Below are 108,631 nucleotides of genomic sequence, written 5' to 3'. Positions count from 1 at the left end.
CCCACTAGTCACCCAACTACTGGACACGACGGACCAGATCCGCAGACTAAAAAGAAAATACCCCCTAGATTAAATCCTTAGTTTCTACTAGAACCAACAATATAAAACTATTATAATCCATGTCATTGTATCACGCCAAATTAAGTTACTGAAAATTCTCAACGAGAATTGATTGGAAATATTCTAATAAATAAAAAAAAATTTCTAAAACAGTTAGTCAAGTGCTCATGCACTGCGTTGGTAAAATATGGCGGTGTACCATTCTACATGAATCATCTCTTAATGGGTGAGGATTTTCACGTTCCCAGAAATGTTCATTACGTATATTTGTTATTCCATATTTATAAAATGTTTCCACATCGGTAAATAATATCCTGGCGGAGAAATTGAAGTTGCTTTCGATTTTCCGACTCATTCATTTACGAAATTCTTTTCTTCTAAGAAAAATTATTTTTAACTTCTGAACTTTCTGAAAGCTATGCAGGTGTGGATTTTTCCCTTTCAATACAGAACATGAGGGGGTTGTTGCTGATATCTTCTTCAACAGCAATAATGCTTATACTTAACCTGAGATTTTCTTGAATACGATGCAGTATTCTATCTCCCAGATCCGGATCGGCAGAATTCGACTGCCAGATTTCGCAGGATTCAATGTACTTGTATGCCGCAATCGTTAGGTTATTTTGCAAAATATCTTTACACAGTATAGTTCTATTAGGATATTCTTCCCCATATAATCCCCGTTGCGCTTTTGTACTATTGCCGTCTGCTGCACCGTAACAAAGGTGCATATCCAAAAGTCGTCCAAATGTGTATGAAATTTTGTAATAACAATGGCGCTATAAATAATAAATAATAGTACTGCTACACTGCATACAATACTTACTACAGGAGTAATATACTCCTTTCTGGATTTTTTCTAATTGCTTTCTTCTTAGGTTGTTTGATTGTTTTTATGTTTTTGATCTGCTCAATATATCCTGATTCATGATTGTACCGTTGATGTCGATGCCAGAGAGGCTATTGGAGCCTTCAGCCTTATCAATTTTAGTTCGTTTGATGGATTTTGATTTATTTCAACTAATATCAGTTTCGAGGACTTCATTAATTGTATTTTCTGTATTTTGGTTTCATTGTAGCTTTTGCTAAATGCCACATTTGTTCGCATAAAAAATATTTAAGTGCTTTGGAGATTGGATAAATCCAGTAAGTGGTATTTTCGTATTCTATTTTGATTACTTCTTAGTTATATGTAAATGTATAGTTATATGTAAAATCTAATTACTGCTTATGTGTGGAAAATCTTCCTCAATCACGCCTGCTATTAAGAACGCCACTGATGTTTTCTAGCAATGCATGTGAAATCATTGAATAGACATTGAACAGTATGATTCTCTTGTATCTGTCTAACGAAATCAGGCTTGAAGATTGGAACAATTTATTTATATCGCATTGTAGTTGTTGGTAATTTATTTGGCTAATTCCCCAGTAGCAAGAAAAACGCAAATTCCACCGCTAGAAATTCCTCAAATAAAACGTATATTTCTTGGATTTGTAATTTTGTCAATTACAAATGCATAGTCTTTGATATGAATTCCATCTTTGGCCTCGATAACTATAGCTTGATCTTTTCTTGAAAAGCAGTCACTTAGAACATCACTTTTGCAACTGAAGAGATTGACTGTTGGACATTGAAAAGGAACAGTGGTAGGAACTATAGGTAATTGATTTCCGTAGTCAAAAACCATTTCATAATTTTCCTATGCTGAGGTGCAATGTATCTAGTACAATGTATTACTTTCAACCATTCGCCGATCATTAATCACTAACATTTTAGTTTCAGAACCATCTATTATTATAAAATCACTTCGACAATTGACTGAATGTATAGAACTCGCGGAACGGTTTGTTAATACGTTTTGATTCAACGCGCTCTCCTTGAAAGTTCTTAGTTATTATAGACCTTATTATTTTTCATACCATAAATAATATATATCGTCTCTTATTCTTTATTTTAAATTTGTAAAAATTAAAATCAAATGGCCGAGATCTACATATGAGTATACAAAAGATGTATTACACATAGCATCAATACAAAAATCATTGACATTAACCAACATAGTTCTGGAAAAAAGATGATACATACAAAAGATATGAACAAATATGATAAAATTTTTCCATTTTGAAATTACATATGTATGTATATAAACATTACGTATAAGAATATTTCTTGTGGAACACTAACACTTCTCCTTTATTAATCTTTACGATTCGACATTTCTGTAATCTCAACTATCAGCTGTAAAATACGCTATACACCTTAAAATCGGTAAGAATGTAAAAATGTAAATACTTTATGTAATAAAAATTTATATAAAATAAGATTATGCCACGTTCAAAGTATATAAATTATAATTAATATATTATTATAATTATCATATTGTATAAATTACTTGTAAATTCGACCAGTCGCGGGGAGACGCAATCGCGAGGAAACACGTCAACGGGAGTCGTAAATTCCCGTTACGATTATAGTAATCGACGCCGCGAGTAGATCGATCCCCTGATTTCCGTTAAGACAATAGGGGTGGTTTAAATGATATAACTCCGTGATTAACAGTGTTATAAATTATATATATTCCAACAACTCCGACTTTGACTGAATCGAATCAACAGAATCAACCGAATGACCGAATGAGGAGATGTCGACTGCTTGACTGCGACCGTCTGACTTGATTGAGTGACTTGAACTGACTGGATGAACTGACTGGACTGGAACTGAACTGAACTGGCTGGACTCCTTTGCGTGGTTGCCCTTTGGGGATGCGAACCAGTAGAGTTGACCCTCTTGGTGGCGCAGAAGCAGTAGTAGCAGTAGTAGCAAAGGAGCAACAGGAGCCGTAAGAGCAGTAGGAACTGTAGGCACTGTGAGAGCTAGGGGGACTCTAGGCACCGTGAGAGCCGTGGGAACTCTGAGAGCCGTAAGAAATGTATGAAATCTCCGTCGGAACCATAGGAACTCTTCGTCGGAACCATAGAAAATCTGATGTACGTTCTGATGTGATTACGGAGGAAAGCTCGGTATGGGCGTCCCATTTGAACGAAGGAAGCTGATTTGTTCTTCATACTTTTCGTTAGGAAAGTGAGGACAAGGATCCGCGCTACTCATTGGCTAAGACGTTAACGATTGAAGATGGGAGATGTAAGCACCATACCGGCATGACTCGTGGGAAAATCCGGACATTTCTATTATATAAATGCCTGTTTTCCCTACCATATAATTACCAGTTTTTCCCGTCATAACTACCAGCTTTCTCCGTAATCTTTAAGAATGTTCAATAGACCTCAGGACTTTTTTAAGTACCAGCCATAAACCGAAAATACTTGCAGGATTCAAGGTTCCTGCAAGCTAATGAGACTCGGTTTATGGTGGGGCCTTAGGTTTATTGAGGGTTTCTCTAACGATGCTTGGGCCTTGACAGTCAGACAATAAAGGTCGTCGCGCGGACCTTTTCACGCGACGTAACATTACTTTTATTCCTATTACATTACAGCGATATCTAAGCTCGCTTTTAATACCGATATACAATAAACTTGGATTTGAGGATAAGGAGAATGATGACGACGTCACCTTGTTGTTCAGATCACACATTCGCAAGTGGGCATGCCAGGTAAACATAGCAAACTGCAAATCTCGAGCCTTGTCTTATTTTAACTCTTGGGCCAACAATGAAATAACAATGACAAGGTAAATATTATTTCTAATTTAATAACGTAATCTTCAAAGAAAGTTTTCAAGTTTATATTATATTTACATTTAGTGGTCTTTTTGGTGACGGGTACTTTCCGCAGATAAAGATCCATACAGCACCCGGGTCCCCTGGACCACTTGGGGTTGGGTAAACGCTCAACCGTCGTGCAAGACACACAGTGCCTTGCTTCCTGGATTAGCTAGGCCTGCAGGGGCTGTCGCTCGTCTCAGGTCGAACGGGGCCCTTTCTAAGCCCTTCCGTCTACCGGGACGGTACCGGAGCAGGTGGGACGTTGCTCACACGCCGAAGGCCATTCGGTGGGAGAACACCTTAATTCGGCCCTCTTGCCAGCATCTTGGCCATCAACCACTGCCACCACGAGTCCATACCCATTATTTGGCCGAGCAGAGGGGTCGCTACTCCCTCCGGGCTGTAACTCGACCCGCCCGTGGTACCAACCTAAGTCGTTGGTGGGACTATCGTGTGGATGTACGGCCACGTCACTACCGGCCCGGCGTCCTGCTAACCGAGCTCGGCAGTTCCAGATGGGACTCACGTAAGCGGGGATTACAGGGCGCCTACAAACCCTGAACTTTCCCCGACGGTCCCATCCTTGGCATCAGGATCGTGGGTGCGCTACTACCCAAGGCCCCTTGGAGAGAGTGTGGCCGCCTCTCTCCACCGGCAACCTTCCCTGCGGTGTACATAGGGACTCACGTAAGCGGGACGCTTGTCCCGACGGTCCCTCTGGCTGCGGGAACGTGGGTTTGCCAGCCCCCATAGGCTCGCAAGGCGAGCCCTCCCTGCGGGATTTCAAGTTTACAATTGAATTCCTTAGCATTTAGAAATCCTACATGTCTATACAATATATATTACTATATATTATCATATTGTATTTTCGAGCTATCGCGGAGAGACGCGATTGTTAGAATACGCGTCAACGGGAGTCGTAAATTCCCGTCACTATTAAAATAATCGACACCACGAATAGTCCGATCGCCTTATTTCGGTTAGGATAATAGAGGTAGTTGTTGTGGCATAACACTGGGATTCACAGAGTTATAAAAATATATATTTCCAACAATTTATATAATCACACAAAGTAGTAACGCCGTTGATTAAGATACAAATAACGAAGAGAAGGATTATTCTTAGATGAGAGGGTGAGAGCTATAGGAGCTCTAGACCCGTGAGAGCTGTAGGAGCTGTCGTACTTCTGGATACCGTGAGAGCCATAGGAGACTCTAGGCCTTATAGCCACTTTGAGAGCTGTAGGAAAACTCTCGGATATGTAGGAACGGTGAGAGCTATAGGGACTGCAGGAACTCTAGGCACCGTGAGAGATGAAGGAACTCTGAAGTTTATTCTGATGGAAGGAAGCTCGGTATGGGTGTGCCCTTTGAACGAAGAACGCGGATTCGTTGCTTACATTTTTAGTTGGGAAAGCGAGGGCAATGATCCGCGATGCCGATTGGTTATGACCAATGTTGTGAAGGAAGATAGGAGGAAGAAGCCTCCTACCAACGTGGGTCCTAGGCGATATTGTTTATGGGAAAACTCAGATTTTCCGCTAGGCAATTATTTCGTTTTTCCCATTAGGTAACTACTTCCTTCTCCGTAATTTGGAAGAATGAACAACAGACCTAAGGACTTTTTAAGTACCAGTAATAAACCGAAAATACTTGTCGGATTAAAGATTCCTGCCAACTAATAAGACTCGGTTTATGGTGGGGCCTTAGGTTTATTGAGGGTTTATCTAACGATGCTTGGGCCTTGACGGTCAGACAATGAAGTACGTCGTGCGGACCTTTTCGCGCGACGTAACAGACTATTTGATTTGTTGTTGGTGGTCTAGTACATAAATACAGGGTGTCAAAAAATTATGCATGGCTCTAGGAAGTGATTCTACACCTGCAGTTCGGTGAAAATCTGTTTAAAAAGTGAACCGCAAAATTGACCTTGAGCATGATTTCGAGATCGATTCTTTCTGTTATTATCGTACAGTACTCATCATTGGAGCAAAAGTCTCAAAGAAACCATTGGTTGCAAATGATCCGTTCTCTCGGGAAAAAATGTTTAAAGTTCCCTTAATCCTTAAACTATTTTATTCATATTTTTGCATCAAATATGCCATAAAATAATATCGATGCTAATACTTACTTGTATAATATCCATCACTTTTGTTTTCGAATTATCTTTATTTACCTGCTTTATATCTCATTATTTACCTTTTGTTTACGTTTCTATCTACGACAAGTTTGATTATTTTGGGCAAAGTCCAATGTTGAATTTTAAGATGTTGAAACTTGGTAGTTAATTCAAATAAACATATTTATTTTATTATTTACTCTACATGATCTATTGTAGGAATCAAACTTGTACGAATTATTTTTCTTTATTTCCGTCCTACTCCTTCCTCATTATTCAGTACTTTAAAATGTCATTTCATTAGATTATTCGTACCGAAGCAATGTACGATAACGAACCTCTGCTTTGATAATGAAATATTTAATACATTTTAATTTAAGTGATTTGACGATAATTATTATAATGTTCTCAATTATAGTATGATATAAAAATATGTTATCTCTGTCATTGCATTTTTATCTGTAGACTGTCTTTCTATTTTAAGAAGACCGGTTTACTTTTTGAAACTTTAAGAAATCTAGAAAATTACAAATATTAATGCAATATTAATTTTTAAGCGTACTTTTCAAACATAAAAGCTAAGAAATTGTTCGTGAAATGAAACGTGTAAAATTGAGACTAATATGTCTATAAAAATTGTAGAGTTATCAGGAATAAATAGAAGATGATGAATGTTATTTAGATAAGATTCCGTTTTGTAGATAAGTCGATTTTGATGCGTAAACGTTGCTTTCCAATTCAGATACCAGCACACACATTGATAGATTACTTTTGCTGTAAATGTTGTCCTTAAAATAAAAGGAAATGTATTTTTCATAATATGATTAATTCAGATTTAGAACTAAGTACTCCATGAATGGTTAATTTCAATGTAGATTACTTTATCATGAACCAATAATATACTACAATAATAAAATAAAAAACATAGAAAATAAAATGTCGGTTAAGCATATTAAATATTCTTTATAGTTTTCATTGATAAAGTAATTAACGAAAAGTAAGAAGAAACAAAGCGATTTTACGAAATCAGTGATTGTGACCTAAGTGTATGTATATGTCGGGTACACATTATGATTAAGGTTAGGGGCGTGAAGCGAATCTTCATTTGGATTAGACATTGTTGTTATACAATAGAGAAGATATTTACTAGCGCAAATATGATTATTACAGAATTTGACAAGTAACCACGATAATTAGATACTCGAGATGCTAATGACAATGATCTTAGGTTCAATAACGAATCCGCGGTCAATGGGATAACCAAATGCGCTTTCTTTCAAAGTCTAAGTTGTACTCCACTTAATTGTCTACGGTACAAGTATTACTGAATACTTTGTAAAAACATAGAATATCCACCGAGCGTAAAGACGCTATGTATCTCGCTAACAAGATCTCACGAGAGAAAAACTTTCCGTCACGATGATGCTGCAGAAGAGAACTATGATGGGATGTCTAACAGTTCCGCCTGGGCAGGCGACCTAAACGGACGTGCGAAACAGTGCTCCAGTGATAGTGCGGCAAGAGGGAAGAGAAAGGGACAAAGTAAACGCCAAAAATCGACAAAACGTGGAATCATGCAGATTCCACCAATAAAAATAGTTAATTCCAATGAAACATATTTCATAAATAAAGCTACAGACTCTACATATGTAGAGAAAGAAGACGATATTATGGAAACAACACAATTCGACGGGGAGCAAAACATACCAATACACCAGGAAGAAAGCTGGACGGTGGCAACCTCCAGCAAAAAACGGAAGGTAACCCCGCTCGCAAGCGCGAGGAAAATTGATACATTTGAAAAAAAACAATGGCTACAAGATATCAAGCTGCATAATCCATTCAGCGCACTGACAGAAGAGGCAGCAACGGACCCAACGGAAAGTCCGACAAACCGCATCCCCAAACCACCACCGATATACATTGATGCGAAAATAATTGACCCCCTCATAGAACTACTAAACAACACCGCAGGGAAAGACAACTATGTCATCAAACAGATAAAAATAGACCAGGCGAAAGTGCAAACCAACACCCCAGAAATATTCAGAAAAGTGACAAGATCACTAAAGGAAAAAAACGCATCGTATCACACTTTCCAACTCAAAACTGACAAAAGCTACAAAGCAGTAATCAGGGGACTACACCCAAAAACAAATACCGGAAAAATAAGTGAAGAACTGGAAAAAATCGGACACCAGGTAAGGACAATTAATAACATTAACAAATACGATACCAAACAACCGTTACCGCTATTCCTAGTTGAATTAGAACCTAGGAACAACAACAAAGAAATATACGATATAGAAAAATTACTAAACACAATAGTAAAAGTGGAGCCACCTAGACATAAAAAAGAAATCCCGCAATGCATAATGTGCCAACAATACGGACACACTAAAAACTATTGTAACAGAACCCCGGCATGCGTTAAATGCGCAAAAAATCATCTTACGATACACTGCCCATCCACGGGAAAAATAGAGCAGGTTAATTGCTACAACTGCAACGGAAAACACCCAGCCAGTTACAAAGGTTGCGAAGCTAGGAAACAATTACAACGCAAACTGTTCCCGCCCCTACGAAGCAGGACTATCACTAACACACAAGCCCAACAGGACAGCACGAAACCCGAAATTATACCAAATACAGAGCAAGCAACAAACTCCAAACCCATCAGCACCAACACCATTGGTAGTCTAAGCTACGCTCAAGTAACCAGCCAATCGAAACATACAGACAACCAATACCACAGCAATAGTAACAATGACACTGCAGAAATCAAAGAACTGCTCAAACAATCCATAAAGAAAACCGAAATGCTAACCAGAATGATAAGCGAACAAAACGCAGTACTCAGACAGCAAACCCAAAAAATCACAGTCATGCTACAACTACTTACAAACGTGCTAAGCAAAAAATAAAAATGGACACTCTAAAAATAGCAGCCTGGAACTCAAACGGCCTGCAACAACGGGCCCTCGAAATTAAAACATTCATATACAATAACAATATAGACATACTACTTGTCTCAGAAACACACTTCACTACAAAAAGCTACTTGAAAATACCATACTACACCATATATGATACCAAACACCCCACAGGAAAAGGTCACGGAGGGACAGCAGTGATAGTCAGAAACGATATCAAATATTATATACACAGCCAAGTTAACAAAGAATATTTACAAGCAACCACTGTTACAGTTCAAACTAGCAGCAACCACTTCCAGTTGTCAGCAGTATACGTGCCTCCGCGACACAAAATAACAACACAAATGTGGGAAGAATACTTCCATGACCTAGGGGACAAGTACATCGCAGCGGGAGACTACAACTCAAAGCACACGCTCTGGGGATCAAGAAACATTACACCTCGAGGTAGAACACTAGAAAAATACATTAGAAATAATAACCTCAATATATTATCCACAGGAACACCGACACATTGGCCGACTGACCTGAACAAAAAACCAGATCTTCTGGACTTTGCAGTTACAAGGGGACTAAACACAAATAAACTAAAAATAACACCCAACCTCGAGCTCAGCTCCGATCATACACCCATAATAATTGAATACAGAAACAAACCAATTCACTATAGCAAACCAGAAACACTATACAATAAAACCACCAATTGGCAAACTTTCAAAGAAATAATAGAAAGCAAAATAAACTGCAACATCCCGTTAAAAACTCCTGAACACATAGAACAGGCAGTAGCAACATTGACAGCAACTATTCAGGAAGCAGCAAGGACAACCACTACTCCCGAACCAACCAGCAGACAAACAATAACAATCCCGCAAGAAATACTCGACAAAATCAAAGAAAAAAGAAAAGCAAAAGCAAAATGGCAAAAGTACAGAACCCGAGAAAACAAAAAACACTTAAACAAACTTGCAAAGGAAATAAAAAACAAAATAAAGGAGCACAACGATAACGAATTCTCAAAGTTCATAGGGACACTCTCCACACACGAGAACACCAACTATTCACTATGGAAAGCCACGAAAAAAATAAGGAAGCCAATAATACCCGTCCCGGCAATCAGAAAAGCAGATAACACATGGGCAAGAAGCAACGAAGAACAAGCTGAAGAATTCTCCAACCACCTCTACAACACATTCACACCACACATTACCAACAACAGCAACCTCAAAAGTCATACGGAGGAGGATCCACAAACCACTGCTACCACAGCCGACAAGGAATACACCATACCTAAAACATCGGCACAAGAAATTAGAAACATAATTGATAAAACAAAAAACAACAAAGCGCCAGGAATCGACCTAATTAATGGTAAAATCTTAAAAAACCTTCCGCCAAAAGCAATAAGACTAATAACAGTAATATTCAATGCAATTCTAAGAATTCAATACTTCCCCAAACCATGGAAATTAGCACAGATCAAAATGTTACATAAACCAGGCAAAGACCCGCACCAAACTGCATCTTACAGACCAATATCACTGCTTCCAGTATTTTCCAAAATACTGGAAAAAATAATATATTGCCGGATAAAAACAATAATAGAGACCAAAAAACTAATACCGGATCACCAATTTGGTTTCAGAACCAAACACTCCACGATACAGCAAATGCACAGGCTTATAAACGAAATAATAGTAGCACTAGAAAACAAGGAATACTGCACAGCCCTCTTCATAGACATAGAGAAAGCATTCGATAAAATTAACCATGAAAGTCTACCACAAACAATTAGGAAACAATTCCCGGAGAAAGTACACCAATTAATAAAATCCTACCTAAGCAGCAGAACCTTCGCAATAAAAATCAAGGACACACATTCTCAAGTTAAAGACATCAAGGCCGGGGTACCACAAGGAAGCGTCCTAGGCCCAATACTATACACATTATACACGGCGAACATACCAACAACTACCAACAGCACAGTATTGACATTCGCGGACGACACAGCTATACTAGTCAGGCATACTAACCCAGAAACGGCAGTCAAAATACTACAAGAACATATCATAAAAATAGAAAATTGGCTACAAGAAAAACAAATAAAAGCAAACCCCAATAAATGCAACCATATTACATTCACGCTACGAAAAAAGATACCACCAAACATCCTATTGAACGGCACGCATATAAGACAAACAAAGCATGTCAAATACCTAGGACTTCACTTAGATACACAACTCACATGGAAACTACATATCAAATCAATAGTAGAAAAAATACAGAAAACAAGGAGACAAATGCATTGGCTAACAAGCCGAAAATCCAAATTAAGCATAGAAAATAAATTAAAAATATATAAAGCGATCATAAAACCAATCTGGACGTACGGAATACCACTATAGGTTACAGCAGCAATGGACCATATAAATAAAATCGAGATAATACAAGCTAGAATTCTTTGAACAATAATAAACGCACCCTGGTATGTCAGAAAGGAGGATATACAGAGGGACCTGGGAATACCGACGGTCAAGCAAGCAATCAGCAGTTATGCGGAAAGATATATGGCAAGAATAACAACAAACCCGAACCGGCTAGCTGCGGAAACGATCAACACCTCAAACATGGAAAGAAGACTGAAAAGGAAACACCTAGCAGATCTCACAAAGGATATAATCTAGTAAACGCGCGGATGGTACCCCGCTGGGGGTAGTCAGCCACATGTTAATCAAACAGTTAATTCTTCCAAATGTCCAAATTGAACAAATTGCGAATAAAAAGAAATAAATAAGAAAAAAACACTATTGGATTGAATAACGACAATTGCTTAATTGCGGCTATTATTAGAATCTAGATTACAATGTTAGGAGATTTTCCCAAAGTTCCAAAGGGAAGGGTTCGGTGTCCTTTCATCTCCGACGTGTATCAATACAAAAAAATATAAAATATCTAAAACGGAGCACTGGTTGTAATGTAGTATCGTAAAAAAAGCCTGATTATTGATCGATCAAAACAATGTCGTCTATCCTCCAAACAATGTTAGTTTACATAGGGAAAAAAGACTATGTCACTAAGGTCACCTAGTTCTTGCGGGGCGTTGGCATGATAAGATTAAAGAAAAGAAAAAATAACGCTAATGGAGGGGGTCGATTTGGGTTCAAAGAGTGTTGACCGAGAGGTCAAAGCTAGTCGGGAAGCCGAAGAGTAGAGTTGCTAGCGTTGTTGGGAGACTGAGTTGTTTGCGTTGTCGAGTTGCGAGAGTGGTTGAAGTAAAATAAGGTTGTTACGTTCAGTTCAAGTTAAACCATCATTGTTTTCTGCCTAATTAATATCTGTTTAGTTTCTTTATTGTAAATAAATTATAAATTATAAACAGTATGAGGAAAAATGTATACCTCAATTTTCCGCGATATTACAGTAATTTTTAATAGATGAAACATATTTCTATTTGGATTTTATTCATTTACTTGTGTTCATAATAATATGAATTTGTATAAAAATCCACAATCTACAAGGAAATTAATCGGCATGAAGAAACGACCATAATTCATAATTTGCATATAAAATTGTGGTGGATTGGTCGTGTTAAGTATTGACTAGTAAGGAAAGCCAAAATAAAATCGTAGCCGTTTGTCAAGTATATTTGAAATGAATAAATATACGTGTACAGAGTCCTTGATACAATATAAATCTCATTATCGTTCGTCGCGGAGATTGTAACCCCAAAATCTTCTACACTGACGTCACTTTAGGCGACACATCGCCACCCTGGAAAAGAATTTCCAAAAACAATAACCCCACCATCTGTTCCGTTGTCCTTGCATAGTATATAAACCCCGAATATTGACGATCAAGTTAGTCTAAACTGTGAGCCGATACTTGAACATTGTAAGTGGTACCCAAGGGTCTTGGACTCTTGAGAAATAAAGTCTTTTGTATCATCAAGAGAATTTCTTTTTTACGTGACAAGATACTCGTTAATCTAGATTCAGACCGTTCGATAATTCGCAGCTAATCGCCTTATACTCTTATATCCTTGTATTATCGCTTGAGATTGCGTCCGTATTTTTATACTGATTGGAGGAGAGCCGGAACATTTAAATTTGTCGTTGTTCAACGGTTGCGCGTAGCGGTGACATTGTTTTGCCCGGAGTTTATTTGTTTTTACATTACTCATAATCTAACGGACTCGACAATCCGAGGCAAAACCAGAACATGATTCGAAATGTCCTTTGACTCATGTTCCGCTACAAAATTATATGAAGAAAAAAGGATTTAAATATAAAAAAATATATTTCTGATGTAATAAAAGAGGTCTTCTTAAATTTTAGAGTTCTTCAGCACTAGAAAATTTGAGATATCGATGAAATGCCAGTATTTATTTTCCATTCATCGTGTTTTATATTATTTTACGCATTAAAGACCAAAATTGGGCGTTTACGTAATATTTAATTTATGCGCTTTTTAATCCATTTAAATTAATGAATTCCTTATTTTCCGACGATTTCGAAAAATTGTTACCAAAATATTAATTTCTATATCGTTCGAAATATGAAAGTCACAATGATCGGAACTATTAAGGAAGTTATTAAGTTTTCTTCTTATCGCTAAATCATTCGATGGATTACGCGTATACGATTCCATCTATATTTCTTACGGTATTATCTTCTCATTCGTATCTCATAAATATTTGCAACCGAGCTGAAACGTTAGATACAAATGTACATTGAAAATCTATTGCAGGTTGCAGACGATTCTGGTGTAGTATTTAATTACATACGCCCAAATTAACATTTCGCGTGATTTAGAAGTAAAATCGAGTAAAGAAATTTCATCAACATTCACGAGCCGAAATAATAATATATAAATAAATAATATATTTTACAAAATAGAAAATAAACGAATTGTGGGTCATCCAATGGATGCGCTTGTTTGCCGAATCGATCCAAAATGGCAAGAATATTGATACTGTTCCTTATTAATCTGATTTTCACGAATCTTCTACTTGGAGACGTGATCAGCTCTCAAATCGACGAACCAAGCTATAAACTACCAGTAGAAGCCAAACCAAATTTTTATGAGCTAGATTTGACAGTGAATTTGAATTCAAATTTATCAGAAACAGACTTCAAATTTACCGGAGAAGTGAAGATCTACATTGTAGCTGAAATTCAGGATGCCCAGTCAATAACACTGAACATGATGAACCTAACTGTGAAAAATATTACCCTGCACGATTTAAATAAAACCGCTATTAAGGTGAATAGTTTTACATCTGACGAAGTACATGAATTATTAATTATTACGCTTGATGACAAGCTTAAGAAGGGAAACCAATACTTGCTTACTGTGAGCTACTCTGGAGTCGTGAACAATGAAGTAACAGGATTTTACAGGAGCAGATCTACCGACAAAAATGGCAATCTAATGTAAGGATTCCTTCTTATATAGTTCGTAAATCATCTCTTAGATAAATTGTTCATTTTATATATGTTCATTTTTATTCATTTTGTAATTTCATTCATATAATTTTTTATTGGTATTCAAAAGAATTTTGAAAATATTGAGTATAAGAGCATGATAAATAAAAGAAACCAATACAAGAAATAAACGCTGTTATGTAATTATGTAATATTATTTAAAATTAGTTAAATTATTCATTTTGAATCTAATTGGGCAGAAAATGTTGCACACTATCATTTCGCTTAATAAAGCGTAAAGAAAAATTACGACTAACTGTTGCATTTTCTCGCTCATTTTTTGCTCGGAACGATCAATATTTTCGAGAACTTTATTTTCATTTTGCAGATATATGGCTGCGACTCTTTTCAAGCCAACAGGTGCACGGTTAGTGTTCCCTTGTTGGGATGAGCCTGCTTTCAAGGCACGCTTCAACATTTCTATAACCCATCCGAAATCTTACCATGCAATTTCGAACATGCCTCCGTTGCCAGTTGAAGAACCAAAAGTGAAAAACGACATGAAGACAACTAAGTTCAAAACAACTCCTCGGATATCCACTTATTTAGTGGCATTCATAGTCTCCAAGTATGAATGCAACGAAGATGGTATGTTCAGGGTGTGTACTAAGCCACAGGCAGTGAATCAGACACATTACGCCTTCGAGAAGAGTAAAGAATTGCTAGACGCTTTAAATGAATATACCGCCATCAATTTCACCCATTATATACCAAAAATGGATCAGGTATCGCTGGAGGACTTTCCGCTAGGCGCTATAGAGAATTGGGGCCTCGTCACTTACATGTAATTGTTGCAGCACGTAATCAAAGTTGATCAAAATCACAATTCGATTTAGCAGGTCAAAGTTCAAATTTCAAGGGCGAACTCATCGAATTTTCAACCATAGCGTATGAGAGTTTTTAGGAATGGATGATGAATCAAACAAATAACATACCAGTAGAGTTTTAATGATGCGCTTTCATAAAACTAGAAATTTTATTTTTAAGAAAACCAAATGTCATGGCTTTTTGTCTACATAAGGTTTATACATATGTATATCTAGTTTAGTAATCAAATTCAGCAACGAATAACGTTTACAATTGCTAGGCTAACGTTAAATACATTCTTTTAAACTGTCCCAAATATAAAGAGCCTCGTCCTAAATTCCAGATTAAGAAAATTCTAAATGCAAATCTCAGTGACAGTATATAAATTTAATAAATAGTCATATCTCATGTATATATCTGCAGTTAATACAATATTAAAATTTATTTAAAAGATATTATATTTTTGATGGCAGACTTCAATCGAAACTTTTCATTTCAGGGAGCCCGATTTCCTTTATCAAGACGGTGTTACCACAACTTATACGAAGCAAAGTATAACTATGATTATAGCTCACGAATTTGCGCATCAGTGGTTTGGAAATCTTGTTAGTCCAGAATGGTGGACGTGGATTTGGTTGAATGAAGGATTTGCAGAGTACTTCCAATATATTATTACTCATAAGGTAAGTGTAATAAATGTGTCTTCTCCTTATATTCTATTAATTTGTTATAAGAGAATTGTTATAAATTCGATAGTAAATTTCTGTTGCATTCAAAATTTCAATTATCAGTTGCTTATATTTTATATGATTATTAACATAGCTATGCATTCTACGTATGTTTCTGATCTCTACATCAATTAACAACTAATATATCTTTCACCATTAAATTCTCGCCGAATACTTTAAACGTATTCTTGTATCATATCTAGTACATTTGTAATATATATGTAGGTACTACCCGAATGGCGATTAGACGAAGTGTTTGTCGTTGACAATATACAAGGAAACGCTTTCATTGTAGATGCAGGTGAAAATTCGCGTCCCATGAACATGGACGCGAACACGCCTGAAGAAATTAGTAACTTGTTCGACGATATTGCGTATCAGAAAGGTAAGAGGCTTTCTCATTGTTATTAGAAGTAATTCCCAATACATATGTTCGAGAATATTCAGAGCAGAGTTCGACGCAACATTTTTAACATCAGATGAAAGATATAAACGAATACGGTGTGACCATTAATGATTTCTATTTATTGGCAAATGTCAAGGGCAAGAGATAATAGGTACCTATGTATCTTATTAATTAATTAATATATTAAACCTTAAACCAAAACATTATCAGGCAAAAATAAAAGGTGAGACTTTCGACGATAAATAGTTGGGAGACGTCCTATAACGGATCTGTTAGTAATTTTTACCAAATTTAAATTCTTCATGCGGAATCGTCGAAATAAAATACACACATTGTTGCTCATGAAGTACAATACATACGCTATAATTCGCGAAAATATATGAACTCGTACGAATATATTACACAAAACAATATATTATTCATTTGAATTTTCTTTAGGCATTGTAATCGGATACGACTGTCATGATTATATTGGTACGATTTATAAAAAGATCTTTTGATAAAATATTTAAATAGAAAGTTACAAAATGTTTATTACAAGTATAGACTTTGCAAAGATTAACCAAGTATTCCAACAGTCAATTATTCATTACAATATTTACGCTGTTCGTTATTTTTTACTAGCAATAAGTATATTTCTTGCAATAAATTACCTCTAATTATACTTTTGAGTTGATTACAAATTTTACCAACATAATCAGGTAGTTATGTTTCATTAATGAAATTTCAAAAAGGTTCGAATAACGGGCACAATATACGTATCCATAATTTTCAAAAATTTTCTACGGCAAGTGTTCACATACTTTCATGAAGCACTTTAAGCATTCGAGTTCTGCCCGAGCAGCCGAGCTAAACAGGACGTGTGAAACAGTGCTTCAGTGAAAGTGCGGCAAATGGAAGAGAAAGCAGTAACGAAATCACCCATCGCCAAATGGTGGAAAATGCAAATTCCACCTGTATTTTCGAGCTTTCGCGGGCAGACGCGGTCGTTAGAATACGCGTCAACGGGAGTCGTAAATTCCCGTTACGATTAGAATAATCGACACCATGAATAGTTCGATCCCCGTATTTCGGTTAGGATAATCGGTGTGGTTAATGCGGTATAACACTGGGAGTCAGAGTTATAATAATGTATATTTCCAACACTTTATACAATCACACAAAGTAGTAACGCCGTTGATTAAGACAGAGATAACGAGGGAAGAGTTAGTCTTGGATGAGAGAAGGAGAGCTTTAGGCGCTCTAGGCCCTTGAGAGTTATGGGAACTGTCGGAGTTCTGGATAAGTGAGAGCCGTAGAAGACTCTAGGCCGTGTAGGCACCTTGATGAATGATGAGGGAACTCAGAAAGATACAGGAACGGTGAGAGTTGTAGGAAATGCAGGAACTCCAGGCACCGTGAGAGACGATCAAACTCTAAAGCTTATTCTAATGTGAATACGGAGGAAAGCTTGGTATGGGTGTGCCCTTTGAACGAAGAACGCGGATTCGTTGCTTACATTTTCAGTTAGTAAAGTGAGGGCAATAATCCGCGATGTCGATTGGTTGGGACCAATGTTAGGAAGGAAGAGAGGAGGAAGAAACCTCCTACCAACTTGGGTCCTAGGCGACATTGTTTACAGGGAAACTCAGATTTTTCGTTAGGTATATCTCCGCTTTCTTCGTAATTCTTAAGAGCACATAATAAACCCAAGGACCCTTCTAAAAAACCAACTGAAAACACTTCTGGAATTAGAAAGTCCTTACTGGCAAACAGATTGACTTAAACCATGTGTGCGAACAATGCAGTTAGAATTTCGACTTTATGGTGGGTCCTTAGGCCTGTGGAGGGTTCGAAGGACGGCACGTGGACCGTTGGCTGTCACGCCGCGCGGGATGGAATGCAGATGTGTTGCGCGGCGTAACACCACTAATAAAAATTACAAGTAAGGGCAAAACATTCTACATAATTAGAGACACAAGCTCTACCAGCCCAATGCAATCAATAAACGAAGAAAAAGGGTATGCAGTTATAAACGAAATAGACGTGGAAACAACACAAAACAATGATGAGAACAACGAACTAACCCACTATGAGGATAGCTGGAAGGTGGTAACTTCCAGCAAAAAACTTCCAGCAAGTGTCTACAAGAAAAACAAATAAAAGCAAACCCCAATAAATGCAACCATATTACATTCACGCTACGAAAAAAGATACTACCAAACATCCTATTGAACGGCACGCATATAACACAAACAAAACAGGTCAAATACCTAGGACTCCATTTAGATACACAACTCACTTGGAAACAGCATACTAAATCAGTAATAGACAAAAGATGGACAACGAGGAGACAAATGCATTGGCTAACAAGTCGAAAATCCAAATTAAGCATAGAAAATAAATTAAAAATATCAAAACTATCATAAAGAAATATGGACGTACGGAATACCACTATAGGGGACAGCAGCAATGAACCATATAAACAAAATAGAGACAATACAAGCTAGCATTCTTAGAACAATAGTATACGCACCCTGGTATGTCAGAAATGAGGATATATGGAGGGACCTTGCAATACCAACGGTTAAGCAAGCAATCAGCAGTTATGCGGAAAGATATAAGGCAAGAATAGCAACAAACTCGAACCAGCTAGCTGCGAAAACGATCAACACCTCAAACATGGAAAGAAGACTGAAAAGGAAACACCCAGCAGACCTCACAAGAGATATAATCTAGTAAAGAATTAAACAAAAGGAAGAAAAAAACTTTCCTAATTAAAACTTGCCCTTAACAAATCAGCTCTTTTCGTGATCATAGACCAACCCATCACTAGCTTTCATCCGCCACAACATCGTCACTAAACTTCAATGATTTTTCATCTTTCGAACAGTTAACATCTCTTTACCGGGTTTCTACCCTTAGATCAGTCGCCTACTTAATTGTCAGCAATGTCGTTGCAGTTATTGTTCTGATTTTGGTTGTCCAAGGGTGGCGATTGGTTGTTTACTTGCGCGTAGCTTCGACTACCAAAGGTGTTGGTGTTACTGTGATTAATGTTCATTGCGTGCTGTAAATTTGGTGTCGTCTGTATTCTATTGAAGGATCGATGGTACATTGTTGAGCCTCTTGGTACTTCGGCTTTCTCGCGACGTTGTTTATAGTTCTCCAGATATCTCTTAGGCCTTTCGTCTACTACAGTTTCCTAAAATTTGAAATATGATAAGAAGTATTAGATTCGAATAACTATTGCTTAAATAAATTATATTATAAGTTTCAATTCATTAAATTATATTTTATGGAAAAACTTTTCTATTTCATTTATGACTACAGCTACAGACTACAGACTACATATGTATGCAGTTTGAGGATAAATAAGCTCTCCATAACGTCATGGTAAAAATTTTGTTAAAAAAATGTATCATAACTGGTTTCACTCCACAAATCAAATTAGTTGATTCCATATCTATTAGTTATTTATAAGTAATTTTGCTGTCATAATATTATAATACTAATACAGAATATCGTCATTATTTATTAACACATAATTATTAACTGTGATACTCTAATTAAATTGCAGGATACTTTTGAGTTCTAGTGGAGATACATTAGAATGGCGTTGATTATATTTCTTGAATATATTATTAGTATGGCAATTAATTTATTAATTATTAATATTAATAATTTCTATGAAGAACAAACGTTCAAAGAGAATAATATCAAGCTACATAGCGCAGATTATTGAAACAAATTAATATCTTGTCAATAAAAATACGAGAAATATTTTAAAAAAGAAGTACTTTACTTGTCTACATTAAAATTGGAAAAAATAAGTTCATTATATTGCATTAAATAAATTACTTAATGATAAAGTTGAAAAGTGTTTTACGAAAATGTAATACTAGTAGAATATTTAGCAATCTAACACAAATATGATAATGTAACATTGTAAATGGTAAGCAAACTTTTAATGGAAGAATGGACTTTAGAGGTGGAATTTCTTGAGGATTGTAGATTAATTTATTGAATATCTCTCTGTTCTTATGACAACATTTTCTCTAATCTAATGGAAATGATTTTCTAAGCTCAAGACGTTAATGTAAAGATGAACATCACAATCGCCAGATTTTCCAGTTCTAAAGCATTAGAAAAAATAAATGAATTAGAAAAATCATTAATGGTGAAAATGCATTATTTGCTAATAGTATTTATAAGTTAAAAATTTTTTGCACGTGTCACGTAAAAATGACAGGAAAATAATAATAAAAAAATGTTGGTTTCTTGAACCAGAATTCGATATACCTTTATTCTATAATAAGATTATAAGTTTGCGATTAGACCGTTACCGAAAGACTGAAGCCTCGATCAAGACCCAGCCCTTCTAGATATTGGTTTATCTTATGCCTACATGTCGAATTCATATTCCTTTGGTTTGTGAGTTGGTGTCGTGTGCAAGGTAGTTCAGGTTTCTCGAGTCGGGTGTAGATATTTGTTGACGTTGCACACACATCGCATATAGAGTTAACTGGAAAAGAATCGTACCTACTGTTTTATTGCATTATATTGATATTATAAAATCTAAAAAATATAATTATTATAAAAGATTTTTACCATTATCATTTTTGCTTTAAGAAATATAATCGAATATGAGAACAAGGATATTTATTCAAAGACTAAAATATTATTATCAATATAATTTGCTATCTTACATCGCTCCTTGTAGTTAGAAGATTATCGTATAATTTAAAAAAGAATGATATAAGTCGACAATGGTCTGCGTAATATTCATATTTAGATATAATGGAACAGTGAACGGTCAATATCTTTTATTGCTGAATTTATTCAAAATTTTTAAATGAAACATATGAAACGTACGCGACTCATTTGGTGAAGCATTTTTTAACATGAGAAATGCTTAAATTGAAAAGAATTTTTACTATTTCTCTTTTGCAATGCTTAATAACAATGCAATTAACAAAACTAAAACTAAAAAAAAAAACAAATAAGATGCATATACAGATGTATATCATTTGATCCTGGAAGAAATCTAGATATTGTTTACATATGCATGTTTTGAATAATGAATAATAAACATAAATAATCGCTACTGAATAATGATCATGAATTAATAAAAACCAATCTCTAATGTGTATCCATATCTTTGCAGCGGCGTCAGTTATTCGAATGATGTCACACATCTTGACAGAAAACGTTTTCCACGAAGGTTTAAAGGAATACCTGAAGCAGAAGTACGTATATTTAAGTCATTTATATGATATATATGTCGGGTTTTCGTTAGAAATTTTAGGCGCGTAATAGTTAATAAGTTTAACGAAAGCTATCGACAACGTTCTTGGGTTCAATAACGAATCCACGGTCAACAGGAAAACTCTTTGTACAATAGAATATATTTTGTAGCACGCAGACACGTTAACTGAGAAGCTGGGTTACTTTCAGATTGACTGCCTAGACGATATCAGTAAACTCTCCAAGGTGATTGCAAAATAAAAGAGAGATACGGTCACATTTGTGAATTACATATTGATCGGGAATATCAACAAAATTCCAAGCGCCGTTACTAGGCAGTCCCGCGTAAAACCAACATTGCTCCTGGTCGGGGCTTGATTGCTAATACAGCGTGTCCCTCAATATCGGTACTTCTTCTCTTAGATGAAACACGGTCCCGTGACTGTGGCCACGTTCGGCGACCAGTTGTGTCACCTCGAGCCCAAGTATTGGGGATCTTCCCAAAGAAAGGCTCGATTTCCCTACATCTCCGACATGTATGTCGAATTCTCATTGGGGTTAGAGGCGTGTAACGAATTTTCATTTGAATTAACCATTATTGTTATACAATATAAACGATATTTACTGGTACAAACATGATTATTACAGAGTTTGACAAGTAACCGTGGCGATTAGATACTCGAGATGCTAATGGCAATGATCTTTAGGTTCAATAACGAATCCACGGTGGATGGGATAGCAAATGCGCATTCTTCCAACGTCTAAGTCGAACTGAACTTACATGTCCGCATTTCAAGTGTAACTAAACTTACTTGTCCACAGTGCAAGTAGAACTTAACTTACTGCCCCCAGCCCAAATGGAACTACACATATATACTCTTCTCTGTGCCTCGCTGTACCCCTCACGACAACTATATCTTTCAGGAGAGCTATACAATTATGCCATACCTCTGTTCCATACCTCTGTCATTCCGTACGTTTAGCGGCAAGTTGTGTCACCTCGAGCCCAAACCCACCGTCACAAATCTCGGGCAAATATAATCGGATTGAATCATAAAAAACTACTTCTAAGTTTTATTATTTAAGTACAGCTATAATAAATAGTCTAGACTAAAGTATTGGGGATCTTCAAAAAAATTCCAGAAAGGCCCCGATGTCTTTTGATTTCTGATATATATGTCGGAGAGCCAGTAGGATTGGAGATGTGGGCAGGCAACGAATCTTCACCAGTAGTAGCCATTGTCAAGGTATGATCCAGAGTTTATTGACACAAGTATGGAGATGTGAGGTTTGACAAACAAGCTGCGGCGGTTAGGTACTCGCGATGCGAATGACAATAGTCTTAGGTCCGATAACGAATCCGCGGTCAACGGGACTCTTTTACTCTTTACTCGTCGGCAACGCCTAGGTGGTACTCTCAGTTAACACGCGAAGTAAGCACTCTATCGAAAGGATACCTTAGTCGATGAAATCGTACTCGAAGCTCTCACGGTGACGCTGTTTAGGAAAAACTGCTCTCTTCTCTAGCGGCACCAGGTCTTTTATATTCGTGGAGACAAGTCTTCGTTCGGAGAGTGAGGGAAAATGTCGCTAATGTTAATTGGTCAGTCTTTGGATGTGTCCTTCACGGAAAAGACTGTTTGCCTATTTTCGTTAATTAAGGTTTAAGGTTTATGACGGGTCATTAGGCTGGCTGCCGATGTTTTGCGATTATATCTCGACAACCGGAAATCGACCTACCCATAGAATAGGGTCTGCTTATGACGAGCCATGAGACAGAAACCGTTAGTATGCTTACTGTCGAGTGCCGTTAGAACTATTTCTTTTTATGGGGGGCTATAGACTTTTTCATGACTTTGTTAGAAAAATGTTCGTCCCTTGACCGCGGCTACGTTCGGTGACTGGTTGTCACCTCGAACCCAAACTCATTCTCATAGATTCCAGGCAATTACAATTGGGCTGAAGGACGGTGATTGTTTAACTACGGCTATGGTGGAATCCAAACTACAATATTAGGGGTTTTTCCCCGGTTTCGACGAAAGGCTCCGGTGTCTCTCCATCTCCGACATATATATATGTCGGGTTGGCGTTAAGATTACAGTTAGGGTTAAGGGCGTGAAACGTATCCCTATTAGCACTAGACGTGATCATTATGCAATAGAGGAGATATTTACTAGTGCAAATATGACTATGATGGAATTGGACAAGTAATCGCGATAATTAGATACTCGAGAAGCTAATGACAATGATCCTAGGCTCAATAATGAATCCGCGGTCAACGGGATGACGAATTCTTCTTTTCTTCAGCGTCTAAGTTGTACTCAATGTTAATGCATGGGGCAATCACTACGTATCTGAGAGTTACTTGAATCGTCTTTGAGATCGTACGGGAGAGTGGTTCTCCATCACGGTAACGCTGTCGAGGAAAACTATGATGGGTGTACCTAAGGGCACGAAATCATCGGATTCGTGGAGAAAAGCCTTCGTTCGGAAAGTGAAGGAAATTGGCGATATTGTTAATTGGTCAATTTCCATGTTAATGGTTAGGGAAGGGTGCTAGCCGCCCATAAGAGAGAGTTCGAGAAGAGGAAGCGTCGTTCGTGAGAAAAATAGATTTCTCCTATTTTCTCGTAGTTGGAACGAGGACTGCTTGTCGTTTTGAAGGACTTTAGTTAAACAAATCATAAGATTTATAGCGGGTCCTCGGGCTAGCTGAACATGTACTGTGGAGACACGTCGACATCTGGTAATCATCTTACTCGAAGAATAGAGTCTGCGTGTGGCGTGCCACGGGACAGAAATCGTTGAAATGCTTACCGTCGTGCCTCGTCCCAAGTATTTCTTTTAAGGAGAGCTATAGAGTTACTTCATGCCTTTGTTAGACAAAACGTTCATCCCTTGACCGCGACTACGTTCGGCGACTGGTTGTCGCCTCGAGCCCAAAGCTCATGATCATAAATCTCGAACAAACGGAGCGAAATTTGTTTATGCTAAGTTACAAAGTTACGGTATTCCCGCGAATCCAAGGAGGGGTTCCGGTGTTCTTTCATCTCCGACACGGCCATTCTGACTATCGCACGTCCTCGGGTATAACTACAATATTGAGTTTTCTAACGTTAGTCTCGGTACAATTAACATTGTTTACATTTTAACTTAATGTCTAAATAAGCTGAAGGTCCAGTGTAACAACAAAATTTTGTCCGGATGTTTGACAACAAAAGGAATAGAGGAGAACATGAATTAGTAACGTTGTAATTAGTATTGGAAGTACTAGTTGCATCCTGTGGATTATCAGTCGGGTCCTAACGGCGAAATGGACCAGTCCCAATTTCGTACCCCAATGGATCCCATTTTTATAGATCGCACGACCACACCAAACTTCATAACACTATAGCTCATGGTGCGCGTGAACACATTACTTACCCCTTGGCCGAGCTTCATAACACTATAGCTCATGACGCGCGTGAACACATCACTTGCCCCTTAGCCGAGCTTCATAACATACTCCGTAAAGTGTTACGGTCTTTGTGCTAATGATCTTCCGAGATCGAGGTGCTCATATCGCCGTGGTCACTGTCATTGCTGTCACTAGCGACGTCCAACTCAGCAGGAACGCGACTGTCCGGCATTTTTCTTAATCTGTCATAACTATCTTTAAACGATCGTTTGCCGTCTAACGTTTTTAAAATATATCTATCTCCTTCCAAAATCTCTGCTATTACGAATGGACCCTTGAATTTTCGCTCTAGCTTGGTTTGGTTTCTTTCCTCGTTTTTGCGTAGTACGAAGTCGCCGAGGTTAAACCTAACCACTTTAGCTTTGTTCCTATCAAATCTTTCTTTGTCGTACTGGGCGTTACCCTCTATGTTTTGTACGGCCTGCTGTGTTACATCGGAGATATCGACTTCTTTTTCATCGATATTGTCGGGTAGCGATAGGTCGTACGTTCTCGCCGATCTACCGAATAGTAGTTGTAAAGGGCTCGAATTAGTCACGCGGTTGACGGTGCAGTTCAACGCTAGCTGTATTTCCCCAATCGTGTCTTGCCACGGCCGACCGGTCGTTTCTACTGTCGTGAACATGTTTTTCAACGTGCCCATAACACGCTCTACTTGTCCATTATCTCTACTGGCACCGGTCGCTATCAAGTGAACTTTAATTCGTTTGCTTTCGCAGAACTCGCGAAATTCTTTATCCATAAAACATCTTCCCTGCACCGCTATTATCCGACATGGACTCCCGAATAAAAACATTGCGGATTTAAGCGCTTTAATGGTGTTAAGAGAATCTATCTTACGGGTATGATGCAGGTATACAAATTTAGTGAAGGCGTCGATCAATACAATGATGTACTCCTTCGAATCGCTTTTACCACTCAACTTGCCCGTTATATCCATGTGGACCGTATGCCAATGTATGCTGGTCTTAGGTATAGGATGTAGTTCGGCTTGTATCTTACCTGAACTAGCCTTCGAAACTCTACAAGCATGGCAGTTCCTTACGAACTTACGAACGTACTTCGCCATTCCTTCGAACCACTAATACTCGTACAGTTTCACGAGCGTCTTATCCCAACCCAAGTGCATAATTGACTGATGCACATGGTTAATAACTGACCATCTAAGGCCTCTCGGAACAATGGGCAAGCAGAGGGTTCTGCCCCTCCGCTACACTTTGCGGTAAAGGGTACCTGCATGCAACTCATAAGTATTCGCGATATCTTCCGCGAGCTCGTCGTTTTGCAATTTCCTGACAATTTCCAAGATTTGAAGATCACGACGTTGTTCCTCTAATAGCCAATCTTCCGAAATTTCGGCCAGATTAACTATTTTCTCTTTGATTTTGTCGAATTTAATAGGGTCAACGCCTGTGGGGTTTCGCGAAAAGAAATCTACGTGATCCATTCGCTTGCCCTTCCGATACACAATGTCGAAGGTAAACGTTTGTAAGTAAGCCCACCACCTGTGTACCCTGTCATTCAAATGTATTTTACTACTAGACGCCTTTAAAGAGTTGCAATCCGTGACAACAAGAAATTCCCACCCATGCAGGTAGTGGCGGAAATGTTTTATGGCGTTTACGACAGCTAATGTTTCGAGTTCATAGGAGTGATATCTGGATTCCGCGGGGCTGGTTCTTTTACTATAGTACTCCACTACTCGATTTTTACCTTGTGTATCAATATATCCCCAAACCCTTCGGAACTAGCGTCGGTATGTAATTCTATCGGGTAATTGCGGTCAAATAGATATACATATTTATAAACCTATCATTTCTTATTATACATAATATTTTGTACAGAATATTTTGCAAAGGGGAATCTCGCAACTCATACAGATTGTCTTTGTCCTTTGTTTTGACATCTTTCCATATTGTGCTTTCATACATATTGTAGATACGTATGTTTTTTTTTTTTTTTTTTATTTATTAGAATATTTACAATCAATTCTCGTTGAGAATTTTCAGTAACTTAATTTGGCGTGATACAATGACATGGATTATAATAGCTTTATATTGTTGATTCTAGTAGGACTAAGGATTTAATCTAGTGGGTATTTTCTTTTTAGTCTGCGGATCTGGTCCGTCGTGTCCAGTAGTTGGGTGACTAGTGGGTTGTGGTGGTTGTTGACTCTTGTGTTATATCTGCTTCTGGACTTGTGTATTTCGTCTTTGACTGTAGGTATCTTGAGGTCTCGGTGTATTGTTTCGTTGGTAACATACCAGGGTGCATTTAATAGGGATCTTAGCGTTTTCGATTGGAAGCGTTGGAGTATTTCAATGTTGGAGTTACTTGCTGTTCCCCATAGTTGGATTCCGTAGGTCCAGACAGGTTTTATTACGGCCTTGTAGAGGGTTATTTTGTTCTGTATGTTTAGTTTGGAGCGTCGGCCCGTGAGCCAATAGAATTTTCTTAGTTTTTCCTTTAGTTGCTTTGTTTTTTCCGAGATATGTTTTTTCCAGGTTAGCCTCCTGTCCAGGGTCATGCCCAGGTATCTTACGGAGTCCTTGCTTGGGATTATTGTGTTGTTAATGGTGACCTGGGGGCAGGTTTGTTTTCGGAGCGTGAAGGTTACATGGGAGGATTTTTTTTCGTTTATTTTAAAGCCCCATTTTTGGAACCACTTTTCCATGGAGTCGAGACTTCGCTGGAGAGTGGATGAGGCAATTGCCGGGTCTGCGTGGGTAGCTAATAGTGCTGTGTCGTCGGCAAATGTTGCTATTGTTACCTCGTTTGATATGGGTAAGTCGGCAGTGTAGATGGAGAATAGTAGGGGTCCGAGGACACTACCTTGCGGTATGCCGGATTCTATTGGGAATGTTGCGGAAGTGGCGCCTAGACATTTGACTATGAATTGTCTGTTGGTTAGGTAGGATTTTAAGATGGAGTAGTATTGGTGGGGTAGGATTTTTTTAAGCTTGTAGAGTAGCCCTTCATGCCATACTTTATCGAATGCCTGTTGGATGTCTAGGAATACGGCTGAGCAGTATTTTTCCTTTTCAAGGGTTTGGCTGATCATGTGGGTTATGCGGTGGATTTGCTCTACTGTTGAGTGTTGTTTTCGGAAGCCGAATTGGTGATCTGGGAGAGTTTTCAATTCTTCTAGGAGTGGAAGGAGACGGTTCGTGAGCATCCTCTCGAATAGTTTAGATAGGGTAGGTAAAAGACTGATTGGGCGATAGGAGCTGGCTTCATATATTGGTTTACCGGGTTTGGGGATGAGGGTGATTAGTGAGATTTTCCACGCCTTAGGAAAGTGTTCAAGGCGGAGGATGGCGTTAAAGATTGATGCGATGAGTGCAATCCCTTTTATGGGGAGTTCCTTGATTGCTTTATTTCCTATTAGGTCGTGACCTGCTGCTTTCTTGGGGTTTAGGCGACTGATTGCTTCTATGATCTCTGCAGAAGTGAAGGGTTGGATAGGAGGGGACATTTGGAAGGGAGTGTGCAGGTATTCGGTGACGTCCGCTGCGGCTATGGAGGAATGGGGTTGGAATACTTCAGTCAAGTGTTTGGCAAATAGGTTGGCTTTTTCTATAGGGCTACGCGCCCATCCACCCTGCGGGCGGCGGATTGGAGGTATTATTTGTGGGGGGCGCGTGAGTTTCCTGGAGGCTTTCCATAGTGAGTAGTTTGAGTCGGCTGTGGGGGACAGGCTGGCGAGATATTTGTGAAAACGGTCATTATTGTAGTTCTTTATGGTTTTGGATAGTTTTCTAGTTGCGTTGTTTAGTTTGCGTTTGTCCTCCGGTGTTCTATGGGTCTGCCATATCCTTCTTAGTCTACGTTTTTCTGCTATTTTTTTTAGTATGTACTGGGGGTATTCGTGATTGCTGATGGACGTTTTTGCCGGTGTGGAGACGCGGATAGCGTTTATTATGCTCTCATTTAGGTATTCCGTGGCTGCTTCGATTTCGTCATTGGTTTTTAGTGAGGTTGAGGCTGAAGTTGTGTGGGTAAAGACTTCTCTAAAGAGCTGCCAGTTGGTGTGTTGGTTATGAATGGAGCCATTAGGTGTATTCTCGATGATAGTTGAACTGACTGTTACTATCACGGGGGAATGATCAGAGGAGAGATCAGCCGAGGAATTGATTTGGACGTGTCTTGGCGAGATATTTTTAGTTATGAAGAAATCAAGGAGATCGGGTATTTTGTTTGTGTCGGTGGGCCAGTATGTGGGTTCGTATGTGGTAAGGTAGTTGAGGTTGTTGGATATTATGCTGTTGAGGAGGTTTTTGCCTCTTACTGTAACCAGTCTGCTACCCCATTGGGTGTGTTTAGCGTTGTAGTCTCCTCCGGCTATGCATCTGTTGCCCAGGGTGTCCAGGAAGTGGTCGAAGTCTTCTTTGGCGATGGAGTGTCTGGGAGGGCAGTATACAGCTGAGGTGGTGATTGTACCATGATAGTCTTCTATTGCTACGTTTGTTGCTTGGAGGTAGTCTTTCTGGAATGGTGGAAGTTCGTAGTGTTTGATATTTGCTTTGATTATGATTCCGGTGCCGCCGTGGGCCTTTCCGCTGGGGTGTTGGGTATGGTAGAACTTGTATCCGTTTATGTTCAGGTAGTTTTTGTCGGTGAAGTGAGTTTCAGATATGAGCATTATGTCGATTAGCTGGTGTTTTAGGAAGAGTTCTAGCTCAAGTTTGCGTTGCGCTAGACCATTGGCATTCCAGAGAGCTATGCGTCTTGGTTTTATTTTGTGTCTGGGCGTATTAATTTGTCCATGATGAATGTTAATAGCGATAGCAAATTGTTTATTTGCTCCGATTGTTTCTCTATTAGCTTTTCTAGTCTAGAGACGTTGTCTGTGTTAGGTGAGGTGGGGGCACTATTTTGGGGAGGATCCCTGTGGCTATTTGGTGTATTTTGAGTGCCTTGTACCGCTTGGGCATAGGAGTTTGAGGGAGTGGTGAGTTTGATAGGGCTGGGTGTTTGATTGATTGGGGGGATTGGGATAACTGTGGATTTCGGCGAGCTGGGTGTTTGGTGATTTTCCTCTTTTGTTCTAAGTTTGGGGTATTTGCTTGAGTACAGACTTTTGTAGGCTGAGCAGCCTTTGAAGTTGGCAGGATGGTCACCTTGACAGTGGATGCACTTCGCTGGGGTTTCCCGTGATTTCCTGCACTGGTCGGTGGGGTGTGTACCTGCACATTTGACGCAGCGGAAGGTGTGGTTGCAGTATTTCTGCGTGTGCCCATATCTTTGGCACCTTTTGCATTGGACTATCTCCTTTTTGGTTTGCGGTGGTTCGAATTTAACGATGGCGTTCATTAGACGACTGATATTGTAGATTTCCTTGTTGTTTGGTTTCTGTTTTAAGTCGATGAAAAATAGGGATAGCGGGTCTTTTGTGACTCTATGCCTTATGTTGCTGACATTTGTTACTTCGTGGCCGAGTTTCGATAGTTCTATTTTTAGTTCGTCGATGTCTGCGGAGTGGTGGATGTTTCGTAGCACCACCCGAAAAGGTCTTTCTTCCTTGAGTTGGTAGGTGTGGAAGTTGGCATTCAGGGCCCTGAGTGTCTTGGTGAGCTTCCTGTAAGCTTCTGGGTTCGTCGGCAGGATTTTTACTTGATTGTTGGTTATTTTCAGGTTATAGTCCTCCTTGGAGATATCTCTCTCTAAGGACTTGGTCATTGTCTGGATGTCTATGACATCATTAACAAATATTGGCGGTGGAGGGGGGCTTCTCTGTGCGTGATGGTTTGACGGCGGGTCTGCGATTTCCATGGCGTCGTTTGAGGATTCCAATACTGCAAACCTGTTGTGAGTGTTAATTTGTGTTGATGGCTGTTCGTTCGAGTTAGTGTTTGATGGTCCAATTTTGCGTTTTTTCGCCTTATTGGCGTCGTTGGCACGGGGGGATCTGCTGAGCTGCTGCCACGGAGGGAGTAGCGCGGGGTAGTGGTGGGTTTGCACAGGCGAGCCTGGTCGTGATTGTTGGGCCATCATCGAGCTAGCTATTTCAATATGAATAACTAGTCGTGAGGCTATGCGGCAGGGATCGGGTTGGGGTTAGTTGCGTAGGCTTTTCTTCTCTCTGGCGGATATGAAACACTTGGGAAGATAGGAGCACGTTGTGTTCACTTTCGACGGTTGGGTAACACGTGTTGCTTTCGAACTTCACTGGGCACTAGAGACACGTCTGCACGCTTCGGCACTCGACAGCGAACTAGATACGTATGTAAGATCGTAAATCATGGCATAATTCAGGGATCGATTCTGTAGTCTAAAAATTGAGTTTTTTGTTATTATAAAGTAATTAGATAAAATACAAAAATAAACAACAATTAATATCCGTTAATAACAATAAATAACAATAATTATATGAGTGAGAAATAACAAGTTTTGTACAATGTTAACCTAAAAATTGAGAATCGATTTTCAACGTCCTGAGCTACCGATCTTTCTTCTTCAGTCTTTAAAATTTTAAATAACTATTCTGTAACCTTGTCTGTCTCTAATGTAACTCTCTGTGCGTCCGTTAGGGAAAATGAGTTTTTTTCATTATTTATTAGAATATTTACAATCAATTCTCGTTGAGAATTTTCAGAAACTTAATTTGGCGTGATACAATGACATGGATTATAATAGTTTTATATTGTTGATTCTAGTAGAAACTATGGATTTAATCTAGGGGGTATTTTCTTTTTAGTCTGCGGATCTGGTCCGTCGTGTCCAGTAGTTGGGTGACTAGTGGGTTGTGGTGGTTGTTGACTCTTGTGTTATATCTGCTTCTAGACTTGTGTATTTCAACTTTGACTGTAGGTATCTTGAGGTCACGGTGGATTGTTTCGTTGGTAACATACCAGGTGCATTTAATAGGGATCTTAGCGTTTTCGATTGGAAGCGTTAGAGTATTTCAATGTTGGAGTTACTTACTGTTCCCTATAGTTGTATTCCGTAGGTCCAGACAGGTTTTACTACGGCCTTGTATAGGGTTATTTTGTTCTGTATGTTTAGTTTGGAGCGTCGGCCCGTGAGCCAATTGAACTTTCTTAGCTTTTCCTTTAATTTCTTTGTTTTTTCTGAGATATGTTTTTTCCAAGTTAGCCTCCTGTCCAGGGTCATGCCCAGGTATCTTACGGAGTCCTTGCTTGGGATTATTGTGTTGTTAATGGTGACCTGGGGGCAGGTTTGTTTTCGGAGCGCGAAGGTTACATGAGAGGATTTTTTTCGTTTATTTTGAGGCCCCATTTTTGGAACCACTTTTCCATGGAGTCGAGACATCGCTGGAGAGTGGATGAGGCAATTGCCGGGTCTGCGTGGGTAGCTAATAGTGCTGTGCCGTCGGCAAATGTTGCTATTGTTACCTCGTTTGATATAGGTAAGTCGGCAGTGTAGATGGAGAACAGTAGGGGTCCGAGGACACTACCTTGGGGTATGCCGGATTCTATTGGGAATGTTGCGGAAGTGGCGTCTAGGCATTTAACTATGAATTGTCTGTTGGTTAGGTAGGATTTTAAGATGAAGTAGTATGGGTGGGGTAGGATCTTTTTGATCTTGTAGAGTAGCCCTTCATGCCATACTTTGTCGAATGCCTGTTGGATGTCTAGGAATACCGCTGAACAGTATTTTTTCTTTCAAGGGTTTGGTTGATTATGTGGGTTATGCGGTGGATTTGCTCTACTGTTGAGTGTTGTTTTCGGAACCCGAATTGGTGGTCTGGTAGTGTTTTGAATTCTTCTAGGAGTGGAAGGAGACGATTCATGAGCATCCTCTCGAATAGTTTAGACAGGGTAGGTAAGAGACTGATTGGGCGATAGGAGGTGGTTTCATATATTGGTTTACCGGGTTTAGGGATGAGGGTGATCAGTGAGATTTTCCAAGCCTTGGGAAAGTGTTGAAGGCGGAGGATAGCGTTAAAGATTGATGCGATGAGTGCAATCCCTTTTATGGGAAGTTTCTTGATTGCTTTATTTCCTATTAGTTCGTGACCTGCTGCTTTCTTGGGGTTTAGGCGACTGATTTCTTCTATAATCTCTGCAGAAGTGAAGGGTTCAATAGGAGGGGACATTTGGAAGGAAGTGTGCAGGTATTCGGTAACGTCTGCAGCAGCTACGGAGGAATGGGGTTTGAATACTTCAGACAAGTGTTTGGCAAATAGGTTAGCTTTTTCTATAGGGCTACGCGCCCATCTGCCTTGAGGGCGGCGGATTGGAGGTATTATTTGTGGGGGGCGCGTGAGTTTCCTGGAAGCCTTCCATAGTGAGTAGTTGGTGTCGGCTGTGGCGGACAAGCTGGAGAGATATTTGTGAAAGTAGTCATTATTGTACTGGGGATATTCGTGTTTGCTGATGGACGTTTTTGCCGGTGTGGAGAAGCGGATAGCGTTTATTATGCTCGTGTATAGGTATTCCGTGGCTGCTTCGATTTCTTCATTGGTTTTTAGTGAAGTTGAGGCTGAAGTTGTGTGGGTAGAGACTTCTCTAAAGAGCTACCAGTTGGTGTGTTGGTTATGAATGGAGCCATTAGGTGTATTCTCGATGATAGTTGAACTGACTGTTACTATCACGGGGGAATGGTCAGAGGAGAGATCAGCCGAGGAATTGATTTGGACGTGTCTTGACGAGATATTTTTAGTTATGAGGAAATCAAGGAGATCGGGTATTTTGTTTGTGTCGATGGGCCAGTGTGTGGGTTCGTATGTGGTAAGGTAGTTGAGGTTGTTGGTCATTATGCTGTTGAGGAGGTTTTTGCCTCTTACTGTAACCAGTCTGTTGCCCCATTGGTTGTGTTTGGCGTTGTAGTCTCCTCCAGCTATGAATCTATTGCCCAGGGTGTCCAGGATGTTGTCGAACTCTTCTTTGGCCATGGAGTGTCTGGGACGGCAGTATACAGCTGAAGTGGTGATTGTACCATGACAGTCTTCTATTGCTACGTTTGTTGCTTGGAGGTAGTCTTTCTAGAATGGTGGAAGTTCGTAGTGTTTTATGTTTGATTTGATTATGATTCCGGTGCCGCCGTGGGCCTTTCCACTGGGGTGTTGGATGTGGTAGAAGTTGTAGCCGTGTATTTTGAGGTAGTTTTTGTCGGTGAAGTCGGTTTCGGTTATGAGCATCACATCGATTTGCTGCTGTTATAAGAATAGTTCTAGTTCAAATTTGTGCTGAGCTAGACCGTTGGCGTACCACAGAGCTATTCGCATTGGTTTTATTTTGCTTCTGTGCGTATGAATTTGTCCATGAAGAGTGTGAGTAGTGACAGCAAGTTGTTAACTTGCTCAGTTTGCTTCTCGATAAGTTTTTCGAGTCTGGTGAAGTTGTCTCGTGTTTTGTGGGGTGGGAATTCTATTTTCTGTGTGTGCACTGTGGGTTTTCGATTTGTTTACGTTTCTTTGTGTTGCCTGCGCATAGGATACTGATGGTGAGGTGAGTTTTTGGGGTCTAGGTTCTTGTATGGTAATCTCCTTGGTTCTCAGTTTTGGATACTTAATATTATGTAGCGTTTTATAGGCTGAGCATCCTTTGTAGTTCGCAGGATGCTCTCCTTGACAGTGGATTGACTTAGCGGGGGTTTCAGGGGATTTAGTGCATTGGTCAGTGGGGTGATTACCTGCACATTTTACGCACCGGAATTTATGATTGCAGTATTTCTGCATGTGGCCGTACCTTTGGCACCTTTTACATTGTACTATTTCTTTCTTTATAAGAGGTGGTTCGAACTTAACTATGGAGTTCATCAGCCGGTTGACGTTGTAGATTTCTTTGTTGTTCCCTTTTTGTTTTAAATCTATGAAGAATAGTGATAGTGGGTTTTTTGAGATTCTATGTTTAATGTTGCTTATGTTTGTTACCTCATGGCCAAGATGGCTGATATGTGTGGAATTTAGCGTTTAACGTTTTTAAAAGCTTGGTTAACTTTCTATAGGCGTCTGGGTGGGTCGGCAGAATTTTCACGTGGTTGTTGTTAATCTTTAACTTGTAGTCCTCTTTGCTGATGTCTTTTTCAATAGTCCTTATCATTGACTGTATGTCGATTACGTCGTCAATGAATATTGGTGGGGGAGGGGGAATTCTTTGAATATGGAGATTATTTACCTTTTCGGTTGTATTCATGGAGTCTTCCGTAGACTCCAGTATTGAGAATCTATTGAAGGTGGTCACCTGGCTGGCTGGTGGTTTAGTTTGACTCTTGTTCACATTTGTCTTGGTTGGTTCCAGCTTGCGTTTTTTCATGTGATGGTCGTTTACCAGGATAGATGTGTTGCCCCCTTGCCACGGGGGAGGAAAAATGGCGATGTTATAATTTAGCTCCGGAGAGCCTGTTGGGAATGATAGAGCCATCATCGAGCTAGTTAATTCAGTGTGAAAGAACTAGTCGAGAGGCTGTTAACCCCTGGCTAGGTTAGTTGGATTCGCTTTCGACAGATGGGCGTCACGTGGAGTTTTGTGAACTTCACAGAGCACTGGACACACGTCTGCACGTCTCGGCACTCAGCAACTGGATGGTCACGTGCTGTTTTGTGGACTTTGCAGGGCACTGGACACGCGTCTGCACGGCTCGGAACTCACCAGCGAACGGAAGCGTCGTTCGTGGAAAAATAGATTTCTCCTATCTTCCTGTAGTTGGGACAAAGACTGTTTGTCTGTTTGAAGGACTTTAGTTAACTAAATCTTAACATTTATAACGGGTCCTCAGGCTAGCTGAACATATACTGTGGAGATGCGTTGATATTTGGCAATCATCTTACCCGAAGGATAAAGTCTGCGTGTGGCGAGCCACAGGATAAAAGCCGTTGAAATGTTTACTGTCGCGTGCCGCTACGACTATTTCTTTTAAGGGCAGTTATAGAATTACTCCATGCCTTTGTTAGGCAAAACGTTTATCCCTTGACCGCGGCTACGTTCGACGACTGGTTGTCGCCTCGAGCCCAAGCTCAGTATCATAAATCTCGAACAAATACAATCGGATTGAATGACGACAGTTGCTTAATTACGGCTATGGTAGAATCTAAATTACAGTATTAAGGAGTTTTCCCAAACTTCCAAAGGGAAGGTTCCGGTGTTCTTTCGTCTCCGACATATGTATATATATTGCGATGTTCATATAAATTAGATCGCACATTACAACATTCATGCAAAAAAAAAAAAGAAAAGAAAAAGTTATCAATATTTTTGACTAACAAAATCTACAACGTAAATCTTTACGAATTTATATGTCTACAGACAAAAGGTGTATTTGTAAGCAATTGTATAGGATGGTAACGTTTTAACCTCTTCGATCCGACCTTTTCCTATTTTGATTCTATTTTTTTCCATCCTAGAAAGTAAGTACCAAGCTGGGCATGAATGTACATCAAACTTAAAACTTATATTTCTTTCAATTTTTAAAATTGGGGCGTATGAGATCCAGCGGCTTTTTTAGATGGGACATGCATACGTGTTCCAGTAAAGATAAGTAAGGTTAAACACTCACGATCTTTTGTCATTGTATTATGCCGACTGCTTATTATATATGTATAGATATACATATTTATAAATCTATCATTTCTTATCATACATAATATTTTGTATAGAATATTTTGCAAACGGGAATCTCGCAACTCATACAGATTGTCTTTGTCCTTTGTTTTGACATCTTTCCATATTCTGCTTTCATACATATTGTAGATACGTATATTTAGCATTTTCCGCAAGTCTTCCATTACTACTCCTGTTCTAGTACCTTTTTCGCGATTAAAATATACAATTACAACCTCGATTTAGGAATAAAAATGGAAAACCTAATGGGATATATGTATCCAAAAGAAGCACACGTACTTTCTACTCTCAATAAGATCAATAAAAAAAAAAAGATTTAATAATATTTAAACACAATAGGTAAGTTACGCTATGAACTGAAAGAATACGACAACAATTTTTAGAGTATCGTTCAATTACTCATAAAAAACACTGTGACTCTACAGTCATATACACTTCCCAAATAAAAATTAAATATTTGTAAACATTTTTCATTTAAAAGATATTTACATATGTTTGTTATTGGTTTTTCAAGTTTCTGTCTTTTGTTATGCCGACAAATCATATTAACGAGAGATAATTTTTGCAGTGCAGAGAATGTTGCAAATTCGACAAATCTTTTCGAGCATCTTGGAAAGAATAAAAAATGGGATGGAGCTTCGTTCGGGGAAATCATGGACGGATGGGTGAACAACGCAGGATATCCGGTTGTGAATGTGAAACGAAACCATGACAATGAACTGCAGTTAAGTCAAGAACGATTTTCATTTTATGAAACTAAAAATGACGCAAACTGGTGGGTGCCTATAACTTACGTGAAGTCGTCCAGCATGGACTTTAATAATACATCTCCAATTATGTGGTTAAAACCAGGCCGTAATGAAAGGATAAGGTTTAATAAGACAGAGAGGTGGATTATTGTTAATACGCAGCAAGCAGGTGTGTAATATTGGCTATATTTAAAAATGTATAGTATAGTAGAATATGATTATCATCATCAATTAATGGGAGATTTTGAGGTGATTCCTTGTAAGATTAAAATATAACAATGAAATCAATACATTTTCATTGTGGGGTTTTGATCCTATTTAGTTTTAATATTTATAGAATACGTAGTTGAAATTATAACCCTATTAAAAAGTATGGGACGATTTCCTTCCAACTAATAAATTACAACAACTAATACTAATACAACAGTAGTAATACATGAAATAACATATTTCTTTTTACGTTTTATTGGGCAATATATTCGTCACATTATCCATGCTTTCGCATAATTTCTACGCAACATAACATATTTTCGAACTCGTAACAAATTGAATACGTAAATAATTCCAAAGCGGAAACATACCATATTAAACAAACCATATAAGAATTCAAGAATTCCAAAGATCTAAAGAATTTTTTTTTGTTTATATGGATGAAATACGCTGAATATACATATATTGAAATTTATTACTATAGGTTTAACATCAATAATTTTCATTTTAGGATGAAATATGCCTAAAAATAATAAATATCCTGATACGATTAATGTGAAAAATGAAGAAATGGCGCGTTTCATGGTTATATATTTCCAATAATCAAGCTTCTCTAGTATAACTATTGTAGTACTAGAAAGACTGGATTAAAAATTCCTATACTCATATACACGATCAAATTACTGATTTTGAAACAAGAATTTAGGAAGTAATATTTAGTCAGTGAATTTTCTAATTCTTTATTTATTCATTCTCTACTTTTGCTCCAATAAAAATTAAATTATCCATTTTTAGTATCATATTTGCCCTATGAAACTATAAATAGAATATAAGTCCCTTTTTAATAAATAGATTTGAAGATAATTTAATACATAACTGTTTTTAAACTATTAACTAAAACATATATATATGTCGGATTGAAGTCAGAATTATGGAGATGGGCGTTTAATGAATTTTCATTAGAATTAGACATTGTCGTAATACAATGGAGAGTTTATTAGCACGGGCTTATTAACAAGATTAAGCACTCGTAGCACTACTGATAATGACCTTAGGTTCGAAACGAATCCGCGGTCACGGGATGGTAAACTTATGTTCTCGCACAGTTCAAGTCTAACTCTTTGTTAACTAGATGTGAGGTATTCACTGGTTGTAAGGTGGCATTGTCATTCGTCGATGAGATCGTACGAAAGAATGACTCTCCTTCTCGACGATGTCGTCGAGGAAAACTATATTGGGTGTGTCTAAGGACATGAGATCCTCGGATTCGTCAAAGAAAGCTTTCGTTCCAAAGGAGAGGGAAATTAGCGCTGTTGCTAATTGGTCGATCTCCATATCGGCGTTTTGAAAGAGATGCTGGCCGCCCTTGAGGGGAGGTTGTTGACGGGGGGCAACGCTCGTGAAAGATAGGTTTCTCCTATCTTCCCGTAGTTGCAACAAAGTCTATTTGACGGACTTCGCTTGACTAAATCTTAAGATCTATAGCGGGTCCTCACGTTAGCTAAACATACGCCGCAAAGGCATGCCGACACCCGGCGATCATCTTACCCGGAGGACAAAATCTGCGTGTGGCGGGCCGCGGGATAGAAACTATTGAAGTATTTACTGCCACGCATCGCTACGACTATTTCTTTTAAGGAGAGGTATAGAGTTATTCTGTGCCTTTGTTAGATAAAACGTTCATCCTGTCACGTAAAAATAAAGAGAAATTTTATTAGGAAGGAGAACACTTTATTCTTATTTCGTTTATACAAGTATAAGACACTTCTGAGCTCTAGGCGTGACCGTTCGAGACTGAGGCTCTTACAATATTTTTTACTTTCGGTGACATCTGTTTCTTCTTTTGTTTTTCATCCTTCATCATCCCCACCACCCTGCAGGCGCACGCGACCGTTGTTACGCTTCTGGAACATTTTATGGTAGGACCGTTAGGCCATAAATGAATCCTTAGGTACTCTGCCCAATATGCATTGTCGCCAAGGTCACCATGTGTTCCTCTCGTCGGTGCATCGGGTGCGAAGTATGCCGACCGGGACACCATCCTGCCCGAGGTGTGTGTGTGTCCTGGTCTCTGATGTAATTTACGTTACATACCTCCCTCCTTAGATTGATTTTGGTCCTCTAAAATCTCAGTGTTTCTTCAGGATTGTTTTATGGAGGCTAATTGGCTAAAAGTGTGTTTTCTTCTTTGTCTTAATCGACAAGACAAAATAAAAACAAAGTGCATAACAGCTACTTATGGAGAAGGTGAAGACCGTCCTGGAAAATAAGGTTTAATACGATTACCATGTATTTTCCTAATCGAGTCATTCACCATTACTTCGTAATAAGGGGTTTTTACTTTTTCAATGGTGTATGGCCCTAGCCATTCAGTATCTAACTTGTGTTTTTTATGATCATTATGAACTAATATCAAATCTCCTTCTCTAAAAATGGATTGAGGTTTAATAATTTTTTTTCTTTGATCTCTTTGGTATCTTTGTTTACTCTTCATTAGAGTTTCCCTGGCTTTAAGTAGCTTGGCATCCCATTCTCGTTTCCTGAAGCTGACCTCATCAGCGTATGTTCTTTGCGGATTTTGGGATATGGTAGATGGGAGATTGGCTTTGTGTCCAAATGTTAGTTCAAAAGGGGTATATCCAGTGGCATCATGAACCATAGTGTTATATGCTAGACACACAAAATTTAGGTTTTGATCCCATTCTGTTTCATTATCGTTTTGTATAGCTTTTAACATGTCGGATATTACAGCATGTGTTCGTTCTAGGCTTCCGTTGGATTGTGGATGGAATGAGGTGGTTTTTATGTGTTTGATCCTAAATGCTTCTTCGTATCGTTGCATTATCTCGCTAATGAAACTTTGTCCTCTGTCAGTTAATATACGTTTCGGTGCGGAGAATATATAAATGTAATGATTCAGTAAAGCATTCCAGATTGATTGGGTCTGTTGTGTTTTTAGGGGCACAAGTATTAAATATTTGGTTAGTTCATCGTGTATAGAGAGAATGTATTGGTTTCCTATCTTGGTCTTTTTCAACGGGCCTATCACATCCATAGCGATTTTGTCGTTAGATTCTAACGGGGTGTCGGTTATCTGTGGTTCCTCCTTTCCTCTTATCCGAGTAGTCTTTGATGTTTGACATGTCGCGCAAGTTCCTATTCTGCCTTTTACTCTGTCTATTAGATGTGGGATATCATATTTGCCTCGGATTCTGTCGTACATCTTTTGTATTCCGGGATGTCCTACCAAGTCATGATTTTCTTTTAGTACTTGTTCTATTTCCTCTTCGCTTAAACTCTGTATTGGTTCGTAAGCAAATTCTATGTCGTCGCGTTGGTCATTGAAAAATAAAAGAAATCTTTTTATGTGTGCTTTGTCTTGTGCGTTTAAGTTATTGTCTCCTATTCCTATCTTTCTATTTGTTTTAAGTATGTCTGATATTTTCTGTAACCATACGGTTTCGTCATATGGGCCCAGATATGGTTTTGTTAATTGGAAAAAGTTGTCTTTGTTAGATGTTAGTTTCAATAATTTTGGTATTTCTTCTGATTTTTCCCAGTCTCTGAATTGTCTTAATAAAACGTCAGTTTGTGTTATCGCGTGTACTCTGGATAGGGTGTCAGCGGCTACGTTTTCCTTTCCTTTTACGTACTCTATATCGTATTCGTATTCCTCTAATCTCAATCTCCATCGAATCAATCGACTAGAGGGGTCCTTGCAGTTGTGCAGCCATTTAAGGGCTTGGTGGTCTGTTTGAATTTTGAATTTGCGGCCTAATAAATATTGCCTAAATCTTCTAACTGCCCAAACGATGGCCAATAATTCTTTTTCCGTCGTAGTATAATTTCGTTCAGGGGGGTTTAATGTCCTTGAAATGAAGCAACAAGGGTGTCCATCTTGTGAAAGGATGGCTCCTAGACCTTCATTACTGGCGTCCGTTGTTAACGTAAATGTTTTCGTATAGTTGGGGTATTTTAGTACTGGTGCTTGGCATAGTCTTTCTTTTAATGTATCGAAGCTAAGTTGTGTTTTGTCAGTCCAGTGCAATTGTATGTCTTTCTTAGTTAGTTCCGTTAACGGTTTGGCAATTTTCGAGAAATTCCTAATAAATTTTCTATAGTATCCGGCTAACCCAAGGAACGATTTTACATCCGTAGGATTTTTGGGTAGTTTGAAGTTCTTTACTGCTTCTATCTTTTCAGGGTTAGGTTTTACTCCGTTTGCTGTCACTAAGTGTCCTAAATATTCCAATTCGGGTTTTAGGAATTCATATTTATCCGGTTGTACTTTTAGACCTACTTCCCTGAGTCTTTGGAGTATAATGGCTAAGTTTTTATTATGTTCCTCTATCGATTGCCCGAATATAATGATATCATCGAGATAGACGAAACAATGATTATTAATTAAACCTCTTAACGCGGTGTCCATCATTCTTTGAAAGGTAGCGGGTGCGTTCTTGAGCCCGAATGGCATTCTGTTATAGTGGAAGTGTCCTTGTGGTGTGCTAAATGCAGTGTACTTCCTCGAATTCTCATCCATGGGTATTTGGTGGAATCCCGAGGATAAGTCTAAAGCGGAGAAATATTTTGCGTTCCCTAGTTGCGATAGTATATCGTCAATGTCGGGTAATGGATATGCGTCTTGGTCCGTTAATTCGTTTAACTTCCGAAAGTCAATCACTATTCGCCACTTTTGTTTCCCCGACGCGTCGATTTTCTTTGGGACGACCCAGACGGGAGAGTTATAGGGAGAGTCGGAGGGTTCTATAATCTTTTTGTCTAACATTTCCGTCATTTGTTTGTTTATTTCGAGTTTATGGTGTTCGGGAGGACGGTAGGATTTTACGTTGATGATTTTATCTTCTTTCAATGTAATGGAATGTTTAGCAAGAGATGTACACGGTAATGTTTCGCTGTCTAAATTAAATACATCCATGTAATAGAGAAGAATCTTTTCTATAGGTTCTCTGAGAGGTTTTTCTATGTGCGATAGTCGAATCGAAGATTTGAATTTTTGGATTTGATCTATGGTATTTGTATTTTCAATAATGTTAGAAACTTGAATTGAGGACTTACCACCATTGATAAAGCACACTGGCGTTGGCTTCCCTTCGAGGTATACAATTTTTTGAATGGTTTCTCCTGGTGCAAGGGTTGGTTCTTGTTGCAGCAGAAGGGTGTTGTTATCTAATTTCAATGTTTCGTTGGAGAGTTCGAATCGATATTGATTCAAACCGGGTAAGCCTAATACGCCATCTTCTATAATTGGGAAATCGTCATCTATTAAAGAGAAGTCTATCTTTTTGTCGAACAAATTCAATTTGACTTTGGAATTAGATTCGTATTCGGAATGTCCCATGGAGAATTTCTTTGTGTCTGGTATTGTTGTCTTTCCTGGGTAGCATCTTTGTTTAAGCAAGTTGATTCCTGCCCCGGAGTCAACGAGAAATCGCAATCCTGGTCGTCCTGGTAATTGTAATAGTATTGTGGGTAATCTTCCTGAGGTAGCATTGTTAATTCTGATTGTTCTTGAACGTGGTTTATTCCTGGAGGGGCTTTTCTTTGAGGCGGTATCGGAAAATTTTGGCATTGATTTGGAAGGTGTCCCAATCGATTGCATTTGGGGACATTTCGCTTGCGTCCTTTCGCTTAATGGTCTGTTCCCAAACTTCGTAAAATTGTTCGTTCTTGGTAGAATATTTTGTGTGAGTGAAGTTTTATTATTTGTGTTACTTGTAATAGCGAGGCGATTGTCTACTGGATGAGAAGCCTGGTTACGATAAAATGGCGGGGCGGTCGTTTGTCGCGTCATTTGTCTGCGAGAGCTGTGCTCGCGAAAGTATCCTTCCATATTCATTGCTTTCCTTTCTGCTTCGATGAGATTTGGGGGGAGATTAGCCATTAGCGCCTGCCCTATTTCTGGACGAAGGCCTCTTACATAGTCGGTCACAGAGTCCATGTATAGTTGCTCGTTCATCACCCGTCGAGTTAGTTCGTCTCTATACTCGTTGGTAATGCTGTGTTGGAGTTTGTTAAAAACGCTTCGAAATCTGATGTTATAGTTTTGCACGCTCTCAGTTAATCCTTGCCTCATTCCTCTTAATTCGTCCTGTTGTTCTCTCACTGATACTTGCGCAGCTACATTACGTCTCAATGCTTCATACAGAGATTCGAATTCGGTAATACGAATATTGCGGATTGCCATTGCGGCTTTTCCTACAATCTTCTCTATTTTAATCATTTTTAGTAATAGTGTTGGTTCGCTACACATCATTCTTACTTCTTGTATTTCATGAATAAAATCCTCCACGTCTATATCATCCTTTCCGTTTAATATCGGAATGCATTTTAATGCACTCTCAGCTTTTAGCTCTGGTTGCGTATATTGTTCAGGAAAAGTCCTTTCCCAGGATGGTTGAGGTGGTGTTTGAAGTAATGGGCGAGGTTCTCGAAGGACCGATTGATCTTTAGCGGTGTGGGTTACTTCGTCTACGGTTATTAAGGAACTGGCCTCCGATACATTTCCCGTTTTTGTTTTTGCTACAACTTCATCCATACGCAGTGCAAGCATACTCATTTGTTTCTGCATTGCATCAAGCAAAGCTTTAACTGTTGGGTCTATTCCGCTGTTAGTTAAAGCGGCGCTAACAGTTTCGGTTTTGTCTTCTCGTGGCGTTGCCATTGTTATACTAATTGTGCTGTCTGTTCTCGATCTGTATTTGACAAAAGAATCCAGGGCTTGCTCACCTTGATCGTTTAACCCGTAGGAAAGGTTCCGTTGCAGTGTTCCTTTGTCGAAACGTCGAAAGTGTCTGCTCTGTTACAGTGGTCCACTGATCCTCAATCTTCAAAGTTGACCGTAGCCCGAAATGCGTAATTTCTTTTTCTTGAAGTTGATGGATACTGGCACGGATCGCCAAAATGTCACGTAAAAATAAAGAGAAATTTTATTAGGAAGGAGAACACTTTATTCTTATTTCGTTTATACAAGTATAAGACACTTCTGAGCTCTAGGCGTGACCATTCGAGACTGAGGCTCTTACAATATTTTTTACTTTCGGTGACATCTGTTTCTTCTTTTGTTTTTCATCCTTCATCATCCCCACCACCCTGCAGGCGCACGCGACCGTTGTTACGCTTCTGGAACATTTTATGGTAGGACCGTTAGGCCATAAATGAATCCTTAGGTACTCTGCCCAATATGCATTGTCGCCAAGGTCACCATGTGTTCCTCTCGTCGGTGCATCGGGTGCGAAGTATGCCGACCGGGACACCATCCTGCCCGAGGTGTGTGTGTGTCCTGGTCTCTGATGTAATTTACGTTACAATCCCTTGACCGCGGCTACGTTTGGCGACTGGTTGTTGCCTCGAGCCCAAGCTCACTATCATAAATCTCGAATAATCGGAGCAGCATTTGTTTAATCTAAGTTACAGAGTTGCGGTATTCCCGCGAATCCAAGAAGGAGTTCCGGTGTTCTTTCATCTCCGACATATATAATACAAAATAATTTTAACTTTTTGAATAATAAACTGGTGTTTAAGTTACTGCCTAGAAAGAAACAAACTATTTTTATGCAAGAATTTATAGTGATTTAATTACGCACCAATAAAACTTAAATTGAATGAATTTTCATTTTCGTAAAATATAGTTGCTGTGAAAACATATGAAATATTTACATAATTAACAACAACATGTTTGTGTAGTAGTTAGAAAAAACATGTTTATTATTATGTAGCTTTCTAAGAATTGCAAATTCAAATTTCGAGCTACGAAGCTTACAAATCTTGAAAAAGTATTCTTACAAATATTTCAATACAATAATAATTATCGTAGCTTTAAATGTCATAATAATTTAATATTGTAATATATAAATCAGACAATTACAACATGTTCTTAATTTATAATTGTGTTATCTGAAAAATCAACAATTTTTAATGGTTTAACTATTTTGTAAAAAAATTCAAATATTTATTATACTGTAAAGGTATATCTTAACGTTATAAAAAATGTGTATGTATTATATTTATATTTAACTAAATTTTTTAAAAAGCGTGCAAGATAATTAAGCCAACCGTTATTATAAATATATCTGAATTTGTCTAATCTTTTGCAAAATGGACAACACACACATACTTTCATTTTTTAATTATTAGTTACTCGGTTTGTTTTAGGTTATTATCGCGTGAATTATGAGCCAGAAATGTGGAAACTGTTGTCGATGCAGCTGAATTCGGATAACTATAAGAATATCCACGTCTTGAACCGTGCTCAGTTAATCGATGATGCCTTAAACATGGCTCGTACTAACCGATTGAACTATACGGTTGCATTGACACTCACACTTTACCTTGAGAGAGAAACAGATTACGTGCCCTGGCGTACGACTTTCAACAATATGCAATTCTTGCACGACATGTTACGTACTTCTGAGCAATATAATATTTTCATGGTATACATATATTTATAACATGATATGACTTAAAGAAGCTAAATATTTTAATTCATAATTTTTGATATATTTTATTCATTTTGATAATTATATAGTCGAGTTGGTAATATATGTCGAGCACGTATGAACTATTTTTCTATAATAGTTATATTAATAACGGCTATTCTATTGGTGATAGAGAAATTGTTTTTAATTATTTCTAATTTATAGAATTATTAACTTAGTATATTTTAAGAATTAAGTTTTTAATTGACTAAACAATATAGTAGTCATATATCATTATACACACGTTGAAAAATGGCTATAAGCGATCTCCTCTAATTTAATGTTTGTCCAATCATTCTATGATAAGCAGCCTCCGAATATTTATGCAAATTCATAATTTTATGAACACAACTAAAGGATTAAGACCCAGACAGAAATTTAATTTACCTATTAAATACTAAACCTAGTACTGTACTCTGGATATTTTATAGATTTTTACATATCATGTTCATTCATAATATTTACGGTCTTGCACGTTTTCTATTTTAAAACAGACAATAGGCAATTTTACACAAAAGATAGTAGGCAGAAGAAATCGAATTTACGTAATAAGAAAGCTGCACATATTATATTCCTTCCGAAAGATCTTTTTACTCTAATGTAAGTAATTTTTCTATTTTTTTTTTTTTTTAATAAAAGTTCAAAATCGTTGCAGAGTTATATTCGGACAATAATGAAATCCGTGACGAGTCAAGTGAGGTATGAGCCGTATCAGAAAGGCGAAGAGCTCGATATCGTGAAACTTCTTAGGGTATACGCAATGGGATGGGCCTGCAGAGCTGGTGTTGACGAATGCAAACGTTATACCAACAGAGAGTTCAACGCATGGTTAAGTAATTCCAGTAGATCGTAAGTTGCTATTTTTGCTATCACTTGTTTCTTTTTTAATCTTCCCTACCTTTTATCGTTGATTTATTCACAATAAATGAAGATTTATCGAAAGTCTATATCATTTTCAAATCTTGCGATCATATTGTTTTCCAATTGTTAAACGTAAATGCATTTTATTGAATCATGACGATTGCTATAATTATACGAAAACTTATATATCACGCGATAGTAAAAGTTAATTAGAGAATATATGTAGCATCTTAATGGGCCTTAGAGGAAGGATAAGTAATGATGTTTTATTTGGAGTTAAGTTTTAGTTTAACAAGCAATACTCAATACAACGAACTGATTACAATGTCGTCGTACGTCTTATTATCATACTAGGCTCTCAACTTCCCGATTCATACTCTCCGGCTCCTCCACTCGCACTCTCCGGCTTCTACACTCACTCACTCTGACTTCGCAACTGACAATTTAACTTCTCGCAACCCCTGGCCTTTTTTTCGCCCCACCATGCATGTGTTCCGCAAACACCGGCGGCCAGGGTCACGTAGGCCTTCTCAATGAAGCTATTCCATTGAAGTACCGACGACACATTGATTGACCCGACAACGCCACGCCTCTGACGTCATTGTTTATGTTTCGACCGATATCGTAGGCCTTTTTGTCCATGATACTACATACTATACTTTTTGTCCACGATACTATATACATATATATATATATATATATATATATATATATATATATGTCGGAGATGCAGAGACATCGAGCCTTTCTTTTGGAAGATTTCTCAATACTTGGGCTCGGGGTGACATAACTGGTCGCCGAACGTAGCCACGGTCACGGGATGAACGAAATGTTTTACAAAGGAGGTTCCAGTGTTAAGGGATACGCTGTATAAACAATCAAGTCTTGATCAGGAGCAATGCTGGTTTATGTGGAACTGCCTAGTTACGGCGCTTGGGAATTTGTTGATATTCCCGATCGATATGTATTTGATATATGCAACTGTATCTGTCTTTTATTTTGCAATCTCCTTGGAGAGTTTACTGTCATCGTCTTGGAGTGAGTCTTAGAGAAACCCTGTGCCAGAGTGAACGTGTCAGTGTGCTATCAAAATATATTAAAACGTACAGAAAGTTTCCCGTTGACCGTGGATTCGTTACAGAACCCAAGAATATTATTTAAAGCATTTGTTTACTTATTGTTTGTTATCTTAGTTAACCGATAAACTAATTATTTATCAAACTTTGTAAAGAAATATAATTTTATGTAAATACAACCTTTATTGAACATCATGATGGCAAATGCTAACGAAGATTCGTCTCGCGCTCGAAATCCAAACGACAATTCGACATATATATATAATAATATAAATAATTATATATATATATATATATATATACAATATATAAATATATAATATATAATATGAATATAATATAAATTCCTGACTGTATCCCGTTTTCTATATCATTTCCCATCGCTAGAATATTTCTTATGATTGAGAGAAATAATCGTTAATTAGTATGCGTTATTCCTGTTTTCAATTGCATGCTAGAAGTTTCTTTGAAACATTAGAAACCCATTTTTTCGATTGAAACGAAAGCAAGTCGTTGAATCACAAAAAATGGTGGATTGAAGCAGAATTAAATGATATTGCCGATATTGAGATAGTCAATATGTATAGTGCAAAATGAATTTTTTTAACAAAAAAGTAATTACTTTATTTACAGATTCGACATTGACTTGAAAGACAATATTCTCTGCGACGGAATAAGATCTGCAAATAAAGAAGCATGGAACTACACTCTGACCGAATTCCTGAAAACGAAGGACGAAGGCGAAAAAAAGAGTTTATTTTCTCTCTTGGCATGTTCCCAGTCAGTAGATCTTGTGAAGGAATACTTGCACATGTCCATTCAGGAAAACGCAATTGTGACATTTGATAATGCAGTTCTAGATGTAATGTCTCAGAACGTAAAGGGTGTCAGCATTGCTCTCGAAGTGCTCTCCAGCGAAGTTGAGAAGATAAAAAAATTGTAATTAACAATTGGAATTGTTTTCATCGTTGAGAATCCGACCAAATAATATAGAGGTGTGATTGATTCGGTATAATCTACAGAACTTCTTGATTTCAGGAACAAAGCCGAAGACATCATCAAATCTAGTGTTGACATAATTGCAAGCGCAATTACAAATAAGGAACAATTTAGGCAGGTACGATAACGTTTAATTAAAATATGTTAACTTTAAATCCTTATTTTAATTTTTTTATTTTAATTAAATGCATTGGTCGATCTTTATCACAAAATGAATTTTAACATAGTCTCTAATGTAATTTTCCTTTTTCCTTATGGAAATATGCTCTTATTGTAGTTCTTCATGCACTCATGCGTTTCCTTTGTCTGATCTAACTTATAAATGTTTTCAATCATTTTGATATAACAAGAGTAGAATTGAAAAGGACATCATGGCTAATCAAAAAATATATATTTTATTTATTTATTTATTATTGAAATTCATAATTAGTCCAATTTGGACATTTGGTGGAATTTTTTAACAGTTATATTAACATCTAGAATGGCTACCCCCAGCAGGGGTACCATCCTCGTGTTTGCTAGGTTATGTCCTTTATGAGGTCTGCTGGGTGCTTCCATTTCAGTCTTCTGCGCATGTTTATGGTTTTGTACGTTTCCGCAGCTAACAGGTTTGGGTGTGTTGCTATTCTTAATTTGTATTTCTCGGAGTATCTGTTGATTTCTTCCTTGACCGTTGGCATTCCCAGGTCCCTTCGTATATCTTCGTTTCTGACGTACCAAGGTCCGTTTACTATTGTCCTGAGGATTTTAGCCTGTATTACCTCTATTTTGTTTATATGGCTCATTGCTGCCGTCCCCCATAGTGGTATTCCGTACGTCCAGATTGGTTTTATGATCGTTTTATATATTTTTAACTTGTTTTTTGTGCTTAGTTTGGGTTTTCGACTTGTTAGCCAATGCATTTGTCTTCTTGTTTTCTATATTTTTCTACTATTGATTTGATGTGTAGTTTCCAGGTGAGTTTTTGATGTAAGTGGAGTCCTAGGTATTTGACATGCTTTGTTTGCGTTATATGCGTGCCGTTCAATAGGATGTTTGGTGGTATCTTTTTCCGTAGCGTGAATGTAATATGGTTGCATTTATTGGGGTTTGCTTTTATTTCTTTTTCTTGTAGCCAATTTTCTATTTTTATGATATGTTCTTGTAGTATTTTGACTGCCGTTTCTGAGTTAGTATGCCTGACTAGTATAGCTGTGTTGTCCGCGAATGTCAATACTGTGCTGTTGGTAGTTGTTGGTATGTTCGCCGTGTATAATGTGTATAGTATTGGGCCTAGGACGCTTCCTTGTGGTACCCCGGCCTTGATGTCTTTAACTTGAGAATGTGTGTCCTTGATTTTTATTACGAAGGTTCTGCTGCTTAGGTAGGATTTTATTAATTGGTGTATTTGCTCCGGGAATTGTTTCCTAATTGTTTGTAGTAGACTTTCATGGTTAATTTTATCGAATGCTTTCTTTATGTCTATAAAGAGGGCTGTGCAGTATTCCTTGTTTTCTAGTGCTACTATTATTTCGTTTATAAGCCTGTGCATTTGCTCTATCGTGGAGTATTTGTTTCTGAAACCAAATTGGTGATCCGGTATTAGTTTTTTTGTCTCTATTATTGGTTTTATGTGGTCGTATATTATCTTTTCCAGTATTTTGGAAAATACTGGAAGCAGTGATATTGGTCTGTAAGATGCAGTTTGGTGCGGGTCTTTGCCTGGTTTATGTAACATTTTGATCTGTGCTAATTTCCATGGTTTGGGGAAGTATTGAATTCTTAGAATTGCATTGAATATTATTGTCATTAGTCTTATTGCTTTTGGCGGAAGGTTCTTCAAGATTTCACCATTGATTAGGTCGATTCCTGGTGCTTTGTTGTTTTTTGTTTTATCAATTATGTTTCTAATTTCTTGTGCTGATGTTTTAGGTATGGTGTATTCCTTGTCGGTTGTGGTAATAGTGGTTTGTGAATCCTCCTCTGGATGACTTTCGAGGTTGCTGTTGTTGATAATGTGTGGTGTGAACGTGTTGCAGAGGTGGTTGGAAAATTCTTCAGCTTGTTCTTCGTTGCTTCTTGCCCATGTGTTATCTACTTTTCTGATTGCTAGGACGGGTATTATTGGCTTCCTTAATTTTTCGTAGCTTTCCATAGTGAGTAGTTGGTGTTCTCGTGTGTGGAGAGTGTCCCTATGAACTTTGCGAATTCCTTATTGTCGTGCTCCTTTATTTTGTTTTTTATTTCCTTTGCAAGTTTGTTTAAGTGTTTTTTGTTTTCTCGGGTTCTGTATTTGTGCCATTTTGGTTTTGTTTTTCTTTTTTCTTTGATTTTGTCGAGTATTTCTTGCGGGATTGTTATTGTTTGTCTGCTGGTTGGTTCGGGTGTAGTGGTTGTCCTTGCTGCTTCCTGAATAGTTGCTGTCAATGTTGCTTCTGACTGTTCTATGTGTTCAGGAGTTTTTAACGGGATGTTGCAGTTTATTTTGCTTTCTATTATTTCTTTGAAAGTTTGCCAATTGGTGGTTTTATTGCATAGTGTTTCTGGTTTGCTATAGTGAATTGGTTTGTTTCTGTATTCAATTATTATGGGTGTATGATCGGAGCTGAGCTCGAGGTTGGGTGTTATTTTTAGTTTATTTGTGTTTAGTCCCCTTGTAACTGCAAAGTCCAGAAGATCTGGTTTTTTGTTCAGGTCAGTCGGCCAATGTGTCGGTGTTCCTGTGGATAATATATTGAGGTTATTATTTCTAATGTATTTTTCTAGTGTTCTACCTCGAGGTGTAATGTTTCTTGATCCCCAGAGCGTGTGCTTTGAGTTGTAGTCTCCCGCTGCGATGTACTTGTCCCCTAGGTCATGGAAGTATTCTTCCCACATTTGTGTTGTTATTTTGTGTCGCGGAGGCACGTATACTGCTGACAACTGGAAGTGGTTGCTGCTAGTTTGAACTGTAACAGTGGTTGCTTGTAAATATTCTTTGTTAACTTGGCTGTGAAGATAATGTTTGATATCGTTTCTGACTATCACTGCTGTCCCTCCGTGAGCTTTTCCTGAGGGGTGTTTGGTATCATATATGGTGTAGTATGGTATTTTCAAATAGCTTTTTGTAGTGAAGTGTGTTTCTGAGACAAGTAATATGTCTATATTATTATTGTATATGAATGTTTTAGTTTCGAGGGCCCGTTGTTGTAGGCCGTTTGAGTTCCAGGCTGCTATTTTTAGAGTGTCCGTTTTTATTTTTTGCTTAGCACGTTTGTAATTAGTTGTAGCATGACTGTGATTTGTTGGGTTTGCTGTTTGAGTACTGCATTTTGTTCGCTTATCATTCTGGTTAGCATTTCGGTGTTCTTTATGGATTGTTTGAGCAGTTCTTTGATTTCTGCAGTGTCGTTGTTACTATTGCTGTGGTATTGGTTATGTGTGTGTGTTGGTTGGCTGGTTACTTGAGCATAGCTTAGACCACCAATGGTGTTGGTGCTGATAGGTTTGGTGTTTATTGCTTGCTCTGTATTTGGTAATGTTTCAGGTTTTGTGCTGTCATGATGGGCTTGTGTGTTAGTGCTTGTCCTGCTTCGTAGGGGCGGGAACAGTTTTCGTTGTAGTTGTTTTCTTACTTCACAGCCTTTATAGCTGGCTGGGTGGTTACCGTTACAGTTGAAGCATTTAACTTTTTCTATTTTTCCTGAATATGGGCAGTGTGCAGTTAAGTGATTTTTTGCGCACTTGACGCAGGCTGGGCTTCTGTTGCAGTAGTTTTTAGTGTGTCCGTATTGTTGACACCGCATGCATTGAGGTATATCTTTTTTGTGTCGTGGTGGTTCGACTGTTACTATTGTGTTTAGTATTTGTTTGATATCGTATATTTCCTTGTTATTGATTCTGGGTTCAAGTTCTATTAAGAATAGTGGTAGTGGTTGCTTAGTGTCGAATCTTGTTATATTGTTTATTGTTCTAGTTTGATGTCCAATTTTAGCTAACTCATCGCTTAGTTTATGTACGTTGGTTTTAGGATGCAATCCTCTTATGACAATTTTATAGCTCCTTTCAGTTTTAAGCTGATAAGTGTGGTAGATGGCATTTTTTTCTTTTAATGCTTTTGTAACTTTCCTAAATGATTCTGGTGTGTTTGTTTGAATTTTTACTTGATCCAATTTTGTTTGCTTTATTGTGTAATTGTTTTTCTCTTCTAGATTATTTAGTAGATCAATGAGCGGGTCTATTATTTGGGCCTCGACAAAAATTGGTGGTGGTTTTGTAATATGGTTTGTTTGGGTAATGGTTTTACTTACGGGGTCAGAGTCTATTTCTTCAGTTAGTGAGTTGAAGGAGTTACTTAGTGGTAATTCTTGCAGCCATCGCTGCTTTTCTGTGACTGGGTTTCCTATGGCACTTGTGTCTGTGGTTGTTTTACGTTTTTTGCTAGCCTTCACTGGCTTCCAGCTTTCATCCTGGTAGTATCCTTCATGTTCTGTATTGCTATCTTCCTGTCCCCGATGCTCTTTTGTTTCTTCTGTCTCCATGTTGGTTTGTTTGGTTTTTATATAATATGTTTCTCCTTTTGTTGCTATGTTTATAGTTGGTATCTGCATTGTTATTTTATTTCCTCCTCACTATCACTTTGCAGCACTATTACTTTGGAGCACTTTTTCACTATTCACTTATACCTGGAGAGGACGACCGTCTAGACACGTCCGTCCTCCTCGGCTGTCCGAGCAGGAGTGTTCCCACATTTGTGATGTTATTTTATATCGCGAAGGCACATATACTGTTGATAACTGGAAGTAGTTGCTGCTAGTTTGAACTGTAACGGTGGTTGCTTGTAAATATTCTTAGCTAACTTGGCTGTGTAGATAATGTTTGATATCGTTTCTGACTATCACTGCTGTCCCTCCCTGAGCTTTTCCTGAGGGGTGTTTTGTATCAGATATGGTGTAGTATGGTATTTTCATGTAGCTTTTTGTAGTGAAGTGAGTTTCTGAGACAAGCAGTATGTCTATATTGTTATTGTATATAAATGTTTTAATTTCGAGGGCCCGTTGTTGGAGGCCGTTTGAGTTCCAGGCTGCTATTTTTAGAGTGTCCGTTTTTATGTTTTGCTTAGCACGTTTGTAATTAGTTGTAGCATGACTGTGATTTGTTGGGTTTGCTGTTTGAGTACTGCATTTTGTTCGCTTATCATTCTGGTTAGCATTTCGGTGTTCTTTGTGGATTGTTTGAGCAGTTCTTTGATTTCTGCAGTGTCATTGTTACTATTGCTGTAGTATTGGTTGTCTATGTGTGTCGATTGGCTAGTTACTTGAGCGTAGCTTAGACTACCAGTGGTGTTGGTGCTGATGTGTTTAGTGTTTATTTGGTATTGTTTGGGGTTTTGTGGTGTCCTGTTGGACTTGTATGTTAGTGTATGTCCTGCTTCGTAGGGGCGAGAACAGTTTGCGTTGTAATTGTTTCCTAGCTTCGCAACCTTTATAACTGGCTAGGTGTTTTCCGTTGCAGTTGTAGCATTTAACCTCCTCTATTTTTCCCGTGGATGGGCAGTGTATCGTAAGATGATTTTTTGCGCATTTAACGCATGCAGGGGTTCTATTGCAATAGTTTTTAGTGTGGCCGTATCGTTGGCACCTTATGCATTGTGGGATTTCTTTTTTATGTCTGGGCGGCTCCACTTTTACTACTGTGTTTAGTAATTTTTCTATATCGTATATTTCTTTGTTGTTGTTTTTAGGTTCTAGTTCAACTACGAATAGGGGTAATGTTTGTTTGGTATCGTATTTGTTAATGTTATTAATTGTCCTTACCTGGTGTCCGATTTTTGCCAGTTCTTCACTTATTTTTCCGGTATTTGTTTTTGGGTGTAGTCCCCTGATTACTGCTTTGTAGCTTTTGTCAGTTTTGAGTTGAAAAGTGTGATACCATGCGTTTTTTTCCTTTAGTGATCTTGTCACTTTTCTGAATATTTCTGGGGTGTTGGTTTGCACTTTCGCCTGTTCTATTTTTATCTGTTTGATAACATAGTTGTCTTTCCCTGCAGTGTTGTTTAGGACTTCGTTGAGGGGGTCAACTATTTTCGCATCTATGTATATCGGTGGTGGTTTGGGAATGCAGTTTGTCGGACTTTCCGTTGGGTCCTTTGCTGCCTCTTCTGGCAGTGCGCTGAATGGATTATGCAGTTTGATATCTTGAAGCCATTGTTTTTTTTTTCAAGTGTATCAGTTTTCCTCGCGCTTGCGAACGGGGTTACCTTCCGTTTTTTGCTGGAGGTTGCCACCGTCCAGTTTTCTTCATGGTGTATTGGTACGTTACCTCTCCGTCGGATTGTGTTTTTTCCATGATATCGTCTTTTTTCTCTACATATGTAGAGTCTGTTGCTCTATTTATAAAATATGTGTCTCCTGAGTTGGTTATTTTTATTGGTGGAATCTGCGTGATTCCACGCTTTGTCAATGGGCGTTTGCTTTGTCGCTTTCTCTTCCCTCTTGCCGCACTTTCACTAGAGCACTGTTTCGCACGTCCGTTTAGGTCGCCTGCACAGGCGGAACTGAATCAATATATTTGACGTATACTTTGGTACTTATGTTCTTACAAAGAATCGTTAGTACAATAGCCAACAGTGAAAAGAGATACAGAATGTATCCGAAGAAAACTTATACGACAAATGTTTAGACGTGCTATTCACAATTGTTGTAGTACTAGAAAGTTTCATAATTATAATGTAAAAGCACATGCAAAAGATATGACGAGTTTATATATCAAAAGATATAAAGGTCCTCAAAATAGGTAATAGATTTATGAAATATTATAAATGATTATAATCAAGGATATATTCAAAATTATAGCATTCAACATTTTTTATATATTCAATAACTGGTTATTGGGATTAATAATTGCTGATTATATTCCTTCCTTGTGGTTCTCCATTATATAGTAGTAACTTAAACTTCATACTAGTAAATATATCTATCATCATTTTGAGTATGTTTCATCAGTTATTAATAATTAATAGTAAGCAATAATTTTTTTCTTGACAGTTAATTATGTTTTTGGCGAAGGAGAGATTTGAACCAGACATTGTTCATACTACCTTATTGAAGGCACTCAGAAATTTGGTCTGGCTTAACGTCCATCAAAAAACTATTGAGAACTGGTTGTACACTCACAGGGACTATTTCAACTCAACCCGTGTGCTGTCGTCTGAAACGATTTTCATTACAGTCTCAACATATATTTTAGATGTTATTAGAACCTTATTCAGGTGAACTGTAGTTGGAATGTATTTAATTGGTACATCGAAAAACCGAGGCGCAAAAAGATACAATCAAGTACTAGAACGAATCGAGAATGATCATCTATATAGAATACATTAACACGATCATGGAATCAATAATTCGATAGAGAGATATAATATACAATCCGTGAAGATTTGGAATATTTTTATAATTTAATATGTAATGATAATTGTAGGGAATGATGTTTGGTCCAAATATATTTTTATACTATGTTAAAAAATGTATAATAAAGAGTGAAATCATAATGTCGTGCTGGATTTACTTATTTAATTCGTACAATTTAATCTATTTACAATAATATTAACAAAGAAAAAGAATATCATTAGAACATGAAAAATAAATAGTAATTTTAATCGTATGAAGCTGTTTAGAAATATGTTACATATTAATTAAGATGCATAATTTATATAGTAAATGTTACATGCATTGGTGCAATCATGTATGTATATAGGTATTATGTCATTTACTTAAAACACCAGTTAGTGTTTAATAACTTAATATTTTATAATATTATAAATAATATTGTAAATGTATAAATATAGATATATGATAAAGAGACTTAAAAATAAATAAAGAATTGAGCGACTTTTATAATCTTATATTTTCGCTCGAAATAAAACAATATACATGTATAATTTTAACCTTCTGACTTCATCAGGCTTGTTAACCCTAGCTGATTCCTACTTCTTAACCCTTCAACTTGTCCGTGTACTACGTCTTTTCTATGTGTTTCCCGAGATATTTCGCAACAATGATTATGGTATAATTGCTAATGTAACGATCTTTTATACAGAGTGGATCGGAAATCATAAAAATAACCGGGCACGGAATGGATCTCTATGAAAAAATAAGTTAAACATATAAAATACAAATTTTTCATATGACGCTTCGTTCCAGAGACAATCGAGTTTGAAAATTTGTCAAGTATACTTCAACTGGACTAATTAATACGAGATTATCATGCATGTAAAAATCTGTTTAAAATATTAAAGAATATTTTTCCGTTTAAAGTCTCATTTTCAAGAAAGTAAACTTTGAATTTGTTTAATTACGAACTGATCTGATACACACGCATGACATATTTTCAAATTTATCTTTCTTGAAGAAACAAAGCATCAAATGAGAAAATTTTATTCTACATTTTTTACTTATTTTCACATGCAGTTTAAACTCCTATCGACTATTTATTCTTCTTTAATTCGGGAATTATTCCAAATTTAGATATACTTGTCAAATTTTCAAACTCGATTTTCTTAAAAACGGAGCCTCGGATGAAAAAGCGTTATGCCAAAATTTTTTCTTAGTTTTTTATGTAGAATCACCCCTTGCCCCGTTGTGCTACGATTTCCGCCCTAACCTGTATGATAATAATTACAGCAAGATATTTAAATGAGAATAAATTAACTTAGAAATAAATTAAAAAAAGAGAATTATAAAATAGAGAATAAAAAAATTGATATTTTTTAGATAATAATTTGAGGGAGAAATGGATAAGGCAAGAGGTGAAAGTGATACTTACCTTTGACAGGTAATCCCTTAGTATATACATCTTTCTCGTTCTGCAAGTGAAATTGACTAAATTTGTTATAATTAAAAAGTACCTATAACAAAAGATATGTGTATAATATATCTTTAATAGAATGTGGGAATTGAAGGACTCTCCGTCGAACCTTCGTAGAGATAAAACGTGCTTACAAAGAAGTGTCAGCAAGTAATAACGGAAGTACAGGCAAAGGTGTTTAAACTTTCAATAACTAATCTTATTAGAGCAACAGCTTTTTAATTTCATCGTTAACTTAAAAAGAATAAAAAGGAGAACTGCAACTGTCTCTGATTACGGAGACATTTGCAGATATGTTTTTAAAAATATAGCATCGGCGACAGCAAAAAACCATCCTACTACATCTTATGAGAAAATGGTGCAGCAAGTCCAACATCCTACAGAAGAAATTGAAAGACCTTCTAGTGCAACAATATAGAGTGGCCATAAATAATATTATATATTATAATATAGCTCACTAGAGCTATTGGGATGAATTTGACCTGATCTAACGTTACTTTCTTGGATAAATCGCTGCCAAATATTGTAGACAATAAATATTTCGTGTTGCGCCGCCTGAAAAGTTCATGCTAAATTCGTGGAAATTCAATATATCAGTAATTATCGCTTTTTTAGTACATTTTTTAAAATATCTGCTCTAGAAACGCACTTTTGTACGTATGTTTCATATATTTTTTGTTCATAGTGACTATAAGTTTAAAACAAGGTCAGATAGAGCCATGCTCATATGAACCTTTTTCTTTATGCCTTTTTTTCACTCCTGAAGAAATAATTTAGATCTATAAAATTCTCCTAATACTATTTATTTAAGATATATAAAAATAACAGAGATTAATTGGACAGAGAACGATAAATGTTCAACTTGAACTAAGACACAAAAGTCTTATTCCACTCAAAACACTCTCGCAACTCTATAACTCAAACAACTTGATCTCTCTACAACGCTAGCAACTCTACAACTCTAGTCTTCAGCTTCTGCACTCGCACGCTCTCGCTTCTCAACTCAGACTACACTCCGTTTGCATTCGTTCTCGCCGGCGTCTCAACTAACACTGTCTTTAGTGTCTCTTTGTCTTTTCCCGTTCTATCGGACACGTGTCCAGAGACGCCCGTGGCCAGGCTCACGCAGTCCCTTTCCACGAAACTATCCACTTGAAAGGACCGATGACATATTGATGTACCTAACGATGCCGCGGCTCTCGCGACATTGTTTACGGTTCGGCCGATATCTTAAGCCTTTTGTCCACGATACTACACTCTTATCTTATTAAATTTCTTTTTTGCAAATACATATAAGGAGATTTGCGGGAGGTACTACTTTATTTACAAATTATGCTAAAACAGATGGTTCACGGATTTTATTTTTTAGCTTTCCACCCAATATTCTTATTTTATCGTATTTGCTGAACAAAACGATCCTGAATCCTGGAACCGTTTGTGGGCACTTTATTCAGATACGACATTTGCTGCACAAAAGTTAATAATTCTCCAATCTTTAGCCCGCATTACTAAAGACGATTTTCTTGACCAGTAAGTTTTTATTTATTACTTTTTATATACAAAGCATTGAGAACAAATATGGATTGAGCCCAGTTTTCTCGACTTTGAGTTTATAGTATCAATTGACTTTACTAAGCTGTATTAATCATGCAAGAATGGAGTAATTCATGTTTCACAAATCAAATAATAGTATATTAAATAATAGTAATAATATAACGATAATATAACGGAACCATTCAATTCAATATTACTCAATATTTTGATCTCGAGTTTATTTTAAGCAATCAATTACTCAGGTTCTTGAATGTTGTGGTTAATTCATTTTTGTTCTCATGTAATAATATCAGATCCGCCTGGGCAGGCGACCTAAACAGACGTGCGAAACAGTGCTCCAGTGCAAGTGCGGCAAGAGGGAAGAGAAAACGACAAAGTAAACGCCCATTGACAAAACGTGGAATCATGCAGATTCCACCAATAAAAATAACCAATGCAGGAGACATATATTTTATAAATAGAGCAACAGACTCTACATATGTAGAGAAAAAAGACGATATCATGGAAAAAACACAATCCGACGGAGAGGAAAACGTACCAATACACCATGAAGAAAACTGGACGGTGGCAACCTCCAGCAAAAAACGGAAGGTAACCCCGCTCGCAAGCGCGAGGAAAATTGATACATATGAAAAAAAACAATGGCTACAAGATATCAAGCTACACAACCCATTCAGCGCACTGCCAAAAAAAGGCAGCAACAGACCCAACTGAAAGTCCGACAAACCGTACTCCCAAACCACCACCGATATACGTAGACGCAAAAATAATCGACCCCCTCATCGAACTACTAAATAACATCGCAGGGAAAGATAACTATATCATCAAACAAATAAAAATAGACCAGGTGAAGGTGAAAACCAACACCCCAGAAACATTCAGAAAAATTACAAGATCACTAAAAGAAAAAAATGCAGCATATCACATTTTTCAGCTCAAAACCGACAAAAGCTACAAAGCAGTAATCAGGGGACTACACCCAAAAACAAATACTGGAAAAATAAGTGAAGAACTGGCAAAAATCGGTCACCAGGTAAGGTCAATAAATAACATAAACAAATACGATACCAAACAACCATTACCGCTATTCCTGGTTGAACTAGAACCTAAAAACAACAATAAAGAAATATACGATATAGAAAAACTGCTAAACACAATAGTAAAAGTTGAGCCTCCCAGATATAAAAAAGAAATCCCACAATGCATAAGGTGCCAACAATACGGACACACCAAAAACTATTGTAATAGAACCCCGGCATGCGTTAAATGCGCAAAAAATCATCTCACGACACACTGCCCATCCACGGGAAAAATTGAGGAGGTTAAATGCTACAACTGTAACGGAAACCACCCAGCCAGCTATAAAGGATGTGAAGTAAGAAAACAATTATAACGTAAACTGTTCCCGCCCCTACGAAGCAGAACAATCACTAACACACAAGCCCAACAGGACAGCACAAAACTCCAAACAATACCAAATAAACACTAAACACATCAGCAACAACACCACTGGTAGTCTAAGCTACGCTCAAGTAACTAGCCAATCGACACACACAGACAACCAATACTACAGCAATAGTAACAATGACACTGCAGAAATCAAAGAACTGCTCAAACAATCCACAAAGAACACCGAAATGCTAACCAGAATGATAAGCGAACAAAACGCAGTACTCAGACAGCAAACCCAAAAAATCACAGTCATGCTACAACTACTTACAAACGTGCTAAGCAAAAAATAAAAACGGACACTCTAAAAATAGCAGCCTGGAACTCAAACGGCCTCCAACAACGGGCCCTCGAAATTAAAACATTTATATACAATAAAAATATAGACATACTGCTTGTCTCAGAAACTCACTTCACTACAAAAAGCTATTTGAAAATACCATACTACACCATATATGATACCAAACACCCCTCAGGAAAAGCTCACGGAGGGACAGCAGTGATAGTCAGAAACGATATCAAACATTATCTTCACAGCCAAGTTAACAAAGAATATTTACAAGCAACCACTGTTACAGTTCAAACTAGCAGCAACCACTTCCAGTTGTCAGCAGTATACGTGCCTCCGCGACACAAAATAACAACACAAATGTGGGAAGAATACTTCCAGGACCTAGGGGACAAGTACATCGCAGCGGGAGACTACAACTCAAAGCACACGCTCTGGGGATCAAGAAACATTACACCTCGAGGTAGAACACTGGAAAAATACATTAGAAATAATAACGTCAATATATTATCCACAGGAACACCGACACATTGGCCGACTGACCTGAACAAAAAACCAGATCTTCTGGACTTTGCAGTTACAAGGGGACTAAACACAAATAAACTAAAAATAACACCCAACCTCGAGCTCAGCTCCGATCATACACCCATAATAATTGAATACAGAAACAAACCAATTCACTATAGCAAACCAGAAACACTATGCAATAAAACCACCAATTGGCAAACTTTCAAAGAAATAATAGAAAGCAAAATAAACTGCAACATCCCGTTAAAAACTCCTGAACACATAGAACAGGCAGTAGCAACATTGACAGCAACTATTCAGGAAGCAGCAAGGACAACCACTACTCCCGAACCAACCAGCAGACAAACAATAACAATACCGCAAGAAATACTTGACAAAATCAAAGAAAAAAGAAAAGCAAAAGCAAAATGGCAAAAATACAGAACCCGAGAAAACAAAAAACACTTAAACAAACTTGCAAAGGAAATAAAAAACAAAATAAAGGAGCACAACGATAACGAATTCTCAAAGTTCATAGGGACACTCTCCACACACGAGAACACCAACTATTCACTATGGAAAGCCACGAAAAAAATAAGGAAGCCAATAATACCCGTCCCGGCAATCAGAAAAGCAGATAACACATGGGCAAGAAGCAACGAAGAACAAGCTGAAGAATTCTCCAACCACCTCTACAACACATTCACACCACACATTACCAACAACAGCAACCTCAAAAGTCATACGGAGGAGGATCCACAAACCACTGCTACCACAGCCGACAAGGAATACACCATACCTAAAACATCGGCACAAGAAATTAGAAACATAATTGATAAAACAAAAAACAACAAAGCGCCAGGAATCGACCTAATTAATGGTAAAATCTTAAAAAACCTTCCGCCAAAAGCAATAAGACTAATAACAGTAATATTCAACGCAATTCTAAGAATTCAATACTTCCCCAAACCATGGAAATTAGCACAGATCAAAATGTTACATAAACCAGGCAAAGACCCGCACCAAACTGCATCTTACAGACCAATATCACTGCTTCCAGTATTTTCCAAAATACTGGAAAAGATAATATACGACCACATAAAACCAATAATAGAGACAAAAAAACTAATACCGGATCACCAATTTGGTTTCAGAAACAAACACTCCACGATAGAGCAAATGCACAGGCTTATAAACGAAATAATAGTAGCACTAGAAAACAAGGAATACTGCACAGCCCTCTTCATAGACATAGAGAAAGCATTCGATAAAATTAACCATGAAAGTCTACTACAAACAATTAGGAAACAATTCCCGGAGCAAATACACCACTTAATAAAATCCGACCTAAGCTGCAGAACCTTCGTAATAAAAATCAAGGACACACATTCTCAAGTTAAAGACATCAAGGCCGGGGTACCACAAGGAAGCGTCCTAGGCCCAATACTATACACATTATACACGGCGAACATACCAACAACTACCAACAGCACAGTATTGACATTCGCGGACGACACAGCTATACTAGTCAGGCATACTAACCCAGAAACGGCAGTCAAAATACTACAAGAACACATCGTAAAAATAGAAAATTGGCTACAAGAAAAACAAATAAAAGCAAACCCCAATAAATGCAACCATATTACATTCACGCTACGGAAAAAGACACCACCAAACATCCTATTGAACGGCACGCATATAACGCAAACAAAGCATGTCAAATACCTAGGACTCCACTTAGATCAAAAACTCACCTGGAAACTACACATCAAATCAATAGTAGAAAAAATACAGAAAACAAGAAGACAAATGCATTGGCTAACAAGCCGAAAATCCAAACTAAGCACAGAAAACAAGTTAAAAATATATAAAACGATCATAAAACCAATCTGGACGTACGGAATACCACTATGGGGGACGGCAGCAATGAGCCATATAAACAAAATAGAGGTAATACAGGCTAAAATCCTCAGGACAATAGTAAACGGACCTTGGTACGTCAGAAACGAAGATATACGAAGGGACCTGGGAATGCCAACGGTCAAGGAAGAAATCAACAGATACTCCGAGAAATACAAATTAAGAATAGCAACACACATAAACCGGCTAGCTGCGGAAACATACAAAATCACAAATATGGACAGAAGACTAAAAAGGAAGCACCCAGCAGACCTTATAAAGGACACAACCTAAGAAACACGAGGATGGTACCCCGCTGGGGGTAGCCACCAACATGCTAATTTAACCGTTAAAAAATTCCACCAAATGTCCAAATTGGACAAATTGTGAATTTTAATAAATAAAAAAAAAAAAAAAAAAAAAAAATGCTTTCTCTATGTCCATAAAGAGGGCCGTGCAGTATCGTTTCTTATTATCACTGCGGTATCATATATGGTGTAGTATGGTATTTTCATTTAGTTTTTTGGAGTGAAGCGTGTTTCTGAAACAAGTTGTATTTTCGAGCTTTCGCGGGAGACGCGGTCGTTGGAATACGCGTCAACGGGAGTCGTAAATTCCCGTTACGATTAGAATAATCGACACCACGAATAGTTCGATCCCCTTATTTCGGTTAGGATAATAGGGTTAGTTGTTGTGGTATAGCACTGGGAGTCACAGAGTTATAAAGATACATATTTCCAACACTTTATACAATCACACAAAGTAGTAACGCCGTTGATTAGGATATAGATAACGAAGAGAAGGATTATTCTTAGATGAGAGAATGAGAGCTATAGGAGTTTTAGGCCTGTGAAAGCTGTAGGAGCTGTCGGACTCCTGAATACTGTGAGAGCCGTAGGAGGCTCTAGGCCTTGTAGGCACTTTGAGAGCCGCAGGAAGACTCTGAGAGATATAGGAACGGTGAGAGCAATAGGGATTGCAGGAACTCTAGGCACCGTGAGAGATAAAGGAACTCTGAAGTTTATTCTAATGTGAATACGGAGGAAAGTTCGGTAGGGGTGTGCCCTTTGAACGAAGAACGCGGATTCGTTGCTTACATTTTTAGTTAGGAAAGTGAGGGCAATAATCCGCGATGTCGATTGGTTGTGACCAATGTTAGGTAGGAAGAGAGGAGGAAGAAACCTCCTACCAACTTTGGGTCTTAGGCGACATTGTTTATAGGGAAACTCAGATTTTCCGTTAGGTAGATCTCCGCTTTTTTCGTTAGGCTACTACCCGCTTTCTCCGTAATTCTTAAGAGCACGTAATAAACCCAAGGACCTTTCTAAAAACCGGCCGAAAACACTTCTGGAATTAGAAAGTCTTTTCTGGCAAACAGATGGGCTTAGACCATGTGTGCGAACAATGCAGCTAGAATTGCAACTTTATAGTGGGTCCTTGGGCCTATGGAATGTTCGAAGGACGACACGTAGACCGTTGGTTGGCAAGCCGCGCGGGATGGCGTGCAGATGTGTTGCGCGGCAGAACAAGGGGCATGGAAAGAAGTAAAGAAAGGAGTAGATGGAAGAGAAGAGTAGACGGAGGAGAAGATCATCGGCGGAGACTGGACCGGAAGAACGGGTGAAGAGGGAGGGCCGATAAACGAGGACCTAGGGAAAGAAAAAAACGGACGATCAAAAGACAAGACAATAAACATGGAAGGAAGGACACTGCTAAAGTATTTGGAAGGGAGAGACCGGACGATAATCAATGGCAGAGATAAAGACGGAGAAGAGTGGACCCATATTCGGAAGAGAGGAAACTCAGTAATAGACTATGTCATTGGCAATCAGGAGACGACAGAAGAAATAGTCGACATGAAAGTAGGAAAAAGAACACAGTCGGACCACATGCCGTTAGAAATAGAAATAGGGGGGCCGGAATTACAAAAAAAAGAGGGAAAAAAAGAAGAAGAGAAGGAGAAAAGGGAATGAAACGAAAGTGTGGAAAAATACTTGAAGGCATGTAAAGAATGCACCTACAAGGGAAGAAGTAGAGGAAATGTGGACAGAAATCAAAAAGAAGATAAACGAAGCAATGCCAAAGAGGAAAGTGAAGATAAGGAAATGGGGCATGGGGGAGAAAGTGTGATATGACAAGGAGTGGAAAGAGAGGAAAAGAGAGATGACATGGAAGGTTTTTTTTTTTATTTATTTATTTATTAGAATATTTACAATCAATTCTCGTTAAGAATTTTCAGTAACTTAATTTGGCGTGATACAATGACATGGATTATAATAGCTTTACATTGTTGGTTCTAGTAGGACTAAGGATTTAATCTAGTGGGTATTTTCTTTTTAGTCTGCGGATCTGGTCCGCCGTGTCCAGTAGTTGGGTGACTAGTGGGTTGTGGTGGTTGTTGACTCTTGTGTTATATCTGCTTCTGGACTTGTGTATTTCTTCTTTGACTGTAGGTATCTTGAGGTCTCGGTGTATTGTTTCGTTGGTAACATACCAGGGTGCATTTAATAGGGATCTTAGCGTTTTCGATTGGAAGCGTTGGAGTATTTCAATGTTGGAGTTACTTGCTGTTCCCCATAGTTGGATTCCGTAGGTCCAGACAGGTTTTATTACGGTCTTGTAGAGGGTTATTTTGTTCTGTATGTTTAGTTTGGAGCGTCGGCCCGTGAGCCAATAGAATTTTCTTAGTTTTTCCTTTAGTTGCTTTGTTTTTTCCGAGATATGTTTTTTCCAGGTTAGCCTCCTGTCCAGGGTCATGCCCAGGTATCTTACGGAGTCCTTGCTTGGGATTATTGTGTTGTTAATGGTGACCTGGGGGCAGGTTTGTTTTCGGAGCGTGAAGGTTACATGGGAGGATTTTGTTTCGTTTATTTTAAAACCCCATTTTTGGAACCACTTTTCCATGGAGTCGAGACTTCGCTGGAGAGTGGATGAGGCAATTGCCGGGTCTGCGTGGGTAGCTAATAGTGCTGTGTCGTCGGCAAATGTTGCTATTGTTACCTCGTTTGGTACGGGTAAGTCGGCAGTGTAGATGGAGAATAGTAGGGGTCCGAGGACACTACCTTGCGGTATGCCGGATTCTATTGGGAATGTTGCGGAAGTGGCGCCTAGACATTTGACTATGAATTGTCTGTTGGTTAGGTAGGATTTTAAGATGGAGTAGTATGGGTGGGGTAGGATTTTTTTAAGCTTGTAGAGTAGCCCTTCATGCCATACTTTATCGAATGCCTGTTGGATGTCTAGGAATACGGCTGAGCAGTATTTTTCCTTTTCAAGGGTTTGGCTGATCATGTGGGTTATGCGGTGGATTTGCTCTACTGTTGAGTGTTGTTTTCGGAAGCCGAATTGGTGATCTGGGAGAGTTTTCAATTCTTCTAGGAGTGGAAGGAGACGGTTCGTGAGCATCCTCTCGAATAGTTTAGACAGGGTAGGTAAGAGACTGATTGGGCGATAGGAGCTGGCTTCATATATTGGTTTACCGGGTTTGGGGATGAGGGTGATTAGTGATATTTTCCACGCCTTAGGAAAGTGTTCAAGGCGGAGGATGGCGTTAAAGATTGATGCGATGAGTGCAATCCCTTTTATGGGGAGTTCCTTGATTGCTTTATTTCCTATTAGGTCGTGACCTGCTGCTTTCTTGGGGTTTAGGCGACTGATTGCTTCTATGATCTCTGCAGAAGTGAAGGGTTGGATAGGAGGGGACATTTGGAAGGGAGTGTGCAGGTATTCGGTGACGTCCGCTGCGGCTATGGAGGAATGGGGTTGGAATACTTCAGTCAAGTGTTTGGCAAATAGGTTGGCTTTTTCTATAGGGCTACGCGCCCATCCACCCTGCGGGCGGCGGATTGGAGGTATTATTTGTGGGGGGCGCGTGAGTTTCCTGGAGGCTTTCCATAGTGAGTAGTTTGAGTCGGCTGCGGGGGACAGGCTGGCGAGATATTTGTGAAAACGGTCATTATTGTAGTTCTTTATGGTTTTGGATAGTTTTCTAGTTGCGTTGTTTAGTTTGCGTTTGTCCTCCGGTGTTCTATGGGTCTGCCATATCCTTCTTAGTCTACGTTTTTCTGCTATTTTTTTTAGTATGTACTGGGGGTATTCGTGATTGCTGATGGACGTTTTTGCCGGTGTGGAGACGCGGATAGCGTTTATTATGCTCTCATTTAGGTATTCCGTGGCTGCTTCGATTTCGTCATTGGTTTTTAGTGAGGTTGAGGCTGAAGTTGTGTGGGTAAAGACTTCTCTAAAGAGCTGCCAGTTGGTGTGTTGGTTATGAATGGAGCCATTAGGTGTATTCTCGATGATAGTTGAACTGACTGTTACTATCACGGGGGAATGATCAGAGGAGAGATCAGCCGAGGAATTGATTTGGACGTGTCTTGGCGAGATATTTTTCGTTATGAAGAAATCAAGGAGATCGGGTATTTTGTTTGTGTCGGTGGGCCAGTGTGTGGGTTCGTATGTGGTAAGGTAGTTGAGGTTGTTGGATATTATTCTGTTGAGGAGGTTTTTGCCTCTTACTGTAACCAGTCTGCTACCCCATTCGGTGTGTTTAGCGTTGTAGTCTCCTCCGGCTATGCATCTGTTGCCCAGGGTGTCCAGGAAGTGGTCGAAGTCTTCTTTGGCGATGGAGTGTCTGGGAGGGCAGTATACAGCTGAGGTGGTGATTGTACCATGATAGTCTTCTATTGCTACGTTTGTTGCTTGGAGGTAGTCTTTCTGGAATGGTGGAAGTTCGTAGTGCTTAATGTTTGATTTGATTATGATTCCGGTGCCGCCGTGGGCCTTTCCGCTGGTGTGTTGGGTATGGTAGAACTTGTATCCGTTTATGTTCAGGTAGTTTTTGTCGGTGAAGTGGGTTTCAGATATGAGCATTATGTCGATTAGCTGGTGTTTTAGGAAGAGTTCTAGCTCAAGTTTGCGTTGCGCTAGACCATTGGCATTCCAGAGAGCTATGCGTCTTGGTTTTATTTTGTGTCTGGGCGTATTAATTTGTCCATGATGAATGTTAATAGCGATAGCAAATTGTTTATTTGCTCCGATTGTTTCTCTATTAGCTTTTCTAGTCTAGAGACGTTGTCTGTGTTAGGTGAGGTGGGGGCACTATTTTGTGGAGGATCCCTGTGGCTATTTGGTGTATTTTGAGTGCCTTGTACCGCTTGGGCATAGGAGTTTGAGGGAGTGGTGAGTTTGATAGGGCTGGGTGTTTGATTGATTGGGGGGATTGGGATAACTGTGGATTTCGGCGAGCTGGGTGTTTGGTGATTTTCCTCTTTTGTTCTAAGTTTGGGGTATTTGCTTGAGTACAGACTTTTGTAGGCTGAGCAGCCTTTGTAGTTGGCAGGATGGTCACCTTGACAGTGGATGCACTTCGCTGGGGTTTCCGGTGATTTCCTGCACTGGTCGGTGGGGTGTGTACCTGCACATTTGACGCAGCGGAAGGTGTGGTTGCAGTATTTCTGCGTGTGCCCATATCTTTGGCACCTTTTGCATTGGACTATCTCCTTTTTGGTTTGCGGTGGTTCGAATTTAACGATGGCGTTCATTAGGCGACTGATATTGTAGATTTCCTTCTTGTTTGGTTTCTGTTTTAAGTCGATGAAAAATAGGGATAGCGGGTCTTTTGTGACTCTATGCCTTATGTTGCTGACATTTGTGACTTCGTGGCCGAGTTTCGATAGTTCTATTTTTAGTTCGTCGATGTCTGCGGAGTGGTGGATGTTTCGTAGCACCACCCGAAAAGGTCTTTCTTCCTTGAGTTGGTAGGTGTGGAAGTTGGCATTCAGGGCCCTGAGTGTCTTGGTGAGCTTCCTGTAAGCTTCTGGGTTCGTCGGCAGGATTTTTACTTGATTGTTGGTTATTTTCAGGTTATAGTCCTCCTTGGAGATATCTCTCTCTAAGGACTTGGTCATTGTCTGGATGTCTATGACATCATTAATAAATATTGATGGGGGAGGGGGGCGTCTCTGTGTGTGGTGGTTAGGTGGCGAGCCTGCGGTTTCCATGGCGTCGTTGGTGGATTCCAAGATTGCGAACCTGTTGTGGGTGTTGATTTGCGTTGATGGCTGTTCGTTCGAGATTATGTCTGCTGGTTCGGTTTTGCGTTTTTTCGCCTTATTGGCGTCGTTGGCACGGGGGGATCTGCTCAGCTTCTGCCACGGGTGGAGTAGCGCGGGGTAGTGGTGGATTTGCACAGGCGAGCCTGATCGTGATTGTTGGGCCATCCTCGAGCTAGCTATTTCAATATGAATAACTAGTCGTGAGGCTATGCGGCAGGGATCGGGTTGGGGTTAGTTGCGTAGGCTTTTCTTCTCTCTGGCGGATAGGAAACACTTGGGAAGATAGGAGCACGTTGTGTTCACTTTCGACGGTTGGGTGACATGTGTTGCTTTCGAACTTCACTGGGCACTAGAGACACGTCTGCACGCTTCGGCACTCGACAGCGAACTGAGAGAAAGCATTTGGCAAAAAAAACCACGAAAGCGTACTACAAGCAATCAGTAAACAATCGCCGAAAGAAATACACCAATTAATAAAAACTTACTTAAGCAGCAGAACCTTCGTAATAAAAATCAAGGACACATACCCTGAAGCTAAAGACATGAAGGCAGGGGTTCCGCAAGGAAGCGGCTTAGAACCAATGGTATACATATACACGGCCAACATACCAACAACTACCAATAGCAAAATACAGACATTCCCGGAAGACACAGCTGTACTAGTCAGGTACACTAACCCAGAATCAGCAGTCCAATTACTACATCACATAATACAAAAATCGAAAAGAAGCTGCAAGATAAACAAATAAAAGCAAATCCCAACAAATGCAACCATATTACATTCACACTGCAAAAACAGATACCACCAAACATCCTACTGAACGACATGCACATAACACAAAAAAGGCACCCTTAAAGGTTCCCTTTAGATACACAACTCACATGGAAGCAGCATACTAAATCAGTTATAGAAAAATATAGACAACGAGGAGACAAATGCATTGGCAAACAAGTCGAAAATTCAAATTAAGTATAGAAAATAAATTAAAAATATCAAAACAATCATAAAACCAATCTGGACGTATGGAATACCACTATAGGGGACAGCAGCAATGGACCATATAAACAAAATCGAGATAATACAAGCTAGAAATCTTAGAACAATAATAAACGCACCCTGGTATGTCAGAAAGGAGGATATACGGAGGGACCTGGGAATACCAACGGTCAAGCAAGCAATCAGCAGTTATGAGGAAAGATATATGGCACGAATAACAACAAATCCGAACTGGTTCCCTTCGGAAACGATCAACACCTCAAACATGAAAAGAAGACTGAAAAGGAAACACCGAGCAGACCTCACAAAGGATATAATCTAGTAAACGCGCGGATGGTATCCCGCTGGGAGTAGTCAGCCACATGTTAATCAAACAGTTAATTCTTCCAAATGTCCAAATTGAACAAATTGTGAATAAAAAGAAATAAATACGAAATAAAAAACTATATGATTGAATAACGGCAATTGCTTAATTGCGGCTATTATTAGAATCTAGATTACAATGTTAGGAGATTTTCCCAAAGTTCCAAAGGGAAGGGTTCGGTGTCCTTTCATCTCCGACGTATATCAATACAAAAAAATATTAAATATCTAAAACGGAGCACTGGTTGTAATGTAGTATCGTAAAAAAAGCCTGTTTAGTGATCGATCAAAACAATGTCGTCTGTCCTCCAAACAATGTTAGTTTACATATGGAAAAAAGCCTATGTCACTAAGGTCACCTAGTTCTTGCGGGGCGTTGGCATGATAAGATTAAAGAAAAGAAAAAATAACGCTAATGGAGGGGGTCGATTTGGGTTCAAAGAGTGTTGACCGAGAGGTCAAAGCTAGTCGGGAAGCCGAAGAGTAGAGTTGTTAGCGTTGTTGGGAGACTAAGTTGTTTGCGTTGTCGAGTTGCGAGAGTGCTTGAAGTAAAATAAGGTTGTTACGTTCAGTTCAAGTTAAACCATCATTGTTTTCTGCCTAATTAATATCTGTTTAGTTTCTTTATTGTAAATAAATTATAAATTATAAACAGTATGAGGAAAAATGTATACCTCAATTTTCCGCGATATTACAGTAATTTTTAATAGATGAAACATATTTCTATTTGGATTTTATTCATTTACTTGTGTTCATAATAAGATGAATTTGTATAAAAATCTACAATCTACAAGGAAATTAATCGGCATGAAGAAACGACCATAATTCATAATTTGCGTATAAAATTGTGGTGGATTGGTCGTGTTAAGTATTGACTAGTAAGGAAAGCCAAAATAAAATCGTAGCCGTTTGTCAAGTATATTTAAAATGAATAAATATACGTGTACAGAATCCTTGATACAATATAAATCTCATTATCGTTCGTCGCGGAGATTGTAACCCCAAAATTTTCTACACTGACGTCACTTTAGGGGTCACATCGCCACCCTGGTAAAGAATTTCCAAAAACAATACCCCCACCATCTATTCCTTTGTCCTTGCATAGTATATAAACCCCGAATATTGACGACCAAGTTAGTCTAAACTGTGAGCCGATACTTGAACATTGTAAGTGGTACCCAAGGGTCTTGGACTCTTGAGAAATAAAGTTTTTTGTATCATCAAGAGAATTTATTTTTTACGTGACAAGATACTCGTTAATGTCGATACAAATAATTCGCAGCTAATCGCCTTATACTCTTATATTCTTATATTATCGCTCGCGATCGCGTCCGTATATTTATACTGATTGGAGGAGAGCCGGAACATTTAAATTTGTCGTTGTCCGACGGTTGCGCGTAGCGGTGACATTGTTTTGCCCGGAGTTTATTTGCTTTTACATTACTCATAATCTAACGGTCTCGACAATCTGAGGCAAAACCAGAACATGATTCGAAATGTCCTTTAACTCATGTTCCGCTACAAAATTATATGAAGAAAAACGATTTAAATATAAAAAAATATATTTCTGATGTAATAAAAGAGGTCTTCTTAAATTTTAGAGTTCTTCAGCATTAGAAAATTTGAGATATCGATGAAATGCCAGTATTTATTTTTCATTCACCGTGTTTTACATTATTTTACGCATTAAAGACCAAAATTGGGCGTTTACGTACGATTTAATTTATACACTTTTTAATCCATTTAAATTAATGAATTCCTTATTTTCCGACGATTTCGAGAAATTGTTACCAAAATATTAATTTCTATATCGATCGAAATATGAAAGTCATAATGATCGGAACTATTAAGGAAGTTATTAAGTTTTCTTCTTATCACTAAATCATTCGATGGATTACGCGTATACGATTCCATCTATATTTCTTACGGTATTATCTTCTCATTCGTATCTCATAAATATTTGCAAGCGAGCTGAAACGTTAGGTACAAATGTACATTGAAAATCTATCGCAGGTTGCAGACGATTCTGGTGTAGTATTTAATTACATACGCCCAAATTAACATTTCGAGTGATTTAGAAGTAAAGTCGAGTAAAGAAATTTCATCAACATTCACGAGCCGAAATAATAATATATAAATAAATAATATATTTTACAAAATAGAAAATAAACGAATTGTGTGTCTTCCAATGGATGCGCTTGTTTGCCGAATCGATCCAAAATGGCAAGAATATTGATACTGTTCCTTATCAATCTGATTTTCACGAATTTTCTACTTGGAGACGTGATCAGCTCTCAAGTCAACGAACCAAGCTATAAATTACCGGTAGAAGCCAAACCAAATTTTTATGAGCTAGATTTGACAGTGAATTTGAATTCAAATTTATCAGAAACAGACTTCAAATTTACCGGCGAAGTGAAAATCTACATTCTAGCTGAAATTCAGGATGCCCAGTCAATAACACTGAACATGAAGAACCTCACTGTAAAGAATATTATCCTGCACGATTTAAATAAAACCGCTATTAAGGTGAATAGTTTTACATCTGACGAAGTACATGAATTATTAATTATTACGCTTGACGAAAAGCTTAAGAAGGGAAACCAATACTTGCTTACTGTGAGCTATTCTGGAGTCGTAAACGATCAATTAAAAGGATTTTACAGGAGCAGATCTGCCGACAAAAATGGCAATCTAACGTAAGAATACCTTCTTATATAGTTCGCTAGTCATCTCTTAGATAAATTTTTCATTTTATATATATCCATTTATATTCATTTTGTAATTTCATTCATGTAATTTTTTATTGACACTCAAGAGAATTTTGATAATATTGAGTATAAGAGCATGATAAATAAAAGAAACCAATACAAGAAACAAACGCTGTTAGGTAGTTATGTAATATTATTTAAAATTAGTTAAATTGTTCATTTTGAATCTAATTGACCAGAAAATTTTGCACACCATCATTTCGCTTAATAACGCGTAAAGAATAATTACGACTAACTGTTGCATTTTCTCGCTCATTTTTTGCTCGAAACGATCAATATTTTCGAGAATTTTATTTTCATGTTGCAGATATGTGGCTGCGACTATTTTCGAGCCAACAGGTGCACGGTTAGCGTTCCCTTGTTGGGATGAGCCTGCTTTCAAGGCACGCTTCAACATTTCTATAACCCATCCGAAATCTTACCATGCGATTTCGAACATGCCTTCGTTGCCAGTTGAAGAACCAAAAGTGGAAAACGACATGAAGACAACTAAGTTCAAAACAACTCCACGGATATCCACTTATTTAGTGGCATTCATAGTCTCCAATTATGAATGCAACGGAGATGCTATGTTCAGAGTGTGTACTAAGCCACAGGCAGTGAATCAGACACATTACGCCTTAGAGAAGGGTAAAGAATTGCTAGGCGCTTTAAATGAATATACCGCCATCAATTTCACCCATTATGTACCAAAAATGGATCAGGTATCGCTGGAGGACTTTCCGCCAGGCGCTATGGAGAATTGGGGCCTCGTCACTTACAAGTAATTGTTGCAGCACGTAATCAATGTTGATCAAAACTACAATTCGATTTAACAGGTCACAGTTCAAATTTCAAGGGCGAACTCATCGAATTTTCGACCATAGCGTATAAGAGTTTTTAGGAATGGATGATGAATCAAACAAACAACATACCAGTAGAGTTTTAATGATGCGCTTTCATAAAACTAGAAATTTTATTTTTAAGAAAATCAAATGTCATGGCTTTTTGTCTACATAAGGTTTATACATATGTATATCTAGTTTAGAAATCAAATTCATCAACGAATAACGTTTACAACTGCTAAGCTACCGTTAAACACATTCATTTAAATTGTCCCAAATATAAAGAGCCTCGCCCTAAATTCCAGATTAAGAAAATTCTAAGTGCAAATCTCAGTGGCAGTAAATAAATTGTAAAAATAGTCATATCTCATGTATATATCTGCAGTTAATACAATATTAAAATCTAGTTAAAAAATATTATATTTTTGATGGCAGACTTCGATCGAAACTCTTTATTTCAGGGAGTCCGCTGTTCTTTATCAAGACGGTGTTACCACAACATATACGAAGCAAAGTATAACTACGATTATAGCTCACGAATTTACGCATCAGTGGTTTGGAAATCTTGTTAGTCCAGAATGGTGGACGTGGATTTGGTTGAATGAAGGATTTGCAAACTACTTCCAATACATTATTATTCATAAAGTAAGTGTAATAAATGTGTCTTCTACTTATAATCTATTAATTTGTTATAATAGAATTGTTATAAATTCGATAATAAATTTCTGTTGCATTCAAAATTTCAATTATCAGTTGCTTATATTTTATATGACTATTAACATAGCTATGCATTCTACGTATGTTTCTGACCTCTACATCAATTAACAACTAATATATCTTTCACCATTAAATTCTCGCCGAATACTTTAAACGTATTCTTGCATCATATCTAGTACATTTGTAATATATATGTAGGTACTACCCGAATGGCGATTAGACGAAGTGTTTGTCGTTGACAACATACAAGGAAACGCTTTCATTGTAGATGCAGGTGAAAATTCGCGTCCCATGAACATGGACGCGAACACGCCTGAAGAAATTAGTAACTTGTTCGACGATATTGCGTATCAGAAAGGTAAGAGGCTTTCTCAGTGTTATTAGAAGTAATTCCCAATACATATGTTCGAGAATATTCAGAGCAAAGTTCGACGCAACATTTTTAACATCAGATAAAAGATATAAACGAATACGATGTGACTATTAATAATTTCTATTTATTGGCAAATGTCAAGGGCAAGAGATAATAGGTACCTATGTATTTTATCAATTAATTAATATATTAAACCTTAAGCCAAAACATTATCTGGCAAAAATAAAAGGTGAGACTTTCGACAATAAATAGTTGAGAGACGTCCTATAACGGATCTGTTAGTAATTTTTACCAAATTTAAATTCTTCATGCGGAATCATCGAAATAAAATACGCACGTTGTTGCTCATGAAGTACAATACATACGCTATAATTCGCGAAAATATATGAACTCGTACGATTATATTGGTACGATTTATAAAAAGATCTATTGATAAAATATTTAAATAGAAAGTTACAAAATGTTTATTACAAGTATAGACTTTGCAAAGATTAAGCAAGTATTCCAACAGTCAATTATTCATTACATTATTTACGCTGTTCGTTATTTTTTACTTGCAATAAGTATATTTCTTGCAATAAATTACCTCTAATTATACTTTTGAGTTGATTACAAATTTTACCAACATAATCAGGTAGTTATGTTTCATCAATGTAATTTCAAAAAGGTTCGAATAACGGACACAATATATCTATCCATAATTTTCAAAAATTTTCTACGGCAAGTGTTCACATACTTTCATGAAGCACTTTAAGCATTCTAGTTCTGCCCGAGCAGCCGAGCTAAACGGATGTGCGAAACAGTGCTTCAGTGAAAGTGCGGCAAATGGAAGAGAAAGCGGTAACGTAATCAGCCATCGCCAAATAGTGGAAAATGCAAATTCCACCAATAAAAATTACAAGTAAAGGCGAAACATTCTACATAAATAGAGACACAAGCTCTACCATCCCAAGGCCATCAATAAACGAAGAACAAGGGTGTGCAGTTATAAGCGAAATAGACATGGAAACAATACACAACAATGATGAGAACTACGAACTAACCCACCATGAGGATAGCTGGAAGGTGGTAACTTCCAGCAAAAAACGAAAAGTAACACCATGCATAAGCTGTAGGAAAGCAATAGTAGCAGATAAGCAACAATGGCTACAAGAAATCAATCTCCGAAACTCATTTAGCGCGCTGCCAGAAGAGAGAGTAACAGATTCAGTTGAAAAACCAATAACCGGCATTGCAAAACCACCACCAATCTACATGGATGCTGAAATAATAGACCCTCCCCCCCTTGAACTACTAAACAACAACGCAGGGAAACTAGTACCATACCTAAAACAGCAGCACAAGAAATCAGAAACATAATCGAGAAAACAAAAAACAACAAAGTACCAGCAATCGACCTGATCAATGGCAAAATCTTGAAGAACCTTCGGCCATGAGCGATAAGACTAGTGACCATAATACTCAATGCAATATTAAAAATCCAATACTTTCCTAAACTATGGAAACTAGCACAGATCATAATGTTACCTAAACCAGGCAAAGACCCACACCAAACTGCATCTTACAGACCAATATCACTACTTCCAGTGTTTTCCAAAATACTGGTAAAAATAATATATGATCGCAAAAAATCGATAATAGAAAAGAAAAAATTAGTACCAGATCATGAATTTGGATTCCGAAACAAACACTCCACAGGCATCCACCTGTAGTATCGAGGAAATTTAGGTATAGATTTTTCCTCACACTATTTATAATTTGTAATTTATTTACAATAAATTAGTTATACAGATATTAATTAGACAGAAAACGATGGATGTTTAAGTTGAACTAAATGTAACACTCTTACCTTAATTCGACCGCTCTCGCAACTCGACAAGCTAACAACTCAATCTCTCAGCTACGGTAGTAAGTCACGCAACTTCACAACGCTAAGCACTCAATCTTTCAACAACGCTAACAACTCTCGCAACACGGCAATGCTAATAATTCTACTCTTCGACTCCTCGATTAACTCTGACCTCTCGACACACTCTCACTTCTCGATTAACCGCTCAACGCTTTCCGATCAACGGCTCAACGTTTCTCGATCAACAACTCTTTGAATTCAAATCGTCTCCCTCTATTAGCGTTATTTTAATCCCATCCTGTTAACACTCCGCAAGAACTAGGTGACTTTAGTCACATAGGCTTTTTCTCTGTGTAATAACAACCGAAGGACAGACGACACTGTTTTGATCGATCTCTAATCAGGTTTTTTTTCTTACGACACAACATTCAGCCATTCCTGACCATCACATCTGCCCTCAGAAGTGCTCATCTTCATTGCTCTCACTTACATCACTAACATCAACGATACACCACTTCATGTGGACGGCTGCAGTGGAAGTTGTACGCGGCCCCCCCGTGTTAGCCTTCTCGTTACACTATGTAGCGGATATTCTGCAGGACTTTCACCACGCGGCACGGTCCAAATGCACAGGCTCATTAACGAAATAATACTAGCACTAGAAAACAGACAATACTGCACAAGCCCTCTTTATGGACATAGAGAAAGCATTTAAGAAAATAAACAACAAAGGCCTACTACAAACAATCAGGAAACAATTCCCGGAACAAATGCACCAATTAATAAAATCTTACTTGAGCAGCAGAACCTTCGTAATAAAAATCAAGGACACATACTCTGAAGCTAAAGACATGAAGGTAGGGGTTCCGCAAGGAAGCGTCTTAATACCAATACTATACACATTATACACGGCCAACATACCAATAGCAAGCCAACTTCCAATAGCAAAATACTGATATTCGCGGACGACACAGCTGTACTAGTCATACACACTAACCCAGAATCAGCAGTCAAATTGCTACAAGAACATATCACAAAAATAGAAAAGTGTCTACAAGAAAAACAAATAAAAGCAAACCCCAATAAATGCAACCATATTACATTCACGCTACGAAAAAAGATACTACCAAACATCCTATTGAACGGCACGCATATAACACAAACAAAACAGGTCAAATACCTAGGACTCCATTTAGATACACAACTCACATGGAAACAGCATACTAAATCAGTAATAGACAAAAGATAGACAACGAGGAGACAAATGCATTGGCTAACAAGTCGAAAATCCAAATTAAGCATAGAAAATAAGTTAAAAATATCAAAACTATCATAAAACAAATATGGTCGCACGGAATACCACTATAGGGGACAGCAGCAATGAGCCATATAAACAAAATAGAGACAATACAAGCTAGCATTCTTAGAACAATAGTATACGCACCCTGGTATGTCAGAAACGAGGATATACGGAGGGACCTGGGAATACCAACAGTTAAGCAAGCAATCAGCAGTTATGCGGAAAGATATAAGGCAAGAATAGCAAGAAACTCGAACCAGCTAGCTGCGAAAACGATCAACACCTCAAACATGGAAAGAAGACTGAAAAGGAAACACCCAGCAGACCTCACAAGAAATATAATCTAGTAAAGAATTAAACAAAAGGAAGAAAAAAACATTCCTAATTAAAACTTGCCCTTAACAAATCAGCTCTTTTCGTGATCATAGACCAACCCATCACTAGCTTTCATCCGCCACAACATCGTCACTAAACTTCAATGATTTTTCATCTTTCGAACAGTTAACATCTCTTTACCAGGTTTCTATCCTTAGATCAGTCGCCTACTTAATTGTCAGCAATGTCGTTGCTGTTATTGTTCTGATTTTGGTTGTCCAAGGGTGGCGATTGGTTGTTTACTTGCACGTAGCTTCGACTACCAAAGGTGTTGGTGTTACTGTGATTAATGTTCATTGCGTGCTGTAAATTTGGTGTCGTCTGTATTCTATTGAAGGACCGATGGTACATTGTTGGGCCTGTCGGTACTTCGGCTTTCTCGCGACGTTGTTTATAGTTCTCCAGATATCTCTTAGGCCTTTCGTCTACTACAGTATCTTAAAATTTGAAATATGATAAGAAGTATTAGATTCGAATAACTATTGCTTGAATAAATTATATTATAAGTTTCAATTCATTAAATTATATTTTATGGAACATGATTTCTATTTCATTTATGACTACAGCTACAGACTACAGACTACATATGTATGCAGTTTGAGGATAAATAAGCTCTCTATAACATCTTGGTAAAAATTTTGTTAAAAAAATGTATCATAACTGGTTTCACTCCACAAATCAAATTAGTTGATTCCATATCTATTAGTTATTTATAAGTAATTTTGCAGTCATAATAATATAATACTAATACAGAATATCGTTATTATTTATTAACACATAATTATTACCTGTGATACTCTAATTAAATTGCAGGATACTTTTGAGTTCTAGTGGAGATACATTAGAATGGCGTTGATTATATTTCTTGAATATATTGTTAGTATGGCAATTAATTTATTAATTATTAATATTAATAATTTCTATGAAGAACAAACGTTCAAAGAGAATAATATCAAGCTACATAGCGCAGATTATTGAAACAAATTAATATCTTGTCTAACATCAATCTAACACAAATATGATAATGTAACATTGTAAATAGTAAGCAAACTTTTAATGGAAGAATGGACTTTAGAGGTGGAATTTCTTGAGGATTGTAGATTAATTTATTGAATATCTCCCTGTTCTTATGACAACATTTTCTCTAATCTAACGGAAATGATTTTCTAAGCTCAAGACGTTAATGTAAAGATGAACATCACAATCGCCAGATTTTCCAGTTCTAAAGCATTAGAAAAAAATAAATGAATTAGAAAAATCATTAATGGTGAAAATGCATTATTTGCTAATGGTATTTATAAGTTAAAAATTTTTTGCACGTGTCACGTAAAAATGACAGGAAAATAATAATAAAAAAATGTTGGTTTCTTGAACCAGAATTCGATATACCGTTATTCTATAATAAGATTATAAGTTTGCGATTAGACCGTTACCGAAAGACTGAAGCCTCGATCAAGACTCAGCCCTTCTAGATATTGGTTTATCTTATGCCTACATGTCGAATTCATATTCCTTTGGTTTGTGAGTTGGTGTCGTGTGCAAGGTAGTTCAGGTTTCTCGAGTCGGGTGTAGATATTTGTTGACGTTGCACACACATCGCATATAGAGTTAACTGGAAAAGAATCGTACCTACTGTTTTATTGCATTATATTGATATTATAAAATCTAAAAAATATAATTATTATAAAAGATTTTTACCATTATCATTTTTGCTTTAAGAAATATAATCGAATATGAGAACAAGGATATTTATTCAAAGACTAAAATATTATTATCAATATAATTTGCTATCTTACATCGCTCCTTGTAGTTAGAAGATTATCGTATAATTTAAAAAAGAATGATATAAGTCGACAATGGTCTGCGTAATATTCATATTTAGATATAATGGAACAGTGAACGGTCAATATCTTTTATTGCTGAATTTATTCAACATTTTTAAATGAAACATATGAAACGTACGCGACTCATTTGGTGAAGCATTTTTTAACATGAGAAATGCTTAAATTGAAAAGAATTTTTACTATTTCTCTTTTGCAATGCTTAATAACAATGCAATTAACAAAACTAAAACTAAAAAAAAAACAAATAAGATGCATATACAGATGTATATCATTTGATCCTGGAAGAAATCTAGATATTGTTTACATATGCATGTTTTGAATAATGAATAATAAACATAAATAATCGCTATTGAATAATGATCATGAATTATTTAAAACCAATCTCTAATGTGTATCCATATCTTTGCAGCGGGGTCAGTTATTCGAATGATGGCACACATCTTGACAGAAAACGTTTTCCACGAAGGTTTAAAGGAATACCTCAAGCAGAAGTACGTATATTTAAGTCATTTATATGATATATATGTCGGGTTTTCGTTAGAAATTTTAGGCGCGTAATAGTTAATAAGTTTAACGAAAGCTATCGACAATGTTCTTGGGTGCAATAACGAATCCACGGTCAACGGGAAAACTCTTTGTACAATAGAATATATTTTGTAGCACGCAGACACGTTAACTGAGAAGCTGGGTTACTTTCAGACTGACTGCCTAGACGATATCAGTAAACTCTCCAAGGTGATTTGCGATATATATATGTCGGGTTGACGTTAAGATTTGAGTTAGGGTTAGGGGCGTGAAACGAATCCCTATTTGCGCTAGACGTGATCATTATGCATTAGAGGAGATATTTACTAGTGCAAATATGATTATGATGGAATTGGACAAGTAATCGCGATAATTCGATACTCGAGAAGCTAATGACAATGATCCTAGGCTCAATAATGAATCCGCGGTCAACGGGATGACGAACTCTACTTTTCTTCAGCGTCTAAGTTGTACTCAATGTTAATGCATGGGGCAATCACTACGTATCTGAGAGTTACTTGAATCGTCTTTGAGATCGTACGGGAGAGTGGTTCTCCATCACGGTAAGGCTGTCGAGGAAAACTATGATGGGTGTGCCTAAGGGCACGAAATCATCGGATTCGTGGAGAAAAGCCTTCATTCGGAAAGTGAGGGAAATTGGCGTTACTGTTAATTGGTCAATTTCCATGTTGGTGGTTAGGGAAGGGTGCTAGCCGCCCTTAAGAGAACGTTCGAGAAGAGGAAGCGTCGTTCGTGAGAAAAGTAGATTTCTCCTATTTTCTCGTAGTTGGGACGAGGGCTGTTTGTCGGTTTGAAGAACTTTAGTTAAACAGATCTTAAGATTTATAGCCGGTCCTCGGGCTAGCTGAACATGTACTGTGGAGACGCGTCGACATCTGGTAATCATCTTACTCAAACAATAGAGTCTGCGTGTGGCGAGCCACGGGACAGAAATCGTTGAAATGTTTACCGTCGTGCCCCGTCCTAAGTATTTCTTTTAAGGAGAGCTATAGAGTTACTTCATGCCTTTGTTAGACAAAACGTTCATCCCTTGACCGCGACTACGTTCGGCGACTGGTTGTCGCCTCGAGCCCGAGCTCACTATCATAAATCTCAAATAAATACAGTCGAATCGAATGACAACAGTTTCTTAATTCGGCTATGGTGAAATCTAAATTACAATACTAGGGATCTTCCCAGAGTTCCGAAGGGAAGGTTCCAGTATTCTTTCATCTCCGACATATATATATGTAGTATGCAAATGGGTCTTAAGGAAAGGACAAGTAATGATGTTTTGATTTAATAAATGATATTCGAAGCAACGAAATGATTACAATGCTGTCATACGTCTCATTCTCATAGGCGGCTTTCGACTTACCGATTCACACTCTCCGGCTTCTACACTCGCTCGCTCTCGCTTCTCAACTCACACTCTGCACACCTTTTGCATCCGTTTTCTCCGGCTTCTCAACTACCTCTCCCTTTAGCGTCTCTTTGCCTTTTCCCGTCCTTCGGAACACGTGTCCCGAAACGTCCGTGTCCTTTCCACGAAACTACCCACTTAAAAAGACCCAACGACACATTGCTGTACCCGACGATGCCGCGGCTCTCACCACTTTGTTTACGATTCGGTCGATACCTTAGGCCTTTTGCCCACGATTCTACATATATATATATATCGGGTTGGCGTTAAGATTTGGGTTAAGGTTAGGACCGTGAAACGAATCCCCGGTTGGATTAGACGTTATCGTTATGCAATAAAGGAGATACTTACTAGGGCATATATGATTATGACAGAATTTGACAAGTAATCGCGATAATTAGATACTAGCGAAGCTAATGACAATAATCCTAGAGGTTCGATAACGAATCCGCGGTCAACGGGATGACGAACTTTACTCTTAAGTAGCGTCTAAGTTGTAATCAAGGTTGATGCACGGAGCAATCAATACGTATAAAAATGATACTTCAATCGTTGATAAGCTCGTCCAAGGGAGTGTCTCTCCGTCACAATGACGCTGTCGAGGAAAACTATGATGGGTGTTTCTAAGGGCACGAGATCATCGGATTCGTAGAGAAAAGTCTTCGTTCGGAGGGTGAGGGAAATTGACGTTACTGCTAATTGGTCAATTTCCATGTTCATGAACATCCTTAGAGAAGGATGCTAGCCGCCCTTGAGGAGGAGTTGCTAGCGGGAAGCGTCGTTCGTTTTTTTTTTATTTATTAGAATATTTACAATCAATTCTCGTTGAGAACTTTCAGTAACTTAATTTGGCATGATACAATGACATGGATTATAATAGTTTTATACTGTTGGTTCTAGTAGAAACTAAGGATTTAATCTAGAGGGTATTTCCATTTTAGTCTGCGGATCTGGTCCGTCGTGTCCAGTAGTTGGGTGACTAGTGGGTTGTGGTGGTTGTTGACTCTTGTGTTATATCTGCTTCTGGACTTGTGTATTTCTTCTTTGACTGTAGGTATCTTGAGGTCGCGGTGGATTGTTTCGTTGGTAACATACCAGGGTGCATTTAATAGGGATCTTAGCGTTTTCGATTGGAAGCGTTGGAGTATTTCAATGTTGGAGTTACTTGCTGTTCCCCATAGTTGGATTCCGTAGGTCCAGACAGGTTTTATTACGGCCTTGTAGAGGATTATTTTGTTCTGTATGTTTAGTTTGGAGCGTCGGCCCGTGAGCCAATAGAATTTTCTTAGTTTTTCCTTTAGTTGCTTTGTTTTTTCCGAGATATGTTTTTTCCAAGTTAGCCTCCTGTCCAGGGTCATGCCCAGGTATCTTACGGAGTCCTTGCTTGGGATTATTGTGTTGTTAGTGGTGACCTGGGGGCAGGTTTGTTTTCGGAGCGTGAAGGTTACATGGGAGGATTTTTTATCGTTTATTTTAAAACCCCATTTTTGGAACCACTTTTCCATGGAGTTGAGACTTCGCTGGAGAGTGGATGAGGCAATTGCCGGGTCTGCGTGGGTAGCTAATAGTGCTGTGTCGTCGGCAAATGTTGCTATTGTTACCTCGTATGATATCGATAAGTCGGCAGTGTAGATGGAGAACAGTAGGGGTCCGAGGACACTACCTTGGGGTATGCCGGATTCTATTGGGAATGTTGCGGAAGAGGCGCCTAGGCATTTAACTATGAATTGTCTGTTGGTTAGGTAGGATTTTAAGATGGAGTAGTATGGATGGGGTAGGATCTTTTTGATCTTGTAGAGTAGCCCTTCATGCCATACTTTGTCTGGGAGTGTTTTCAATTCTTCTAGGAGTGGAAGGAGACGATTCGTGAGCATCCTCTCGAATAGTTTAGACAGGGTAGGTAAAAGACTGATTGGGCGATAGGAGGTGGTTTCATATATTGGTTTACCGGGTTTAGGGATGAGGGTGATCAGTGAGATTTTCCAAGCCTTGGGAAAGTGTTGAAGGCGGAGGGTAGCATTAAAGATTGATGCGATGAGTACAATCCCTTTTATGGGAAGTTCCTTGATTGCTTTATTTCCTATTAGGTCGTGACCTGCTGCTTTCTTGGGGTTAAGGCGACTGATTGCTTCTATAATCTCTGCAGAAGTGAAGGGTTCAATAGGAGGGGACATTTGGAAGGGAGTGTGCAGGTATTCGGTAACGGCTGCAGCAGCTACGGAGGAATGGGGTTTGAATACTTCAGACAAGTGTTTGGCAAATAGGTTAGCTTTTTCTATAGGGCTACGCGCCCATCTGCCTTGAGGGCGGCGGATTGGAGGTATTATTTGTGGGGGGCGCGTGAGTTTCCCGCAGGCCTTCCATAGTGAGTAGTTGGAGTCGGCTGTGGGGGACAAGCTGGCGAGATATTTGTGAAAACAGTCATTATTGTAGTTTTTTATGGTTTTGGATAGTTTTCTAGTTGCGTTGTTTAGTTTGCGTTTGTCCTCCGGTGTTCTATGGGTCTGCCATACTCTTCTTAGTCTACGTTTTTCTGCTATTTTTTTTAATATGTACTGGGGATATTCGTATTTGCTGATGGACGTTTTTGCCGGTGTGGAGAAGCGGATAGCGTTTATTATGCTCGTGTTTAGGTATTCCGTGGCTGCTTCGATTTCTTCATTGGTTTTTAGTGAAGTTGAGGTTGAAGTTGTGTGGGTAGAGACTTCTCTAAAGAGCTACCAGTTGGTGTGTTGGTTATGAATGGAGCCATTAGGTGTATTCTCGATGATAGTTGAACTGACTGTTACTATCACAGGGGAGTGATCAGAGGAGAGATCAGCCGAGGAATTGATTTGGACGTGTCTTGACGAGATATTTTTAGTTATGAGGAAATCAAGGAGATCGGGTATTTTGTTTGTGTCGATGGGCCAGTCTGTGGGTTCGTATGTGGTAAGGTAGTTGAGGTTGTTGGTTATTATGCTGTTGAGGAGGTTTTTGCCTCTTACTGTAACCAGTCTGCTGCCCCATTAGGTGTGTTTGGCGTTGTAGTCTCCTCCAGCTATGAATCTATTGCCCAGGGTGTTCAGGAATCTGTCAAAGTCTTCTTTGGCGATGGAGTGTCTGGGAGGACAGTATACAGCTGAAGTGGTGATCGTACCATGACAGTCTTCTATTGCTACGTTTGTTGCTTGGAGGTAGTCTCTCTGGAATGGTGGAAGTTCGTAGTGCTTGATGTTTGATTTGATTATGATTCCGGTGCCGCCGTGGGCCTTTCCGCTGGGGTGTTGGGTGTTGTAGAAGTTGTAGCCGTGTATTTTGAGGTAGTTTTTGTCGGTGAAGTGGGTTTCGGATATGAGCATCACATCGATTTGCTGTTGTTTTAAGAATAGTTCTAGTTCAAATTTGTGCTGAGCTAGACCCTTGGCGTTCCACAGAGCTATTCGCATTGGTTTTATTTTGCTTCTGTGCGTATGAATTTGTCCATGAAGAGTGTGAGTAGTGACAGCAAGTTGTTAATTTGCTCAGTTTGCTTCTCGATAAGTTTTTCGAGTCTGGTGATGTTGTCTGTGTTTTGTGGGGTGGGAATTCTATTTTCTGTGTGTGCACTGTGGGTTTTCGATTTGTTTACGTTTCTTTGTGTTGCCTGCGCATAGGATACTGATGGTGAGGTGAGTTTTTGGGGTCTAGGTTCTTGTATGGTAATCTCCTTGGTTCTCAGTTTTGGATACTTAATATTATGTAGCGTTTTATAGGCTGAGCATCCTTTGTAGTTCGCAGGATGCTCTCCTTGACAGTGGATTGACTTAGCGGGGGTTTCAGGGGATTTAGTGCATTGGTCAGTGGGGTGATTACCTGCACATTTTACGCACCGGAATTTATGATTGCAGTATTTCTGCATGTGGCCGTACCTTTGGCACCTTTTACATTGTACTATTTCTTTCTTTATAAGAGGTGGTTCGAACTTAACTATGGAGTTCATCAGCCGGTTGACGTTGTAGATTTCTTTGTTGTTCCCTTTTTGTTTTAAATCTATGAAGAATAGTGATAGTGGGTTTTTTGAGATTCTATGTTTAATGTTGCTTATGTTTGTTACCTCATGGCCAAGATGGCTGATATGTGTGGAATTTAGCGTTTAACGTTTTTAAAAGCTTGGTTAACTTTCTATAGGCGTCTGGGTGGGTCGGCAGAATTTTCACGTGGTTGTTGTTAATCTTTAACTTGTAGTCCTCTTTGCTGATGTCTTTTTCAATAGTCCTTATCATTGACTGTATGTCGATTACGTCGTCAATGAATATTGGTGGGGGAGGGGGAATTCTTTGAATATGGAGATTATTTACCTTTTCCGTTGTATTCATGGAGTCTTCCGTAGACTCCAGTATTGAGAATCTATTGAAGGTGGTCACCTGGCTGGCTGGTGGTTTAGTTTGACTCTTGTTCACATTTGTCTTGGTTGGTTCCAGCTTGCGTTTTTTCGTGTGATGGTCGTTTACCAGGATAGATGTGTTGCCCCCTTGCCACGGGGGAGGAAAAATGGCGATGTTATAATTTAGCTCCGGAGAGCCTGTTGGGAATGATAGAGCCATCATCGAGCTAGTTAATTCAGTGTGAAAGAACTAGTCGAGAGGCTGTTAACCCCTGGCTAGGTTAGTTGGATTCGCTTTCGACAGATGGGCGTCACGTGGAGTTTTGTGAACTTCACAGAGCACTGGACATACGTCTGCACGTCTCGGCACTCAGCAACTGGATGGTCACGTGCTGTTTTGTGGACTTTGCAGGGCACTGGACACGCGTCTGCACGGCTCGGAACTCATCAGCGAACGGAAGCGTCGTTCGTGGAAAAATAGATTTCTCCTATCTTCCTGTAGTTGGGACAAAGACTGTTTGTCTGTTTGAAGGACTTTAGTTAACTAAATCTTAACATTTATAACGGGTCCTCAGGCTAGCTGAACATATACTGTGGAGATGCGTTGATATTTGGCAATCATCTTACCCGAAGGATAAAGTCTGCGTGTGGCGAGCCACAGGATAAAAGCCGTTGAAATGTTTACTGTCGCGTGCCGCTACGACTATTTCTTTTAAGGGCAGTTATAGAATTACTCCATGCCTTTGTTAGGCAAAACGTTTATCCCTTGACCGCGGCTACGTTCGACGACTGGTTGTCGCCTCGAGCCCAAGCTCAGTATCATAAATCTCGAACAAATACAATCGGATTGAATGACGACAGTTGCTTAATTACGGCTATGGTAGAATCTAAATTACAGTATTAAGGAGTTTTCCCAAACTTCCAAAGGGAAGGTTCCGGTGTTCTTTCGTCTCCGACATATGTATATATATTGCGATGTTCATATAAATTAGATCGCACATTACAACATTCATGCAAAAAAAAAAAAGAAAAGAAAAAGTTATCAATATTTTTGACTAACAAAATCTACAACGTAAATCTTTACGAATTTATATGTCTACAGACAAAAGGTGTATTTGTAAGCAATTGTATAGGATGGTAACGTTTTAACCTCTTCGATCCGACCTTTTCCTATTTTGATTCTATTTTTTTCCATCCTAGAAAGTAAGTACCAAGCTGGGCATGAATGTACATCAAACTTAAAACTTATATTTCTTTCAATTTTTAAAATTGGGGCGTATGAGATCCAGCGGCTTTTTTAGATGGGACATGCATACGTGTTCCAGTAAAGATAAGTAAGGTTAAACACTCACGATCTTTTGTCATTGTATTATGCCGACTGCTTATTATATATGTATAGATATACATATTTATAAATCTATCATTTCTTATCATACATAATATTTTGTATAGAATATTTTGCAAACGGGAATCTCGCAACTCATACAGATTGTCTTTGTCCTTTGTTTTGACATCTTTCCATATTCTGCTTTCATACATATTGTAGATACGTATATTTAGCATTTTCCGCAAGTCTTCCATTACTACTCCTGTTCTAGTACCTTTTTCGCGATTAAAATATACAATTACAACCTCGATTTAGGAATAAAAATGGAAAACCTAATGGGATATATGTATCCAAAAGAAGCACACGTACTTTCTACTCTCAATAAGATCAATAAAAAAAAAAGATTTAATAATATTTAAACACAATAGGTAAGTTACGCTATGAACTGAAAGAATACGACAACAATTTTTAGAGTATCGTTCAATTACTCATAAAAAACACTGTGACTCTACAGTCATATACACTTCCCAAATAAAAATTAAATATTTGTAAACATTTTTCATTTAAAAGATATTTACATATGTTTGTTATTGGTTTTTCAAGTTTCTGTCTTTTGTTATGCCGACAAATCATATTAACGAGAGATAATTTTTGCAGTGCAGAGAATGTTGCAAATTCGACAAATCTTTTCGAGCATCTTGGAAAGAATAAAAAATGGGATGGAGCTTCGTTCGGGGAAATCATGGACGGATGGGTGAACAACGCAGGATATCCGGTTGTGAATGTGAAACGAAACCATGACAATGAACTGCAGTTAAGTCAAGAACGATTTTCATTTTATGAAACTAAAAATGACGCAAACTGGTGGGTGCCTATAACTTACGTGAAGTCGTCCAGCATGGACTTTAATAATACATCTCCAATTATGTGGTTAAAACCAGGCCGTAATGAAACGATAAAGTTTAATAAGACAGAGAAGTGGATTATTGTGAATACCCAGCAAGCAGGTGTGTAATATTGGCTATATTTAAGAATGTCCAGTATAGTAGAATATGATTATCATCATCAATTAATGGGAGATTTTGAGGTGATTCCTTGTAAGATTAAAATATAACAATGAAATCAATACATTTTCATTGTAGGGTTTTGATCCTATTTAGTTTTAATATTTATAGAATACGTAGCTGAAATTATAACCCTATTAAAAAGTATGGGACCATTTCCTTCCAACTAATAAATTACAACAACTAATACAAATACAACAGTAGTAATACATGAAATAACATATTTCTTTTTACGTTTTATTGGGCACTATATTCGTCACATTATCTATGATTTCGCACAATTTCTACGCAACATAACATATTTTCGAACACGTAACAAATTAAATACGTAAATAGTTCCAAAGCGGAAACATACCATATTACACAAACCATATAAAAATTCAAGAATTCCAAAGATCTAAAAAATTTTTTTTTGTTTATATGGATGAAATACGCTGAATATACATATATTGACATTTATTACTATAGGTTTAACATCAATAATTTTCATTTTAGAATGAAATATGCTTAAAAATAATAAATATCCTGACACGATTAATGTGAAAAATGAAGAAATGGCGCGTTTCATGGTTATATATTTCCAATAATCAAGTTTGTGTAGTATAACTGTTGTAGTACTAGAAAGACTTAATTAAAAATTCCTATACTCATATACACGATCAAATTACTGATTTTGAAACAAGAATTTAGGAAGTAATATTTAGTCAGTGAATTTTCTAATTCTTTATTTATTCATTCTCTATTTTTCCTCCAATAAAAATTAAATTATCCATTTTTAGTATCATCTTTTGCCCTATGAAACTATAAATAGAATATAAGTCCCTTTTTAATAAATAGATTTGAAGAAAATTTAATACATAACTGTTTTGAAACGATTAACTAAAACATACACAATACAAAATAATTTTAACTTTTTGAATAATAAACTGGTGCTTAAGTTACTGCCTAGAAAAAAACAAATTATTTTTATGCAAGAATTTATAGTGATTTAATTACGAACCAATAATTAAAACTTAAATTGATTGAGTTTTCAATTTCGTAAACTATAGTTGCTGTGAAAACTTATGAAATATTTACATAATTAACAACAACATGTTTATGTAGTAGTTAGAAACAACATGTTTATTATTATGTTCCTTTGTAAAAATTGCAAATTCAAATTTCGAGGTACGAAGCTTACAAATCTTGAAAAAGTATTCTTATAAATATTTCAATACAATAATAATTATCGTAGCTTTAAGTGTCATAATAATTTAATATTTTAATATATAAATCAGACAATTACAACATGTTCTTAATTTATAATTGTGTTATCTGAAAAATCAACAATTTTTAATGGTTTAACTACTTTGTAAAAAAATTCAAATATTTATAATACTGTAAAAGTGTATCTTAACGTTATAAAAAATGTGTATGTATTATATTTATAATTAACTAAATTTTTTAAAAAGCGTGCAATATAATTATGCCAACCGTTATTATAAATATATCTGAATTGGTCTAATCTTTTGCAAAATGGACAACACACACATACTTTCATTTTTTAATTATTAATTGCTCGGTTTGTTTTAGGTTATTATCGCGTGAACTATGAGCCAGAAATGTGGAAATTGTTGTCGATGCAGCTGAATTCGGATAACTACGAGAATATCCACGTCTTGAACCGTGCTCAGTTAATCGATGACGCCTTAAACATGGCTCGTACTAACCGATTGAACTATACGGTTGCATTGACACTCACACTTTACCTTGAGAGAGAAACTGATTACGTGCCTTGGCATACTACTTTCAGGAATATACAATTCTTGCACAACATGTTACGTACTTCTGAGCAATATAATAATTTCATGGTATACATATATTTATAACACGACATGACTTAAAGAAGCTAAATATTTTAATTCATAATTTTTGATATATTTTATTCATTTTGATAATTATATAGTCGAGTTGGTAATATAAGTCGAGCACGTATGAACTATTTTCCTATAATAGTTATGTTAATAACGGCTATTCTATTGGTGATAGAGAAATTGTTTTTAATTATTTCTAATTTATAGAATTATTAACTTAGTATATTTTAAAAATTAAGTTTTTAATTGACTAAACAATATAGTAGTCATATATCATTATACACACGATGAAAAATGGCTATAAGTCATCTTTTCTAATGTAATTTTTGTCCAACCATTCTATGAGAAGCAGCCTCCGAATATTTATGCAAATTCATATTTTTATGAACACAACTAAAGGATTAAGACCCAGGCGGAAATTTAATTTACCTATTAAATACTAAACCGAATACTGTACTTTGGATATTATATAGATTTTTACATATTATGTTCATTCATAATATTTACGGCCTTGCACGTTTTCTATTTTAAAACAGACAATAGGCAATTTTACACAAAAGATAGTAGGCAGAAAAAATCGAATTTACGTAATGAGACGGATGCACATATTATATTCCTTCCGAAAGATCTTTTTACTCTAATGTAACCAATTTTTCTATTTCTGTTTAAATAATAGTTCAAAATCGTTGCAGAGTTATATTCGAAAAATAATGAAATCCGTGACGGGTCAAGTGAGGTATGAGCCGTATCAGAAAGGCGAGGAGCCCCATATCGTGAAACTTCTTAGGGTAGATGCAATGGAATGGGCCTGCAGAGCTGGTGTTGACGAATGCAAAAGTTATACCAACAGAGAGTTCAACGCATGGTTAAGTAATTCCAGTAGATCGTAAGTTGCTATTTTTGCTCTCACTTGTTTCTTTTTTAATCTTCCCTACCTTTGATCGTTGACTTATTCACAATAAATGAAGATTTATCGAAAGTGTATATCATTTTCAAATCTTGCGATCATATTGTTTTCCAATTGTTAAACGTAAATGCATTGTATTGAATAATGACGATTGCCATAATTATACGAAAACTTATGTATCACGCGGTAGTGAAAGTTAATTAGGGAATATATATAGTATCTTAATGGGCCTTTGAGGAAGGACAAGTAATGATGCTTTATTTGGAGTTAAGTTTTAATTTAACAAGCAATACTCAATACAACGATCTGATTACAATATCGTCGTACGTCTATCATACTAGGCTCTCAACTTCCCGATTCATACTCTCCGGCTCCTCCACTCACACTCTCCGTCTTCTGCACTCACTCTCTCTGACTTCTCAACACTCTGACTTCTCGCGTCCCTCTGTCTTTTTTTTTTGCTCCACCACGCATGTGTTCTGCAAACACCCGTGGCCAGGGTCACGTAGGCCTTTTCTATGAAACTATTCCATTCAGTTCCGCCTGTGCAAGCGACCTAAACGAACGTACGAAACAATGCTCCAGAGAAAGTGCGGCAACAGGGAAAAGAAAGCGGCAAAGTAAACGCCCATTGACAAAACGTGGAATCATGCAGATTCCACCAATAAAAGTAACCAACTCAGGAGACACATATTTTATAAATAGAGCTACAGACTCTACATATCCAGAAAAAAGGCGATAACGATCACAAGCCAACGACGGGGACAACGAACCAACACACCACGAAGAAAGCTGGACGGTGGCAACATCCAGCAAAAAACGCAAAGTAACCCCGTTCGCAAGCGGGAGGAAAACCAAAACACTAGAAAAAAGACAATGGCCTCAGGATATCAAACTGCATAATTCATTTAGCGCACTGCCAGAAGAGACAGCAACGGACCCAACGGAAAGTCCGACAACCCCCATTCTTCAACCACCACCAATATACATAGATGTGAAAATGATAAACCCCCTCGTTGAACTACTAAACAACACTGCAGGGAAGATAACTATGTTATCAAACAGATAAAAATAGACCAGATGGAAGTGCAAACCAACACCCCAGAAATATTCAGAAAAGTGACAAGATCACTAAATGATAAAAACGCAGCGTATCACACCTACCAGCTCAAAACCGACAAAAGCTACAAAGCAGTAATCAGGGGATTACATGTAAAAACTAATACCGACAAAATAAGCGAAGAACTTGCAAAAATCGGACACCAGGTAAGGTCAATAACAACATAAACAAGTATGATACCAAACAACCATTACCGCTATTTCTAGTCGAACTAGAACCTAGAAACAATAACAAAGACATATACGATATAGAAAAACTACTAAACACAATAGTAAAAGTGGAGCCACCTAGACATAAAAAAGATATTCCACAATGCATATAAGGTGTCAGCAATACGGCCACACAAAAAACTACTGCAATAGAACCCCGGCATGCGTTAAATGCGCAAAAAATCATTTAACGATATACTGCCCATCCACGGGGAAAATAGAGGAAGTTAGATGCTATAACTGCAACGGAAAACACCCAGCCAGCCATAAAGGTTGTGAAGCTAGGAAACAATTACCATGCAAACTGTTCCCGCCTCTACGAAATAGGGCATACACTAACACACAAGTCCAACAGAACACCACAAAACCCCAAACAATACCAAATAAACACTAAACACATCAGCACCAACACCACTGGTAGTCTAAGCTACGCTCAAGTAACTAGCCAATCGACACACACAGACAACCAATACCACAGCAATAGTAACAATGACACTGCAGAAATCAAAGAACTGCTCAAACAATCCACAGAGAACACCGAAATGCTAACCAGAATGATAAGCGAACAAAACGCAGTACTCAGACAGCAAACCCAAAAAATCACAGTCATGCTACAACTACTTACAAACGTGCTAAGCAAAAAATAAAAATGGACACTCTAAAAATAGCAGCCTGGAACTCAAACGGCTTGCAACAACGGGCCCTCGAAATTAAAACATTCATATACAATAACAATATAGACATACTACTTGTCTCAGAAACACACTTCACTACAAAAAGCTACTTGAAAATACCATACTACACCATATATGATACCAAACACCCCTTGGGAAAAGCGCACGGAAGGACAGCAGTGATAGTCAGAAACGATATCAAACATTATCTACACAGCCAAGTTAACAAAGAATATTTACAAGCAACCACTGTTACAGTTCAAACTAGCAGCAACTACTTCCAGTTGTCAACAGTATATGTGCCTCCGCGACACAAAATAACAACACAAATGTGGGAAGAATACTACAACTCAAAACACACGCTATGGGGATCAAGAAACACTACACCTCGAGGCAGAACACTGGAAAAATACATTAGAAATAATAACCACAATATATTATCTACAGGAACACCGACATATTGGCTGACTGACCTGAACAAAAAACCAGATCTTCTGGACTTTGCAGTTAGAAGGGGAATAAACACAAACAAACTAAAAATAACACACAACCTCGAGCTCAGCTCCGATCATACACCCATAATGATAGAATACAGAAACAAACCAATACTTTATAGCAAACCAGAAACACTATGCAATCAACCCACCAAATGGCAAACTTTCAAAGAAATAATAGAAAGCAAAATAAACTGGAACATCCCGTTGAAAACTCCTGAACACATAGAACAGGCAGTAGCAACATTGACAGCAACTATTCAAGAAGCAGCAAGGACAACCACTACAACCGAATCAACCAGCAGACAAACAATAACAATTCCGCAAGAAATACACTACAAAATTAGAGAAAAAAGGAAAGCAACAGCAAAATTGCAAAAACACAGAACTTGAGAAAACAAAAAACACCTAAACAAACTTGCAAAGGAAATAAAAAACTAAATAAAGGAGCACAACAATAACGAATTCGCAAAGTTCATAGGGACACTCTCTACACACGAGAACACCAACTACTCCCTATGGAAAGCCACGAAAAAGATAAAGAAGCCAATAATACCCGTCCCAGCAATCAGAAAAGCAGATAACACATGGGCAAGAAGCAACGAAGAACAAGCTGAAGAATTCTCCAACCACCTCTGCAACACATTCACACCACACATTATCAACAACAGCAACCTCAAAAGCCATACGGAGGAGGATGCGCAAACCACTATTATCACAACCGACAACGAGTACACCATAAAACAACAGCACAAGAAATTAGGAACATAATCGATAAAACAAAAAACAACAAAGCACCAGGAATCGACCTAATCAATGGTAAAATCTTGAAAAACCTTCCGCCAAAAGCGATAAGACTAATGACAATAATATTCAATGCAATACCAAGAATTCAATACTTTCCCAAACCATGGAAACTAGCACAGACCAAAATGTTACCTAAACCAGGCAAAGACCCACATCAAACTGCACCTTACAGACCAATATCACTGCTTCCAGTATTTTCCAATATACTGGAAAAAATGATATATGTCCGGATAAAAACAATAATAGAGATAAAAAATTTAATACCGGAACACCAATTTGAATTCAGAAGCAAACACTCCACGATAGAGCAAATGCACAGGCTTATAAACGAAATAATAGTAGCACTAGAAAACAAGGAATACTGCACAGCCCTCTTCATAGGCATAGAGAAAGCATTTGACAAAATAAACCATGAAAGCCTACTACAAACAATTAGGAAACAATTCCCGGAGCAAATACACCAATTAATAAAATCTTACTTGAGCAGCAGAACCTTCGTAATAAAAATCAAGGACACACATTCTCAAGTTAAAGACATCAAGGCCGGGGTACCACAAGGAAGCGTCCTAGGCCCAATACTATACACATTATACACGACGAACATATCAACAACTACCAACAGCACAGTATTGACATTCGCGGACGACACAGCTATACTAGTCAGGCATACGAAAACCAGAAACGGCAGTCAAAATACTGCAAGAACATATCATAAAAATAGAAAATTGGCTACAAGAAAAACAAATAAAAGCAAACCCTAATAAATGCAACCATATTACATTCACGCTACGAAAAAAGATACCACCAAACATCCTTCTGAACGGCACGCATATAACACAAACAAAACAGGTCAAATACCTAGGACTACACTTGGATGGAAACTACATACTAAATCAATGATAGAAAAAATACAGAAAACAAGAATACAAATGCATTGGCTAACAAGTCGAAAACCCAAATTAAGCATAGAAAATAAATTAAAAAAATATAAAACGATCATAAAACCAATCTGAACGTACGGAATACCAATACGGGAGACAGCAGCAATGAGCCATGTAAACAAAATGGATATAATACAAGCTAAAATCCTTAGAACAATAGTAAACGCACCATGGTACGTTAGAAATGATGACATACGGAGGGACCTGGGAATCCCAAAGGTCAGGGAAGAAATTAGCAGATACTCAGAAAAATACAAATCAAGAATAGCAACACACCCAAACCGGCTAGCTGCGGAAACGTTCAAAACCATAAACATGGACAGAAGGATAAAAAGGAAGCACCCAACTGACCTCATAAAGGATATAATCTATCAAACGCGAAGATGGTACCCCGCTGGGGGTAGCCACCAACATGTTAATATAACTGTTAAAAAATTCTACCAGATGTCCAAATTGGACAAATTGTGAATTTCAATAAATAAATATATATAAAAAAAAGACTATTCCATTGAAGGACCGACGACACATTAATGGACCCGACGACGCCTCGGCTCTCACGACATTGCTTACGGTTCGACCGATATCTTTGGCCTTTTTGTCCACGATACTATATACTATATACTATATATATATATATATATATATATATATATATATATATATATATATATATATATATATATATATATACAATATATAAATATATAATATATAATATGTATATAATATAAATTACTGACTGTATTCCGTTTTCTATATCATTTCCCATCGATAGAATATTTCTTATGATTGAGAGAAATAATCGTTAATTAGTATGAGTTATTCCTGTTTTCAATTGCATGCTAAAAGTTTCTTTGAAACACTAGAAACCTATTTTTTCGATTGAAACGAAAGCAAGACGTTGAGTCACAAAAAATGGTGGATCGAAGCAGAATTAAATGATATTGCCGATATTGAGATAGTCAATATGTATAGTGCAAAATGAATTTTTTTAACAAAAAAGTAATTACTTTATTTACAGATTCGACATTGACTTGAAATACAATATTCTCTGCGACGGAATAAGATCTGCAAATAAAGAAGCGTGGAACTACACTCTGACCGAATTCTTGAAAACGGAGAACGAAGTCGAAAAAAATAGTTTATTTTCTCTCTTGGCTTGTTCCCAGTCAGTAGATCTTCTGAAGGAATACTTGCACATGTCCATTCAGGAAAACGCAACTGTGACATTTGATAATGCAGTTCTAGATGTAGTGTCTCAGAACGCAAAGGGTGTCAGCATTGCTCTCGAAGTGCTCACCAACGAAGTTGAGAAGATAAAAAAATTGTAATTAACAATTGGTATTCTTTTCATCGTTGAGAATCCGATCAAATAATATAGAGGTGTGATTGATTCGGTATAATCTATAAAACTTTTCAATTTCAGGAACAAAGCCGAAGACATCATCATATCGAGTGCTGACATAATTGCAGGCGCTATTACAAATGAGGATCAATTTATACAGGTACGATAACGTTTAATTAAAATATGTTAACTTTAAAACTTTATTTTAATTCGTCTTACTTTAATTAAATGCATTGATCGATCTTTATCACAAAATGAATTTTAACAAATCCTCCAATGTAATTTTTCTTTTTCCTTATGGAAATATGCTCTTATTGTCGTTTTTCATGCACTCATGCGTTTCCTTTGTCTGATCTAACTTATAAATGTTGTCAATCATTTTTATATGACAAGAGTAGAATTGAAAAGGACATCATGGCTAATCAATATATTTGACGTATACTTTGGTTATTATGTTCTTACAAAGAATCGCTAGTACAATAGCCAACAGTGAAAAGAGATACAGAATGAATCCGAGGAAAACTTCTACGAACAAATGTTTAAAAGTGCTATACACAATTGTCGTAGTATAAGAAAGTTTCATAATTATAATGTAAAAGCACATACAAAAGATATGATGAGTTGATATATCAAAAGATATAAAGGTCCTCAAAATAGGTAATAGATTTATGAAATATTATAAATGATTATAATCAAGGATATATTCAAAATTATAGCATTCAACATTTTTTATACATTCAATAACTGGTTATTGATTGTGGTTCTCCATTATATAGTAATAACTTAAACTTCATACTTGGCAATATATCTATTATCATTTTGAGTAAGATTCCCCAGTTAATAATAATTAATAGTATGCAATAATTTTTTTCTTGACAGTTAATTATGTTTGTGGCGAAGGAGAGATTTGAACCAGACATTGTTCAGACTATCTTATTGAAGGCAACCAGAAATTTGGTATGGCTTAACATCCATCAAGAAACCATTGATAACTGGTTGTACACTCACAGGGACTACTCCAACTCCTCCAGTTCGCTGACGTTTGAAACGCTTCTCATTATATTCTCAATACTTATTACGAGATTTTACTAAAAACTTATTCAGTTGAACTGTAGTTAGAATGTATTTAATTGGTTCATCGAGCATCCGAGGCGCATAAAAATACAGCCAAGTATTAGAACAAATCGAGAATGATCATCTGTATAGAATGCATTAACACGATCATGGAATCAATGATTCGGTAGACAAATACGATATACAATCCGTGAAGATTTGGAATATTATTATAATTTAATGTGTAATAATGATTGTAGGGAATGATGTTTGGTCCAAATATATTTTTAGACTATGTCAAAAAATGTATAATAAAGATTGAAATCTTAATATCGTTCTGGATTTACTTATTTAATTTGTACAAGGTAATCTATTTACAATAATATTAACAAAGAAAAAGAATATCATTAGAACATGAAAAATAAATAGTAATTTTAATCGTATGTAGCTGTTTAGAAATATGGTACATATTAATTAAGATGCATAACTTATATAGTAAATGTTTCATGCATTGGTGCAATCATGTGTGTATATAGGTATTATGTCATTTACTTAAAACAGCAGTTAGTGTTTAATAACTTAATATTTTATAATATTATAAATAATATTGTAAATGTATAAATATAGATATATGATAAAGAGATTTAAAAATAAATAAAGTATTGAGCGACTTTTATAATCTTATATTTTCGCTCGAAATAAAACAATATACATGTATAATTTTAACCTTCTGACTTCATCAGGCTTGTTAACCCTAGCTGATTCCTACTTCTTAACCCTTCAACTTGTTCGTGTACTACGTCTTTTCTATGTGATTCCCGAGATATTTCGCAACAATGATTATGGTATAATTGCTAATGTAACTATCTTTTATACAGAGTGGATCGGAAATCATAAAAATAACCGGGCACGGAATGGATATCTATGAAAAAATAAGTTAAACATATAAAATACAACTTTTTCATATGACGCTTCGTTCCAGAGACAATCGAGTTTGAAAATTTGTCAAGTATACTTCAACTGGACTAATTAATACGAGATTATCATGCATGTAAAAATCTGTTTAAAATATTAAAGAATATTTTTCCGTTTAAAGTCTCATTTTCAAGAAAGTAAACTTTGAATTTGTTTAATTACGAACTGATCTGATACACACGCATGACATATTTTCAAATTTATCTTTCTTGAAGAAACAAAGCATCAAATGAGAAAATTTTATTCTACATTTTTTACTTATTTTCACATGCAGTTTAAACTCCTATCGACTATTTATTCTTCTTTAATTCGGGAATTATTCCAAATTTAGATATACTTGTCAAATTTTCAAACTCGATTTTCTTAAAAACGGAGCCTCGGATGAAAAAGCGTTATGCCAAAATTTTTTCTTAGTTTTTTATGTAGAATCACCCCTTGCCCCGTTGTGCTACGATTTCCGCCCTAACCTGTATGATAATAATTACAGCAAGATATTTAAATGAGAATAAATTAACTTAGAAATAAATTAAAAAAAGAGAATTATAAAAAAGAGAATAAAAAAATTGATATTTTTTAGATAATAATTTGAGGGAGAAATGGATAAGGCAAGAGGTGAAAGTGATACTTACCTTTGACAGGTAATCCCTTAGTATATACATCTTTCTCGTTCTGCAAGTGAAATTGATTAAATTTGTTATAATTAAAAAGTACCTATAACAAAAGATATGTGTATAATATATATTTAATAGAATGTGGGAATTGAAGGACTCTCCTTCGAACCTTCGTAGAGATAAAACGTGCTTACAAAGAAGTGTCAGCAAGTAATAACGGAAGTACAGGCAAAGGTGTTTAAACTTTCAATAACTAATCTTATTAGAGCAACAGCTTTTTAATTTCATCGTTAACTTAAAAAGAATAAAAAGGAGAACTGCAACTGTCTCTGATTACGGAGACATTTGCAGATATGTTTTTAAAAATATAGCATCGGCGACAGCAAAAAACCATCCTACTACATCTTATGAGAAAATGGTGCAGCAAGTCCAACATCCTACAGAAGAAATTGAAAGACCTTCTAGTGCAACAATATACAGTGGCCATAAATAATATTATATATTATAATATAGCTCACTAGAGCTATTGGGATGAATTTGACCTGATCTAACGTTACTTTCTTGGATAAATCGCTGCCAAATATTGTAGACAATAAATATTTCGTGTTGCGTCGCCTGAAAAGTTCATGCTAAATTCGTGGAAATTCAATATATCAGTAATTATCGCTTTTTTAGTACATTTTTTAAAATATCTGCTCTAGAAACGCACTTTTGTACAAAAAGTTTCAAATATTTTTTGTTCATAGTGACTATAAGTTTAAAACAAGGTCAGATAGAACACATGTTCATATGAACCTTTTTCATTATACCTCTTCTTCACTCCTCAAGTCGGTCCCATATATTATGATACATTCCCTATAGAGATAATAGAATATATGTATTCACACTATGTAAGAATACGATAGGTCATAAAGTAAATTAGCGCCATTTTGCGTAAAATAGTAATAAATCATCTAGTTTATTTTCATGAAGTTAATACTATTATAGATAGAAGTAAATCACAAAAATTGAACTAATTCTTCTTGTATTCAAAAGAGAAAGACAATGAAAAATTTAAGGCACTATTTCTACACTTGCGTTCCTTTATCCTTCGTAGACTACATTTTATAAAATACAAGTTAACATATCTGCTAAATTATTAATTTTCCGACATAGATAAGTTGATAACTTTTCATAGGGAATGTCAAAACGGAAGGATTAATGTATTAAAAAATATATAATTTCATTCAAAACAGTAAAGGTGACCTTCATATGTCCTCTATGTTTCTACCCACAATAGACTATTGCCATCAAATTATGCGTCCCTAATTTAGCTTTTTTTTTTGAAACATTTTTCAGTATCATGAATAATCTCAGAGATATTTATACGTATCGATTTAAATGAAATAATAGATGTCTTAGAAATTAGTAATGTTATACTTATGTCGTAAGTTACTGAAAAGTGGAAAAGATTTCAGTGGATATTTGGATTGTTCTGCGCGACATATATAAACGAGAAATTATTTTTGATAATCTTATCTGGAAAATCGACAGGCAGTATTAACTAGATAAGGTAATTCTGTTAAGTAAATAATACTTTCATTACCGGTACAATATGCCGTCTTACATCTGGATTAACCAGATTATAAATATCCATTGTTTCTTTTCAGTTAAAAACCCCAGCCTAGAATCAGGCGGTATTCTGTTGGAGAGGCCCCGTAATTGGTTTTCTCAAGAGAGAGCTCCAGCCCCAATCCTCTGATGGAAGCCACGCATGCCACTTCTGGGTAGCACGTCAGTGCCGAGTCAGGAGGCATCAGTGTCTGTAGCACCCCGTCATACGCGAAGTCCCAGAGAAGTGGGCCTAATACAGACGCCTGCGGGACCTTGCTAACCACTTCTCCGCCCCGGTTAGTGTAGATATTACTCCGGTCCCGGAGATATATCCGAACTACGCCCTGGAAGTAGAGAGGCACCCGGTGGAACTCCAGGGCCCCCTCTATCTTCCCTCGAAGTAAACATGACAGGCCTTAAACATTGTTTAGATTCTGGACACTCGAAAGATGGTTACTTTGGCCTTCGCATCGGTAATCCAACACAAATGTCACAATTTATTTTGAATGTGTAGTTAATATAAATTTCATTAACATACCAATGACATTTTCCTGATTAAAATGAAACCAAACACAAATTTTTATAAAATTTTATAGTAAATTTTATATAAAAGTATATATATGTATACTATTTCCAATAGTAAATTTTTAAATATGATTTCGAAGAGTCACATTATTCAATTTTATGAAAGTATTATATATGATGTCATTTTAATTCAAAAAATCTCACCAATGCATAGTGTGTTGGCCAGTGGACAAAAATGAAAAATTCTGAGTGTCAAATCTCGAAATTTTGCTGTCATAAAGTATTAGGAACAAACTATTATATGTAATATTACACATAATTTTTACTGAATCTACCTATCTGTAGTTAGAATTGACACATATAATTTATTGTAAAAATCAACGCACTTTTCAATTTGATTTTCATAAATTGTCTTTAATATTGTAGTACCTTTAAAGTGGGTAAGTAATTGTAATACAATAATAACAAGTCGTCCTAATTGTTTATATAAAATAGTACCTTATAGTACCTTATAAATTAGTACTTAATGGTACTTTGTGAAAGTACCAAAAAAGTACTTTTCTTTTCGTTGAGGAAACCTTCATATTCGCCTCACGCCCTCCGGCGAGATAGCACTGGTTAATGCCGGATTCGTACCCCCGTACTGTGTGCATGGCGGAAGGGGCCCTGGAACCGATCATAAGCACGACATCACGAGCCCCCTTCGCGCCGAGTTCACTTCGAGTTATGCAAAAAAGTACCTCGCGAACCTTTAATATTTACCAAACGCTTCGACTCTCAGTCCTTTCTTCTCTTTTACTTGTGTTGTCCTTTTCTACGTTTGACATGTCTAAGATCACACTTTCGAAGAATAAAATCGTCTCTACCTCTCCATAATTGCAGTACTTGGGTCTCAAATTCCTGCCAATTATCGGTATCGTTTTTTTAATTCCTAGTACACTTGGTTGTGAAATATATTCCAAGATATCAAATGACAGAAGCATTACAGTTAATCAATATAGTTTCGAATGAAATTTTTATTTATGTTATCAAAGTATTAATGTATCTCAATAAATGGTAAAGAACATTGTGTTATTTTATATGGTAATCCAATTTATGTATTACATTTGTTAAATGCTTTTGCGCTAATCTTCTTTCGTTACTCCAAATTGAAAATTAGAGTTAATTCTAGATTTTGCATAGGTTTAATTTATTCTGTTGTACATTTTTTTCGCCTCTCCATTTTTAGTTCTTTGAACCTTTTTGTTTCCTTTATTTTTGTATTCTTTATTATCTTTTTAATCTTTTTTATTTGGTTTCAACGCGAGTGATTTGGATGTGTACTGTGTGCAGTATGTCCAATGCATATTATGTGTATCGTGCTTATTATCTGCTCTATTTGCAAGAAAGAGTATTGAGCATTTACTATAATATAAAGCGACTGCTATTTTTGTTATAATTTTTCTATGCATGATCGCGATGCGTGAATTTTGTATAAAGATTGTTAATAGGTGCCTTTATTTATTAATTATTTATGTAGGAAAGGATTAGAGAAAACATTAATCCTCCCTACTCGAAAATTCGTTGAAACGATTTTCGATATACTATTATGAATTTTAATAAGTAGGCTGGTATAATGTTTAATGTACGATGTTTCTTACAAAACGTCGCACAGGAAGGTTTTCGTCTTCAAATATCATAATCTTCTTCTTTACGACTTGTACAAGGTAAATTGCTGCCCATGGATCGTTCGATTTGAGCATTCGTGTCCACTCCGATGTTTAAGCTGATCCACAATATTTGCGTTCGTGTAAAGAATTTTGCTCGTTCCCACCGATATTTTGGCCAATTTTTAATTGTCAATAATTAGAAAACAAAGTCGAAAAAACTTTTTTGTTATTGACTTTCATCTTATTTTAACTTCAAGAATCACCAATTAAATCTTTTTACGCCCGTATATTGTGTGTTCTTACTACAAGTCGAAAAAATTCTGTCTGATCTTCATTAAGCTCATTTTATAATGTTGAAGCATAAATACACATCGAATTATAAAGTACTTGTAATAAACGTTATTAATTTGCATTAATACAGCTTCTGCATATATACAGGATGAACAACATAACCTGATCGCTTTGAATATCTGAGCTGTTTTGATGATAAGAATCATCACAGCGTGATAGCGAAATCATAACGAAATCACTCCAAGGATCTGTAACATTGTAACCTTCATGTGACCTTAAGTACAAAAGAGTTACAAATATTTGGGAGTGGATGCGAATAATGAAATACTACGATGGAGAGATTGCTATAGGAAAATTTATAATTCTTCGACAAGTCGTATACTAGCGTTCACTTACAGTACAAAAGACTATAGCGGAGTATAGATATTTAGAGATTTAGTTATAAAATGTGTTCAACATTTAAACGCCTAGTTGCTTTAATTATATTTATAAACACAGCCGCGCGCGCGCCCACGCACACGCATACGCACACATTACACAACCAAACGTGACAACACACACAAACGTTAGGATTGGGTAACGGTACGATTTGTTACAATATCTTTTGATACTCCGTCAGTCTATGTGTATGTAGTCACCATTCGTCACTCACTACTTTCGTTACAGCGGTTCTTTTTTAATACGCTGATAACTCTTCTTGACAACGCTGATAACATGCACTCGATATCTCCCAGACAATCCGTCCACGATACTACACTATACTACATATATTTATATAATATTTCGAGTATACATGTTTACGTATACTCGAGAAATATTTTTTTTCATTTACAAGTACTTTATAATCAATTCTCGCATTGAGAATTTTGAGTAAGTTTCTTTGGCGTGGCGCAGTGACATGGCTAATTATTTATAATAAGTTTATTTCTAGTTGAATATAGTGCTTAGGTCTAACGGATAGTGATTTCTTAGCCTGCGGATCTGGTTCGATGTATTAAGTAATTTAGTAATTAGGAGGTTTTGATGTTTGTTAACTCTTATGATATATCTATTACTACATTTTGTTATTTCTTCTTTGACTGTGGGTATCTTGAAGTCGCGATGTGTTGCTTCGTTGGTAACATACCAGGTTGTATCAATAAGGGATCTTAGAGTTTTCGATTGGAAGCGTTGAAGTATTTCAATGTTGAAATTACTTACTGTTCCCCATAGTTGGGTTCCGTAGGTCCAGACAGGTTTTATTATGGTCTTATAGAGCGTAATTTTGCTCTGCGTGCTTAAGTTGGAACGTCGCCAATGAGCCAGTAGAATTTTTTACGTTTAGCCTTCAGTTGCTTCGATTTGTCTATGATGTATTGTTTCCATGTCAATCTCCTGACCAAAGTCATGCCCAGATGTCTGACTGAATCCCTGTAAGGAATTGTTATATTGTTAATGGTCACCTGAGGGCTGCAGCATAAAGGTTACATGTGTGGATTTATTTTCGTTAATTTTGAAGCCCCATTTATGGAACCACTTTTCCATAGAGGCGAGACCTCGCTGGAGAGTGGATGAGGCAATTCTCGGGTTGGCGTGTGATGCTAATAGCGTTGTGTCATCAGCAAATGTCGCTATGATTATATCTGTTAAAAGTGGTAAATCGACAGTGTAGATGGAGAATAGCAGGGATTCGAGGGCACTACCTTGGGGGATGCCAGCTTCTATTGGAAATGTTGTGGTTGTGGTGTCTATGTATTTAACCATGAATTGTCTATTCGTTATGTAGGACTTTAGGATGGAGCAGTGTGTGGTAGGATTTTCTTTATTTTGAATAAAAGTCCTCCGTGCCATACTGTGTCGAATGTCTGTTGAATGTCAAGGAATACCGCTCAGCAATATCTTTTCTTTTCTAAGATTTGGCTGATATTATGTGTTGTGCGATGAATTTGCTCTATTGTAGAATGTTACTTCCGAAAACCGAATTGTTGATCTGACGGTGTTTTCAAATCCTCTAAGAGTGGACGGAGTCAATTCGTTAGCATCTTCGCGAATAGTTTTGACAAAATAGGTAGAATACTAATTGAGCGATAGGAGCTAGTTTCGTGTATTGGTTTTCCGGGTTTAGGGATGAGAGTAAACAGTGATATTTTCCAGGCCTTGGGATAGTATTCAAGGCGAAGGATTGCGTTAAAAATTGATGTGGTGAATGCAATCCCTTTCATGGGATGTTCCTTGATTGCTTTAGTGTATATTAGGTCATGCCCCGTTGCTTTCCTGGGATTTAGACGACGGATTAATTCTATAATTTCTACAGAAGTGAAGGGTTCAATAGGAGGAGACATTTGGAAGGGAGAGTGCAGGTATTCAGTGATATCCGCGGAAATTTTGGAGGAATAGGGTTTAAATACGTTATATAGATGTTTAGCAAACAGATTGGCTTTTTCTATAGGGCTACGCGTCCATCCACCTTGCGGACGACGGTTTGGGAGGATTATTTGCGGGGGGCGCGTGAGTTTCCTCGAAGCCTTCCATAGTGAGTAGTTGGAGTCAGTTGTGGTTGACAAATTTGCGAGATATTTTTGAAAACAGTCATTTTTATATTTTTGGATGATTGTTGTTAACTTCCTAGTTGTGTTGTTTAGTTTGCGTTTGTCATCCGGTGTTCTATGGGTTTGCCACACTTTTCTTAGTCTGCGTTTTTCTGCGATTTTTATTATTATGTAATGGGGGTATTCCTGTTTATTGACAAATGTTTTTTAGCAATGGAGTGTCTGGGAGGGCAGTATACTGCTGAAGTGGTGATTGTACCATGGCAGTCTTCTATTACTACGTTTGTGGCTTGGAGGTAGTCTTTCTGGAATAATGGAAGCTCGTAATGCAAACTGACGAGGAATATTCAAGCTCGATTTTCTCGAAAACGAAACGTCATATGAAGAAATATTATTCTATATTAATATTATTATCATCAATACGTATGTTGGATCGCGTCGTCGCGTCGCATCGCATCAATTTAAATAAATATCACTACAGAAATCAACATAAGACAACAATTGATTGAAACGTCTATAGTTTGATATGAACTATTTTGTAATTTTCCTACTGAAGCAACACTTAGAAAAGTATGCTTAAACATATTATCTCTAGTACTCATATTGTATTGAGACTTTTTATCTAAATGTAAGCGTTAATTAATTGCCATAAATATCTATCACATTATTTTTTCCAAAGTCAAGAGCACACATCTTAATCTAGTGATAAACGTGAAAGAACATTCGAGCTAATAAAACGGCATGATAATACATGATTTCATTATTGACGTAAGAATACACATTTTTTCTTGGTACAATTACGTTTATATAAATGACGCAATTTGAAACTTGATTTTATTAATGGTTCTTTCAGATAAAAATTAAATTTTAGTATCCATAATCGTCAGAGAATTGATAATGTGCATACATTTGATTATGAAACAATTATTTTAAATCTAAAGTGCTTTTAAAGCATATCATTTAACTACGCATTTTCAACATGATTATGTAAGAAATATTATTTGGTATTAAGCAGGAGATTAGTATTGATATCGATATAAAACGAATAACGCAGTAGTAATCTATATCTTTCATCATTATTCTTTCAAAATTGAAAATTGCATTGAAATCTCTCAATATAGAAACATACTTTATCTAATACATTTTAGAATGAAAATTCCAAACTAAGAATTTAAATTGTTCTCATCATCAATATTTTAAATCTTTTTTTGTATTTTCTGGTAGTACTTCATGAATATAATGGAAGTATAACAGTTTCGAATATAGGAATAACATGGTTCAAAAGTTATGCCAACATTCATGAGGGCGACAGCATTGACAAGTTGATCGGGAAGAAAAAGGTTCCAAACGAATTTAAGATACTACATACGATTATAAGTACTTACATATTCAGCAAATAACGGTAAAATTAATTATCCATTAAAATCCGTATCGTTTCGTTCATACAAACAAAAAATCTAAATAAAATGAAATAAATAATTTTTAATATTTATATACTTATAAATAATTTCAATTAAATGTTAA

The 108,631-nt window shown here is 37.3% G+C and overlaps 2 protein-coding genes across 4 annotated transcripts; both read left to right on the top strand.

Moving 5' to 3' along the window:
- The first annotated feature begins 12,541 nt into the window (after positions 1-12,541).
- Positions 12,542-56,365, top strand: LOC100645510 (aminopeptidase N). 2 transcript variants are annotated; one of them, XM_048407880.1, is made up of 12 exons: positions 12,542-12,727; positions 13,583-14,268; positions 14,648-15,103; positions 15,626-15,809; positions 16,080-16,239; positions 21,407-21,488; positions 37,037-37,386; positions 45,600-45,877; positions 46,578-46,771; positions 48,493-48,798; positions 48,898-48,976; positions 55,863-56,365. In XM_048407880.1, the coding sequence occupies exons 2-12, from the start codon at positions 13,790-13,792 to the stop codon at positions 56,088-56,090; spliced, it is 2,796 nt and encodes a 931-aa protein (XP_048263837.1). In that variant the 5' UTR covers positions 12,542-12,727; positions 13,583-13,789; the 3' UTR covers positions 56,091-56,365. The 2 variants fall into 2 exon arrangements, with proteins under 2 accessions (XP_048263837.1, XP_048263838.1); XM_048407881.1 differs by lacking the exon at positions 12,542-12,727 and adding an exon at positions 12,734-13,497.
- A 15,347-nt stretch (positions 56,366-71,712) lies between these two features.
- LOC105666978 (aminopeptidase N-like) lies at positions 71,713-99,265 on the top strand. Of its 2 annotated transcripts, none has more exons than XM_048407879.1 (12): positions 71,713-71,962; positions 72,958-73,494; positions 73,874-74,329; positions 74,852-75,035; positions 75,306-75,465; positions 81,258-81,339; positions 89,126-89,475; positions 91,105-91,382; positions 92,078-92,271; positions 97,559-97,864; positions 97,964-98,042; positions 98,762-99,265. In XM_048407879.1, exons 2-12 carry the CDS (start codon positions 73,016-73,018, stop codon positions 98,972-98,974), a joined length of 2,781 nt encoding a protein of 926 aa, XP_048263836.1. In that variant the 5' UTR covers positions 71,713-71,962; positions 72,958-73,015; the 3' UTR covers positions 98,975-99,265. The 2 variants fall into 2 exon arrangements, with proteins under 2 accessions (XP_048263836.1, XP_048263835.1); XM_048407878.1 differs by having other exon boundaries at positions 71,713-72,723; positions 72,809-73,494.
- Positions 99,266-108,631: the final 9,366 nt, after the last annotated feature.

Source organism: Bombus terrestris, chromosome 7 (assembly GCF_910591885.1).
Source record: "Bombus terrestris chromosome 7, iyBomTerr1.2, whole genome shotgun sequence".
NCBI lineage: Eukaryota > Metazoa > Arthropoda > Insecta > Hymenoptera > Apidae > Bombus > Bombus terrestris.
Note: the sequence above shows the minus strand (reverse complement) of the source record. Positions and strands in the feature narration are given on the sequence as shown.

Bases quoted from the DNA above. Each gene is read 5' to 3' on its own strand.
- LOC100645510 (XM_048407880.1), top strand. From the start codon at position 13,790: ATGGCAAGAATATTGATACTGTTCCTTATTAATCTGATTTTCACGAAT. The intron at 14,269-14,647 runs GTAAGGATTCCT...TTCATTTTGCAG, and splicing joins GACAAAAATGGCAATCTAAT to ATATATGGCTGCGACTCTTT. The intron at 15,810-16,079 runs GTAAGTGTAATA...ATATATATGTAG, and splicing joins AATATATTATTACTCATAAG to GTACTACCCGAATGGCGATT.
- LOC105666978 (XM_048407879.1), top strand. From the start codon at position 73,016: ATGGCAAGAATATTGATACTGTTCCTTATCAATCTGATTTTCACGAAT. The intron at 92,272-97,558 runs GTAAGTTGCTAT...CTTTATTTACAG, and splicing joins TTAAGTAATTCCAGTAGATC to ATTCGACATTGACTTGAAAT. The intron at 98,043-98,761 runs GTACGATAACGT...TTTTCTTGACAG, and splicing joins ATGAGGATCAATTTATACAG to TTAATTATGTTTGTGGCGAA.